The 143,776-nt window shown below is 50.3% G+C and overlaps 1 protein-coding gene across 2 annotated transcripts; it reads right to left on the reverse strand.

The window, feature by feature from the left end:
- Window positions 1-1,205: 1,205 nt before the first annotated feature.
- On the reverse strand, window positions 1,206-82,229 carry CHST15 (carbohydrate sulfotransferase 15). 2 transcript variants are annotated; one of them, XM_055560282.1, is made up of 8 exons: window positions 82,079-82,229; window positions 36,358-37,404; window positions 35,398-35,737; window positions 33,389-33,535; window positions 29,981-30,137; window positions 12,148-12,304; window positions 5,871-6,018; window positions 1,206-3,944 (listed from the first exon to the last, which is right to left on the reverse strand). In XM_055560282.1, exons 2-8 carry the CDS (start codon window positions 36,901-36,903, stop codon window positions 3,754-3,756), a joined length of 1,686 nt encoding a protein of 561 aa, XP_055416257.1. In that variant the 5' UTR covers window positions 36,904-37,404; window positions 82,079-82,229; the 3' UTR covers window positions 1,206-3,753. The 2 variants fall into 2 exon arrangements, with proteins under 2 accessions (XP_055416257.1, XP_055416258.1); XM_055560283.1 differs by lacking the exon at window positions 82,079-82,229 and adding an exon at window positions 80,963-81,128.
- Window positions 82,230-143,776: the final 61,547 nt, after the last annotated feature.

Here is a 143,776-nt window from a genome sequence, read left to right on the forward strand (position 1 = left end):
TAGGCAGATGCTGCCCACGCAGACCTGCTTGTCCGAAAGGGGCAGGCCAGTGGGCACCCCCTGCATCCTCTGCCTGCCAATCTGCTCAGGGGACCACCCCCTGTTGCTGACTGGATAAAGGTTCCCAAAGATGCCTACATCCTAATTCCTGGAACTGAGAGATATGTCATGTTACCTGGGAAAGGGGCTTTGCAGGTGTGACCTGTAGACGGGAAGGAAAGCTGATCCAGCTTTAGCATCCTGTAGAAATGGCAACCCACTCCAGTGTTCTTGCCTGGAGAACCCCAGGGACAAGGGAGCCTGGGGGCTGCCGTCTATGGGGTCGCACAGAGTCGGACACGACTGAAGCGACTTAGCAGCAGCAGCAGCAGCAGCAGCCCCGAGTCCAGGTGGCGCTGGTGGTGTAAAGAGCCCGCATGCCAGTGCAGTAGACTTACGAGATCCCGGTTCAGTCCCTAGGTGGGGAAGATCCCCTGGAGGGGGGCATGGTGACCCACTCCAGTATTCTTGCCTGGAGAGTCCACATGGATAGAGGAGCCTGGTGGGCTACAGTCCACGGGGTCACAAAGAGTTGGACACGACTGAAGAGACTGAGCACTCAATCTGAGCGAAAGTTTACATTCAGATATAGATGGTCCTCATCAGAACGTTCCCTGAGAGCTGGGTCCCGAGTGGGGGTGGGAGTGGCCTGACAGCAGCGGGGGTTTTGGACAGGCCCCGGAGGAGGGGGTCCTGGGATCTGCCTTCCAGACACACACATCTGCCCCCATCCCCATCTCCCACTGCCCCGTCTTCTCACGGGCCCAGCACCTTCCTTGCTGAGTGAAGCTGTCCCTGGCTTTGCCATCAAGAGCTGGGGGTCTCCTCGTTGGCAGGCCCGGCCTTGCTACCCCCTCTCCCCTCTGACACACCAGTATCGGGGGCAGTGCTGGGGAGAGGAGAACCCAGAGTGGGTCCTTCCAGAATTCGGGAACCAACCCAGCTCCCCACTGCCTCCAGGATGACCCAGGCTCCCGCAGCCCCAGATGAGGGAGATGAGGTGACCTCATCTCCCTCAGGCTTGCCCTGGCTGCACCTGGGGGCCTTGGGTGTCCAGGGACAATGACATGCACACAGTGACACCAGGAACCTCACACTTGCAGCCCCCAGGGGCCAGGCAGGCCCGAGACATGAGGAAAGCAGCCTGTTGGGAGCAGCAGGACCTTTGATCACCCAAGCTTGAAACCTGAATGTCTGAAGATGACATTAGGCCCGTCTGTGGACAGGGCTGCACCTCACCGCCCTGACTCACACCATCCGCTGGAGTTCCTGGGGACGTCCACGTCCTCTCTCTCACCATCGCCGCGCATGGCAGGTCCCCGGTGTACAGGGTTCATAGTGCAGCAGGCGAGACGCTGAGCTCCTCCTGTGGCTCCTTCACACGCCTGTGCTCGGCGGACACACTCCCATGGGTGTTGTGACGGCTAAGGAGGAAGGGCGTGCCCTCTGGGGTCCACGTTTAATTACGATCAGTATTAACAAAAGGACAGCACAATGGTGGTTCATGAACACACCTTAACGCAACAAAGGGGGTATACTTTAATACAATCGGATGCACAGCTTTGGGGACTCACAGTGACTTGGGTAGTGAGAGAGGGCTCTGATTCGCTTTGGTTTGGGATGATGGGCTCAAGGGCCGCCACTCGAAATGGCAGCTCTGCTGTCACCAGGAGCGGGGCCTCGCACGCGAGACAGCAGAGGAAAGCAAAGGCGACAGCCAGCCAGCCCCCTGCAGAAAGGCCCCTTGAGAAACCAGGTCCACGCGGACGGTGCTGACTGGCACCCACGGATGGGCCTGCGTCTGTAGAAAGATTTGTATAATAAACCAAATAATATTGGAAGTCAGACTTTCGGTTAACACTTCTGTAAGAAGCAGAATTACGCTGCATGTTGCTCACATGCATGGGGTGCGTGAGCAAAGTCCTCGTGACCACGGTTGGGGCCGAGGAGCAAAACGTGGGCTGAAACTGACGAGCTGTTAAAGAACTGGCAGAGAAATGAACCCATGAATGGGGGTTGAGTCCAGAGCAGAGGGGGCTGATAGGCAACAGAACTCAAGGGAACCCACTGAGAAACACACGCACGCACCCAAACACGCACCCCTGTACTGCAAAGAAATACACACGTACACGCCAGTGATATCTTCCTACAGAACCTCGCGCTCAGGCCAGGTCTCCTGTGCGCTGCTGCTCTGAGTACCACGGGGACAGAGGAAGAGGGGGCCTGTCCCTGAAAGTGGGTGCTTGGGACCCGGGCTCCTCCACAGCAGAAACAGCCCGGCCGTGCCCGGGCGAGCCCGCCGCACGCCTTCGAGTGGACAGAGCATCCCACCTCCGACGGCAGTAGGGATGGGACAGCTGAGTGAATCCTCAGCCCCACGAGTGGCGGCTGCCCGTGGAGGCGTTTGCACTTTCTTGACTGGTGGTGTGCCTGGCACCTTGACCTGGAGACCTCTGACTCGCAGAAGCTTCCACTGACAACCGTGTGCAGAGTTTAGCTGGGGGTCCCGCCTGGGGGCTTGTGTGCAAGGACGGTGTTCAATCTTTCCCATCACCTCCAAGAAACAGCAAGACCGTCAGTGCATCTGACAGCAAACCGAGCTGCCAAGTGGCCCAGAAAGTTCTGTCAAGGATCTGCTCCTGGCTTTCTCGTATGGAATCCCAGCACAGCTCGTCCGGCCCAGGCAGAGCTCACATGTCTATTTCTGGATCCGAAATGGGCATTCTGCAGTTCGCTGGGTGAGGAAGGCCCTCTGGCCACGTACGGAGGAGAAGGTGGTAACAAGCTCACCAGAGAGGAAGGCAGAGCAGTGGAGCCTGTCACCCCCAGAACTAAAACCTCCCAATGAGGGCAGCTCTCTGAGGCCCTTGGGGGCACAGCCGGGGCCAAGGTGCACAGATTTTTCCATCGATTCCTTCAAGGTGTTCAGTCTGGCATTAACAGCCACCATTTCCCTTCTGATTTTAAACTGAATTTATATCTCCAGTTAGAAATTGAAAACAAAAAAAACTCTTGAGAAAACATCTATGTGGACAGAAAAAGAGAGCTCCAGCCAGTGAAATGCAGAAAGTGGTTTGTTTTAAATACATTCGCTTTCTTTTTAAACATAAGTAAAGTCCACGAGGACAGAAGGGAAAGAGGTCCGAGACAGGAACGTGCTACCCAAAATTGACTTGTGTCTTTTCTCTCGTAAATAGTGAAGTTGATGGGGTTTATATCTGAAGAGACAGAAGGACTGACTTTGGAGTAAAAGGCGAAAAAAAAAAAAAAAATCAAAGAGCCTCCATTCTCCGCCATCCTGAGGTTTAGTGACCTGAACAGAGGATTGTGAAACTGAATGTGTAGTGTGTATCCTGGCCCTCCCTGGGGTGGGGCCTCCAGTGGATCTCGGAATCATCAAAGCCCAGACTCCACACCCAGCACCCTCCTGCACCCCACCCAGCGCCTGCCTGCCTCGTCCCGGAGCCTGGACACTCTCAGAGCAGAAGGGGACCCCTTTCCAAGTGGAATTTCCAACAGCCTCCATCCAAGGCTTGGCGATGGGTCCTTGCTGGGCTGCGTGACGTCACAAAGGATTCGGAACCGGGTTCCACAAACACGGGCCCAGGGAGGGGGGGTCTCCTCCAGGCTCTGAGTGCAAGGGTTCCCCAAGAGAGACCTTCAGACCATGGAAGTCACGGAAACCGCGGCCCTGACGGTGCCGGGAAGCCGGTTTCACGTCTTCCTCCACAGGAAGGCCTCATTGGTGAGGACCTGCGCCAGCTGGGCGTTGAAAGGCCCGTAGAAGTCCCGCAGAAGCCTCTGGGTGACCGGCCACATGGGCCCCAGATCCCGGTCCTCGGGACGCCGCGTGTTGGATGCTGGGCTCTTGGTCATCAAGGCCTCTTGCTTCTCACTTAAGGGTCCTAGAACACAAAGGAAAGAGCCTGTGAGGCAAGTGAGGGGCATAAGAAACCCTAATGAGAGAATCCAGGCCATGCTTCCTGGGAAGACAGGAGGTTCCTGTAAGAATGTGTATGGAGATTCAGATTCTTTGGCTGGATTCATTTCGGAGTTGCTGAGGGAAAGTGAAAAGTGAAAGTGAAGTCACTCAGTCGTGTCCGACTCTTTGTGACCCCGTGGACTGTAGCCTACCAGGCTTGTCTGTCCATTGGATTTTCCAGGCAAGGGTACTGGAGTGGGTTGCCACTGCCTTCTCCAGGGGATCTTCCTGACCCAGGGATCGAACCCAAGTCTCCTGCGTTGTAGGCAGATGCCTTCTACGTGGTCTGGTGTGTTCGCCACCCTGGAAGCACAGCTGGGTCTCTGGGCACAGCCTCACCTCCTGGTTTCACTTCCAAAGCCCCGTAAAGAGGAGCCGGCCTGTGCCTGGAGAGCTGTGGCCTGCCACATGCGGCCTCCGCACGGAGATGCTCTGCAACCGGCCACTCGAATTCTGCCTCCACCATTTCCACTCCAGGCCGCTGCAGAGGGCCTTGTGGTGGGGCCGTATTTCTCCCCGTGTGTCCTGCTGTGCAGTCACCACAGGGGGAGGGGTGGGGGCCACCCGTGCCCAGGGACCCCCACTGGCTGAACCTCCACCTACAGCAGGGGTGTCCATGGGGGGAGGCCCAAGAACAAACCAGCAGGTGCTGCCTCCCAAGAGTGCTGCCTCTACCCCTAGCCCTCAGGACCTGAAGCCTCTCACTGGCTTAACCTCCAGGATCTCCACTCAGCCTCTATGCCCCAGGGCTCTTAGGGTCAGGCTGAAGTCCTGAGTCCATGCACAAAAAACTACACCCAGTGTCCCTGGGTTACGTGAAAGGGAAGGAACGGATTGGCCTTTGCCATTGTCTATCTTAGGGACCAAAGACGAGTCACTGAAATGTGCCAGAGTCTGCAGGTGGCCCAGTCAAAGGAAAAACAGTTCCAGGCCTTAAAAGGAAAAGGTAATCACACTCGACCGCATTACCAGGTCTCCGCGAGAAGGAGACAGGAATCAAATGACAAAAGGGCCCTGAGTCCCAGCGGCGGGCAAATGGATCTCAGGAAATATTCAACTGACAAAACTCCCAGGCAAGCTCATCAGATAGGGCTGCGGGGGCGTCTGGGTGGCTGTGGGGGAGAAACATGCAGGCCAGCCCAGCCTCTTAAGGGGTCCTGGGTGCTGCCCACCGGGAACCACTCTGCACCCGCGTGCACGCCTCTACCAGCCGTCACTGGGGCCAGCGAGTTAGCCTGCCGCCACAAAGTGCCACCAGGGACTCGAGGGGATGGTCTCCTCTGGGTGGGAACAGGGTCCCTCACCCTGGAGGCCCAGGAGCCCAAACCTGGCCACGTGGCTCTGCCTCCAGGGGTCCCAGCAAAGCAGGGACAACCGATGACCTGCCCATCCCCTCCTCCAGGCCCTGTGGCCTCTGCAAGACAGTTCCAGCAGTCAGGACGCCCTGTCCATCCTCATGGCGCAGCTCACACCACTCCTTCCTAGATCCCTTCAGCAGCTGGGACCCCCAAGTCACATGTAAGGATTTCACGTGTATGAGGACACTAAATCACTCCTCGCCCATGTCACCCTGTCAGTCACTCGGTGATTCAAGCCTTGCTTCCTCCTCTCCTTCCACTGGACCATAAGCATCCAGATGAGTGGCTGTCTCTTCCTCCCCGGAGACCCCCTCCCCACACTGCGCACAAGGCCCCATCTGGAGCTGGTGCTTCACCAACAGGCGCTAATCTGTGGCTCTCCCAGCCCAGGCCCACCCTGCCCAGGCTCACGGAGTCTGCCTGGGACCCAGCAGGTCGGTGTCCATGGAACTCGCGCCCTGCTCTGTGGGTGTCTGGCTCAAGATTCATACCAAGGCTGAGGAACTGGAAGACCCTGTGCATGGTGTCCTTGACGTTGGAGGCGTGGTCTTCCAGGCGGAGGATGAGGAACTGCTCCTTGTTAAAGACGGTGAGCCAGTCTAGAAGGTACACGGCGTACAGCCCAACCTGGAGCCTCACCTAGAACCAAGCAAGAAGGCGGGCGTTAGTTCAGGGGTAATTCCTCCAAAACCGTAGATGCTTTTCTATATGCACTACACATTATAAACCAACAGTGAGAGGAATCCCAGCAAACAACTACCTTCAGAAGCTGGAAATTTTATGTGGACGGAAATGCTGGACTGGATGAAGCATAGCTGGAATCAAGATTGTTGGGAGAAATATCAATAACCTCAGATATGCAGATGACACCACCCTTAAGGCAGAAAGTGAAGAACTAAAGAGCCTCTTGAGGAAAGTGAAAGAGGAAAGTGAAAAAGTTGGATTAAAGCTCAACATTCAGAAAACTAAGATCATGGCATCTGGTCCCATCACTTCATGGCAAATAGATGGGGAAACAATGGAAACAGTGAGAGACTTTATTTTGGGGGGCTCTAAAATCACTGCCGATGGTGACTGCAGCCATGATATTAAAAGATGCTTGCTCCTTGGAAAAAAGCTATGACCAATCTAGACAGCATATTAAAAAGCAGAGACATTACTTTACCAACAAAGGTCCGTCTAGTCAAGGCTATGGTTTTTCCAGTAGACTGTATGGATGTGAGAGCTGGACTATAAAGAAAGCTGAGTGTCGAAGAATTGATGCTTTTGAACTGTGGTGTTGAAGAAGACTCTTGAGAGTCCCTTGGACTGCAAGGAGATCCAACCAGTCCAACCTAAAGATCAGTCCTGAGTGTTCATTGGAAGGACTGATGCTAAAGCTGAAACTCCAATACTTTGGACATCTGATGCAAAGAACTGACTCATTTGAAAAGACCCTGCTTCTGGGAAAGACTGAATGCAAGAGGAGAAGGGGACGACAGAGGACAAGAGGTTGGATGGCATCACCGACTCAATGGACGTGAGTTTGAGTAAGCTCCAGGAGTTGGCAATGGACAGGGAAGCCTGGCGTGTTGAAGACCATGTGGGGTTGCAAAGAGTCGGACATGACTGAGTGACTGAACTGAACTGTTTTTTTAAGTCTTTATTGAATTTGTTACAATACCGCTTCTGTTTTTACATTTTGGCCAAGAGACATGTGGGATCTTAGCTCTGTGACCAGGGACTGAACCTCCACCCTCTGCATTGGAAGGCGAAGTCTTAACCACTGGACTACCAGGGATGTCCCCAGAAGTTGGATTTTAAACACCACTCGTGCTTGCTGCCCTGTGCAGGCCTTTGTGTCCCATGCACAAAGGATTCCCACACTCAGGGTCTCATTTCATCCTTAGAACCACGCTGTAGGTATCTTCACGACATAGAGAGGACCTGGGTGAAGGGAGAGGCCAAGGTTACACCCACCAATGGCGTGGAATTCCTTTACACAGGACCCAGCTGCCTTTGCTTCTATACCCAGCACGCAACAGCCGTGAGAAACACCTGCAAATGCCCAGCAACCAGCCACAAGAGGAGCCGCCAAATGCCAGGCGCCACATGGAGGTCTATGACCTTCAATGTGTGTGCACATCCCAGTCTGAGCAGCGCTGTACGAAGCCCTTCCTGTCCACCTGCACTTCGGGGTCCTTGTCCTTCTCCTATGCCTTCTCCCGTACCAAACTGCAAGCGTGTGTGGTGAAGCGTTAACCTGACCCACAGAGATGTCTGGCCTTGGTCCTTGACTCCTGGGAGGCTACCTAAAGCCACCTGGGAAGTCCTGCCTGATGAGAGTATCTCGCTTGCCAGGAGAGCGGGGGGGTGGGTCTGGCCACTGGACAGTCTAACAGCATGACTTAGGATGGGGGCTTTGGGCCTCGCAGGACCAGTCTGACCTCCAAGAGGAACTGGACAGGTAAAGGTCAGCCAGGCGGGCAGTGTGTGATGGAGCCTCGGGAAGCGCTGCGGACACCAAAGGCTTGGGTGGGCGTCCCCGGCCGGCAGTGTGCTGCGTGTGCCGTCACACGTGCTTCTCCTGGCTGACTTCAACCCGCGTCCCTTCCCTGCAGTAAACCGTAACCACGAGTGTAACAGCCAACCGTGTGCTCTGGGATTCCTTCCAGTGAATTACTGAACATGATGGTACTTTGGGGGACTTTACCCAGTTTGCAAATAGTGTCAGAAGGGAGAGTGGTCTTGGGGACTGCTCGCTCTGACTTCACAGTTGGCTTTACAAAGCTCCGGAAAAACAGTGAATCCTTCCCCTTCTGCTCTGAGGTTCCCCCCTTTCTCCAGCACTCCCATCTGTGCCCCCCACTCAGGGACCCCGCTCTGTGTCCGGCTTCTGGTTGTGCCTCGTCTCTTTGTTTGGGCACGGTCCCAGCCCCCTGCCTGGTGCTCCCACCTCAAATCTCTGAGGGTAAGCTCCCCACACTGATGCCTGGCCTCACCTGGCTCTCCTTGTGTGCAAAGTCCTTGGCCTGGCTGGACCCCCAACCCACCCCCTCCCACATGGAGCGCCTCCCAGTGCCCAATCCTGGTTCCTGACGCAGACTTTCAACTCCTACTTCTGCTCCCTCCCAGCTCGACCTTGACCTCCTTCCTCCAGGGCGGGGACCAGGATCCCAGTTGTCATCCCCTCATCCCGCATGAGGCCAAGCCCCCTGGCACTCCCACGCTGAACACCTTGACGACCATAAGACGGTGAAACCTTGACAAAATACGTACAGACACTAAGTGGCTTCATCTCTCGCTATTCTTTTTTTCCATTTCATTGTTCTTCTAATTGTGTGGGAGGTGGTGGAGGAAGAAAAACAACTGGAGGGGGGAAAGCTGTCTCCAGAATTCATTAGCTGCCTGCAGCCCTCAGGTTGCAGCTACCTCAGACACCAGCTCGTAAAAAGACCTCAAGTTGGGCCAGAAATAAAGAGAAAAGAGGCACATGCCAGCCTCAGAAATAAACACACGTGTCGCCTCCAACACAGACAACCACTGTGAGCACGGCTTCTTGCTAAATCATCGAGAGCTTTCTGTTCTCAGTCTGTCTGTCCCTCCAAGGAGGACCAGCCTGACCAGGTTTATCTCTTCCAGAGAACCTGCCTTCGCTCCTGAGAACCTTCTAGAAGGTTCTAGAAGCTCCTGCCTTTGTGGCAGGATGGGGGTGTTTTAAAGTAGCTGCAGTGGTCCCTGGACCCGGCCACAGGGGACAGCATTTCCCTGGAAGTGCATCTGTGCCTTCATGGACAGAACCCCCCCGCACTGGGCCGGGCAGGCCTCCCGCAACTGAGTCTGTCTTCCCAAGAGGGCTGGTCAGCAGCAGAGAGACCGTCCGGGGCAAGCAGGAAACAAACCTGAGAAGGCTCTGCAGGGATAGAGGGGTGGGCAAGCCCTCCCGGTCTCCTGGACACTCCTGTCTCACTCCAAGCCCTCAGCCCCCACCCCCAGCCCCCTTACCAGTCAAGGGAAGTGCTGCTCACCTCGAATGACAGTTTCTGGTTCATGGAGCATCACTGCTAACAAACCTAAGCCAGGCTCACACCACCCCTCCCCTCATCTTTCCCCAGTACCAATCAGAGAATCAAAGTGGAATGGGGATAAAAAAGAGTCTTTAGGAGAAGTGCCCAGTACGTTTAAAATTTAAAAACATTAGAGCTGAGAGAGGCCTTTGAGGTTATCTGCTTCAGCTGGCTCTGGGTGGAAACACAAGAGGCCCAGGGAGGGCAAGGAGCCTGCCAGGGTCGGTTGGAGAACACCCACCAGAGCCTGGTCCCAAAGCTGGGCCCTCGCCCTGGGGACCTGTTCCCCCATCCCAGGCGGGGAAAGAGCTGACGAGTGCGGTGCAGGGTCTCCCCTGACAAGAGTACACGAACCCCTCTGCTCCTCATTAGGGATTTGGTTGGAACTCTCCACCCGGCTTCTCCACTAGTTTCACAGACTGCCCATTCACTCATTCATTCTGCAAATATTCTAGTGCATTCTGCATGCCAGGTTACATGCTAAGCAACGGGGATGTGCTGCTATCTAACAGACATGGCCCCTGGCCACGTGGAGCTTGCAATCTGGTGGAGGTGGAGCTAAACCAGTGAAGAACAATTATCTGTAATGGCCAACTGTGGTCCAGGCTGTGGGGAAATGAAAGGCGTGGAAAGAGAGCGAACTGAAGTCAAGATTAAAGCAAGACCCGAAGGATGAGGAGCACGTGCCAGGGAGGGGCGTGGGTAGGCTCTGGAACCAGGTGTCCCCAAGACGGGCACCCAAAACAACCCCTGGAGGGCTGCTGCACACGCAGGTGGACCCACCCCCCGCCTCCAAAGCTCCTGATTCTGGAGTCTGGGGCTCAACCTGAGAGTATGCGTTCCTGACAAGTCCCCAGGGATGCTGATACTCTTGGTCTTGGACCACACCTGTGAATCCCTGCTCTGAGGCAAGAGGACCCAGCAGGGGAGGGTGCGGCTGTAGAGCAGTGATGGAGAGGGAGATGGGGCGTGGGGAGCAGGAGGGCAGGCAGGCGGGACCGGCCCCCCGGGCTCAGGGGCCAGATTCTGTGTTGATCCTTTGTGTGCATCTTCCCTGCAAAACTATACACGCCAGCAGGGCGGCCTGGGATCCTACCTGCTCCTCTGTGCAGCCTGCTCTTAGGGGAGACACTGACTGGAACCGCCTTCCCTGGCCAGGCAAGATAGGAGCCACTTGCATGAGCTATCTTAACAACAGGTCAGGAACACGTGGTAAGGAATATGGAACTAACAAGCTACCACAAACCAGAATAATTCAGGAAGGGTCAAGAAAAGAAGAGATGTCAATCCATATGTTCTACCAACCTGCCAGAATCCTCCTCGCTGAAATCCATCTTGGCTGAGCCATGCACCCACCACCAGCTAGGATGGAGTCAGAGTGATTGGCCAGAGACAACCTGGAAACTAACCCCTTCACCACGAAACCTAAAACTTTGAGCCGCCTGGCAGAGCGGTTCTCCTGGGTTCCCTTACCCTGCTGCTCTCCACAGGGGCACCCCTTCCCAATAAAGTCTCTTGCTTTGTCTGCATATGTGTCTCCTTGGACAATTCATTTCCAAGTGTTAGACAAGAGCCCCCTTCCTGCAACGCTGTCAGATAAGATAGTCTAGACAACAAAGAAAAGGGAGTGAACCCTCTTGACTTCAAACCCCATCACACCTGGAGGTTCCCCGGCCTCCACCTCAAGCAGATCTACCACGTGGCACACTCAGTGGAGCAAGCCTGTGGACCACACTCGGGGGCTGAAGGAGACTTATCACTGCGGCAAACCTGCTGAGAAGGCACTTGGGACAAGCCAGGGTGCTGTGCAGTACGAAAACATCCCTTAGCTACACCATGCTGAAGTCACCAGCAACAGCTTCTTTTGCATGGGAAGAAAAGGGGGGACAAGGAGATCAAACCAGTCAACCTGGAGGGAAATCAACCCTGAATATTCATTAGAAGAACTGATGCTGAAACTGAGGCGCCAATACTTTGGCCACCTGATGCAAAGAGCCGACTCAATGGAAAATACCCTGATACTGGGAAAGATTGAAGGCAGGAAGAGAAGAGGGCATCAGAGGATGAGATGGTTGGATGGCATTACTGATGCAATGGACATGAACTTGGACAAACTTCGGGAGATGGTGAAGGATAGGGAGGCCTGAGGTGCTGCTGTCCAAGGGGTAGCAGAGTTGGACACGACTGAGTGACTGAACAACAGCAGCAACAACAAGAAACATATAGCTATATTCCTGAAGGCAAACGAGAGCAAAAAAAGAGGGATCAATGGAAAAAAATTTTGCATTAAGACTCAGTCAGAGAAGCACTGAAAGTCACTGGTGGGTAATTTTTTAAACCAACAAAACAATCCAGCATTAGAGAGAACACTTTTAGGACAATCAGCGAGTTGGGTCCTCACGTCTGCCAGTCCTAATTGCAGGGTGTGTTTCCGAGCCTTGCTAAATAATAATCTTCCTAAATGCACCCTCTTTCTTTAGGGGGGGGGAGGAGTGAGCATTGCAACTGAGCCATCAGCGAGGAAGAAAGCAGTGTGCCAGCTGAAAGGGCCCATCAGCTTTTATAGATTTTACATCCATGAATATTTGTTTGGCATTAGCCACCGCTCAAAGGCATGGGGAGAGGCATTTGCACATTAAAACGCTTCTCTGTTTAAATGCTAAAATCCCCATCCACAATGCCCTGGCACAATAACCGCGGAGCAGCCCTTCCGCATACGCACAGGCATGGCGTTGTTGAGGGTGTTGTTGTAGACGCAGGCGCGCAATGAATAATCCAGCATGCAATTTTCAAACAGCTGCAGAGCTTCTGTCACTTTTTCATGGAAGTCATCTGCAGATTTATTCGAACTTGCAAAGTAGAGATAGTCGGAGTACAACCTGTGAATAAAACAGATGGATCTTTTTACCCCCCAGGAATGTGAAATCGCACCATTTGCGTGACAATGGAAATCAACAAGCAATTATGTTACTTCGTTCGGTTCATTGAGACACCACAGCTCTCTTCTTCCCTAGCCCACAAGCTGCTTCCAACCGCCCCTGCCCCGGACAATCTCCCCACCCTTCACAGGTCCACCCATGCTCTCCTGGACGCAGGCACGGTCTACACTGGCCCCAGGCAAGCCCCCATTCATTTTTTCTGTGCTTTTCTTTCTTATGGTCCTTTCTAGGCACCCTGGGCCAAGGCGGTTTTCACAATGAGTGAACTTTGAAACAACACCAGATTACAAAGACTGTGCAAGAGCAGAGAGGCCATGAAAATTTTATGCCCCTTCCGGTTCCTATCTCCCCTGTTCGTGGCAACAATAACAGAACAGCTGTCACTGTGCCAGTATTACAATTCTGTGTGAGATTCCTAGCCCATTCCAGACTAGGAAAGTTAAAGCAAAATTATGAAATGCATCCTTCTAGGTTGATAGGAATCTATTTTTAACACAATGTAGAAACATCTCCACACCAGGTCTAATGGCATGCAGACACCAGTAGACCTCCACATGTGTCCACGCACATGGAGCTGTTCACCCAGATCCCACTGCATGCACACAGGAGCTGACAGTGTCTCTATGTAACCAAACTGTTCTCAGGTTCCTCTGGGCCTTCTTCCCAGCTCAGCCTTGACTCTTAAGACTTTCCTTGTCTGTCTCTGCATCCCCCAGTTTTAACAAGAATCCTGCCAGCTCGATTTAGCCATTTAGCCAGACTTTCCCCTTAACCCTGCTGTTTCTTCTTAGTTAGCTTCCCATCCGCCAACCCACGTCCTCCTGGGCTACAAATTCCCACCTTTTCTTGCTGTATCTGGAGTTTACCCCAGTCTCCTTCCCCTACTGCAAGATCCCACCTCAGTGGTCCCTACACCTATAGCCCTCAATAGTCGCCTTATCATTCTCTAACAGGAGTCAGAATAATGATTCTTTCTTTCTTTTCCCACAAATCCTTTGCACCAGGGAGTCCTCTGGTGGCTCAGATGGTAAAGAATCTGCTTGCAATGTGGGAGATCTGGGTTCGATCCCTGGGTTGGGAAGATCCCCTGGAGGAGAACACGGCAACCAACTCCAGTATTCTTGCCTGGAGAATCCCATGAACAAGGAAGTCTGGCGGGCTACAGTCCATGGGGTCGCAGAGAGTCGGACATGACTGAGTGACTATGCTTTCACTTTCTCCAAATATATTTTACTGTACTTTAACACTACAGATAGATATTTCCTTTGATGATGGGATAATTCTTTTCTTATATCAAATAAACAAAAGAATGGGCTTCCCTGATGGCTCAGTGGTAAAGAATCCGCCTGCCAATGCAGGAGACACAGGTTCATTTCCTGGTCCGGGAAGATCCCAACATGCCATGGAGCAACTGGACCGTGCGCCACAGCTACTGAGCCTGTGCTCCAGAGCCTGGGAGCCGCATCTACTGAGCCCACGTGTTGCAGCTAGAGAAGCCTGCACACCCTGGAGCCCGAGCTCCGCAAGGAGAGAAGCCACTGCAGTGAGAAGCCCGCACACCCCAGCTGGAGAGTAGCCCCCACCCGCCGTGATCAGAGAAAAGTCTGAGCAGCAACAAAGACCCAGCACAGCCAAAAATAAATAATAAAAGCAAAACAAAACAAGTTATAACACTATAATGAGCACACCTTTGTTTTAAAGTCCTCAGCCCCAATTCCCCTTGTGGCCTTAACTTTTGATCCCCAGCTCCTATACTCTAAGTCATGGTGGGAAGGATGGGTATAATATTAAATTCATCTGTAAAATAGGAAAACTCCTTGTGCTTTCCTCATGACAAGGTAATCCATATAAACCTCAAGGGTGAGCCTCGTTATCAGTTTCTCATACATCCGTCCAGAAAATTTCAGTGCACCCTCAAATATATATCTGCATATCTTATATTTTTTAAAAACACAGATGTATCAGGTTATATTGGATGGGATCAGATAATATATCTGTTCTTATGGCACTTCTCTAATTATTTAATTAGGGAGAATTTTGAACATTCATAAAAGTAGATAAGATAATATATACACTGCAGCCAAACACAAACAGATTCCACTGTTGTAAATTTTTTTTCTTTTTTCTTTTTTTTTGCAGTTTCACGCAGCTCAGTTTCTCGCCCAGGGTTTGAGCCTGGGCCACGACACTGAAAGCCCAGAAACCTAACCACTAGGTCACTGGGGAATGCCCCAGAAATTTTTTACTTTAATAGAATTTCCAAGTTGAGAGTTTTCTACATCTCTTTTCACCTCTTCTCCTTTTTCTGCTGGCAGAGAACTTAAGTCTTTACCCTTTTTTTTTTTTTTTTTTTTTTTAGTTTTGCAACACTTCCCCTTTTGTTTCTGTCTCGCCTTTTTCAAAACACACCTCCTGCCCCCCTCCCCGCCCCGCCCCATGCCCAACACCCTTCACACACACTCAGCCCGGGGCTGCCTGGAAACCAAGCAGATGCAGACTGGCTCCCTGCTAGGTGGTGGCATGCCTCTGTCCCTCTCGGCTCCATACTTTCTATTCTCCCAGCGTCTCCAACCCGGCTTCCCTCTTTCCAGTGAAGGACACAGTAGATCTTACTAGGGTCCCACAGGGCTGGGGACTGTAGCTGTGCACCGCTGATTGCACCGAGGGCTTCCTTCTGGCTGTTGGCCACCCGCACCCCCCTGCAGAGACGGCAGTGCCCTGGGGGCACATGGAATGCACACACCCCTTCTCTGGCACCCCTCCCCACTCACTAGTGAAAAGAAAAGAAAATGAAGTCATTCAGTCGTGTCCGACTCTGCGACCCCATGGACTGTAGCCCACCAGGTTCCTCCGTCTGCTGGAGTGGGTAGCCATTTCCTTCTCCAGGGGATCTTCCCAACCCAGGGATCGAACCCAGGTCTCCCGCATTGTAGGCAGATGCTTTACCATCTGAGCCACCAGGGAATCCAAAGATTTCCTGACAACTAGAGCAGTTTCTCAGGGACTGATCGTCTTCTCCTCTGGCATTTGGTACAGTGCCTTCTGCATGGCCCTTTAGAAATCACCCACTGCCAATGTCCAGAGAGAACACCTAGAAGAAATAGTGAGGTATCTGGAATCTGCCCACAGATTGCCTAGAATCCATGCACACACACTGGAAGGAGAGTGCTTGTACGTCTCAGCCTTGTCAGCCACACCTCCAAAAGGACTTGCTTCAAGGCTAGTCCTGAGAGATGCTCAAGCACTGGCAAGTAGATCTTCACCCAGATCCGTGTCTAGCCATGTACATGACCCCGATGACACTGCGCCTGTCGATTACAAGTGGCCCCCACACCAGCTGTGTGGCTTTCCCTCTTCAAACACGGGACGTCCATCGAGACTGAGACATGGCACCCGTCACCGCAGGCTCAGTCGCAGCATAATCGAAGAGCTGATGGATAAATGCCCGAAATCAGATTTGCGTGCAGCTCAAAGTGCAGTTGGGCGGCACACACCTGGGCACCTTGTAGCAGCGAGTCTGTTGGAGGCCCCTCCAGGCTCATGCCGTTTCCTATGAGTGCTGCCAATTTACAGCTTTGCCCAGGAAAGATGCCGGGGGTGGGGGGGGGGGGCGTAGTGACCGATGCCTCTGAGACTGTCATCAGAATCTGGACTTTAATAGGAGGCTCAAGTTTAGAGTCATTAGCAGGGCCTCCCACACAACCATCTAAATCGGTTGGTAGAACTGGAATGCTATCACATCGACTGCCACCTAAAATCCCAACCCTGGGCTCAGGCTTTCCACAGCGAGTTTATTTTGTGGTAATGACGTTTCTTGTAGACGGGTGGCTCATAAATAAAACAAGAGTCTCTAAAACCTGGCTTAATTTTAAACACAAAGTAACTTCATGAAGAATCTGCTGACTCCATCCAATTCTTTACAGATCCAGAAGTAACTCCAGCAGACAAACTGGGGCACGTCCTCAGGTCCGGCCGCGCCAGCCCAGCCCCGACCAAGTGAGAAGGCTGATTTTCATCTGCCTGGGGTGCAGTGAAATGAGCTCAGGGCCCCACCTGCTGTGAATCAGGTGGGTTCATGGCCCTTAGCACCAGGCCAGGCCCACTTCCTCGGCAGGGTGAGGGGAGACTTCTCCTTCCCCTCAGTCCCCCAGGGACCCTGGATCTGCTCACAGGGTGGGCAGCGGGCTTCCCTGGAGCCCACACACATGCCAAGATGCGTGTCTGTACCAAGTCCTTCACACGCTATTTGAGCTGAGAACCTCCCTGCGCCCGTTTGGAGTCTACAGATGTCCTGAAAGATGCCCAACTCCTATCTGCGAATGGGATCTTATTTCAGGAATAAGGTCTCTGCAGATGTCATTATGGTGAAGACCTCCAGGTGAGAACGTCTCGGGCTTATGGTGGGCCCGAAATCCAAGGACTGGCGTCCCTGTAAGGGGAAAGGACATGGACACATGGGGAGGAGGCCACATGAAGACAGAGGCAGAAACTGAAGTGTTACCTACAAGATAAGGATGCCAGGACTGCAGAAGACACTGGAAGCTGGAAGACCAGTGGAACGAACCCTCCCTCAGAACCTCCAGGAGGAGCTAAACTCGCCACCACCACCTTAACTTCGACCTCTGGCCTCTAGAACAGTGAGAATAAATGTCTGTTTTTTCAAGCCAGCGCATTTGTGATGATTTGTTACAAGAGCCCTCCGAGAAACTAACATAGTCCTGAAACCAAATTCCTGAGGAGTCATTTCTGTCAGGACCTCTCTCACCCTGAGACCCTCGAAGAGTAACCTGCATGTGCAGGAGGATGATGGCCGTGTGGCCAGCTCCTCCACAAAGAAATAAGAAGGAGGACGAGCAACACAAGACCCTTACTTCCCCAGAGGGCACTATCTGAGTACCCCTGAAGAATCAGGGGTAAGACTGTCTTGGATAAAAATACTATGATTTTCCCAGGTGGGCTTCCTAGGTGGTGCTAGTGGGTCAAGAATCTGTCTGCCAATGCAGGAGACACAGGAGTCAGACCTTGGGTCCATCCTTGGGTCCGAAGATCTCCTGGAGGAGGGCATGGCAACCTGCTCCAGTTGCCTGGAGAATCCCACTGACAGAGGAGCCTGGCGGGCTACAGTCCACGGGGTCGCACAGAGTTGGGCACGACTGAAGTGACTTACACGAGTGCATGATTCCCCACAACTACTCTCTGGGGAGAAAGTCAGCTAATGATTTTGGAAGAGTGCCAGTCACTTGGATGCATTAAGACTATTCAAAAAATGTTGAGAAGGAGAGCAGATATATCAAGAATAAGGCTCCAAACGCACCTCAAAACACCGGAGCAGGACACTATGGACCATGTCCTCCACCTGCCTTTGTCTGTGGGACAATGTTAGCCAAAGAATAAGTTTAATCAGAGAAGTGAGAAAATGCAGAGACAAAGGAAAACAGTTCAACAAGACTAGATAATAGCAATGTAATCATTAAGTCAAGGACCTTCAGTTCCTCCTCAAGGGCTGTAGATAATATTCTGAGCTGTTAGCTGAATATTAGCTAACAGGTTAGCTAATATTAGCTGCTAGCTGTCATGTAGATACTGAAACCCCCACCAGGTGGAAGAAGTTAACTACATGATGACCACACCGTCACCATGACGTAAGCTGCTGGAATTCTGAGAACTGGCCTCAAGAAAATGGAAACGAACCGACCCTGGAACTGAAGATTAACTGTACCTAAAACATTCAAGATGACGCTGGTGAGATCACTGATGACCAACTTCAAGATGACTGTCAGAGATGACTGTGCTGTTCCTGCATGTACCTCCCTCCCTCCGTCTATAAAAGCTACCCCTTGATTGGAGGGAGTAGGGGGTGGGGAGTGGGCCTTTGGAGAAGCATCCACTCCCCCCACCCCAGTTGCCGGCATCCAAAATAAACTTTCCTTTCCACTAACCTTGCCTCTTTATTGGCTTTTGAGCAGCGAGCAGCCAGAGCCCACTTGGGTTACAGGCACACTCAAATAACAAGTGGAAGCGTAACAAAATAAACCTAAATATCCATATTTTACTCTTTAAAAACCAACTGTGCAATGATGATGTAGGGGAAAGAGGCCAACCTGGAAACTGCACGAGGGGTTTAGCTGACATAAGTGCATAATGAATCATCACAGAGTTGCAGGGACGCAAGCACCTCAGGCTGCTTTAAAAAAGGCATGGCACTGAGAATGTTGGGAGGGTGTTGCTCTGCACCACCCGGCCAGGTGAGAGCCCCAGAGGCCACTCGCCTTCAGGGCCGGGTGCCAGACAGCGAAGGGGAAGGAGTCACTTCATCTGAAGAAGCGAGACTCAGCAGGAAGGACGCCAGCTTCAACGGCTAAAAGGCTATTCAGAGCTTGGAGGGGACAGGTCCCAGACTCCTGAAGGACTGACCCCTGGGTAGAGGTTCAGGAAGAAAGCCGGGTTTGATATGGGGAAACCTTTCTCCAACTGGGGCCATCTGGCGTGACAGGCGTGGTCCAGGCTGCAGGGGTGAGGGCCTCCCAGGCCGAGTGAGGGCCAGCTGACCCTGATCCCAGCCCCCAGCCCTGAGTTTTGGTGCTGCCAAGCCCCCTCCTGCTGAACCACCTCATTTTCTGACTCTCAGACCCTCCCAAACAGATGGGTGTTACATTTGGCCAGAACTGTTTCCAACAGCTATTCCAAATATAAGACATTCCGGGCCTTCTGTGCTATGGTTATTTTAGAAGGCTGCTGGGGCGGCCCTGGGACAGTAAGCTTGCTCATGGGTGTGAGGTGTCTTTCCTGGGCAGGACAGGGGTCCCGGGACCCCAGCACTCCTGGAGACAGGCACAGGAGTGGAGGTAGCAGGGGCTCCCTGAACCTGGTACCTCTGGAAAGAACCATGTCTCTTTCCAGGGGGGACAAAGGAGTGGCCAGCAGTGAGCTCACAGGTCTCACCATGCAAAACCTGGACGGTTACCCCAAGGTCACAGCTGAATTCATCCAACAACAGCAGGGCACTCCTCTGAGCCCAGGTGAGCAGAGTTGGGTGTATTGATAGTCAGGAAAACAAGGGTGGCCACTACCCCTTGGGCCTCTCCTCCAGCCAGGCTCACTCCAGGGCTGTATAGGTTAGCCTCCCAGAATCCTCTTGGTGTCCACCTGCTACGTGGCTGCACCTGGCTACTGAGGCCTGCCCTGTGCTCAGAACTACACGTGCAATCTCCCTCCCTGTTCACAACCAGCCTTTGGGATGCGCTCTGTCCTCTCCAATCGTGCAAAGCTTCCCAAGGTCACGGGGCCCAGGAGGCCCCAGGGCTGGGTCCAAAACAACCCAGACCTGCTCAACTCCAAAGCCCAGTGACCCGACAGGACCTGGCCCCAGGCTCACACTTTAGGGACAGAGCTGCAAATCGGCAACTGGCCCGAGTTGGGGACTAGCCATGTGATGATTTGGGGGTTTTGGTTTTGAAGTCTGTTGTTTTAGGTGCAGAGTGATTTGCAAGCAAAAGTCAGTTCTGTCACAGAACTACTTAATAAGTTACAGGAGACTGAAACGCAATCACACCTGGAACACAGCAGCAGACACCCAGGGTGAAACCCGGCGTGACCAGGAGGAGAAAACACGCTCGGCAACTGGAGATCACAGCACAACAGAGGCCTAGGTACCTCACGGCTCCGTCCCTACTTCCCGATCTCTCATCCCGTGGATGAGCTGATACTCACTGGCCACGGCAAACAGCTCATTTCAGTTTACCACTTAGCTCTGAGACCATGACAGCGTGTTGACTGGCCTTCCTCTAGGTGCAGACTCCGCAGGTTCCAGCTCAAACGTCACTACTACAGTGAGACCACCCCCTGCGGCTGGCTTCTCCTCCTTTTGTGAATTTTTTTCATACTATGTTTAAATTGAGAGATGATCCACACCCCATAAAATGTACCCTTTTAAACAAGCGAACAATGTAGTAGTTTTTGGTAAATGCACAAATTTGTGCAAACACCAGCACCATCTAATTCTACATTTTCATCACCCAAAGAGAGAGCTGGTTTTCACGGGTCAGTCCTCAGAGGGACCCAGGTCCCAAATCGCTCAGATCCCCAAGCCTGAAAGGCCCACAGAAGCTGGAGCCTCGGTGTCAGGTCCGTCCAGCCAAGTGCAGACTGTCAGAGGCCTGGAGCTGCTTACTACTGCTCACCCCTCAGCCATCACAGAGAGCCATGCTTGGCGGAAAGACCCCAGGCAGATGCCAAAGCTGTGGACAGCTGACCGACAGCTCCTGGACAGGCCTACCTCGGGCCAAGCACTCCCTGGCCCTTTTGTGCCCCTGAAGTGCGTGCCAGCCAGCGACACACATGTGAAGGGTCACAGTTCATCCCTGGCAGCCCCCGAGAGTGGGCACACTCATGTCTTCCAATCCACCCTCCCATAAGAGCACAGGGTTCCGCGGCTCCTGGAGGGTCTCATGCACGTGGTGACCACAGTGCCAGCCAGAGCAGCCCGTCATTACTGTCCATTTGCTGGCACCCAGACCCAAATTTCTGATCGATAACTTCCCAACCTTTGACATGGTGGCATCAATAACGATGATATATACTTTTCCTACGAGGAAAAAAAAATAGCCATTTAATATCGCTGAGACGGAGGCCCTTTGTCCGCTGACTCACGCACCGTGAACATCCCATCATGAGGAACAGTGAAGCGGGACTGGCCAGACCAGCTTATTCGGAGAAAACCTCTGGAGTCACCCAGGTTGTGCGATGCTGGTGAAGCTCACTTTCTGCCAGAGAAAAACATACTAGGTTGGGGCCTAAAAAGGGTCCATAGGGAAGCAGGGCTGCCCGGGCTGGGCCTTCTCTTCCCCTTGAACACGAGCAGCGTTCTGGACCCAGCTCTGATTCCCTCTGCACATCCAGTCGCAGGGCCTCGGTGAACCTCTGTGGGTGGAGGCCATGCCAGCAGCCCTCCACCCACAAGCCCCGTGTGGCTCACAAAGCACTTTCACGGGAAATGTGCCCGAGACCCTGAGACCAGGGGAAAAGAGAAAAGGCAGGCGCCAAAACCCCCAGGTTACGGCAGCAGCAAAGCCAGGCCAGGACCCCTATGTGGGAGACCCCACCACGGAGCAATGGCCACCATCCCCACACAGGCTGGCTGGTCCGGGATATAGGCCACCCTCACTCGTCAGCCCCCACACCCTGGGTCGGAGAGGCCCCCAACTCCTCCTGGCAGCCTGGCGTCGGCGCCCCACGCCCCCACCACCTTCCAATCTCTGCAGACAGACACACAGCGGGCTCTTCTTCCCCATGGTCACCGGCACACAGAGCTTCCTTCTGCAAACAGTCCATGTGGGAATACTGAGGACTGCCAATGACTTTGTAAACACTTCCCAAAAAAATAAACAGTGTTAAACACATGGGGGTTTTCAGCACGATGGCTTTTCTCCCACCAGTAACGAGATGAGATCCCTCCCTGGACAGACACTCCCAAACGGCCTTCAGAGGATGAGGCCTGTGGCCCTGACCCAGAGCCGGCCAGCTCCCTCTCCCTTCCCTGGCAGCTCACAGCACAGCCTGATCAAAGGGACCTGGTGTCAGCGTTAGGGCCCATACCAAGGTATGTCAGTGACACCCAGACAGGCAGCTTCTGAGAAGCAGAACGCCCAAATTCACCAGGAAATTAACCCGCGGCTTAGGACACTCCGCTACAGTCTTTCTCAAGACTGCTGCCTGGGATTCCAAAACCTCCAAGGTCTTAAAGAGGGAAAAGGGAGGAGGGCGAGGCCTTAGGTGGCGGGTGCGCGATGCTGCGGTTGTCATGACCTGTACATTTCAGCGCCACGCCCCCCTCCACCAGATTCCATCTCTTGCCCACAAGGGAGTTCTAATTTCCCTTTGAGCTCGTTTACATTAAAAATTAATCTGTCAGTGCTAGGGAACGGCCTGCTTTTCAGTCTTCATGCAAAATCTGCTATAGAGAAAACATCCCTCAGCCTTGGAATGCCAGAGCTCCTGTTCTGCCTGAGAACACGTCTACCGCGCACCAGTCAATGCTTCCAGTGACCTGGAGAAGCTGGGCTGGTGCGAGGTTTTTAGCAGCAGCTGAGTCGCCAGAAAGACGCTCATCACTACTGGGGGCGCACGGCAATTTCAGAAGCGTCAATCTGGCTCATCTCCCTGTTCCACAAGCTGGTCCACGCCCTGGGTCAGGATCCTGCTCTTACCCATGTGGACACAAGTGAAGGAGCTGAGTCCAGGCTTAGGCATCTACACAGACTGGCATCCTTACTGATCACAGAACTCTGCCCAAGTGGGGAGCCTCCATCCTGCTCATGGCTCACAGGTTCAGTCCCTTCACCGAAACACCTGCCCCACCCAAGGTTACACCTCCCCAGGGCAGACACAGCCAATGGCCAGTGAATGGGAGATGCCTAGAGGAAGTGGTTGGCTGAGATCCCTGTTGTGACCTCTCCCTCTGTCGGTCCTGCCCTGTCGCCCCTCACAGGGGCTGGCCCAAAAGCACGCCCTGTAAACTTCATTTTGTAGGGGGGGAGGGGGGGTGCTCCAAAATCACTGCAGATGGTGACTGCAGCCATGAAATAAAAAGACACTTGTTCCTTGGAAGAAAAGTTATGACCAACCTAGACAGCATATTAAAAAGCAGAGACATTACTTTGCCAACAAAGTTCTGTCTAGTCAAGGCTATAGTTTTTTCAGTGGTCACGTATGGATGTCAGAGTTGGACTCTAAAGAGAGCTGAGGGTGTTGGATAAGACTCTTGAGAGTCCCTTGGACTGCAAGGAGATCCAACCAGTCCATCCTAAAGGAAATCAGTCCTGAATATTCATTGGAAGGACAGATGCTGAAGCTGAAACTCCAATACTTTGGCCATCTGATGCCAAGAGCTGGCTCATTTGAAAAGACCCTGATGCTGGGAAAGATTGAAGGCGGGAGGAGAAGGGGATGACAGAGGATGAGATGGTTGGATGGCATCACTGACTCAATGGACATGAGTTTAAGCAAGCTCTGGGAGATGGTTAAGGACAGGGCAGCCTGGTGTGCTGCAGTCCATGGGGTCACAAAGAGTCAGACGCAACTGATCGTGTCTGATAAACTGATAAACTTCCTGTACCCTCTGCTGTACAGTCGGCCTCCCAGTAACTGACCTATGACAGAGATGAAAAGCTTGGCCCCTCAAGCCAAGTGACATGGGATCAAATCCCAGTCCGGCCACTTATTAACCAGGTGACAGCTGATAGGTGACTTATCCCCACTGAGCCCACACACATTAGCTGTGACATGTCAAGACAGCCCTCTCACCTGCTTGCAAAGTTCACAGGAGGCAAAGACTGAAAAGGACTTAGCACTGAACCAGGCTAAAGAAAGTGATCAGTGAGTGCTAGGTTGCCACCTCCCCACTGGAGAAGACTCCAGGAGGGCAGACGGGAAGGACTTGGCTCTCCAGCATATGCAGTGCATCTAGCATATCAAGAGGGCTAGATAAACATTTCGCTGAGTATTTGAGCGCTTGGTCTGGCTATTGTTATTATTACCTGCTACTCTTATGGCTTAATAATAGTAACTAATAAGTATATAATAGTTACCATTTGCCCAGCACTTTTAAACACACTACACATATTAAGTCACTTCATCCTCACACCCCAAGATCGGCGACTGAAAGTCAAAGTGTTACTTGCTCAGTCATGTGCGACTCTAGGCAAACCTATGGACTGTAATCTGCCCATCTCCTCTAGTCCATGTAATTCTCCAGGCAAGAATACCAGACTTGGTAGCCATTTCCTTCTCCAGGGCATCTTCTCGACCCAGGGATGGAACCTGGGTCTCCTGCATTGCAGGCAGATTCTTTACCGTCTGAGCCACCATAGAAGCCCCAGATATAGGACTATGTCCCCTCACTTCATCAATGAGGAAGAAAGAAGGCATAGAGAGGTTGAATAACCTGCTGAAGGTCACATAGCCAGAGAGCCGCAAAGATGGGGTTCAAATACAGACCCTCTGGTCCCTGAGGCTGCGTCCCTATCACAATGATCCTGGGTCCCTGTTCACCATCCACACACCCCAATGGCCACTCTGGAGATGGAACGACATTCATGAAAGGTTCAAGGTTCCAGTCGAAAGGTTCCCTCCTGCTCATCACTCTCTGTCCGAATGAAAAACTGCACATAAATAGATTCATTTCATTAGCAGCCTCATTCCTTCCATTCCTAGCTTATCGCCATGAAGAGAGTAATTTATTTAACCAGCCCAGTGGATTGTTAAGAAAATCAGTTCATAAAAGCCATGAAGAAAATAACTCCCCAGGTTCCACGGCTTTGGGGACAAGATACTGGGTCTCAAGGCACTGGGGTCAAAATCAAGTTCTACCCTTTATGGAGCTGACTTCTCCTTCTGCCTTGACCTCTCTCCATAAAACGTGAAAACCAAAGACTCCTGAGGTGGTCGTTACCATGCACTGTGGGAAGACCACCCAAAAAATCAAGCCCAAGATACAGGGATGGTGAAGTCCATGAATGATGGAGAGTGCAGGACCACTCTCCAAGCATCCCTGGAACAAAGTATGTCAAAGGGGTGGGCACCTCCCAGCCATTTTCTGCATTTCTTGCGGACTGTAACCACCTCTGCACTGAGTCAAATTCCAGCAACTGTCTCACAAATGAACAGGCAGGCGGCCAATGTGGGCAGTGTTGAAAAGAAGTCTTACTTAAGAATTGAACTAAATGACGGAAAACCCTGCTTGTAATTGTTGGCTTCTTTTTAATTAACTGGGACGATTTAGCCGAGAAACTTGAATTTTAAATTGTCATTATCTCTTATGTAGAGAAACTTGCAACAGGAATTCTCGGCTGGCCCTTTGGCCCTAAAGAACCATCCCATCCACATTCCACTATTCTCTCTTCCTCGCCAGAAAGATAAATGGGCTTGCTTCTCCAGAAGCTTTAAAGTGGTTGATTTGATTTTGTTTACAATTCCAACATTTTCAAACCCTCTGCCTTTGATCAATTATAGACATAAAGGCTAAACGTGAATTTAAACTAGAAATGAAGGTTTTCTCCACTCCTCTCTGAGCCTATTTGTACAAGGAAAGAAAAATTCGGTCCAATCCCACGGGCAGGGAGAAACTCAGGGAATCTCCCACTTGCAGAAGTACAAGGTCACGGAATGGCTTAAGTGGCTGATAGCCCGGGACCCAGTTAAGACTAATGGGAACTCGGGCTCCAACTGTTTGTTTCTTCAAGAGTGACCTAAACACCCAGTATTTATCATCCTTTCTGGTGGCGATGGGAAATGAGCCAGCCATTTCAGACAGGCCATGAGTTACGGGGCTCAAAAAAGAAGAAATTCCTATTGTTCCATCCTTTATCAACGTTTAATAAGCAATGGAACAGCTGCTGCTGTCAGTAACCCCCACAGAAGATGCACACACGCACACACTGCCCTGCGCACGTGGGCTCGCCGCCCCTACACATGGTGCGGTGCCGGCGCCGCCTCTCTTTCCGGCGGTAAGGGCGTGGTTTCCCAGAGGAGCGAGAGAGCAGCACAGAGAAGTAGGTAACTTCTAAGATGGTCTCGGGGATCCTCTCCTCACCCTGGGATTCATTCCCTGCAATCCCCTCCCCTTGCCTGTGTCCTGGACCACGTGACTTGCTTCTCATCTAGAGAATATGGCAAAGGTGATAGGCTGTCACTCTGTGCTCAGATGACAAAAGATGGAGGCTCCCAACTTGGCAGCAGCTTGCTCCTTTGCAGGCTCTGATGGAGCAAGCAGCTTCTGATGACAGGGTGGCCCAGTGGCAAGGTACTGAGGGCAGCCTCTAGCCAATGGCCAGCAAAGAACCGTGGCCCTCTTCCCACACTTCTTGGGGAACTGAATTCTGCCAACAACTTCATGAGCTCGAAAGCAGATCCTTCCCCTACCGAGCCTTCGGATGAGACCCTGCCCTGGTGACACCTTGACGACGGCGTTGGGAGAGCAGATCCGTGCAGGGTTCTGCCCCATGGAAGACAGTGCGAGACAGTTAAGTGTGCTGTCTTTGGCTGCCGGGTTGCTGGGTGATCTGTGACACAGCAGTTGATGAGAAATGCAGTAGGCAGCCCCTCGGCAGGGTCAGCTTCCTGAGGAGGCTGTGTGTTGCCATGGCATCCTGCCCTCCTCCGCACCATCAGCGTGCGTGAGGATCAGTGCCTCGCATTCCTGACAAAGTGCAGCTCCTGGAGGGCAGGCGTCTATGTGTGCCTGCTCAGCACCAAGAGGAGTGCCCAGCATGTGACTGGGAATCAGTGAACATTGTAACTGATGAACTCCTTCTGTTAAGTGAGTGGCAGGAAGGCAAGAACTTTCAGTTTCCCGTATAAACAGAGCACTTGTTCTTTAAAAAAAAAGAGACAAGACTCCTTGGGATGGCCACCTACTAAAAGAGGAACTATGGGCTGAGGTCTGAGAGGTGAGGTGGGCAGGCCTGGCCCCTGGTTCAGTGTCTGAACCTGGGCAGTGTGACGGCCCTTGCTGTCCAAAGCTTGTCTTCACGTTCCTGTGTCCCCAGAGGTGGAATGAGAGCTGTGGGGAGAGGAATGCGCCCACGGAAGCTGGCTCCGCTCTCTGAGAGAACATGCAGTCCTCCCCTTTGCACTCTCCATCCTCCCCACCCAGAACGCTGCTTCCCCTTGACCATGTCCCTGGCTCCTTACGTGGCAAACTCTTACTCAGCCCTCAAAACTCCGCCTGGCCTCAGCTCTTCCAGAAAGGCCTGTCTCTGCACTCTCCACTAGCTGCTCCTTCCCTCTTGGGTGCCACACTTACCCCTCCCTCCCCGCCCTGGCTAAACTACAGACCGCAACACCCACACCTGTCTGCCTGCAGCTGGCGTGAGCAGCCCGTCCCCCAGGCTCCCGTTTCTGTGCCCCGAGGGCGACAGAGCCGGAGTCTCACCTTCTCGGCCCTCGAGTCGAGGCAGGTGACCTTCTTCAGAATGAGGAACAGGGAGATGTGACGGGAAGACACTGGCCAAGCAGTGAGCTACCCCCCTCTTTCCGAGAGAATGTTCCAGGCTTGTGAGCCGCAGCGGGGGTGGCCTGGGGGAGCAGCTGTGGAAACACCTCTGCGGGCAGCGCGGGGTCACTTAGTCACCGGGCCTTTCAAGGCTGACGGTTATGTAATCATGTACACAGGAGAGCACCACTGGTTTGGGTCAACTGTTCTCAAGCTGGGGGGGTGCCAGCCCACTCCCTGAGCAGACGGGCCGAATTCCTGTCTCCCGATGTGTGGGAAGCGGCAGGCAGGACATGGCGAGCTGCCCCGAGGTCAGGGCAGCCTCGGGACCAGCGTGGAGGGACTCCCGAGGCTGGAGGAGGTGCAGCGGGCAGAGTGGAACCATCTGCAGCATCCAGATGGCCCCCACAGGGCTGCAGGGGTGGGGATGGGGCAGGGGCCATCCAGCTCTCTGACCAGATCACTGCAGGGCACAGAGGCCACTCCAAGACCCACATGGGGCCCGCAGAGGTAAGCCAAGAGTTCGAAACGAAAGAAGCAAGATGTGAGACTGTATATTCACACAGCTGTACACACACACACACACACACACACACACATATATACACATACACACAACACTTATCTGCATAGATGAGTATTAGCTTGGAAGAAAACAAACCAAAATAAAAATATCGATTATCTGGGTGGGAGATTATAGGTGTTTTTTAAACGATTATCATTCACAAGGCTACAGGGCCAAGAGTGTCTGCCATCCAAGGAAGGAACCAGGGGTGTGTTAAGTGTCCTGCTGCTGCTAAGTCGCTTCAGTCGTGTCTGACTCTGCACGACCCCATAGACGGCAGCCCACTAGTCTCCCTGGGATTCTCCAGGCAAGAACACTGGAGTGGGTTGCCATTTCCTTCTCCAATGCATGCAAGTGAAAAGTGAAAGTGAAGTCGCTGAGTCGTGTCCGACTCTTAGCAACCCCATGGACTGCAGCCCACCAGGCTCCTCCATCCATGGGATTTTCCAGGCAAGAGTACTGGAATGGGGTGCCATTGCCTTCTCCGGTTAGTGTCCTAGGACTGCTAATAATGAATTACTGCCAACTTGGGGCTTATTCCAGCAGGAATTTATTCTCTCACAGTTCTGAAAGCCCGCAGTCTGAAGTCCAGGTGTCAGCAGGGCTGGTTCACTCTGGGGCTTCCGAGGAGAGTCTGTTCCAGGCCTCAGTCCTGGCCATCCCTGGCGGTCCTCAGGGGTTTGGGAGCATCACACCTCTGCCTCATTCTCACTCAACTTTCTCCCTGTGTCTGTGGATCCCGGGCCCCACAGTTCCTCTTCCCAAAAGGACACCAGCTCCTGAGTTAGGGCCCACCCCCCTCCACTGTGACCTCATCTTAAACTGAGTCCATCAGCAAAGATTCTATTTCCCAACAGGGTCAAGTTCACACACATCTTTGGTGTGTGTGGGGGCGTGGGGCATAACAACCCTTGTGCTGTGTGCTAAGTCACTTCAGTCCTGTCCAACTATTTGTGACCCCATGGAACGCAGCCCTCCAGGCTCCTCTGTCCATGAGATTCTCCAGGCAAGAATACTGGAGTGGGTTGCCATGCCCTCCTCCAGGGGATCTTCCTGACCCAGGGATCGAACCCGTGTCTCATGTCTCCTGCATTGGCAGGCGTGTTCTTTACCGCTAGTGCCAGCTGGGAAGCCCCTATAATAACCCATAACAAGAGGCATTTAGTCCAAAGGAAAAGAAGACACAGGGCCCTGACAACATCTTCTATATCTTGCAGGCTTTCCCATTTAGAAGGATTAGACCTGATCTATGTAGCTCTATGGGGAAAAAATGGGTCCAAAGTGTAGACACTCCCAAAAGATAGACTTGGGGTCAATGTAGGAAGGATGCTCTCACAGGGCTGTCTAAGTGGAACTGGGTTGTCCTGGATGGGAACTCCTGGACCAGAATGGAGCCTCTTGTCTCTGGGGCAGGGGTACTGGTCAGGCCAGAGGGGACGTGATGGACTAAATGATTTTAAGTCCTGGCAGCCCTAAGATTCTGCCACGCACACAGCCATTGCCAATGACGTCAGCATGGCCCAGTGCTGGCCTGCCAGCCTCACCCAGTCTGTTCGGGACCACGCTAGCCTGGCCTCATCCACACTGAGCAGCCGCCACACTGCACAACAGAGCAGCTCTGTCGTGTTCTTCCTCTCAGGAAAGGTGCAGCTGGCACTTTCACAGCCGACAGGATAAAGGCATCAATCAAGGCAGAGGACAAAGAACTATAGGAGTTAAACCCTACAGAGAAATCCGACACCCCTGATTCCAAGGGCATTTCTCACGCCTGGACATCACTCAAGGGGCAGTTCCACATCCCCAGGCCAGACCAGGCAGAGGCTGAAGGCCCGCAGGCTAGGGTCAGAATGGCTAAGGAAACAATCCACAGTTTGTTTAGAAGCAGTGAAGATTGCCCCAAGAATAACGTTTACATAAGAAATAGCAGTAACATCACATGTTAAGCCTGTTTATTTAAAGAAGCAGCAGCAGCAAAATCTTGCCTGCGATGAGAAGGAAGACTGGCCTTCAAAACTGCCTTTTCTTTTCCCAAAACAAAAAAACCCACGAATACACTGCTCACCTCTCCACAGGGTCCCTGAGCATGACAATCAGCTTTGCGTCTGGCTGGAAGGCGTGGATGAAGTCCTGGGTCAGAAAGGGAGGCTCGCCGTCTGTGCCGTTGTCATAGAAGAGCGTCCAGGCATTGTTGTCCCACATGGTGGAGGCGCTGGCCTCGCCTGCAAACAGAAAACGCTGCGAGTGAGTGGGGCTGAATTACGGGCTCCTGCAGAGCGGCCTGAACTAGGGGCCACACCTGGCTGTGATGCCGTCTAAAACAGCTGTGCACGGGTGAGCTGGTCCAGGAAGCGGGCAGACCGGACTCTGGGAAGAGGAGGCTGATGACCGCCCTCTGCCACACCGTCACCCCCTCCCCGCAAGGACCTCCATCTGGAGATGAAAGTGATCTGAGCCACACTGAGCATCCCTCTTCCTCCCAGCTCCTCTCTCCAGGATGTGACAGAAAAACCTCTATGAGCATCTGGCCTCCCAATTTCACGATGTTTAACTTTGCCTACGGCGCACAGCTCCGAGGCATTTTAAGGGCCCGCTGAGAATATATTAGATGGTTTCCTTCAAAAGGCATCAGGGGTGAAGGAGGAGTTTGGGCAAACTGACTCTCATTAGGAAACTGCGGGCAATCCGCATCAATCTTCCCTTGAAATCACAAGGGTCAGTCCCCAAGCACACTCGAAGAGGGAGGCTTTGCAGGAAGGCTCATGGGACCTTGGTCCTCCGTGCCCACCCACCCCATGGCCTGGCACACAGCTGGGATTCACTCAGTGCTGGCTGGGTGAACGGGAAGCTGGTTCTAGCCCGTTTGATCACGGTCTGCATGACTGAAGCATGATGAGGTCAGTTAAGCACATTCTAGGCCAGGCGTGAGGCCAACACACAGACCTTTCAGCATTTCTATCTCATAGACTTGAACTGGTTCCTTTTTTTTTTTTTTAAGAATAGTCTTCAGAGATTCAGAAAGAAAGGCAAATAAATCAATTAATTATACATTTGATTTCCCGACATCGTACACGGGACTATATGACACATCTCAAAGTCACTATTCAGGCAAAATCTGAGCCTGAAGACTGAGTCTCTTTGATCACTGATGAGCACATCACAGTTATGCGGAGAGTTAGCAGGCTCCTATTTATTCTGTTGGATGTGCAATCAGGTCCAGGTGAGTATTTCTATTCTGATCTTTCTTTCTTTCTATTTTTTTTAAGAGGTAATACCCTAGAACACAGAAAAAAAACAAGCCAATCTGAAGTCCTTTGAAAATTCTACTCACAATGAATAAGAGAATATTAGGACAAGGAAAGTACCTAGAACTAAGTTGGCACAAATTTTCTCAGTCTCATAAATGAACTGGTTCTATGCTTGTCCATTTATCTGTCTGTCCATCTACCCATCCATCTTTCATTCATCCTCCATCCATCATTCACCCATCCTTCATCCATCCATGCAGAAAGCTCTGATTTGGTGTCTAAACTGTGCCCAGCACTGTGCTTGGCACTATAGATAGATGACAGAAACAAGACAGACAATCCCCTTTAGTCTCAAACCTTACAACATAGGGGAGGATCAATAATTCAATAAACCATCAGAGCTTCACTTGAGCACTTTGACAGGGCAGAGCAGGGGAGCTTGAGAGCCCTGAGAGAAGGCAGCAGCCTTTCCACATGTATTGATCCCCAGCCCAGAGAACCCAGTCACTGGAGTCCTTCCTGACTCCAGCCATTAGCCCAGACCACCGAGAAAGGGCCCTCTATGATCCATTGGCCAAGATGAAGAAAGACCAGTATGCTTCTTCCAGGGATCTAACCAGAAGAAGCTGAAGCAGAGTTTCAGGGTTGGGAGGAACCCAGAACTGATCTGGTCCAACAAACCCATTTTGCAGATGAGTAGACTGAGTTCAGGAACACAAAGACCAACTTGTCTCATGGCACAGAGCTCGCTGGTGGCACAGCCCGGGCTAGATGCCAGCTTTCCATCTACCATAAAACTCCACAAACTCTGCTTCAGGTAAACATCAGAATACAGATATATTCTTTAGTTTTCATTTCTAAATCTAGAAGTAAATAAAATGAGAAAACCAAACTAAAGCCTTCCTTTTTTTATTCATTAGCTTAGGCTCTATTTCCCAACCCTAGGATGTATAGATTTTTAGCTCTTTCACAAGAACATGAGATTTTCCCAGAGGCATATGGTAAGGGTGGTGGCGGCTTAGTCACTAAGTCGTGTCCAACTCTTGTGACCCCATGGACTGTAGCCTGCCAGACTTCTCTGTCCATAGGATTTTCCAGGCAAGAATACTGAAGTGGGTTGCCATTTCCTTCTCCAGGGGATCTTCCTGACCCAGGGATCAAACCAGGGTCTCCCGCACTGCAGGCAGTTTCTTTACCAACTGAGCCACCAGGGAAGCCCACAGTATGTTTGAGCCGCAGTCAAATATTAGTTAAGATTTGTAATTTGGGTGTTAACTCATGGCTGCAAGAAAACAGCTAGTACCCAGTTCGGACTGAGTAAGAGGGTATGCTCTCATCTGGCTTCCAGGACTCGAGTTCTTCGAATTAAAAATAAATAAATCAGAGCTTCAGCAGGTAAGTCTGTCCCCTTGGACATGGGACACATAAGCAAACAGCCGTCTTTCAGATGGTTGATTACAATTCTTCTTAGTTACTGATAGTGTAACCGAATTCAGAGAATCAAAATATAATAGATTTAAAACGAAAAAATAGATCGCTGCCTCAGGTAACCAATTTAAGAAAAATATGTCATTTGATTTCTCTCTCTCAGAGGTGTAAGTGGATAAATGTCTTTTAGGCTGAAGCCAATAGAGAGCGTGAACAGATATGTTTTTTATAAAACATCCTTGTGAATTAAAAAAAAAAATGATTGCTAATCAAACCACCTCATTTTGAATGTCTAAAGGCATTAGGCTAACAAGACTGAAGCTTTTCCAACAGCAATCAGTCACACACGATGCACGAGGGATGTGTCTATTTCAGGAGAGGCCGCCTCCATCTTCACAGGGTCCCAGAGGCCAGGGAGTACAAAGGCCACAAGAATTAAACCGATGACTAATTGGTTCATTTTGCATTCATGATCCCCCGTCCAAACTTACTCAGATGGGCGTATCATGAAAAGAAATCCAGTATGCAAGCTTAACTTTAATAAAAGCAAAAAACAGCAACATTTTAAAAAAGCCATTTCAGGTGCACTTGAGTCTCCACGGAACTAGAGAGTCTACTAAACGTTTTTGCTTATGGAAAACTGCACAAACAATATGAACATTTTACACAGGGGGAGAGAGGTGGGGGAGTCACTGGGGAAATAGACACTCAGGAGCTGAGGGCAAATGTCATGCAAATGCTTGCAGGTGCAGTGAAGCCCGGCCTGGCCCAGGGCAGGAGCTCCACGGAAGCCATACCGATAATGATTCTATTCATCTTGCTCGGCTCCTTCGCAGCGCTGGCCTGCAGTCCTTGATGAATCTGGTGTGCGGCCAGGTCAAAGAGGTCCAGGTAGTCTTCCACCGGATAGCGGTCCCGCAGCCCATCCCTCAGGCGGACGATTCCTACAAGAACCAGGAAGCAGGGGTTACTGAGGACAAAGCTGCCACGCCGGGCTGGTGGCCTCCAGGGAGTAACCACAAATGGATGGAAAGGTCTGAGGGCCCCGCTGCAGCAGCAAAGGTTTGACCCCATGAGCTACAAGAGGCGGAGGGATGTCTGCAAACCGGCCACCCTCTTTTGAGCCGTGTGCACTTTGAGGGGTGGAACACACCACCACTCGAGTGCACAGTAGCCCCTGAAAGGATGGCACGCCTGTTCAAGAACTATAATCGGGTCTACTTGGAGGGCCAGAGAGGTTGGGGCTGGTTAACACGGGCACCAGATGAGGTCCCCCAGGGGCGGGGCAGCAGTGGCATCAGAATACACATGATGAATCACAAGAAAACACCTCCCATCAGAGGGGCCATATCCTCTGAAGCTCAGATGCATCTTTTTTTTTTGTCAGGGCTCCCCAGCACCTTCCCAAGGTTCTTTTCCATCAGGAAGTCTATCCATTTCTCCAAACAATAAGGAGAACTGATGGTCCCTGGATGGACACCTGAGTGATTCTGGCATCAGCCACACGCAGCCTAAATTGTCCCTTGCCTGAGAGGTGGGTAAATTTTCCTTGAAAATGTATTGACAACACACTGCCCCAAACCACAGCCACCAAGGTTAATGGAAAGTGGAGAGAGAGTATCCACAGGCAAAACAGCAAGAGGTTCAAGGTGATACCGGACACCAGACTCCAGAGGCTGCATGCCCCCATGACTTTCCCCTTGACCAGCAGGAACCTGGTTTTCACAGGGAAAGACAGTGAGTTCTGTAGGGGAGGGCCCCCTAAAGATGAGCACAGAAACTCTGGCTTCCACAGCTGCCGCTGCCAAACCACAAAAGACATATTTACACTTCTGTTCACTTTGGGAGGAACATCAAAAGGATTAAGTCAAACGTTTGTCAGAAACACACTAAGAGTTGATCTCAACTTAGGTTGTACTAAAAAAAGCTTTCAAAATTCCTTTCCAAGCAACCTAGGTCTTTTCCACGGAAACTGCCCTCCAGGCTCACCCAGACTTTGGCATTTGTCATCCCTTAGCTCCAGTGTCCAAATGTCTCCTGGAAGAAGGGAAAAGGCTGAGGAGAGGAAACAGTGACCCTGGGGGCCGAGGGAGTGGCTCGGGCTGGCTCAGGGGTGGGTGGAGCAGAAACCAGCCTGCAGGAGTCATGGGGTGGTGGCTACCGTCAACCTTCTGGGAAAGGGGTGCTATGAGCAGGGTGGCCCAGAATTACCTTCATGGGGCTTTCATTCTGACCCTCTGAGGCCCAAGGGGCAGGCAGGTCAGAGAAGAGGCAGGAAGCAGCTCAGTGACAGGCTCAGGTCCTGGGATGCTCCAGTAGGAAGCTGAAACCTAGCCAGACACAGCACCTTTCTTTCTCCTGCCTCCTCCCAGCAGGGGTGTGGGTGTGGGGGCTCCAGCAGGAACAGCACCGAGCTGTGAGCTGGGAACGGACAGGCCCCAACAAACGTCCACCTGGATGATGCATGTCCCAAGGCCCTTCAGGACAAGAAGAGTGCCCATCCGGCACCCTTTCGCTGGCCTTGCACACTGCCGGCACTGTATAAATGCTCACCAGGTGATCAGGAGCTGGGTACTCAGTCCTGCTGGGTGTCTGCCTGAGGATCTCTTAACCACAGAACTCTCTGATTTCCGCCTCTCAGCGTGTTTTCTCATTTCCCCACCTGCCTCCCTCCTGGAACCTCCCAGAATGCCCCGCTCAGGTCAGTCTCAGGGCTCCCACTCCAACCCTGACCCCTGACCCCGGAAGGAGTGACCGGGTGAAGGCGCCTGAAGCACCCTTGCCGTGGGGACATGGCGGCACGCACCGAAGCGCTTCCGGGTCCACCAATGCGGTTCCTTGATGGCAGAGAACTTGACTTCTGGGTGCAGCCGCAGGCGGTCGTAGAGGTCGGTGGTGCCGCACTTGGGCTGCCCAATGATGTAGAAGTGCGGCAGGCAGCGGAGGCGGAAGTGCTTGCCGTGCACGTGGGATAGGTGGCCCCAGAAAGCCTTGCGCAGCGTGTCGAAGGTGGAGCGGAAGCGCTTGGAGTAGAGTACGTAGGAGTTGGTCAGGTAGGGGTCGGTGGTGTTCCTGCCCGTGAATTCCTCGTACCAACAGGGGCTCTTACTGTTGGGAAGAAATTTGTGCGGGATGACGGAAAACATCTGCAACAGAAAGAGACAAAAACGGAGAGACACACTGAGAGGGAAAAACACACTCTGTCCTCAATATGATCCTACACTGAGGCTTATTACAACGTTCTCATGGGAAGTATTATTGGATGACTAAATACTAAAAGTAAACTTGGTAAACAATGACCATGCTTTTCCTAAAACCCCAATAAAAATAAAATATGAAGAGAATGAAAATACAAGTTCCATCAAAATCCATTCTACCATGATTTATCTTACACACACACACGACTATATAGTTGTATATTTAAGTGGCCATTAGAGACAAACACTGATTTAGGGCAGACTAGAGAGTAATCTACAAAAGTAATTTTAACTGCCAGGGCCACCTTTCAAGCAAAATATCACAGAAAGGAATTATTAGAAAGGGGGAGTTCCTTCAACTGTTTTAGCTGTGCCATTTAATACAGAGTTCCCTTGTTGGCATTAACAGCATAGACAGCCCTTTCAGTGAACCCTCATCCATAAGGCTGTCAAATTACCACTATTACACTTGGGAAATTTTTGGTCACTTTCTTGCCAAAGGTGATGATAGGAAAGGAAGCAGCCATTTTTTAAAATCAGTCAACGGAGATGAGCATCGGGCTACTCACGTGCAATTCCTGCTTCTTGAGATCTTCTACGTCTGGGAGCTGTCTGGTGGTGAACTCAATCCTGGATGTGATGCTGTTGATAATTAACTTAATGCTTGGATAGTCCTTCACATATGAAATATTATTTACAGAGGATTGGTGATGATGCTCTTTTGCGTCACTTGGATTTTCACCCTCCATCAAGCTGGGATTGCTGGGGAAGGCTCCGTAATGGAAAGGCGATGAGATCAGAAGTTCTTGGTGGACCCCAGAAAGGATGTAAGAAGCCATCACCAACGTCATTATTATCAATCCAAAAATGAGGCTGCATCGCTTCCCCTTCTTGAAGCGCAAAAACCCACCCCAGCTCTCATTCCCATCAGCCCTCACTTCGAGAACAGCCAGCAAGTTCATTTGCTTACCGTCCACTCGAAACACAATTTTGTTTTCTGCTTTGCACACTGGGCACTCCTGGCGACCGTGATGGGAGCCTCCTCGGCAGCTGACCTGCTGTGTCTGTACGTCGTCAGGCGACAGTTGGATGCAGCAATTAATGCAGTGCCTCATGATAATGCCCCTGGATGCTGGCCCACTGAGCCATGGGCGAGCCTCTGAGGAGTCCAGATGCCTGCAAGTCGTGCTGTGAAACTTGGAGGATGGCTCAGTGATCACATAAGATGATCAGAAGGCACAAGCAACAGAAACAAGAGTAAAAATGAGCAGGTGCCAAAACACCAGAGAATGAGGGATCACGTTCTTTGGTTTGCCTCTGAAAGATAACATGAATGATGTCCAACTGTCATGTTCTGTAATCCTGGAAAAAGCCACAAGGTCAGGAGCAATTCTTCCTGACCTTCAGGTTTTTCCCATGGCACCAAATGAAGTGGAAGTGTTCTTGCTGGAGAACATGGAAACACCCAAGGGATTAGAAGATCTCATGGCCTCAATGAGAGATGGACAGACACACCATCCACGCAGAGTCCATGGAGATTTCTTCTTTCACATCCTAAAGTTCCTTTGAAATGTCTCCTCTTCATGGGGAACAAAATCCTCAAGATGTCAGATTACCTAAACAACAAAGAAAAGAGGTTTTATTACATTAGATGATGACAGCAATCACCCTGGGAACACCTTCCAAGGAGAGAAGTTCCTGCTTCTTTTCCACTTCTAAGTTTCAGCCACGCTGGCTAGGTCACAAGCAAGTTACAGAAAATCATATAGGATGAAGGGAGAAGTGTCAGGTCCTTGGTGTTTGGCTTTGGAGTTCAGTCTCTGCCACCAAATGTGACCCCAACACCAGCTCCACCAGCACCTTATTAAACACCTCTTATTTCACACAACCCACATATTCTGTAATGTCTGTGCCTGGACACAGCTAAGTGACTAGAACCCTTGCTCCCAACTTGGAATCATTCTTAGATTCATGCACAGTTAGTCACTCTGAATTTGAGGGATGAATTGAAATAACAACTCTTTTAAATCAACAAAAAAAAATCCAAAGAGAATAGTTAAGATGGGAGCAGGCAGAGAAAATATTTTTCCCCTCCTAACAGCATTAATAGTCTTTTAACCTAGAGCTAACATTTATTATCAGTGTAGGATGCAAAAATTAATGAAAATATAGAAACACTGAAATGATTCTCTCCTTCAGTAGAATGTATCATATTAAAAAAAATTTGACTTTAAGTTATTAAGCAATTAAATCCAACATGCAATACTCCCCCGAGTAACAGAAAACTTCAGACCCTGAAACAATTTTTCACTTTCATCATCCTTGGGAAAACATGATTCTTAAAAATCCATTAATAGAAGTCTGCAGTTATAGAATGTATTGTTGCCCAAGTGACACTTCTTTGTAGACATTGTAAAAACAGCAAAAAAAGAGACCTATATGGTTTCTAGCAGTGGTAGAACATTGCTAATGAGCTAACCGTGTGACCTCGAGCCAGCAGCATAACCTTTCTAAGCTCTGGTTTCTTCACCAGTAAAATTAGGATGAAAGTATGTCCCTTTCAAGTGTGTAACAGTACTAAGTCAGCTAATACATGTGAAGACTTTGCAGAATGCCTACACATGTTTCAGTTCAGTTCAGTTCAGTCGCTCAGTCATGTCCGAATCTTTGCAACCCCATGAATCGAAGTATGCCAGGCCTCCCTGTCCATCACCAACTCCCGGAGTTCACTCAGACCCACGTCCATCGAGTCAGTGATGCCATCCAGCCATCTCATCCTCTGTCGTCCCCTTCTCCTCCTGCCCCCAATCCCTCCCAGCATCAGTCTTTTCCAATGAGTCAAGTCTTCGCATGAGGTGGCCAAAGTACTGGAGTTTCAGCTTTAGCATCATTCCTTCCAAAGAAATCCCAGGGCTGATCTCCTTCAGAATGGACTGGTTGGATCTCCTTGCAGTCCAAGGGACTCTCAAGAGTCTTCTCCAACACCACAGTTCAAAGGCATCAATTCTTCGGTGCTCAGCTTTCTTCACAGTCCAACTCTCACATCCATACATGACCACTGGAAAAGCCATAGCCTTGACTAGACGGACCTTTGTTGGCAAAGTAATGTCTCTGCTTTTGAATATGCTATCTAGGTTGGTCATAACTTTCCTTCCAAGGAGTAAGCGTATTTCAATTTCATGGCTGCAGTCACCATCTGCAATGATTTTGGAGCCCCCAAAAATAAAGTCTGACACTGTTTCCACTCTTTCCCCATCTATTTCCCATGAAGTGATGGGACCAGATGCCATGATATTCGTTTTCTGAATGTTGAGTTTTAAGCCAACTTTTTCACTCTCCTCTTTCACCTTCATCAAGAGGCTTTTTAGTTCCTCTTCACTTCCTGCCATAAGGGTGGTGTCATCTGCATATCTGAGGTTATTGATATTTCTCCCAGCAATCTTGATTCCAGCTTGTGCTTCTTCCAGCCCAGCATTTCTCATGATGTACTCTGCATAGAAGTTAAATAAGCAGGGTGACAATATACAGCCTTGACGTACTCCTTTTCCTATTTGGAACCAGTCTGTTGTTTCATGTCCAGTTCTAACTGTTGCTTCCTGACCTGCATACAGATTTCTCAAGAGGCAGGTCAGGTGTTTAAGATCCCATAAAGGAGAGATAACATGAATAATGATAGCATCATCGATGACTCTTACTATTATGTTTTTCATTGTCAGTGAATACCAAGAACGTCTGAAGTGGAATCAAAGATGGGCAATCCCATCACAGTGTCTTTCCTTAGCACCTGAGAATCAGCTACAGGTGGCAGACTCACTTCTGCCTCTGCACACACACACACACACACACACCCTCCAACAATCCTTACTGTCCCCGGGGAAGCTGGTGTTAAGTAACCCTGCATAAAGCCCCCCTCGTTTTGGCGGAGAGGCCAAGCAATCAACTTGCCAGCAGCAACATCCCCTTCCCTTGGACAGAAAGGCCTATGTTTTATCAAAGCATGATAACCATTAAATAACCATACAGTATTCCTAAAATGTCCTCCACAAAATGTTCTGCATGTTCGATAGGTCTTCAGGGCTTAAATTACCTGGAGGAAAGGTAGAATGGCCCAAATGACACAGACTTCTTTAGAGCAGACTTCACCTTTTCACTGTGAAGCCATAAGAGAGGACTATAATACACAACATTTCCAAAACATAATTGACCATGGAATTCTAACTGATGTCTCAAGGAAGCAGTTTGAGGAATGCTAGTGAGTAAAGGCTGAAATAGGGGTCAGAGCAGTTCTGAGAAGCACAGAGGAGAGGGAGTCGTGGGAGCAAACAGCCCGGAACCAGGCCAACATCTCAAGCTCCGCCACCCCCTCATCCCTGAGAGTTTTTGGAGGGACTCGGCAGAAACCTTAAGGCTCAGGCCTCTGCCTCCAACTTGCTCAACCAGCCCTGAACCATCACTTGCTACAAACAATTCTCCCAAACCAAAGAAACAAAAGGGCAAGCTCCCCTACTCAGAAACCCCGTCACTAAGCCAAGAAAACATTTTTCACACGGCGAAGACAAGGCCAAATGGGGTTAAAATGAGATTCCAGCCAGCATCGCAGGGGGGAGCCAGTTTGCACACTTCTGTCTCTCTGGCTGTAGGAGGCTTAATTAGATCTTTTCCAAAACATGGTCTTTGAAGCTCCAAGACAAAAACGTACAAAATGTGGACCCACCAGAATGGGCAAAACATTCCTCAACAAGAACAAAGGTTTTCTAAGACAAGCACAATAAATAAATAGACCTGAGTAGTCAGAGAAGCTGACAGTCTCAACAGAGAGGCCTGGGACACAGTAGCCCAGAGGATTTATCCCGTGGGCCGGCTGCACCCTCCAGCCAGACCTCCCACTCCAAGTCTCACTTCGTAAAATGGGAGCAGAAAACTGGCGACACAATTCCAGAGGCCTGCAGAGCCTAAACACTCAAATCCAATGTTATCTCCTATAGTTCACTCCTTCATCCCTTCCCCCTTTAATTCTCCAGATCCCTCCCGAAGGAGGACCCTGCACTGGGCGCTGCCCAAGATGCACGTCCAGGTCTGAAAGTGTCAGTAGCCCGGTTGTGTTCGGCTCCTTGCGACCCCGTGGACTAGCCCACCAGGCTCCTCTGTCCATGGGATTCTCCAAGCAAGAATACGGAGTGGGCTGCCATTTCTTTCTCCAGGGGATCTTCCAGACCCAGGGATCAGACCCAGATCTCCTGCATTACAGACAGATCCTTTACCATCTGAGCCACCAGGGAAGCCAGCACGGCCAGGTTTGGGGGCCTGAAGCCAGGACATGATGTGGGTGTGATGTCACACTAAAGAAATACCTGGTCTTTGTCTCAGTTCCTGACACGGCGCTTCTAAAACCCTTGGACCATCCTGGGTGAGAGGGGTGACACGGACAATACCTTTTGCCATTTGTAACAAGCCCCTTTCAACCACACCTCAGCTTATGTTAGTGAGGTGACTCTTGGCGGGGGAGAGGGGGCCCAGACAGCTTCAGGATGGGACTGGTAGCAGGAAAAACTTGGAAGCTTGGAACTCTCAGCCCTGCTTCTCCAGCCTCCAGGGAAGGGGAAGGGGTTGGTGACTGAGTTAATCCCCAATGGCCAATGATTTACTCACTTGTGCCTACATGATGTTATTGTTGTTCATTCTCTAAGTCATGTCTGACTCTTTGCGACCCCATGAGCTGCAGGCCCTCTATAAAAACCCTCTAAATGACAGGATTCCGAGAGTTTTCTGATTGGAGAGCCCATGGAGGTGCTGGGAGGGTGGCGTATGCAGAGAGGGCCTGGAAGGTCCATGACCCTCCCCGAGGCTCACTCTGTACATCTCCTCCATTTGGCTGTTCTTGTATTGTCTCCTTTGTAACGAACCCATAATAGTAAGGAAGGTGCTTTTCTGAGTACCGTGCATGATTCAACTTAAGGAACTTGAGAAAGGACTGTAGGAACCTCTGACCCTGCAGCCGTTAAAACAGAAGTGTGGGTAGCCTGGGGACCTGAGACTCGTGACTCAGGTCTGAAGCAGGGGCCGTCTCAGAGGTGGTGGTGGTGGTTTAGTCACTAGGGTGCATCCGATTCTCGCGACTCCACAAACTGGGGCCCACCAGCCTCCTCTGTCCATGGATTTCCCAGGCAAGAATGCTGGAGTGGCTTGCCACTTCCTTCCCCAGGGAATCTTCCCGACCCAGAGATCGAACCCGAGTCTCCAGCAGTGCAAGAGGATTCTTTACCGCTGAGCCACCAGGGAAGCTCCAGTCTCAGAGGACTGAGCCCTTAACCCGTGAAAGTTGTGCTAATTCCAGGGAGTTACTAGAAGAATTCAACTGAATTGCAGGACACCCAGCTGGTGTCTAGAGAGTTGAAGATTTTGCCAGTGTGGCAAAATCCCCCAGGGAGACTCTCTTTGAGAAAAAAAAAATGTTTGTTACATTTACATGTTTTATCGAAACATCTGACCAGCATATAGTATGTAAAATACTTAATTAAAAACAACGACCATATGACTAGTGAGTGCATTGCTGTGAACAGGACCTGGAGTTTGAGGTTTCCAGACCACCCTCGTCCAAGTGCAGTAACCATAATAGGGAGACCTTTGCCTCACCTGGAACTTATATTCCACCTGGAGTTAGGGGAATAGCAGGACAATAGATAATTTAAAAAGTCACAAATGAGTAACATCGTCTTAGATGTTGGAAGAAAACACAAAGGGGGAAAACAATGACACCCTTAGAACAGGGGCTCCCTGTGCCGCACCAGGGCCGGATGATGGTTTGTTGTGGGGGCCTGTTCTGAGCACTGTAGGATGTTTAGTAGCATCCCTGGCCTTCATCCCCAGGGAGAACTGCTGCCTTAGAAGAAGGGGAAGTAAAGTGGAGAGGATGGCCAGGGAAGACCTATTTCAGGTGGATTCATCTGACTGATGAGAAGGAAGCCAGTCATGTAGGGACCAGGGAAGTAAAGATCCCGCAAAGAAGGGAAGCTGAAGAGCAAAGCCATGGGGACCATCAGGAGAGCAGATCTATGGATTATGGGGCAAGAAGGGGGTGGGAAACAGATGGGAGAAAAGGCAGGGACCAGACTCTGGAAGGCCTGGAAGGCTGGGATCCATCCACACACAAAGAGGGAGGCACACTCTGGATTCTTTCAAAAGGATCTTTAAAATACATATAGCTGGGAACTCATGCACCTAGACTGAAAGGAAAATGGATTGCTGTTTTTTTTTCCTGTGTTGAGATTTTCTATACACCAAGAACAGTCATTCCGAAACCTAACACTCAGGTTATTCTTTCTTAAGAAATAAGCAATGGATATCCACTTCACCTGTCTGGAATGTCCCCGTTTTGGTGCCAGTGAACTCCGATTAGCCAGGACCCCTGGCTCTCCCATTCGGGTATTAAACCAGAGTCCGCAGGCATGCATTTCAGTGAGATCGCCCTCCAGCCAGGGCTCAATGCTGTGCCCTGTGGGTGCAGGCTGGAATCGTGGGAACCCAGTACCACTGTAAGAGATCAGATAACCAGTCCCAAAATAGAAAGCGTTCAATTACCCAGCCTTGGCTAAGATGGCCCCTATTAACCTATGCACCCCAAGCATCATTAGCAAGCCATTTATAACAAAATTGTAATCGAGAGACCCAGATATAGCACTTCAGATTAAGTAATTGAATGCCCCCTCAGCGTTAAGATCGATAAAGGGCATCCAATTTCACCCTAGGAAAATCTTATTAAATAATTGTAGCTATAAGCTGATATAGCAGAAGAAAGATGTACAAAACTTCCAAAGAAATCGGGATGAATTTAAATAAATGGCTTCATTTAGGTAGAACATTTACATCTGCCCTCTGGGAATAGAGAGGGGAAAAAATAGCTAATTACATTCTTTTACTTCAAGGTTTTAAAGAAAAAAAATTGATGGGTCTTAATTAACCTTTACTAAAACACAAAGCCTTCTGCTGATTACTTTGTCTAACTGCTGACATTTCTCTTCGGGCTATGTATATGAAAATACATTTTTTATTCCCAAGGAATATTAATCAACAAGTGGCAAAAGGAATATTTTTCACATTTAGCTCAAGGAGAGGGGAGAATTCTGTACAAACAACAGATGCTCAGTCTCAATCTCATACCTGGATCTCATGCCTTTGGCCACATTACAATCAGTAAGTAGAATAAAGAAAGCTACATTCCTCAGTTCACGTCGTCGGTCAATAGCACAGTGGGAAGAATACGGTCAGCAGTCATGTGGGCCAGCAGGCTTTAGCTGTGTCCACCTGGTGACCTCGGACAGGTCCCTTAAGTGACCTGGGCCTCTGTATTCTCAGCAGTCCTTGACACATAGATCACATAGACCCCTGAAGACTGGGTGCTGGAGCGGGCTTCCCCTACCTTGACCTTGAGCAAGCCACTGAACCTCTCACCTCCTGTTTCCTTGTATGTGAATTGGAGATAACCTCGTAACACTCATAGAACCCATGTGTGTCCAGCGTGTAGAAGAATTTCTGGCCCACAGTAAGTGCCAAATAAATCTTAGCTATTATTAAACACACACAGCCCTGGCCCACAGGAAGTGATTGGTAAGTAGCGGTTTACTACTGTTTATGGCAGTTTGACCTTTGGTTCCAGCTTATTATTCCTCTCTCTGTTCACCCCCTTCACCACATAAAGGACTCTGCAGTTCTTCTAACCAAATTAGTGGAATACCTTTCTCCACCCTTTGACTTGGGTTTGGAAACTGCTTTGGCCAACAGAATGCGGCCGCAGTGACAGCAGCCCAGTCCCAAGCCCAGGCCTCAGACGGGCCGAGTGTGTCCACCTGCCCTCTCTACCTTTACGGGCGCTGTGGGAAGAACACAGCAGCGTGGCCAAGAGGAGGGCAAGAGACACGTGGAGCAGAGCCACCTGGCTGAGTCCCACCTGGAGTAGCCAATACCCTGCTGACCCCCAGCCAATGTCTACAGACACATGAGAAATAATAAGTGGCTGCTGTTTTAAGTCACTGAGTTTAAGGGTATCTTGCTGTGTGATAAAAGCTATCCAATACACCCCTCTACAGGTTACAAACAAAAGACTTTACTAAGTTAAGCTGATATGATTCTGCATTGAAGAGTTTTAAAAAGTATGTTTATCTCAGTGAGCAATTCAGGCCAAAGTAATTAATCACTGACTCAATGGACATGAGTTTGGGTAAACTCCGGGAGTTGGTGATGGACAGGGAGGCCTGGTGTGCTACGGTTCATGGGGTCGCAAAGAGTCGGACACGACTGAGCTACTGAACGGAACTGAACTGAATTCATCCAAAGAAGACCCAGTGAATCAACTGAATCAATGCTTTTGTCCTGGAGAATTCTTTGGCTAACACCAAAAGTAGATATGCCAAAATAATGCTGAAAACCCAGATGGCAATTGGTCCCAAATCAAGACAAAACTACCCAAATGTCACACAGCAGGTTATTTTCTGGCAAAATGTGTATTTATGACAACCACAGCTACTATGTTTTGGTAATCAAATGACTGACCCCATTCTCCCTACTCCCTGATGAAGAAACTTCCCCCTTGCCTATTTTACAGTCACTATAACTTCTTCCTTGCTTCCTCTCCTTGAGCAAGCCCTTCCTGCATCCTGTTCTTCTGGTTTCCTTGCCAGATTTCACCTTTCCCGGTGACCGAGAAATCTCATCTGTGTTTTGTTTGAGACAGGATTCTCAAACTGACCTGCAGAATCTCCCTGGCTCACTCAAAATGTATGTCATATGCAACACAGGCAGTTTTTTAACAGTTATTTTTAAAGCATACTTGACTCTGTATTAAGCTCATCATCAAAATTTTATTTGTTAATAATGACCACTACACATGCTTTACAGTATAGAAAACACATTCTAAACTATTCTTTCATTACATAAAATATATCTATATGAAAGAGACATTTTCTCTGAGATTAAATTTCCACAAATACACAGCCAGCTCCTCCTCTGCCCAGGGAACCAAATGATGTGCAACTTGGTAGAAAGTTGGGAGGGAGCAAAAATGTTTTCTGAGCAGTCAGAACAAAGCTTCACAGGCTTTGGAGTGAGGCAGACCTGCGTTTCAATCTGACTCAAGCCTGAGCCAGCTTAATGATCTCGGGTAACTAACTTCACTGTCCTGTGACTTTATTTCCTCATCTGTAAAATGGGAATAAAATGATCTCCACCCAGCATGGATGTGAAGAGGAAATGAGATAATCTATATAAAATGCTTAGCCTAGCAACTGGCACAGAGCAAGCCTCAATAAATGATACGTATTCTTTGAGTTTTTACAAGAGAGGCCCTTAGGCCTTCTTCATTCCAGGGTACTTGCTTTCAGTGTATATATAGTTCTAGGTACAGGTGTCCAATTTTCCCATCTGCAACTAATATGAAGTAATGAGTGAGAAGAGGCAGGTGGCAGCTAGAGGCAGGCACACAGACGACAGAATAACAGCCAAGTTTTACAGCCAAAACAGGATATTAAAAAGCAGAGCCGACTGGGATCATTCAGATGCTTCCATAACCTGGGTGAGGAGCCCTGGAGAGCCTGGGATGAATGGACGTCCACCCTGGGGAAAGATGAGGCCCCTTGGAGTGAGCATCTGTCTCCAACAAGGCAGCGAGCCACAGGGTGTGGCCCCTGAGCTGAGATTTCCCAAGGGGTCACCATCCGGACCTGACACTCACCTGGCCAATAACCCCGGACAAGTCCCTGCATCTCTGAGCCTGTATCTTGTACAGAAAATATGGAGTCAGGACTACCTCTTTCAGCCCTGACACTCCTGAATGGATGATTTGCAATGAACTCCTCCCTAGTAAAAGCCCATTATCATTATACTCATATCATAATCATCTATTATGTTTTCGGGCCACTAAGAAGCCAACCATTTTGCAGCAAGGACTGAAAAGCTGGTGCAATACTTCCCTTACGCCAGGCAAAAAAGCTGGACAATTAATTCCCAAACACACGAAGTGTTCTCTCCTTATTAGTAGTTCCCACTGGGCAGCACATGTTTATCAAGCATCCATGGTGTGCAGAGCACTGTTTGTTGAGGCTACAAGTATGAAAAATGGCCAGTCCACCCCTCTGGAACATCCCAATGAACCCCAGGACAGAGGTTCCAGAAAAACTCCCACACTCAGAATGACAGATCCCCTTTCGAGGGCAGCCGCAAAGCCCACCAGCCCCTGAGTGTCTGCAGAGCCGGGAGAACCAGCATTAGTTCAAGGGGCTGAAAAACTACCCCAACAACAGGGCTGCCTTGCTGACCCACAGGATCTCCAACAGCTGAAGGCAAGAGATCAAACGAGATCTTTCTAACATCCTCCAGGACCGCTCACTCTCCCAGAGGGTAACCTGCTCCAGCTCCTTCATGCAACAGCCAGATGTACGGATGACACTGGCCAGATGGCCCCGTCTCTCTGCAAAGCACAGGACAGCCAGGGGCAGGGTGGACAAGAGGCTGCGAGATGTTCACACTGCACCATCGCCTGAGACTCTCAACAGGCTTGAGATGCTAAAGGTCTTCGTGACACAACCCACGATTTTCTTGTTCTGAAATCAAACTTGGGGAGAAGCTATTCCTAAATGCTCAATTTATTATTTCCAGTAGTAATCCAAATCAGTGCTAGATTTAGGTGCTTGATTTTCCACTCAAGGCTGCACATCTATGGCGACGGTCTTCTATTAGGGCAGAACCTACTGGAGACAAGCTTAGCAGGGTGCTGTGGGACCCAGCCACCTCCACTGTTCTTGGCAAGAAAGCAAGGACAATCCTACAACACACAGCATGTCAAGGAAGCCGCGTGGAGTCTGTTTGTAGACACGTGACATTAGAAATGAAATACCACTCCTTGTGCAGACTGAGATGCATGCTTCAAAGCATCGGCCCAGTTTAGGGTTTTAAGTGGCTCCAGGGGTGATGAAAAGAGAAGGTAACAAACGTTGGTCCAACCCCTGCCACGCAAGGTCCTTTCTTTTTTTTTTTTTTTAATTTTATTTATTTATTGTTGACTGTGCTGGGTCTCTGTTGCTGTGTGGGCTTTTCTCTAGCTGTGGTGGGTGGGGGGTACTCTCTAGCTGTGGTGCTCAGGCTCAGGAGATGCAGCTCCCAGGCTCTAGAGCTCAGGCTCAGTAGCTGCAGTGCACGGGCTTAGTTGCCCCAAGGCATGTGGGATCTTCCCAGATCAGGGATTGAACCCACATCGCCTGCATTGGCAGGCACATTCTTTACCACTGAGCCACCAGGGAAGCCTGCAAGCTCCCTTCTTGATGGCAATTCTCTGAGGTCTGCCCTGCGACCCCCTTTTATATACAAGAAACTGAGGCACAGCGGGGTTAAAAACATCCCCGGAACCCCACATGTAGCCACTGGCAGGACCACAATCCAACCACAGGTGTGTTGGCTGCAAAGCCTATGACCTCTCTCTGCACCTCACCATCACATAAGGGAGTAACGCTAGGGGAAACCTGCCCAGAACTCGAGGCTCAAGGAGTGGCAAGGTCAGCTTTCACCCAGCCGCACCAGCCACCCTGGCTCCCAGGCAAAGAGGCGTGGCTGGGGTCCGGTGACTGTCTGAACCATTGTACTGTCAGCTCCACAAAGGTAGGGTCAGCAATGCTCAATCCTGAAATCAAATCAGCTTAGGTACTGGAGTTGCTTGTACATCAACCATGCCTGGCACAGGGGCGGGCATCTTCTGAAGAGTTTTTAAATGAATGAGTGAAGGAGGAAGTTCTTGGCAGAAATCCAGAGCAAGGCTCTGGCCACTTAATGACAATAATAAAAGTGACACGAGCTAACATCTAGTGAAGGCTTTCTGGTGTCCAGACAGCAGGGATAATCCTGTTTACACGTCATGGTAATCTAAGGGGAAAACATCATGTGGTTGTCCCATTTTATAGACAAATTTAATGCTATACACTCCACCCTCCACATGACTTAGAAAACAGGAGAGAGAGGGATTAGGGATCCAAAGACCTGGGACCCCTCTCATCCAGCCACGGGACTGTAAGCAAACCCCGGCACCACTTAGACCCTCAGTCTCTTCTTCTCAAAGTATGATGCATCATGATCTCAGGAACACAGGTACCTGATAACTGAGGTATGTTTTTGCATGCTTTCAAGGATTCAAACATCTTTAACAACAAACCTTAACCACTGGGGGGGTGAGTGCGGAGGGGGGAGTGCACATTTTCAACAAGGGGATCCTTTTGGCTCTTGATCATCTAGACCACAAAGATGAGAGGTAGATTCTAGCTTCCAACAATGTTTCTTTACCACAAAGAGAAAAAGGAATGAAAAAGAGAAGTGGCCCCAAGTATAATGCAGAGACTAGGTATTCGGAAGGAGCAGGGTGGCTCTGTCCCCCCTCACTTGGGTGTCTGGAACCCTCTCACCTGCTTTGAAGCAGTTTCAGGAAGAGTAAAAAGACTGCCAAGCATCAGGAGATACCCAACTCAGATGTCCTTCAGGAAGGGCTGAGGAAAGAGGTCTTGCCCAGACAGGGCTCACATATTCAAAACCAACGGCGAATAATGACCCTGCAGATGCGTGGCAGCGCTCTGCAATGAATACATTAGAGGTGGCAACCATTGAATGCGGAGCAGCTGCGTACTCCCCACCAGATGGCCTTGCTGATCTGAATAGTTTTAAACATTGTTTTATTTCCAAAGATAAGCGAAATAAGAATCTGGTTAACCCTTGAACAAGAAGAACTGCCTGACAACAGTTCTTGGGATTTCTTTTGGATGGAAAGACTGAGCAATCGGACTGAAATGCAATATCCTCTGGAGGGTTCTGGAACAAGATGAGGGTGAAACGGGATTTCTCCAGAACATCCACTGTCTGCTCGAAGACAGGTCTAGCCCTTACTAGGGGTGGCAAGAGACAAGGACAGCAACTCCTGCACTGCCCCCAGGTGGGATGTGTAGACCCCAGAGCCGTGGGGATGTGTGCGCCAACCTCCCAGGAGTGTGATAAGGTATGCCAGGAGCTGCAGGAAGCCACAACTAGAAGCTTCTGGGTTTTACATATTTAAACACTGAAAACGTTGTTTATAAATTAAGTTATACTCAGATACTTCGCTAAGTGATACCAAATCTGCAGAGTTGCAGCTTGTCTTGCCTTCTGCAAGCTGCCTGGGGACAGCCCCTGGCACTCCAGTGAGAATTTATTATCTTCTGCCTTCAGGGTCCCCTAGAGGTGAGCTTGAGAAGCATTGATACAGGGCCTGGGAGGAGAACTAGCGGGAGCTGAACACCTATTATGGAAGGCACTAAGGGTACGTCTCACGTACCCTGCCTTTGAAACGATAACAATAGATGCAATCGCTCCATTTTGCAGGTAAGAAAACCGAGGCTCTGGGCAGTGAAGTGGCTTGTCCTAAATCACACAGCAGGTAAGTGGTAGAGCTGGAATTAAACATGAGCTGAAGTCCAAACCGCCCCTCTCACAGGGGGCGTAGGGGCAGGACCCACACATACATTATGGCTTCCAATCACCAGCTTGCAATTTTACTCACATAGAATATTACTTTTACAACCGCAAAGATGGGGAAGATGACACAACAATGACAATTCATGTTGAGGAAACGGGAGTGGCAAATAGAAAGTGGGCTGGGCCAAGGTCCCTGGGGCACGAGGTCCCATCTCTGAGCCTCAGTTTCCTCATCTGTTGAAAATGGGTCACTCTTGTCCTTCTCCCCAGATAAGGTGCAAGCAAAGAGACTTCAGGGCTGTATGAGGCAAGGTGTCATGGCACAGAAGGGGTTTATGCAAAGTGCCAAGTGGGAAGTTACAGTCAAGCTCCACTTTATCCCCTCACTTTTCAAGTTATCTTCTCTCTCCAACAGACATAGTATAATGCTCAACTGCTTTAAAAAAAAAGAAAAAAGAAAAACAAAAAACAAATCCGATTGTCATTTAAGCAAGAATGACATGCCTGGGAGTGAGCCCAGGAGGGACATGTCCCTTGCCCTCCCTGCCACAGCCATGGGAATCCCTGAGCCGACCACAGAAGTCCCTAGAGTGGGCATCCACATGCACAATCCAGAAGAGTGCCAAGGGATCACAAGCAGAAAGGGCAGTGAGACCCCAGAGGATGATGTCTCGTGACTGACGGTGTGCAGAGGCCAAATCAGCCTCTGACTCCTTTGACCCCGATCCTGCTTCACACAGCTGCATGGCATGGGAACAGGCACATTGCCCCCGTGGAAGGCAAAGCATGGTGGCTGGGACTAAAGATGAAGTCCACGCCCTAGAAGTATGTGAACACACACACACACACACACACACGTGCACGCAGACCCATCAGGTTACTATGTGCCCTTGGTATGCTAAGTTGTTTCAGTTGTGTCCGACTCTGTGTGACCCCATGGACTATACCCCGCCAGGCTCTTCTGTCTATGGGATTCTCCAGGCAAGAATACTGGAGTGGGTTGCCATTTCCTTCTTCAGGGGAGCGTCCCAACCCAGGGATCGAACCCGCATGTCTTACATTTCCTGCATTGGCAGGCAGGGTTCCTTACCACCAGCGCCACCTGCGAAGCTCTGTGTGCCGTTGGGCAGACCGCTTTACATTTCTGTGCCTCAGTTTGCTCGTCTATCAAAGGGAGACAGTGGTGCTACGCACCCACCAGAAAATGGTGAGGATCAAGATGACTCGTGCTCAATGCCTCCACAGGGCCGCCAACTCCAAGTGCTCTGCAAACAGCAACCAGATCCCCACCACCTCCCCCATGTCCTTCTCTCCCTCCCACTTCTGCAGACAGGATCTCAGTTGAGCAGGATGGACTCTCGCCTAGGGTACGAAGACCCAGCCAGGCCTGGATGCAAGACAGGAATAAGGAAAGTCGCGAAGGCTGCATGTCAGCAACATCTGAACAAAACTGATTGAAACAGGCCCTCTCCTTCGCTGACACGGCAACAGTGAGGCTGGGCCCACCAGGGCACGTGGAGCCAAGAACTAGATTTTGGATGGAAGGAGAGACCCAGAGAAGAAACTAATTTTAAACGTGGTAGTTTAAGCCAATATTTTATAACTATAAATGGAATATAACCTTTAAAAAAAAAAAGTAAATGGCAACCAAAATACATGTAGTTGTACCAGTTAAAATAATCGCAAAACAAAATTCCTTAGTATTCAATAAATACATAATTTTAAATGGTAGTCTCAAACTCTCCTTCTAACATCCTTGACACTTTTAGAAAAGAGACCCAGTTTCTAATAACCTCACTCAAATCTGAAATCTAGATTCCCAACCTCTGTAAGATAAATAGGTCAAGTAAGTATTTATTTATAGACATATCACCCCAGACGCTGAACACAGATCAGCCTATCGAAAAGGAAAAGAATTCTCTTCTCCATTAAGTAAAGACATTCTGAAAGTGTTTCGTGGGGTATGATTTCCTTTGAAAAAAATCTTTCCAAGTTTTGATTCTTGACGCTGGAGAGGTAGACCTTCAATAACCATCAAAACAAAGACATGTTCTCCACGAACGGCTTGGTAAGATGCTATTTCAGTGAATCCTCCACTCCCACCCTGCTGATGGAGAGGACTAGTCTCCTTTTGCAACGAGTTAAAGCAGAGAGGGGAGTTTCTCTGGTGGCTCAGTGGTAAAGGACCTGCCTGCCAATGCAGGAGACATGGGTTCGATCCCTGATTCAGGAAGATCCCTGGAGAAGGAAATGGCAACCCACTCCAGTATTCTTGCCTGGAGAATCCCATGGACAGAGGAGCCTGGGGAGCTACAGTCCATGGGGTTGCAAAGAGTTGGGCACAACTCAGGGACTGAATATGTACACAAAGCAGAGGGGATAGGAGAGGAAGTGATACAGGGTATAAAAGCAGACAGTTGTGCAGCAAGAGCCGCCCTGGGAACTCAGTTCTACGTAAACATGTAACATCTTGGAATTAACCATGGAAGAGTGGAATTTTTCCATAAAGATCTGGAAAGTGTTCAGGCATCATGATGAAGGTTGGCACTTGTTTGCAGACAGTAGACTTCTTCCTGAGCTTAAAAAAATCTCAAACTTTTAAAAAGTTGATCAAAAAAAATCCTTGTAGCTGACTTTCTATCAAGAACTTCTCTGGGTCGGTTAAGAAAAATATCAGGTCAAAGCACATAGATATTGAGACCTTGAGTCAGCTCAAAGTCAGTAACAACTTCTCTTGACACAATCCAAGGGCCTATGCGATGATTTGTCCACCCATGCAAGGCCCAGCAGAGGCCTTGGAGCACCAAACGAGCACTGGACTTGGTGTCCCCGGGGACACATGGTGAGCTAACCAGGAGCATGCCTGATTCGATGGCTCTTATACCACAAGGCCCTGAAACAACCCCCTGACTAGGTGACCTTGGGCAGGCCCCCTAACCTCCGAGCCATGGTCAGCAGCCACGCTGTGAATGGGGACAGTCTCCAGTCAAGGAAAGGGCAGGACTCTGCCCCAGGCGAGTGCCGCCTCTGTTTCTGTCTCCATCTGACTCCCCCAGCCTCCCTGGATGGCTACCATCTCCTTCTACATTGACCCATGGACTCCTGCTCCCCCTTCCAATATCAGCCAAGCTCCCTCAACCCAGTCCCCAGACCAAGTCAGCCCCTATATGCTTGTTGGGCTGGCATTTTCCTTGACCAGTGGACTATAAGCTCCAAGGCAAAAGAGTCTCTTCTGCTCACTTTTAAAATATTTCCTAAAGAAGGAAATTGGAAAGGCAGGCAGGAAGCAGGCAACATATACAGAAATAGAGTACAGTCACAAACAGAGAATTCCAAAAGATGGGAAGGGGAGAGAGCTGATGTTTAAAACAGGATTTTAAATTTTGCAGGTTTTTGGAATCTGCTTCTCTAGGATTAGACCCTATGGCACTGAAAAGCCATTTCTTGGTATCTCTCTGGCCTGCAGCTGATGCTGGTTTCAAGAGCGAGACTGCCCAGTGGGCTGGCCCCAGGCTTGGGCACCCAGAGGGCTGCCCCACCCATCCTCAGTTCTGCTGGAGCAGAAACAAGGGTCTCCAGGGGCCGAGGCTGTATCTTACTCCCCTAACCTCCAGTGTACCTCCCCGCTGCTCCAAATTAGCTTTCGTCCTCAAGAAAACACCAAATGATATGTCTTAGCAAATTACATGATTCTTAGCTGTGGCCGGAAGTTTTGTTTTTTCCATTTTGTTTTGCTTTTCACTCATTTTCAGTTCTTACAACCCCTTCAGGCAAATTTTTCTGAATGCACTCAGCCTACCCAGTTTCTCAGCACAAGCCACAAAACCCCAGGACTGAGTTCAGGACAAAAGAGGGAAAAAAGAAAATTCTTCCTCCTGTTGGATCCTTTTCATTCCTTTCCTGTAAAGGAAATCTGGAAATGTTTCAAAAACATCAAGTATTCAGAGTCAACTGAAAATCCAAATTAGCTTTCTCCTTTCTGTCTTTCTCTTTTTCTTTCTTTCTTTCTTCTTTTTTTTGAAGGGGGGAGTGTGTTCTCCTCAGACACTTTCCCTTCTCCTATGCTTAAAAAAGACAAAATACCAATTATTATGTAAATAAATGAGCTCCTTCATTCAATCAGTTTGAAGGATTTACTGGTTTTTATGGGCGGGAGAAACCAGATTTTTAGGTTAAAGTAATTCTTCATGGCATTCCAGAGTGCCAGGGCTGGATGGGTTTAAGTGCCAACCAGTCTGTGCCAACAGGTTGGGACCAGGGGGAGCCTGGAGCCTCTTTAATGACCCCTCCGCAGGCCTGTCACTACTTCTCCCTTTCTCCAGCCGCACCCACACCTCCTCCTCTAAAATTGGCCACAAGAAAAGCTGACGTTGTCACAAAGCAATATGGGTTGACTTTTTTTTTTTCTGACTGTTCATACCCTGGGATTATTTTTCACTTTCAGATGACAAAACACAGTTTACAACATTGCTGGACCATCTTTGGTTAGTTAACTCAGTGTTTCTGAGGTTTTCACACCCTTTTCTGCAGTTGTAAAAACCCTGAGCAGAAACGAATGATCGTGAACAAACCCCAAAGAAGCTTCTCCCTATGAATGGCCAATAGCATTCACTTTACAACGGAAAAAAGAGATGGAGGCGTTTCAGCTTGGGGAGGAGGGAGACCCCTACCTGGACTGCCAGTCACCTCGCTCCCAGAGGGGTGGGGTCCAGTGCCGAGGCCCCCTCCTGGTCCCCTCACAGCTTGCTGAGAACAGGCAGAGCCTTCGGGTAGGATTGTGTGAGCACCTCCCAGAGCTTTGACCTCTTCCTCTTGCCCCGGTCACCCCCAATCCCACTGAGATCTGACCCAAAAGGGGCTTTGCAGCAGGAGCAGAGGAGCCGTTTGCATGCCCCAGATTCACTAGCTGGGCTTCTCCAAGTATCACCGGGCATGCAGACCCCGACCCCTAGTGATGTGAGGACACTACGATAATGTGCCAGGACTCGCAAGCAGCATATTTGAAGTCTCTTTAAAATTCTCTTTGAGATCTCAAAGAAGAAATTAGGGGAAAAAATGTTCAAAGGTAGCAGGAAGCTCTTAGGCATTTATCTTCCTTGGATATTTTCTGGTCGGTAATTTGCATTCACATCATTCAGGGAAACCACGGGCACTTTCACGCTGGTCCTGACCCATCTGTTCAATCATCAGTGCTGGGCCTTGAGGAGGGATGAAGGAAAAGGCAGACTTCCATCCCGCCCTCCTGAGACACGTCCGTGATCCAGTTAGGGACAGAAGTCACCAGAACAGAGCCTCAGAACCAACCCCAGGCACCCGAGAGATCGTCTTTTCAGAGTCTTCATTTCCCAGGAAAGGAAAAGTCAGGGAATCTACCCCCAAATCAAGGTTGATTTTCAAGTCTGACAAACAGGGCATCTGGAGGAGGTTATATGTTGGCAATGAAGCTGATAACTAGAAGCCAAAGCCATCAGCTACTTTGGGCAAACAAAGTTAGAAATAGAAACTAATACTGCTTCAGGTAGAGCTGGGTTTTCAAATTTCATTAAAGGTTGGGTGTAAACATGTAAAATGAAAATGATGTACTGAGGCAATTATCCAGATACTTAATGTCCAAACTCCCAGAACCTTTGCCTCAATTACTGAAATAACTGAGGCAAAAAATGAGCATATGGCTCATTCCAGGAATAGCTGCCTCCAGTTTTCACCCCCCTCTGGTGGCGGGGAGCGGGGGTCAGAGGCAGAGCCAACAGTGGTGGAGACTAGTCACCACTTATGAGCAGTTCCTGGGGAGCAGGGTGGTGGCTACGAGCACAGAGGGCAACCAGTTGATGAGGGTCCTTGTCCTGGCCCCACAGCCTGACCCCAAGCCCACTCCAGTTCCCCAGGTGAAAAGAGAGGGTGATGATCATGACGTCTAGTCGAACAGAATTGCACAAAGGACTGAGATGACCCATCGAATGCTCTGAGCAAGAAGCCTGGTATCCCCAGGTGCTTGACTGGTTAGTCACTACCTTTATTATATTTATCATCATCATTACTATTATTCCTATTACCACTTGCTCTTAGGACTTGTGTTTAGTAAACATGTCGGTATGTCTCTGGTCTGGTCTGTGTCATGGCATTCCATGTTTCATTCTGGCCTCTTCTGGAAAGCCAGCTCTCTGAAATGCATCAGAAACGAATTACTTCGCTGTCTGTTGCAACAACTGATCCTTCATATTCTAGTACAGAAAGAGAAGATCAAAGCACCTACATTTATTTTAATGTCTTCTAAGCTGGTTGAAAAAGAATCACTGTGCTCTTATTAAAAATTCTGCTTTCATATCTCCTGTCTTGATAGCCCTACTCTTAAAAAAAAAAATCAGAGAGGCAGAGGAAATAATTATTCTTTTAAAGAGACCTTATCTTGCAAATAACTGCAGAGCATTCCATTGTAATAAGAAACATAAATTCGAACAATAAAAAAAGGATCATTTTTTTTATTTTCAGCCTTAGATCTGATGGTATTTGGGGCCCCAAGCCCACAAAGATGGCAGAGCAAGGAGAAATGCAAGCTGGGAAGAAAGTGTCTGCACAGGTCTGAACACGCCCCTCTCTGGGCTAAGCCACCAGCAGACATGAGTGGGAAACGACCAGTCAGGGTGGGGACTCTGCCTCTCAGAGCCGAAACGTCCCATGTCACTACACAGACATTCAGCTGTGTATCGCACCCCGCAGGCCCCCGCCTCGGAGGCAGTGATCTGAAATTTGGGCTCCACCAGGCAAAGGTGCACACTCCCAAACCAACATCTCGCTTGCTTCCCCGCATCCCGTAAGACTCCCGAACACAGGGAGAATCGGGTTCATCTGAATTCCGCAAGTTTAGCTCTAGCACCAGTCAAGGCCACACAGACCATACAGACAGCCAGGAGATGCAAGAGTCTTGTGAAGTTCAGGTTCACCCTTGCAGTTTTCAGACACCATCTGTGGGTGTGAAGGGTGTGACCCTGCAGGAGTCAGGAGGGCTGGTCCCGCGGGGTTGGGCGGGGGAGCCCAGCGGTTCTGGGGGCCTGAAGGGTGCCTCCACCACACCCAGTGACAGAAGGGGAAACCCTGACAAGCAGAGCGCAGGGCTGAGGCCTGAGTTCAGAGGGCGGGGGAGCCAGGTGTTTCCCCAGAGACCAGCAAGACCGCAGGACTCCTGAGTGTATGGTTTCAGATTGTAGAAATCTGAGTGACCGACTTTGTACAGGCAAGGCAGAGAAGACCACCAATTACACCAGTGTCCCCTCAGGAGCTCCTGCCAAGAGATACCTGAGCACAGAGCCCAGCTTAGCCCCTCCTGAGCCCACCAGCTCATCCTTGCCTAACCAGGGACCTCCGAGGGGGGGTCTGTTTCTTACCTCCTTCATTCCTCTCCCTACCTGGCCTCCCAACAAAAGGCACTGTGAAATCACTGTTTCCCAAAATGGATGTAAGACTCCGTAGGGCACAAGATAAAACAGCTTTCACCCCAGCCCCAGATCTACAGAATCCACTGCAGGCAGGGCAAGGCAGGTAGGCACTCTCTCCTACTTACTTTCAAGCCTCAAGCCAATGGCCACGGATATTCCTTCCTTCCAAGCCTCCCTTATGCAGCCACGGCTGCTGCTGGGAATTAGGAATTTGATGGAATGAGGGCAGCACTCACACCTTGGCACTCAGCCTGGGCTGGCCCCATAGGACTCTGCATTCAAGGACATCTAGAATCCTTTCTCCTTGTTTCCTGTCCATATCATGGACAACAACATGTCCATGGTGTCAACACAGGACAACAACATGACCATGGTGTCAACATGGCCTAGGAAATGCCAGCTGCCTCTTCTCACTGCTTTAGACCCCCCAGTCACCCTGAACATCAGCCTTGGGGGAAGAAAACGTTCCTTCTCTGCCTTGAACACAGTGGGGGAAAGTCTGGCTGGTCAGGCTACACAAAAGGAGAGAGTGGGCAGAACCGGTTGGTTCTGGGACTGAACCCATTTGCAAATAAAATCTAAGTGGTGGCAGCTCTCCCTTCTTGTCCCTGCTCCAGGAGGAAGGCACCCCAGGCCAGCCACTTCCATCTCAAGGATCAGCCTAGAGGCTCTACTACAGTGAAGACGCCCCGAAGGGCAGTGACTAAATGCTGGGCTCTTCCCCATTCCCAGGTTCAGGCACAAAGACTGGCTCCCAGCGAAACGTGACCATGGGGTGCAGAATCCCAGAAGGTTGGGACAACTCTCTGGGGCATCACAGGGACTCTCTCTACGCAGATCCCAGTTTATTCATTCAACGCAAACCTGCGGGACAGTCAGCAGTTATCCCCCAGGGTCCTTTGTGGGGAGAGGACCAAAGGGGCGTCAGTCTCACAGTACATTTGTTCCAGGCTCTTATTTCATCTTTCAGGAGACTCATATGCTGCTGGTGGGAACCGTACTCAGGACAAAAGCTTGGAAGACTAGCCACACGTACGGATACTGAGCACATTATTTCCCAAAGACCAGCGATTCTACTCACAAGTCCATGCCCAGCAGAAACACATCCTCATGCTGCTCAAGGCCATGTACTAGAATTAGGATGCTCAGAGCCCCAGCTGTAAGGCCAAACTAACACTGCAACACCAGGGAAGACTCTCACAAATGCAGTACTGAGCGTAAGAAAGTAGACACAAAAGAGAACATTCCACATAGTTCCATTTATATTGAGTATAAAGAACAGGCAGAGGCGGTGGAGATGAGGATGGTGATCTTGCCTGACTGGGGGCTGGTGCGGCATGGTCAGTGAGTAGAATGGAACTGGGCGATTCTGGGGTATGGTTTCCACACTTGACCGAGATGCTGGTTACACAGGTGAGTTCTGTTTATGCAAGTCCATCAAGCTGTGAGCCTTTGCAGATGCTCACCAGCTAGGTCTGCTATCCTCCACGGGAGGGAAAAGTTCATAAAAAGAAGAAAGAATGGGTGGTGGTAGGTTTCTGTCCCCTAAGAAACTAAGAGAGAAGCAGAGGGCACACAGGAATTTGACTCGGGCATGAATGCACCCATACAATTCAGCTCTCTTGCTTTGACCCTGAAGGACAATGTTCTCAGAGAGATGCCCACTTCCTTTCAGAGGCACCAAACCAAAGTCACCTCTGCTCATAACCACTCAGGGCTGGTTTTACAACCCATGTCTCGGTCTGGAGGCTAATGACCTCCAGTTCCCAGATTCTAAGGGTTTCCAAGGTCTTAAAGGGTTCTTCTCGGGGAAGCAAGGAGGCTGCATGCCCCAGTCCTCTTGGACCGTGTCATGGGGCCATTTCAGCCTGACAGCCACCTGCAGGCCAGGCAGCCATGAGGTCTAAGTGTCTGTTAGTTGCTCAGTCGTGTCTGACTCTTTGCGACCCCACGGACTGTAGTTCACCAGGCTCCACTGTCCATGGAATTCTTCAGGCAAGAACACTGGAGTGGGTGGCCATTCTCTTCTCCAAGAGGATCTTTCTGACCCAGGGATCAAACCCAGGTCTCCCGCATTGCAGGTGGAGAGAGCCACCAGGGAAGCCCTTGAGTTTTAAAGTGAGAAGGGAACACGCTCTTTGATCCTGGAGAGAGTTGGTCACTATGGAATCCCATCTGGTGCCCAGGGGACAAGAAGACCACCACATTCTGAACCTTAAAGAGAGAGACCCCAGGTCCTGGTATGTCACTCAAGGTCACCATGACCACCCCTGTCACTGTCCCAACATCACAGACTCTGCCCATCCAGGAGGCCTGCTAGGCCATCCCTCCCTCCTCTCTGGGCTCAGAGCTTCCTGTGCCTTACTCTTCTCCCAGCTTCCTCCATCACTCCCTGGAACTCTATGACACCTCCATGGACCCTTGGCCATGCTTGCTCAACATACCGACGGGTGCATGCACACAACACCCCTGCCCTTCATCTCCCTTTGGGCACTCATCACTGTTGAAATAAGTCACTTGACTCAGTGTTTGTATCTCGTCCACCCACTAGAAACCGAGCTCCATGCAGGCAGAAACCAGGCATGTCTTAGCCACCACCAGCTCCCCGGTAGCCAGTTGTCTATTTCCTTGTCTGTGTCCATCTGTGGGTTAAGGCTCAGAATGGGGACACCGAGGCATTTCCAACACCTGGCAGTCCGTCAGTGTCATTTCCTCCTCTCCCTGACATCTTCTGTAGAAAGAGAGGTGTGCAGCCATGGGGCAAGTCCTAGAACCAAATCTCAGCCCAGCCACAGCCAGCTGGTTGACCCTGGGCAAGTTGCCCAAACCTGTCTGAACTTTATCAGCTTCTCTATAAACAAGGATCGGTCATCTACCTCTCAGGGCTGGAGAGGAGACTGACTTATGTTAAGCACTGACCACAATCTTTACAGTTTCCTTCCATTTGAGGTCATCATCCAAGAAAGCCAATTCACAGCCCAAAACAGGTATCTGGACCCCGATTCATTCATTCGTCAGCAGGACCCACGCAGTGTGGCTGGGTGAGGCATGGACACAGTAGGTGGACCCCACAGACGAGATCCTGGCCACTTCAGTGTTTGTGAGGTTTTGCAGAGGTAAGAGGTATTTGTGAGGTTTTGCACGTTCATCTTTTCGTGTTTCTTTCTCTCTCTCTCTTTTGGTTTATGCATCAAGATTTTTTTCCCCAATAGTTTTAAACCCAACATTATCATTTAAGGTATCTAAATCTCCCACACCAGCTAAAAAAATATTGTGGGCTTTTCTTCCTGTTATTTTTCTTTTCAAAGTAAAAACAATGACTGCGGATGTCTTCACAAGGAAAATAAGTAAAACCAGCTTTTGTTTGCAGACCAAGGTGCAATAACGTGTCATTTCCTGAGTGAGTTAAGTCCTGGCTGAGCACAACCTTGAATGGGAGGATGTGATTCTGGACACCCAGGTACCGCAGACTGTCTCGGGCTCAGCAAGAGTAGATGTGGTCTCCAGAACCACTCCGATTGCCGAGCAGCTCTTTCTCCCCAGCCAGGACGGGCAGTAAAGACGGCTTCTTTCTTGGAGCATCGCAGCCCCATTCAGACCCAGCGGCTTGTGACAATGAAAGGCGAGCACGGCGTCCTGGCTCCCTTTGAGCTCACACCCCTGGTGACCTCTGTACAAACTGAGAACAAAAGAGGGGGGATCCGCAGTAGCTCCCCCGCTCCGCCCCGAGACACAGCTCTGAAGAGCTGTCCTTAGGGATTCTGAGTGCAGCAACCCCCAGTCTCCTCCCGCAATATAAAATAACTTTAATCCTCATTCAAGATCTCCGGTTCCAATGTAAACCCAGCAAGTCCCAGCTCTCCTCCGCTGGAACCTCCCCTCCCTTTGGCAGCCAGCCCAGGGATGCTACCTTCCACTTCTCCACTGGCTTCTAAGAGGAAACAGGCACCCACTGAGCCCGTACAAGCCCCAGCTCAACATGCTGGAGAGAACAAAGACTTCACACAAAGAAGAAGTGGGCTTTTCCAAGCCCTGCAGCCACTGGCTCCTGAGCAGAGATGCTTCGGCAGCCGGGGTCTGCTTCCTCACCCAGATGCCCCGTCCACCCCCTCCCATCTCCACGGCTTCACTCCAGGGCTGGGAAATGATGAGGCTGACCTATGGAGGCCTTGGAATCCTGGACTCTCTCCAGGGGTCTTCCACTCATCTGGCAGGGCAGAGCCCAAGCCGGGGACAACCAGAGATGAAAGTCCAGAGGGATGGGGCTGGTTCTCTAAGGACCGAGGCCCTGGGGCTGCAAATAGAAACACACATAAACCATTGTGAGATATCCAGTAGCGCTTTGCATTCTCCTCCAAGTTGAGTTGCAGATGGTAGCAGTTTTGGTCCTCATGCCATCCATTCTGAAGAGCCCAAAGGTGGATTTTTCCAGATTTCTGATGCACGGAATCTGAGAAAGCCACATGTAATCCCACTAGCAGATGAGGACAATCCTTCTGTGTCCTGATTCATCTCAGCAAGTCTTTCCTCAGCATGAACGAGGGTCAGGAACCCCGCCAGAGCCCACAGAGCAAACCAAGGTGATGCAGCCGCAGCCCGGCCCTCCTGGTGCTCACAAGCTACGGTGCACACAAGCTGCTGTAGGTCAAGGTGGTCTAGGGTGGGCATGACACACCCTAGGGCATGACACACGTGGGTGGCCTCACGCCAGCTCCATGGGCCAGCTCCTGTGCAGTCACACCGGGCCTGGTGCCCAGAGGGGCACTTGGTTAATGCTCTGCTCTCCCTGGTTTGAGAAAGTGAAAGTCGCTCAGTTATGTCTGACTCTTTGCGACCCCATGGACTGTATAGTCCATGGAATTCTCCAGGCCAGAATACTGGAGTGGGTAGCCTTTCTTTTGTCCAGGGGATCTTCCCAACCCAGGGGTTTAACCTAGGTCTCCCGCATTGCAGGCAGATTCTTTACCAGCTGAGCCACAAAGGAAGCCCACTTTGAAGTTCTTAATAATTTTTTCATAAAGTGTTAGTTGCTCAGTCATGTCCGACTCTTTGTGACCCCATTGATTTATAGCCTGCTAGGCTCCTGTGGAAAATTCTGAAAGAGATGGGAATACCAGACCACCTGACCTGCCCCTTGAGAAACCTATATGCAGGTCAGGAAGCAACAGTTAGAACTGGACATGGAACAACAGACTGGTTCCAAATAGGAAAAGGAGTACGTCAAGGCTGTATATTGTCACCCTGCTTATTTAACTTCTATGCAGAGTACATCATGAGAAATGCTGGGCTGGAAGAAGCACAAGCTGGAATCAAGATTGCTGGGAGAAATCTCAATAACCTCAAATATGCAGATGACACCACCCTTATGGCAGAAAGTGAAGAGGAACTAAAAAGCCTCTTGATGAAAGTCAAAGAGGAGAGTGAAAAAGTTGGCTTAAAGCTCAACATTCAGAAAACAAAGATCATGGCATCTGGTCCCGTCACTTCATGGCAGATAGATGGGGAAACAGTGGAAACAGTGTCAGACTTTATTTTTTTGGGCTCCAAAATCACTGCAGATGGTGGCTGCAGCCATGAAATTAAAAGACACTTACTCCTTGGAAGGAAAGTTATGACCAACCTAGATAGCATATTCAAAAGCAGAGACATTACTTTGCCAACAAAGGTCCAGCTAGTCAAGGCTATGGTTTTTCCAGTGGTCATGTATGGATGTGAGAGTTGGACTGTGAAGAAGGCTGAGTGCCGAAGAATTGATGCTTTTGAACTGTGGTGTTGGAGAAGACTCTTGAGAGTCCCTTGGACTGCAAGGAGATCCAACCAGTCCATTCTAAAGGAGACCAATCCTGGGTGTTCTTTGGAAGGACTAATGCTAAAGTTGAAACTCCAGTACTTTGGCCACCTCATGCGAAGACTTGACTCATTGGAAAAGACTCTGACACTGGGAGGGATTGGGGGCAGGAGGAGAAGGGGACGACAGAGGATGAGATGGCTGGATGGCATCACTGACTCAATGGACATGAGTTTGAGTGAACTCCGGGAGTTGGTGATGGACAGAGAGGCCTGGCATGCTGCGATTCATGGGATTGCAAAGAGTCAGACACAACTGAGCAACTGAACTGAACTGAACTGAAGCTCCTCTGTCTATGGAATTCTCCAGGCAAGAATACTGGAGTCGGTAGCCATTGCCTTCTCCAGGGGATCTTCCCGACCAGGGATTGAACCTAGGTCTTCTACATTGCAGGCAGATCCTTTAGGGGCTTGCATTTTTATGTTGTACTGAGGTCTACAAATTATAGCGCCAGTTCTGGAGTTAATGAAAGAGTAATACAACGGGGAAAGAAATCACATCCAAAGAGCTTCTCTGATTCCTGGTACACGTAACAGCTAAGACTCTGCAACCCCGTGGACTGTAACCTGCCAGACTCCTGTCCATGGAATTCTCCAGGCAAGAATATTGGAGTAGGTTTGCATTCCCATCTCCAGGGGATCTTCCCAACCCAGGGATCGAACCCAGGTCTCCCACATTGCAGGTGAATTCTTTACCGGCTGAACCACGAGGGAAGTCCAAAGTATTAAATATCAATACAAATGGATACTTAGAAAATGGCAAGATGCCCCGGGTTTAATCCCATCGTTGGTTTCAGCAGGGACCTTTACAGGATCACTGCAGACTTAGTACCTTCCATTCTATACCAGGAGTTTCCACAAGCCCATTTATCAAAGCTCTGAATCATCGCAGTATCTTCTCTAACACAGCTCGGCCTGATGATTTAAACAATACGGGGACCTTTAATTTATCAAGCTAATGTGATTACACAGCCATCCCACAGTCTAGCCATCTCATAGGCACTCAAGTGGAGGCCCCTCCTATGAAATTTATGATCGGAAGCTTACACGCTTCCAGCCCCTTTAAATAGGAAAATCTTTGCCGTAGTTGAGGGATGAGCTCATTCCACAATCTGGGGAAAAAAAAAAATCAAGCCCTTCCACAAGTGCCCTGCTCCATTAGTTTTTGCCACTCATCCCCAGACACCGAGGTTTAAACACCATTTACCAACAAGCTTAATTTTAACCTGCCTTTACAGAGGATGCCAAATCAATTACGTATCAGCTGATAACGTCTGCGCATCTCGTGCTGGTGGCATCTGGGAACTAATGCTGCCCGTGAGGCTGACCGGGAGCAGCTTCACACAGCACCTTCTGGTTATTACAAGCATCACTCTGACCCAGAGCTGAATGTAGGGGCTTCAGACATAGCAGGCTGCATGGGGATTTTGCATCTTGAAGAAATCAGTTTGTATGCGGTATAATTAAAATACACCAGAGCAAGGGACTTCCCCGGCAGTCCAGTAGTTAGGACTCTGTACTTCCACCGCAAGGGGCTTAGGCTTAATACCTCATTGGGGAACTGAGATCCTGCATGCCATGCAGGGCAGTGAAAAACAATAAAATATAAGGCACTAGAGCATAATTCAATTGGAATGGAGGTTCCCCATCAAACCACATGAGGCTGCAGAAATCTCCCCAACCTTAAAATGACCTACAAGGGGCAGGGTAGAAATTTCCTTCAGATCTTTGGAGTGTTTCCTCCTCTACTGATATACCTGTTTTCACCATTCAAAGATGGAAGGGACACGACATCTTCTCAGTCAAGTCTCTCATGTTGCAGATAAGGAAAGAGGCTCAAAGAAGTCAAGGAAGCAGCCTGAGGACACAGAGCAGTCAGTGAGAACAGGAACTAGATGTGTAAAGGCCTGAAAAAGTGAGGGCAGCCCCACAAGGTAAGAGTCAGCGACCTCTGAAGTCAGACTGCCTGGGTTCAAGTCCCAACTCTTATCATTCATAAGTTACCAAAATTTAGGTAAGGTGACCCTCTCTAACCTCAGTTTTCACATCTGTAAAATGGGGATGTTAATCATGTCTGTCGCAAGGTTGCTGAGAGTAAATGGAATAATGCAAAATAGAGCACATACTAAGTACCCAAATGTAGGTTACTATTATCAGAACTCAAGTTTCTCAATTCCGTGTCCTGGGTTCTATTTCACCAAAGTGAAGTGAAAGTTGCTCAGTAATGTCTGACTGTTTGCAACCCCATAGACTAGAAAGTCCATGGAAATCTCCAGGCCAGAATACTGGAGTGCGTAGCCTTTCCCTTATCCAGGAGATCTTCCCAACCCAGGGATCAAACCCAGGTCCCTCACATTGCAGGTGGATTCTTTACCAGCTGAACCACAAGGGAAGCCCAAGAATACTGGAGTGGATAGCCTATCCCTTCTCTAGCAGATCTTCCTGACCCAGGGATTGAACCCAGGTCCCCCATATTGCAGGTGGATTCTTTACCAACTGTGCTATCAGTGAAGCCCATGTCACCAAACTGCTGCTGTTGCTAAGTTGCTTCAGTCCTGTCCGACTCTGTGCGACCCCATAGACGGCAGCCCACCAGGCTCCTCCGTCCATGGGATTTTCCAGGCAAGAGTACTGGAGTGGGGTGCCATTGCCTTCTCCGTTTCACCAAACTATTCTCTATATATTATAGATTCCTTGCCAACAAAGGTCCGTCTAGTCAAGGCTATGGTTTTTCCTGTGGTCATGTATGGATGTGAGAGTTGGACTGTGAAGAAGGCTGAGCACCAAAGAATTGATGTTTTTGAACTGTGGTGTTGGAGAAGACTCTTGAGAGTCCCTTAGACTGCAAGGACATCCAACCAGTCCATTCTGAAGGAGATCAGCCCTGGGATTTCTTTGGAAGGAATGATGCTAAAGCTGAAACTCCAGTACTTTGGCCACCTCATGTGAAGAGTTGACTCATTGGAAAAGACTCTGATGCTGGGAGGGATTGGGGGCAGGAGGAGAAGGGGACAACAGAGGATGAGATGGCTGGATGGCATCACTGACTTGATGGACGTGAGTCTGGGCGAACTCTGGGAGTTGGTGATGGACAGGGAGGCCTGGTGTGCTGCTATTCATGGGGTCTCGAAGGGTCGGACACGACTGAGCAACTGAACTGAACTGAACTGTCTCTGAGAATCTCTCAGATCTAAAGAAGGCTGTGCGCATACCCAGGGATGAGGCACCTACAAAGCTCCCAGTGGGCACATAGAGGCATGAAATGCATAAACCATGGGTCTTTCAGAATTTGTTAATCTGATAAAAACTAATTTAATTGATGGCCAATTGGGAGGGATCCAAAAACAATCTAAAAGATAAATGACAACACTGAAGTTCATGAAATTCTAAGGTGCTTCCAAAGTGCTGTGGCTCCCTAGGTTTAATGAAATTAGATGGCAGCAAGACAAGGTCTGTAGCCTAGTGATGGAATTGTATCTGTGTCAGTTTCCTGGTTTTGATAATGTTCTATGGTTATGTAAGATGCTATCATTGTGGGAAGCTGGTTGAAGAGTACACAGGAACTCTGTGCTATTTCTGCAACTTCTTATGAGTCTAAAATTACTTCAAATTAAAAAACTAAAATAAAATTATGGGCAGAATCCAGGAGTACCAAAAGATTAAGGGGACTCCTGGCAAGCTGTCAACATGTCAAGACATCAGGGCCAGGTGTGGGGAGCCATGGGTGGTGGGGGGAAGAACCTCCCCATGAGGGCACGGAGGACGTCAAGTCGTGAGGGACGAATAGGACTTGGTCAAGATCAGGGGAAGAAAGCAAGGCTCAAGGCAGGGGCCGCACTAGCTGGGGAGACTACTATGCCCCAGTCCCTCTCCAAAGGGTGCCGTCTCCCTGAACCAGGCTGTCTGGAGTCAACACCAAACTCAAGTGAACAGCCACAAACTCACCTTTGGGATTTCACAGACTATTTCAGTCCTGTTTTCATGAGTGTGGTTTCAGCTGCCCACCCAAGACTTCTCCCATCAAGCATGTGCTTACCTAAAAATAACTTCTGCTCACAAGCCAAACCCTCAGTGAGAAGACAAAAAGGATGGGGTTTTGCTTCTCACTAGCCCTACCTTTTGAAACCACAGCAGCTGCAAGCCAGCCCAGCATGGGGCAAGGGTTCTTCACCCAGAGATGAGAGGCAGTGAGAAAGTGAAGCTGTAAAGGAGCTTCCCCGGTGGGCTTCCCTGGTGACTCAAATGGTAAACAGTCTGCCTGCAAAGTGGGAAACTGGTGTTCGATCCCAGAGTTGGAAAGATCCCCTGGAGAAGGGAATGGCTACCCACTCCAGTTCTTGCCTAGAAAATCTCATGGACAGAAGATCCTGGGGAGCTACAATCCGTGGGGTTGTAAAGAGTCAGACACGACTGAATGACTAACACTTTCAAAGGAAAATGAAAGAACACTTCATTCAACCCAAGTGTGCTATAAACCAAGCTCTCTGACCTGCTCTCCCAGACTGACCCGATCCCATCCCATCAACTGATCCCCTCCTGGGATCTTGGCACTGGCTGTTCCCTCCTCCTGGGACGCTCTTTCTGAGCTACATACCGTGGTACCTTCCTGTCATTCAAGAATCAACTTAAACGTCACCTTTCTGGAAAGGCCTTCTCCAATCACCCAGACAGTCACCCCTAACATGTAGCACTTATTATTGTCTGCTCTCTGATATTTATGAACTTGTCTATGAGATGGACCCTGTTCGTCAAGTCACTGCTGGAGTCTCAGCTCTTAGCGATGGGCAACAGTAGGTCCTCCATCACTGGATGGTGACTCTTAAAGGGGGTGTAGAGCCTGAGTCAGAAGAGTTGAAGATGAAGGGTCAGGCTCCCAAATGGTTTTCATGAGCAAAGTTTCAGGATCAAGGGGCAATTCAATGTATTCTTGCCTTTCCTCCTTTCAGCCACTTGTCCGTCCAGCCAACCATTCTTTCCCATGGCCCGCATCCTGGGGATGTAACCTTGAATAAGACACACCTCCTATCTTAAAGGGACAAATAACCTTCTGATGGCAGAGACAGAATGGAGGTAATTCCTGCAGTGACATGCTAAAGGCCAAAGGCGACTCCTGGGCTCTGGCTGGGCCCCTGTGGAGATGAGGGCCATTCATGCAGACAAGAAAACCAGAGCTAAAATCCCACGGAAGCTGCAGTGATGGAACACGTATGCTAGTTACATCCAGGGAATCCGATCAAAAAACCCAAAGAAAGTCACAGTCAAGGACAGACTGAGGATAAAAGAGGCTCGCTCCCGAGATCTCTGCAGATTACCAGCCCCCATCTTTGCCATGGAAGAACTGGAACTCCTTCTCAGAAGAACGGCTGTGATCACTGCTACGTTCCATCTTAAAGAGCTTAACGCTCGCACCCACATACAAACATGAGCACACCCGTCCACACGCGAGCGCACACATACACAGACGCCCGGGGCCCACCCCTGAAGAGCTCACGCAGAACTGGAATATGTGTTTTCTTTCAAAAAGCCCCAGAGGGCTTTAGATTTAGAACCTGCATTTAGAACCAACAAGCTTCCGGCAAAGTTCCCTCTGATTGTGGTTATAGAGGTGCATTGCGGTGTCAACAATAGGAGTATGAAATGGATCCAGGAGGATCTCAACAGGTGAGCCTTCCTAAGCGCCGAGAACATTCCAGTCACAATACAAAAGCTAGCCTGGGGACTCGGCTCAACACCCGGGAATGCACCCCCAGCCACTGCAGCACCCCTGCCCGGGAGAGCTGCCGGCTGGCCCTGTGCATTTCCTTCCTTGTTATGGCCCAGCCTCTTTAAAAATCAACTTCATAATGTACCCTGGAGTCACAAGCACAGCCCCGTGTTTATGGGCTCAGCCAGATCAGATAAAATTTCATTCTCTGAATTGGTTCCTAATTTAATTACTCCCCGGATAAGCGCTGGCCTCCCGCTGCTGCAGGGAAAGAACTCGGGAGGCACTGGCGCCACAAGCCACGAGCTGCAGCTCTCGCTTGGCAGCTGGTGGAGGATGAGCTGTTGCGGGGCCTCTGCAGGCCAGAGGGTGTTAGGACAGCAGGCGAGGGCCAGGCGGTCACCGCCTGTCCGCCCAGCCAGCCTGCGTTTACCATCCCCAGCCAATCAAGAGGGTGACCTGCCGCTTAGTAAAAGGGCTCAGGGAGAATGTTGAGGGTAACTGAGTCGACTCTGAAAACCCAGATTCAATTCTGACTCTGTGTGGCCTTTCTGGGCCTCAGTTTCTCCATCTGCAAAATGGGGCAGGACTATGTTCTCCTGAAGGCCTTTGCAAGCTCTAACATTCAGACAAGCCAGGGGAATCAGAACCTCATCTGAGAATCAGTCTTCCTTTAGGGCCAGGAGAAGAGCATACAAAAAAGTAAATGAATTATGGAAAGCAAGTAAAGATAGCTCAAAAAAATTAATCCTAGAAATGGAAACATGTCCACACAAAGACTCATAAATGAATGTTTATAGCAGCATTATCCCTAAGAGCCAAAAAGTGGAACCACCCTATCAACAGATGAATGGATAAATGTAACGTAGCCTATTCATACAATGGGATATCATGTGGCCATATAAAGGAATGAAGTACTGATATAAGCTACCATATAGATGAACCATGAAACATGATGTTAAGTGAAAGAAACCAGACACACAAAAAAAACATATCCTATGTGATTCCATTCATCTTAGGTCCAGAATAAAGAAATTAATAGAGATAAAGTAGATTCTTGGTTGCTTAGGGTGGGGGTAGTGAATGGGGAGATAGGGGGCTAACAGCTAAGAGGTACATGGTTTCCTTTTAATATGAGGACATGCTCTAAAAGAAAACACGGTTCTGGTTGCACACATCTGTGAACCTACTAAAAACTACTGAACTGTATGCTTTAAATGGTGAATTTTATGTCATGTGAATTACATCTCATTATCCAGCCAGTCCATTCTGAAGGAGGTCAGCCCTGGGATTTATTTGGAAGGAATGATGCTAAAGCTGAAACTCCAGTACTTTGGCCACCTCATGCGAAGAGTTGACTCATTGGAAAAGACTCTGATGCTGGGAGAGATTGTGGGCAGGAGGAGAAGGGGACGACAGAGGATGAGATGGCTGGATGGCATCACCGACTCCATGGACATGAGTCTGAGTGAACTCCGGGAGTTGGTAATGGACAGGGAGGCCTGGCGTGCTGCGATTCATGGGGTCACAAAGAGTCAGACATGACTGAGCGACTGAACTGAACTGAAAGCTGTTTTATAAAAAGGATAGGTTGAATAGAAAAAAAAAAACTGTTGCATGATTTTTAAAAATAAATCAGATGAGAACATTGTAAAGTTAATATATATAACATAAATACACACACACACACACACACATTCTCTCTAAACAGTTCCACGGCTTCATAACTAATCCAAAGGTACATAAACCACACAAAAAAAAACTGCTGACTTGAAAGTGGGCAGGCTTGCATTTTTCTATTGATTTATTTCAGTTTTAACAGCCAAAAGCAAATTTATTTTCTACCATCGAAATGGCAACTGAGGTTTCATCTACTCTTTAATACATCATTTTTATTCTCAGAACCAAATTGTGAACAATGCAAAAGATGCGTGTATTTTCAACAGCCAGCCGGTGAGCAAAGGATTTTCTTTCTTTTTGCCTGGAAGCTATTTCCAATGAAGAGGCCACATTTGCTAAGCTCCCTCTTCCCTTTTGTGTATCTTTCTAATTTCTCACAGAAACTGCTACGGAACAAGTATAAATAGCTTTCAAAGTTAGGGCGACACAGATGTCAGGCTGATCCCAATTCCATTATTCTGAGCATTCTTTCATCCTCTCATTTAGCGCTCCTGACAACTTTCTTCAGCAAATTCAACATGTCCTAAAAGCAGCTATTTCCTCTGACTTTCAAAACAATGCGGCTGGTCTGATATGGGGTTGGCTGGGGCCTTCCTAGAACTGTTACCTTGATCGAGAATTGTGAGAGAATAAGGGAAGGTCATAACATGTGGGTCCGGCTACAGATGACCACAGAAAGGGCAATTCTGAGTATCCCACAGTTCAAGAACATCCAGGTAAACAGGAAGATGGTCCTCTCTAAGGACTCACCATTTCGAAGCCCAGAGGGTATTTCTTTCAGATAAGAAATACTGATGGGTCAAAGTAAGAGGCAACCAGGGGAAGTTGAGTGCTTAACCCTGGATGGTGCACGGGGCATGGTCAGGTTGATGACTCGGCTCGCCTCACCCCTCCCCTCAGATCACCACCCTGTTTTACTTGCTACCCTGAGTGGGGCTTGGCATCCTGGGATCCCGAGCAGAGAGATGCCCGAAGCTCCTACAGCCAGGACACCATGCCCTGTATGAGACCGAGAAGGATTCCTGCCATTTCAACTGAGTCCTGGTCCTAAAGCAACAGCGCATGGTGGGAGAGATGGAGCTGGCCCCCACTCCACAGAAGGGCCCTGGGCTGCCTGGGATGCCAAGCAAAGGAGGTGCTGCTACCAGCCAACCAGAGGCTGGAGCGGGGGGACCCCCAGTCCTGCCAAGATCCCCCTGGATCCCCACTCATTTGTCCTTCATCACATTGTGATGATAGGGGGTTTCCAGGTGGGGGACAGCCTGGATTCAGAGCTCACTTGTGGACCAGGTCGGCCCGCTCTCACCGACCAGACGACCTTCACTCTGTATTTGTTGAGACACTGGAGAGAGGCTTTCCAGCGAGGGCTGCCCCCTCGAGAATAAACCCGCTCCGTCCCAACACAGACACACACGCAGACACATACACACACACACACACAATGCCAGGAGCAGAGGCCCCGGCCCAACCCGATTGTAGCCCCCAGTCTCTCATTCCAAAGAAGAGGGCAGAGAGCAAATGGGTGCTGACATCCTGTCTCCAGCAAACATCTGACAAGTCTGCGCTGTTCATCATGGAAAATAAAAAAGCTAAATGGCCCCAAGAATCTGCCAGAGGACGACATCCGACGGAGGCCCTCAACCTTGAACCAGAAACGAGACCACGGAAAGAGCACCACCGATCCTGAATTCTTCTCCACATCTTCTTAAAGCAACAGCAATTCTGAAATCGAGTGTCTGGTTACACAACTCAGAGACTAGCCAGCTGCAGCCAACTCCCACCTGGATGTCCAGGAAACTGAAGGCAGGGAAGCCGGCCGGTCCCACGGGACCTGGGCCAAAACTTCGCCCTGCCCAGGGTGGCTGCAACTTAACAGATGGCATGATCAAAAGTGTCTATTGGGAAACCCCACCGATTGGCCCAGTTCCCCAGGGCCACCCGCTTTCTTGTAATCCTGGAGATCCCTGATGTGCACAAAGCAAATGCAGCTTGTGTGTGTACATTTGGAAGGCTCTTTATATAAACAGGTTCACGAATCAGAGGGAACAATCCTCTGTAGACCAATAGTCTGATTTTCGGTTTGGAAATTATGGTCTCTATAAATACACTCCAGGACATACTTTATATTTTTAATGCAAATATTTACATTCCAAACAAAGGAGCATGGAACTTAATGACAAGCTATTTATACCGGCTATAAGAAACACTAACAGCTCCCACATTTCTTGCCTGAGTTAATGGCTCCTGCTTCTATTCCTGAAATACAAATTTCCATAGTATTTTTCCCCAAGACTCTCCAGCCACACAAAAAAACTGTGCTTACTACCTTTTAATAGCCCAAAACCTAATGTCAGGAAAGCCAAGTTTAGCACATTAGGCTCTTGACTCCTTCTGAAATTTACTGATAAGCACTAACTCTCCTGCACCACGCTACCAAACTGGGGTTACTTTTCTGTCTTCTTTGGGTGTTCATTCAGAGGCCCACATGAAATCCATCACAGCTCTTTCTCCAGGACAAGCTGGTTCTTGATGTGTTAATTCAACAAACGACAGTCTCTCGCGACTGACTGGACCCCCAGACAGCCTCTCACCCTTGAGAGGCTCACCAGGCTGGGGTGAGTGGACCACACCCAGGAATACTAGAAAGATCATGGTAAAAAGGAGGATGGGGTCAAGGTCAAGTTCAGTAGAGGATCCCTGCAGACACTCAGAGGAAAACGGTGACATCTGGATGGAAGGATGTGGAAAGATGGTTAAGAATTACTCGCAAAACTTCCAGAAGGCAATGATGAGATGGGGGCAGGGGGCTGGACGAAGATTCAGGCCGAGAGGGGGAATCAAGAGTGGGGGACCGAGAGAAGGCAGAAAGGCTCTCACACTCAGGCTACCAGGCGGTCAGTCTGCCAGTGATTCTGCCCTTCCTTGTAAATTACCCTTGTGTTACCGTTAGAATGCAGCCTTGAGGTCAAAGGCTGATCATTACCTGCATCTAATTCATCACTGCCATGCTCTGCAGATAGCAACACAGTCGACAGGCTTACCTCCTAACCTTGATGTCCTTACTGACTGCATATCTAATGCTGTCCTTATCAACTCTGCACCTAACAGGTGCCACGTGTGAGACCCCTCCACGAGTCAGGCCCTGGGCTCAGCACTTATCATTTGCTCTGGGTGGATGGAGGGGTCAGGGGAGGTGGGGGGCCAGGGGGGGACTCTTCTTTCCCACTCCTGATGTTTCCTGCCTCGTGGAGACAGTGCTGCCTGTGTACCACCACTGTGTCTCCACCTGGTGAGGTCCACACCATCCCAGGAGCGTGCAAGGAAGAGCCTGGCCTCATCTCTTCCCACACAGAGTAGGCACTGCCCCCTGCTGGCTGCACCAGGTTGAGGGGAGCAGTGGCGGCCGCCCCGGAAGAGGCTGCTGCTTTCCCACTGGCCTGCGACTCAGGAGAGGTCAGTGGGCCTCACTGCCAGCTTCTCACTTCAGGTATGCGATGCCCACATGCTCACTGGTTCAATCACATTCTCCAAGATCCACTTCAGTTGGGACCAAATACTGCATTTCTATCTTTATGCATCTTTCTCCTGCCCTCTCTCCATTGGTTCAGAACTTGACCAGGAAAGAGGGGTTTAATTTGGGGGGCTCCCTTGGACCCTAATTTGTACTGTGAAAAGAAAGTGAAAGTCCCTCAGTCATGTCCCACTCTTTGGGACCCCATGGAGAAGTCTCCAGGCCAGAATATGGGAGTGGGTAGCCTTTCCCTTCTCCAGGGGACCATCCCAACCCAGGAATCAAACCCAGGTCTCCCGCATTGCAGGTGGATTCTTTACCAGCTGAGCCACAAGGGAAACCAAAGAATACTGGAGTGGGTAGCCTCTCCCTTCTCTAGCAGATCTTCCCGACCCAGGAATCGAACTGGGGTCTCCCACAATGCAGGCGGATTCTTTACCAATTGAGCTATCAGGGAAGCCCATTTGTACTCCTGGTACCCAAACTATGCTACAAAAACAAGATAGAGATTATCAACCCCACTTTACAGATAAGGAAACTGATGACCAAGCAGATGTAACCACTGGCCCAGGGTCACGATAATGGAACACAGAAGCACAGGAGCGACTCAAGCCCAGGTCCACGTGGTGTCCAGGCTCACCCCACCACCTAGGCTGCCTCTCCAAGGGGACAAGGGATTCCACACTCAGGCTGAATCTACATCCATGTGGTGGGCATTAAACCTTTGGTTGATTGGAAAATGAAGGTGCTAGTCAAACTCGCCTCATTCAGCCCGAATCAGCTAACGCATGTCACAAAGGGGAGACACAGCAGTCCAGACCCCTTTCAACAAGGAGTGAGACAATAACACAGCTTTACAGGCCTCTCAGACTCTGAAATGCACCTTCCAACCTCACAGCAAATGCGCTATGGGCCCCCGGCCCCCTCAGGGTAGCTCCCTACAAGGGCAAGCAGAGCAGGTCAGAACTTCCCCGAGATCCAGGGCTACCCTGGGAGGAAGGGCCCCGCCATCTCCCAAGGCCTCTCCCCCTCTGAGGTCACACCAATATCATCTCGATCACAGGGAGCAAAAAGGGTCAGCAGGCACATATTCCATTTCAAGAAAAGATGTGAAACCACCCGTCATAGGAAAAAATAACTGCCTGCCCAGGTGGTGAAGGACAGGGAAGCCTGGCGTGCTGCAGTCCATGGGGTTGAAAAGAGTGGGACACGACTGAGCATCTGAACAGCAAGGTGGCGCTAGTGGGTAAAGAACCAGCCTGCCAACACAGGAGACGTAAGAGACGTGGGTTCAATCCCTGGGTCAGGAAGATCCTCTGGAGGAGGGCATGGCAACCCACTCCAGTACTCTTACCTGGAGAACCCCGTGGACAGAGGAGCCTGGTGGGCTACAGTCCGTGGGGTCGCAAAGAGTCAGACACAACCGAGGCGATTGAGCACAGCACAGCCCTGTAATCTAATCATGTGCCCGTGTTGGGGTATTTTCCAGGCACCTGGATGACGAGGCGGCCTGTCTCAATATTTTTATCACAAGCACAGTTCTGGAAAGGATCCAGGTTTCCATTATAATGACACTCTCTGCTTTTGAGGATCTGCCAGCCTTTCTTGCTTCAGAGACCCAGAAGGCCTGGACCCGGACAAATTCTAGAAACATAACATAGGTGTCAGGACAAGCCTGCCCGGGCAAGAAGGCCCCCGCACACCCGCTCAGAACTCTTTGAAGCTTGGAGTGGGGCTCAGGAATGCAACATTCGAAAGCTGGCCTCCCCAGCACTTCCCCTGATCTGCCCCCGGCTTAATCACCACTACACAGGAGCATAGCCAAACCGCCCGGCTGCCTGTCCACGGCGTCCGCTGGAAACATCTCAGAGGGTGGCTGTGGATGTAGCCCTCTCTTTGCCGGGAGAGATGAAGCAATCAGCCTGACTAGAAGCCAAGGCGTCCTGGGGTGTCAGAGAAGCTCTCTGAGGTAGAATATGCTAGAAGTCATGCTCCCCTCCTCCACCAGGAAACATACACAGCTACATTTAACAAAAAAGAAAAAGAAAACTGGGCAAGCAATTTCAGGGAGCTCAGAAACATTCTCCCATCCCTGGTAATGAGCTCTAGAGCTGATGTATATTAAGCACTTACTGTATGCTAGGCACTACTCCAAGCAGGTATTAAGTGTCCTGTGTAGGACTTCCCTGGCGGCTCAGATGGTAAAGAATCCACCTGCAATGCAGGAGACCCAGGAGACCCGGGTTCGATCCCTGGGTGGGGAGGATCCCCTGGAGAAGGGAATGGCAACCCACTCCAGATTCTTGCCCAGAGAATCTCTTGGACAGGGGAGCCTGGTGGGCTACAGTCCATGGGGTTGCAAAGAGCAGGACACAACAGAGCGAATAACACCTGGCTCAGCTCTCAGGCCCCAGCTCTCAGGCCACTCCAATCTCAGAGCCGCGCTAACCTAGCAACTGCTGCGCTCTGGGCAGTGTTACGTAGTCTGACTCGTGCAAGTACTTCCTGGCCCACTACGCTAAGCTCTGCCTCGTGGCCCCCATGCACCTGGCCCTGGGCTTGCACCTGGAGGAAGACCTAAATGCCGCGTATGGCTGGCGCTGATGAAACAGGCTGCTCGTGTTTCCTCCACATCCCTTTCGAAATCAACAGAGACCAAGAACCTGCTTTCCTCTGCCACCCCCCCACCCCACTTGCTGATTCATCACCACCTTCCCCTTTGAGAGCCATGACTGCTTTTCCCCACCCCCACCCCGAGTCCCTCCTTCCTCCACTGCCATTCTGTGATCCGACCTCTTGCACATCCGGAGGGCTAAATGATTGGGCCCTGTGGTCTCCAACAGCATCCCCACCCTCTGATTGAGACAAAGGGAGACCTGTCTGACCAAGCTGGCATAGGGCAAGCTGGGAACCGGTAGGGACCCAGCAAAGGACAGCTGTTAGGACCAAATGTCTTTCTCCCCAACGCCCGTACTTAAAAATATTCTGTATTGGCCCGAATGAACACAGACCCTTTACTTTTCTTCCTAGATGTGGACACTGGATACACACACTAGATAACAGCCACCTCTGTGCTTCATTTCACGCCGTGAAGACCCAGGTCTACACATAAATCTTCCCGTCCTAGCACTTCGTTTTAACAGAGGAGCCTTTCAGGAAGGAAATCAGACCCCAGCACCTGAGAACAATAAAGAAACACCCTGTGCAAGTCAGAACAGTCCCCCGATACGCCGTCAGCTAAGTGAGAAGACAGGCTCTGAATCCGCAGCGAAACGGCACAGTTAGGGCGGAAGTCAGCCACCATCCCGAGCAGCCCGGCTTTCAGGTGGTGCGCCATCCTCACCAGCTGATGACTGAAAGCATCACTTCCACATCACGTGCCGCTCAAGAGATGCCTGGTGAGGGAATGCTCACACAACGACACTCCCAGGCCAGCTACGTTTCTAAATAGTTTCTGCTTTTACTCATAGATCAAGGAAACTTGTCTCTCATACAAACAGGTTCCAAACAGTACCTCTGTAATCCTGGAACTGCTGACGCCTGGGGATCAGGACAGGGTCTGGATCTGGGGGGCAGGAAGCAAGAGCTGCCCAGCATAGGGGATGTCCACTCATCTGGGAGATTCCAAGAGGCTCCAGCCTGGCAGGGTGGGATGTAAGAGCCAGCCCAGGAGCCAGAGCATTGGAGACCTGGGCTGATGTTTCACTTCTGGGCTCCGTGACTTGAGACTCACTGCTCCGAGCCTCAATTCCCACATTGGTAAGAAAAGACTCCTCCCAGGCCACCCATCCCTCACTGGCCTTTTTCCTGGCCTTACTCTCCCAGCTGTTAATGCAGCTCACTGCATCACTACCCGGCACAGACATTTTTGCCTGCTCCCTTCCTAGAAAGGCAGGAACTCTTGTCTTCTCCCGGTATCGGTGTATACTATTGAATAATGAAACGATATGAAAAGTTTTATGCAGAGTGCCTCTTTCCATATGGCAAGTGCAAGTGTTAGTCCCTCAGTCGTGTCTAACTCTTTGTGACCCCATGGTCTGTAGTCCACCAAGCTCCTCTGTCCATGGAATTCTTCACACAAGAATACTGGAGTGGGTTGCCATTTCATTTTCCAAGGGATCTTCCTAAACCATGGATCAAACCCAAGTCTCCTACATTGCAGGCAAATTCTTTACCAACTGAGACAGGAGTTCATCAGACAGCTATTGAATGGATGCGTGACACACAGCACATGAAGGCTGGCACTTGGCCACAGGCACAGAGGGCGTCCGTCATTCTAGTCCCTCGGCCTGGGGCTGTGGTCTCCATATCCTTATCATGTGTTGCACCTCTCTGATGGTGGGACACCCTTCCCAATATGCAAACTCAGGACCACATGTCAAGCTTCAGACTTCTTGGCAGAGCACCCACTGCCAACCGTCTCCTTTCCCTGTAGAATTTGAGCCCACACTTAAATGTTCAGGCTTGAGAATTTCCTTGAAAATTAACAAGACTTGTCAAGTCAATTTTTCTCCCAGCTGGGTAGAGCTGAGTCAAAGCTGCCCTCTTGGGTAGGGCATGTGCTCACCTGTTCAGGGCAGCCCCGGAGTCTCCCCACCTCTCCCCATCCCCTGGAGCTAGCAGGGATTCACCTGGATGCCAGTGCGCCCGGCAACCTCCAGCCAGGTCCTAGGTGGCCTTGGACACCCACGGTCTAATCACAGCCCAGCTCTAACCTGAGGCACCCACTAGAGCAGGTTCCAAGAGCCTGGGGTTCCTGTGGACCAGATGGTTAACTTGGGGCTTCTCTTCTGCACCTTCTCCAGACACCAAATAAGCAAAGTCCACTTCCCAACCTCTCCCAAACTTTCCTGCAAACACTGCCTCTTCCACACACTGGGATTAATCTTCTCTTCTTCAGGCCAGTGGGAAAACCAAACACCTCCCTTCTCCTGGCCACAGGCAACAGCAACAGAAAAGAAGGAAGGTGCAGACACAGAGGCCTCACAGCGGCCACCATGACAGTGTTGGGACCTCTGGCCATCTGATTGTCAAAGAACAGCAAGGCAGGCAGAGGATCCACTCTGGACAAATCAGCCTCTCCATCCTGCCTCTAAACACAAGGTCCTGGTTGAATTAATCCTGCTCACTGCAGTCATGCAACACCCGAGAAAGAACACAAAAACACTGCTGAATTTCCTTCCGAGGGCCAGGGAGCTGGACCTGGAAGGGGGAGAAGAGCCCCCTGCAGCTCCACCTCTGGCTCACTTGGGCACCTATGCACTGAGAGAGCCTGGCAAGCCGCTTCACCTGCTGGCTCGGTTCCCCCAGCCAGCAGGAGGCAGGACATTCTCCTGGAAATCTTTCAGGAGCGTTAGAGAGAAAAACCTATTTGATTAAACCCATTTGAAAAACCTATTTGATTAAAAACTACCTAGCAGCAGCAGTTAAAAGGCATTTTATTCCCATGCTATTTTAAACAAAATCATATATGATTTGTATGCTAAGACATCCGGATTCAACATGCTGTTGGTAAAATTAACAAGAACCATGTTCTGGAAGGGAGGGCTCCTGATTTTGCCACTGGGGGAAGGGGAGTAGGAAAGTTGGACATGGAAAATGCTGTGGGGGGTGGGGGGGGTGGGCAGGGGTGGGGGCAGTTCTAGAGGAACTTGGGGCAAATCTCCAGGCCTCAGTTTCCCCCCGGGCGCCTCAGGAGGTGCGCCCCCGGACTGCCTTTCTGCTCCATCACCTGGTGGATGTCCTTCTAGAACCGCAGCTGATAAGATCTGGGGCCCTGCAAACCCCTTGGCTCAGCCTCACAAGACAGCGCGCCACATCCCTTCGCGGGGCGTCCTGGGGCTTCCTAGAGATATAACTTCATTCCCCCAAACTCCGTGCCATCAACTCACCCAACATGAAAGCAGCAAGGGCTTCGGGGAATAGGAAAACGGACCGGGGGCGGGGAAGCTGGGCTCAGCCCCAGGCTTTATCGCCTCCTTCTCGAACCTCCCTACTCCAGGCGCGGACGTCCAGCTGCCAACAGCCAGCCCCCGAGCCCCAGCCTTCAGTCTGTACCCGCCGCTCCAGCCCCCGCGGGCCGACCCGGGCTGCGGGGCGGACGGGCAACGTGGGGCCAGGACCGCGACGGGGCGGTCAAGCAGCCGCGCCCAGGACCCTGGCGGCTCCGAATCCTAAACACACACGCACACACACGCGCGCACGCCGGCCAATCCTTTCGCCCGGAGGAGTCGGAAGGCGCTTTCACAGTGCTTCATTCATTCTCCCAAAGGCGAGGTTCGCTTCTCCCGGGCGCCTCCATCCCGTGATCTTAGGAGGACTCCAAGGGGGCCACCTGCGCCACGACCCGTCCCCCATCAGCCCACGGCCGCCGAGTCCTCTACACCCGCACCTATAGCCCAACAGACTCGCGCTCCATCCCAGTCGGCGGCGTCGCCCCCTCGCAGGGGCTGATGCCACCCCGGCTCCCCGCAGCTCCGTCGCCCCGCAGCCCCCGCCGCCCCTCAGCGCCGCTCGGCTCAGACCTGCAGCGTTCGGATCGCCGCGCCCAGGCCGGCTGGGGACGCCGCCGCCGCCTCCGCCACCGCCGGGAAGCGCCGGCTCCTCCCGAGTCACACCGCCTCCGGAGCTGCGGCGGGGCGCTGGGAGGGGACAGGGGGCGGAGGGCCCGGAGGAAGAAGGCGGGGAGCAAAAGTTCAGGCCGCTCCGGGCCTCGCCGCGCCCCGGTCTCCTCCCAGGCCCGCCCACGCGGTCCCCCTCCCGGAACCCGGTCCCACGGGCTTCCGCGCCTGGGATCCCCCACCCCACGCCTCCCCGCCCCGGGCGGCCGCGGGATTGGAGCCTGGGCAGGAAGGTGGCCCCGAACCCGAGTCAGGGAGAGAGTGGCGGATAGCAAACACACCAACCTGCCCCGGGCCGCGCCTGGAAACTTCCCCGAAGTGCGCCGCGGAGCGGAGCGCCTGGCTGGGGAATCCCTACCCCCACCTTCACCCCACGCGCGCTCCTAGGGAGAAAGCACCGATCGGTCGGTCAGTCGGTCCTCCGCCTGCAGAGCGCGCCCCTCGCACCCCCATTCCGACTCCTGGGGCCGTTCTCCTGGACAGCCGGCCTGTGCGTGCCCAGAGGCAGCTGTCCGCAGCGCCACCGCCCCGCCGCCGAGTCCCCGGTCCCGGAGCTCCGATCGCATTCTCCCTAGCGGGAGAGGGGGGCGTGCGAGCCCTTGGCGCCGCCGCCGCCGAGCAGCCCTTCCCGCAGGGTCCCCGGCGCGCGGGGCGCCCAGAGCGCGGCCGGGATCGGCGGCGAGGGGACGCCCTCCGCTGGAGACGGCGATTGCCTCGGTGAGGCTGGGCCGAGGGTCGCGGGGCCCAAACCTGCCTCGGCTCTGCGCGCGCTCGCAAGTTCATTGTCTGCCTGGGCCGTCGTCGCCTCCACCGCCGCCTCCGCCGCCACCGCCACCGCGCGGAGAGCGCCGCGGGGAGTGAGGCTGCGCGCAGCCTCGGCCGGCCCGGACTCCCTACGCCCAGCCCGGGCCGACCCCGGCGCTGCCCGGCCGGAACGCGGAGGGGCGCCGGAGCTCGGGGCCAGACACCCACCCGCCGCCTGTGGCCGCCCCCGCGCGGCGCCTGGCACCCAACTTGTACCTGAGAAGCCGGAGTCCAGCCTGGGGGCGGCGGGGGCAGCCCAGCCTCTGCGGCTCCGGCTCCGCGGGAGCGCGCCTAGCCCCGCGCCCGGAGCCCGGCATGCGGGGCGCGTCAACCTGACTCCCCGAGCACAGGGAGGAAAAGTTTTGGGAGTGACGTGCAGATGGCGAATGAAACATCCGAAGAGAACCCGCCCCCCCGCCCCATGTCGCGCGGACACACATCAGCTTGGGTCTGGAATGTGAGACCAAGGCGTGCGCGCCGAGCGGTGGGTTTGGTTCCCGCCCCCTCCCGTTCCAAGTCAACACGGCATGTGCGCTGCGGTGATTCCGAATAGAGAGCAAACCGAAACCCCTCAAGTCTGCCAGTGACACCCTGCCAGAGACATTTTTTTTAACGAACTTGGTGGTCTGGAGCCAGTCCGTGCATTGATATTCAAGGCCACAGCGCTGGTGGGTTCTAAGCCCTCTGTTGTGGTTTTGCATCTGGAGACCGCTCTCTCGGGCTCTTCGGCCCAGCCTGCTTGCTTTCACCGAGAAGGAAGGTTCAGCGGGACCCCGAGCCCGCCCTCCACACACCCCCCCCCCCAACCCCGAGCAGTGGCCCCGGGCGCGGCTGCTCCAGGAAACCACCGGGCTGACTGAGGTCAAGGAAGTGCCGCACCCGTGGTCGACCTGGAGACTCTCCACCGAAGATAAACCAGTTGAAGAAAACACTTTGAATTCGGAAAGACTCAAGCCCAGCCTCTCAGAAAACAGGTCTAAGGGGCAGGAAAAAAAAAAAAATCCTTGTCTTCGGTCACATAGCCTTTTGCCGGCCGAGTCCCCTTGACCACAGTCCAGCATCTTGTCCTAGGAGCGACCAGAAGTGGGGCTGAAAATTCTCCGTGTCAAGTGCTGACACACCGCTGAGGGATGCGTCCTGAGGGTACCTTCCCCCCGCCCCCCACCCTTGCCTCTCTTTCTGGAAAAACATGGTTTTTATTGCCTGAGGCTCCTCTCACCCCCAGAAACTGTAGCCCACCCTGAGGTCATAAACTTCTGCTCAGCATTCATGGCAACTAACGCGGGGGTCACAATCAGAGGATTATAACTGCAGATGTGAAGCTGGGATGAGAGGGGAATTCTTCAAAACGGTATCTTGTTTTCCTGCAAATAATGCCTCTTACATAAAATCTACGGAGAGATTAATGCAGCAAAGAGACCAGCCTTAGAATCTCAGACTAGATTGCTTTTTCCATATAGACTCCACTTGGTGGGTTTTGTTCATTATTATTATTTTTTTTAAACAAAAAGCTTTTTCTGAAAATACAATGAGCTGCTTTTTGCAGGGTTCACAATTCCCAATAGATGATGATGCCATTTTTCAAGGTCTTACACACGTTGTGGCTTTGGGGCTTATTTATTAGCTCCCAAGAAAAGCCTGCCTTTCAGTGAGGTTTATATACTCAAGTAATTGCGGGGGGTGGGGGGGACACAGAGCAGGGTGCTGTTAAAGAAGGTTGGTTGTGCATGCGTCTGCAAGGAAGGCCCTGGGCCAGGCAGCTGTCAGACCAGAGTGTGCAATGGGTTTAAACAAACACAGGGAAGGTTCTGTGGAAACACCCAGAAGGAAATCCCCTCCTGTAAGGGTATGTGGAACATTATTCCACGGCCACACATACCTCCGTCTTTCCTCTCCTCCTTCCAAGTAAACACATCTCTCTGTTGTGTAGATGGCTCAGGGCCCACCCAGGTCACTTTCAAATTCAGGTGTCAGAAATCACGGTTGACATGGAGCAAATTGTTTCTAAGTATAGTCATGCTGCTGCTTTGATACAGATTCCACCAGGGACTTTCTAAAGGTATTTATACACGTGCCTGAGATTAACTGGAGTTTTTCCTCTCAACTTTAATTTCAAAAAAAAAAAAATCACTCAAGAGTTGCCCTTGAGTCTGTTACTCTGGAGAGCTGAGAGAATACCCAAATACCAGACGTGTGTGCATGAATGGATGGATGGACAGACGGATACGTGTCTGTGCGAGAGGCTGGTGCATCACATTGGCAACTAGTGAGTGAAAAAAAAATGTAATTTAAGAAAACAAATGTCTCTTCCCCAGATGCACACTTAGGCCTCCATAATTCTGGAATTGAATTGTCTGAGTTCAACCCCTACTGCTGACACTGACTAGCTGAGGGACACTGGACAAGTCACTTCTTTCTTCGCCTCTGTCTGGGGCCTATAACAGCCCCTACATGCAGTAAGTTGAATTATTGACTGCATGCAGGTTCTTACACTTCCATATCCTGTCACAGCGTCATAGTTCATGGAACATGCTTCCCTATCCCTTGAGCTTGGACTTAGCCGCATGATTCGCTTTAGACAATGAGATTGTGAAGAATGTGGCTGAATCAGAGGCTCGACGTGTGTTGCAGGCCTGGGCTGGCTCTCTTGTGCTTTGAATCCTTAATGAGAACAACACCAACACATCCTGAGAAGCCACTGCTGCTTCCAGCAAGGCTCTAAACTAAACACATGTGGAGCAGACCCAACTCAACTTGCAGCCTGGAGCCAAGTGATTCCCCCACACAGCTGGAATTCGCACTGCCTCAGCTGACCTATAAACACATGAACAAGGGGGAAACGCGTGTTACAAGGTGTATGTTGGAGTTTTGTTACACAGCATTATCGTGGCAGTAGCTGACTGATGCATGCCCTCAGTGGGCTGGTGTGAAGATTCATGACTCAGTGACTGAGAAACACCAAACACAATTCTTAGACCCTAGTTAGAGTTCAGGGACGTTAGCTATTATCAGTAATCAGTGCTATGGAAAGTGGCTTTGCATGTAACAGTCACATGAGAACTGTTATTCAATTGGTTAATTGAATTCATGAACAAATATTAGTTGAGTAAAGATTCTATGAGACAGTGCATGCACATCAGAAAACTGGAAGACCAAGGACCTGCCATGATCCCCAAATTACATTCGTTCACTCATTCATTCATTCATCCGGCAGACATTCCCTGAACCCTTGCTGTGGGCCACACACTGGCATGAAGGTGGGAGCTACTAAGACGGTTAAGTCTCCATGCCCTCCTAAGAATGCGGACCTACAGCACCCTACCATGTGACATACCCCACGAAGCATTCCCCCTGTGCTATATCATTTGCCCTTCACAACAGCATCGTGAGCCACTATTATTGAATCCCCGTTTTTCAGGTGAGGAGACTGGGGCTCAGAAACAAAGCCACACAGGCAAAGACCAAAGGCCCATCTATGCCTTCAGTGTGCACTAGTGTCAGTGAATTCAAGCTCACGGCGGGCACACCCATCAGGTAAGCGCAGTGAGAGCAGAGGAAAGAGGTGGACACAGCTGTGTCAGTCTCCTGGCCTTGTGCGTGTGAGTTGCTCAGGAAATATTGAGGCTCGGAGACCCAGGTTCTGCTTCTGCCATCAGCTGTCTGTAAGACCTTGAGCCCCTCTCTCACTCTCTTTCCCCACCTGGAGGGAGGAAGGACCTTGAACACTGCAGCTCTGGGATCTTATAACGCTGCTGATACAAGAGGCATGGCTGTTGGAAGTTCATTTTAAAGGAATAAAGTGATGGGAATCACAGTTCCAGGAACTGGCCCAACAACTTGAAAATGGAAAGAACAGACCACTTGGGAAAGGAGACAAGGTCAGGCCATGGGCACTGCTCATTACAAGCCCCTACTCAACAGCCACAACGCTGCTTTCGGTCACTGCACTATAGAAGCGTGGAGACCAGAGCGTTTGGGGTCTCCCCAGATCCTCCTATCAGAATGGATGCTCCTTTTATTTTTAAATATTTATTCAATTTTAAATTTGGCTGCAGCGGGTCTTAGTTGTGGCATGTGGGATCTTTGCTCTTCATTGGAGCATGAGGATCTTAGTCTCGGCACAAGGGATCTGGTTCCCTGAACAGGGATTGAACCCAGCCCCCTGCATTGGGAGCGCAGAGTCTTAGCCACTGGACCACCAGGGAAGTCCCAGGAATGTCCCCTTTTATATGTCAGAGGACTTACTTATCCCCTTAATTTTCAGTTAACGCTTTAGCAGAGCCTGGTATACTTTATTCCCAAATGTGAGGCTCTTTGCACAGGGACAGCCTGGGGAGGGGAGGGCGGGCACGGGGCGGGAAGCTACTGGAGTCAGAGTTCCTGCGCTGGGGAGAGCCCCCCTGGGGACGATGGGGGTCCCTGGGCCTCAGTGCACCAGCTCTCAAATTTGTTTCGGTGGACGTGGCTTCAGCTCTCTGCCACCGGTAACGACCTGCCTCCAGCCCTGTGACTTTGACGAATTTAGACTGCTCGGTAACCTGAAGTGCATTTCAATTTCATAAATTTAAAAATACTCCGGTTAGACAGATCCCTTCTGCAGTAATGCATCCATTAAGTGCACTTTAAGCCAATTTTGGTATGCTAATCCATCACAAATCGACGTGAAATTTAGGTTCTTGTGAAAATTTCCTACACTCGATCCAAAACCTCAACTGGACTTAGGATAATAGCAAATACCTTAAAGCTGTGGACTTCAACTCTGTTTCAAAACTTCAGTGAAGAAAGCAACAGGCCAGTTTTAAACAAACACCAGAACAGGTGTATTTACATAAGAGCTGCCTATTCTAACGGGGTGGCCCAGGGGGTCAGTTCATTTGCTCTCAAGATGTTCCCATAGCTGAAGGCTTTAGAACTCTACTTTGGAGATCCCTCCAGGGAAATCTGAGAGACCATAAGCCCTTTGAGGGTGAGAACAGGGTCATGTAAGTCTCCCAAACCCTAGCTCAGAGCCTGAGGCAGCAGACACGCTCAGTCAATTTCCAGTGAATGCTCCAGTTGGAATTTCCTGGCTTGATTAGCAATTTATCCACCAAACTATTTTCTAAAATCAAATGCTTTCCCCACCAATGAAGCCTGGGGATCCTACACGCACAGGCAGAAACCTCTGAAGGAAAATCGGAAGAGGACTCCAAGCAGTTTTAGTGATGACAATGTCATCACCTCTTTATCCTCCGCGAGTCAGCGTGTGGCCAGTAATTGGAGATACGAAGAACCTACGGGTGATGAGAGAGACATAATGTCATTGTTATCACCGTCTAAGACTGTGTCGCTACCAGCTGTTGACGGGCATCGCCTATTAACTGGATGTTTTTAGCTGCATAATAGACACTTAGCCAATAAAGTTTACAGCCGATAGCATTTTCACTTACTTGTTTCTGTCATAAGATCTCCAACCCACCCAACACAAAAATTAGCTGTTGATTTGGTAAATTTAGAGCAGCACTGCCTGCCCTAGTTGTGAAATACCTGAGCCTTCTAAATACAGTCCACTTTCCCGGTTGAGCATTTAATGCAGGGGAGTGACACAGCCACACTCAGAGGCTCCTAGCAGGTCGTGGTAATTTGCACCCCCTTCCCTGCCCACCTTTGCGGCTGGGTCCAACCCAGACCAGACCTGCTTCACCCCTCACTACCCCAGTTCTCTGAATTCCCCACCACACACCTGCCCAGAGGCCTGAGGCAGGCACCCCAGTGTCATCCTTAACTCTTGGCCCTTATACCAACCCCCCCATCTCCCATTAGCCATCATCTTCTTCTCAAGCCTGCTGATTTTAGAAGCCTGGGTTGCTTTTTTTTTTTTTATGCAGATTCCTAGGCTCCAGAACCAGAGACTCCACTTCAGTAGGTCTAGGGTAAGACTCGAGGATCTGACACTCTGGGAGTGGTGTGTGGGGATCTGTATAATAAACAACCCTCTTCCCGCTCTTTCCCTTGGGCCTCTTGCAGCAGCTTCTAACTATCTACACTCTCTGCCTCCTTTCCTTGACTTCCACTAACTGGTTCTTTCTACACACACAGTCAGCATCTTTTCCAGCACACAAATCTGAGCATGTCGGCCCCACAGTTAAACACCTACAATGCCTCCCTTGCACCCAAAGGTGAGTCCAGCCCACAGTGCCGGGTAGGGTCCAAGGCCCCTCTCTGTGCTGTCTCCCTTCCCAGCTCCAACGTGCCCATCAGCGCTGCTCACACTGCCTCCCAAAGTGGCCCAGGGACAACAGACATGGTCGTGCTGAGATGAGTTCTAGGTCAGTGGCATCACCAGGCGTTCCCAGGGACTATCTGCTCTCGGATGAAGGGTTAACTAGAGAAAAGTTGCTTCCTTACAATTTTCTTCAATGACATTACAATCCAGTGTGAGTATGGGCCCTTCCCTTCCCCAGGATTCACATCCCTGCCCATGACATGAGGGTAGAACTGGATTCTCTCTTGGGACTGAGCCCCTCCAAGGTGTCATCAGCATCTTGATTACCCATCACAAGGAGTGATGGAAGGTGGTCCGCTCTCTATCTGTATTAGTCTCCTGCAGCTGCGTAACAAATGACCCCAAGCCCAGTGACTTCAAACAGCACCTTCTAACTACCACACGGTAACGTGGGTCAGAAGCCTGGTAGATCCTCTGCTCTAGGTCTCACAAGAATAAAAGCAAGGGGACAGCAGGGCTGGGCTCTTACCTGCAGGTCCTGGGGTGAAAGCCCTCCCAAGCCCCTTTCAGGTTGTTGGCAGGACTCATTTCTTTGAGGTTACTGAGACTCCACATCCTCATTGGGTGCTGGTTTGGGTTTGGTCTCTACTCTCAGAGGCCACCGACACCCCTCCTCACATGGCCCCTTCTATCTGCCAAGCAGCAACAGCATGTCAAGTCCTCCTTATGCTTGGGACCCCTGTGCTTTTTCTTTCTGGGCTCCTGCGATGACACAGAGCCCACCAAGGAGAGTCCGAACTTTTAATAATGCAGGATAATCTCCTTATCTTGATAAGGTTTACTGATTAGTAACCTTAACTGCATCTCAAAGGTTCCTTTTGCCATGTAACCTATACATTCATAGACGTGACCCCAGGGACAAAGGTGATGGGGTTCATTTAAAATTCAGCCCACCACACTTCATTGTTAGGAAATCTGAAAGGTTAGCTCCTCTTGCCCGCATCAGTTCTTCAGGGAACATTTCCTGAGCAGGTCCAGAGATGCCACGCAAGAGCTCTCAGAACAGCAGCCTTGCCCTCTAGAGGCACACCATCTAACAGGACATGGACAGGGAGAACCAAATGCCAAGCCTATGCCAGGGCCAGAGCAGGGGCCTGGCAGGGGCAGGCTTTTCATGCACTCAGTAGGAAGCTGGTCTGCACAAGGGTCCCCAACCCCCAGTCATCCAGGTTGCTCGCAGGTTTTGCTTTATCTGGGACCTTCTGTACAGTGATTCATTTGCCACGTTCTTTCACTATGCTTACATAGAAGCAATTTACATACTGAAATATATCCAGATAAAGTGTAAGGCGGCTGGAAGTTGCTTCAATAATGGAGTGTGGGAAGAGTGGGCTGATGATGGCTGGAGCTAGAGAGTGGGATGTCAGGCACCCATCTCTATTTCTGAGCTGCATTTGGATGTGTCCACAGAATAAAGCTGAGTGCCGAAGAACTGATGCTTTTGAACTGTGGTGTTGGAGAAGACTCTTGAGAGTCCCTTGGACTGCAAGGAGATCCAACCAGTCCATCCTAAAGGAAATCAGTCCTGAATATTCATTGGAAGGACTGATGCTGAAGCTGCAACTCCAATACTTTGGCCACCTGATATGAAGAACTGACTCATTTGAAAAGACTCTGATGCTAGGGAAGATTGAAGGCAGGAGGAGAAGAGGACGACAGAGGATGAGATGGCTGGATGGCATCACTGACTCGATGGACATGAGTTTGAGTAGGCTCTGAGAATTGGTGATGGACAGGGAAGGCTGGCATGCTGCAGTCCATGGGGTCGCAAAGAGTCAGACACAACTGAGCAACTGAACTGAACAGCAAAAAGAGTTTGGGAAAATGTATTTATAAAAGATCATGTGTTTCATCATACATGGGAAAACCACTATCATTCACCATAAAAATTTGTCCAAAAGTACATATAATTAAAAGACAGCAAAGTGGTCACATTCCAGCAAGGTTACTGATGGGTGTTTTCTCCCTGTTAATACTCCCTGTTAGGAAAATTAGCAAGTGTCAGAGTTTTAAGGACTAGTACCCAGAAGGGCTTTCTCACTGAGATGGGTTTAAGAAGACGTAACAGTTTTCTTTGGGCCTTCCCTGGTTCCTCAGACAATAAAGACTCTGCTTGCAATGCAAGAGACCAGGGTTCAGTCCCTGGGTCAGGAAGATCCCCTGGAGAAGGAGCCTTCTGTCCCCTCTTTCCTCAGCCTGGGGGATCCACTGCCTTTGTGCCAAGGTGAAGGAGGACGTATTTTTCCCCAGGTGCCCACTGGGGGCTGAGTTGGAGATGAGTCGCCCACTTCACCCACTGCCACTTATGTCCCCCAGAGACTGGGTCTCTGTGAGTCCCGGATGCCCTGCCGTGGGGTTCCCCTGAAACCAGCCTCATGCAGGGCTTCCCTCCTGCCTCACAGGGCCCGGGACCAGGAAGTCCATCCCTTCAATGTTCACCTCAAAGGGGCTGAGTGGTGCTTCAGGGACCATGACTCAGATATTTTTATGACACGGCTTGTCAACCAAACTAAGTCATCCCTTCTCAGGGTGTGATCAGGGCCCATTGGGGTTCTTGCAAAAACAATTACTTCTTTCAATTCAGCCTGAGAGCTGAGTTGATATTTGAAGAGTGGAGGTATCAAATATTCATAAAGTGAATACATAATTCTTATTTGGAATATTAATTATGGGAAGGGAACAACAGAACCAGTTGTTTTTTTTTTTTTTTTTTTTTTTTCTATTAAGCCCTGATGAAGGAGCTGTCCCCAGACTCTACTAAAAGCCTAACACAAATAAACAAGATCCCACGTGCGGCTGCCTGACCTCAGTGAGGATGTGCCCCAGGCAGAGGCCACGATAACAACTGGACCTAAGAAAAGGTCATACCTGGTCTCTCTAGGGCTTTACAATTCACAGACACTTCCACATTCATTCAGTCCTTTGGGTTCCTGTTGTTGTTTGGTCGTCAAGTCATGTCTGACTCTTGGCAATCCCATGGACTGCAGCACACCAGGCTTCCCTGTCTCGCACCATCACCCAGAGTTTGCCCAAGTGCATGTTCTTTGAATCGGTGATGCCATCCAACCATCGCGCCCTCCGTTGCCGTTGTCTTCTGCTTTCAGTCTGTCCCAGTGTCAGGGACACACGATGAGTCGCTTGGGTCCCTGCCGTTGCTATTGTTGTTGCTTAGTCGCTTCAGTCATGTCCGACTCTGTGCCACCCTCTGGATTGCAGCCTGCCGGGCTCCTCTGTCCATGGGGTTTTCCAGGCAAGAATACTGCTGGAGTGGGTTGCCACACCTACCTCTTAAAGGTCTATATTTGATGTGTTAAGACACCTTTATATGAAGAAGCAATAGGCTCAGAAAAGGGCTCCCCAGGTGGTACAGTGGTAAAGAACTCGTCTGCCAATACAGAAGACTCTAGTTTGATCCCTGAGTCAGGAAGATGCCCTAGAGGAGGGAATGACAACCCACTTCAGTACTCTTGCCTGGAAAATTCCATGGACAGAGGAGCCTAGCAGGCTGCAGTCCAGGGGGTCGCAAAGAGTCAGACAAGACTGAGCGCACACAGGCTCAGAAAGAGAAAGGGTCTTGCCCAAGGACTCAGCTAAGCAGTCCTAACTGTAAAGGAAGGATCCAGTCCAAGGGCAGTGCTTTCCCTACTAAACCCTCTTCACTGGGCAGAAGATCTCAGCCTTATTGCAGCCCTGAGGAAATGCATTCCTATCCGCGTTTTACAGATAAGGGAACTGTAGCTGAGAGGGCTACAGCTGGGCCCCTTCTTCCCAAACGCCCTGTAACATTCACCCACTCATCCTTCTACCGTCGGGAGGCTCCTGGCACCCTAGGACCCAGACTCACTTCTCCAGGATCAGGGGCGCACGAGGATCGTGGTGTTCGAGGGTGTTTTCCAGTCCTCATTGCTTTCCAGCTCCGTAGTTCAAAAATATCAACACACCAGCACCACAGAACACAAGGTCTTCTGCACCTTGGCTAACTTCCTGCTGACTCAGCCAGGCTGGGAAAGGGCCAACTGTGGTAACTTCTCCGGCCGTGTGAGAGAAATATTTATTGTTGAATGGTCCTCTGTTTAATAAAATGCACTCAGACCTCTCTGCTGGGCAGAGAAGATCCCACAAGCGTGGCTGTCGTCCCAAGCCTGTCCCTTTCATGCAGGATGATTCGGGGAGGGGGGGTGGCTCCTGCCTTCTCTCTGGGTCTAGCAGGGCTTTCGTCTTCTCTCTGCAGAGGCCGGGTGCAGCCACAATTTAGAGGCTGGAGCAGAACTTCTGGTTCCTATTTTCACCCTGAGGCACTTTTCCTCGATGAGCCTGGCCAAGGTCTTGACCCCTCAGCACCTCCGTGTACCCATCTGTGAAATGGCTAGAATACAATGCAGGTGTTGACTGACATGTAAAGAGCCTGCCTCTGATCAGGACCAGGGCGCTCCTCCCTGGAGGCCAAACCATGGCTCTCTGTAGACTCAAAAAGAGCCTTTGAAATGCCTGAGCGTAGCAGAGAAAACGGCAAAGGACTCTGGGGCTCATGAAGACCACCTCTCCTGTTCAGTTGTGTGCGAGACTTTTGATGATGCTTATGGGAAAAACTAATGATGCTAGTGGAGGTGATGGAATTCCAGTTGAGCTATTTCAAATCCTAAAAGATGATGCTGTGAAAGTGCTGCACTCAATATGCCAGCAAATTTGGAAAACTCAGCAGTGGCCACAGGACTGGAAAAGGTCAGCTTTCATTCCAATCCCAAAGAAAGGCAATGCCAAAGAATGCTCAAACTACCGCACAATTGCACTCATCTCACACGCTACTATAGTAATGTTCAAAATTCTCCAAGCCAGGCTTCAGCAATATGTGAACCGTGAACTTCCTGATGTTCAAGCTGGTTTTAGAAAAGGCAGAGGAACCAGAGATCAAATTGCCAACATCTGCTGCATCATGGAAAAAGCAAGAGAGTTCCAGAAAAGCATCTATTTCTGCTTTATTGACTATGCCAAAGCCTTTGACTGTGTGGGTCACAATAAACTGTGGAAAATTCTGAAAGAGATGGGAATACCAGACCACCTGATCTGCCTCTTGAGAAACCTGTATGCAGGTCAGGAAGCAACAGTTAGAACAACAGACTGGGACATGGAACAAAGACTGGTTCCAAATAGGAAGAGGAGTTCATCAAGGCTTATATTGTCACCCTGTTTATTTAACTTATATGCAGAGTACATCATGAGAAACGCTGGACTGGAAGAAACACAAGCTGGAATCAAGATTGCCGGGAGAAATATCAATAACCTCAGATATGCAGATGACACCACCCTTATGGCAGAAAGTGAAGAGTAACTCAAAAGCCTCTGGATGAAAGTGAAAGTGGAGAGTGAAAAAGTTGGCTTAAAGCTCGACATTCAGAAAACGAAGATCATGGCATCCGGTCCCATCACTTCATGGGAAATAGATGGGGAAACAGTGGAAACAGTGTCAGACTTTATTTTTCTGGGCTCCAAAATCACTGCAGATGGTGACTGCAGCCATGAAATTAAAAGACGCTTACTCCTTGAAAGGAAAGTTATGACCAACCTAGATAGCATATTCAAAAGCAGAGACATTACTTTGCCAACAAAGGTCTGTCTAGTCAAGGCTATGGTTTTTCCTGTGGTCATGTATGGATGTGAGAGTTGGACTGTGAAGAAGGCTGAGTGCCGAAGAATTGATGCTTTTGAACTGTGGTGTTGGAGAAGACTCTTGAGAGTCCCTTGGACTGCAAGGAGATCCAACCAGTCCATTCTGAAGGAGATCAGCCCTGGGATTTCTTTGGAAGGACTGATGCTAAAGCTGAAACTCCAGTACTTTGGCCACCTCATGCAAAGAGTTGACTCATTGGAAAAGACTCTGATGCCGGGAGGGATCAGGGGCAAGAGGAGAAGGGGACGACAGAGGATGAGATGGCTGGATGGCATCACTGACTCGATGGATGTGAGTCTGAGTGAACTCCGGGAGTTGGTGATGGACAGGGAGGCCTGGCGTGCTGCGATTCATGGGGTCACAAAGAGTCGGACACGACTGAGCGACTGATCTGATCTGATCTGATGGGAACAACTCCTGTCTGCGGAGAACAGGGTGAGAGAGCTAGTTTCAGAAAGGAGTCCTTTACAGTATATTAGATTCCAAATCCCAGAGACCAGAGACCAGGGAGATTCATGTTTCTGTTACCTCAACGGTTGCAAAGAATGATGTCAGCATGATGCTCTGTGGAAGAGGTGTATTTCCACATGCCATAATTAGCACCTCGATTCTTGTCCCTTAAGCCCTCCTGGCTTGCCCCAGGATTGGATATGTTCAGACTGGGAATTGATCACCAGCTTCAGAACTTCCTGGTGGCTCAGATGGTAAAGAATCTGCCTGCAATGTGGGAGACCCAGGTTCGATCCCTGGGTTGGGAAGATCCCCTGGAGAAGGGACTGGCAACCCACTGCAGTATTCTTCCCTGGGAAATCCCTTGGACAGAGGAGCCTGGCGGGCTATAGTCCATGGGGTCACAAAGAGTCAGACGAGACTGAGTGAATAACACTTTCAGAACTTCTGCAGCTGAGATGACTGAGTTGGGGAGTGGGTGCTTGTGCTTTTAATCCATCAACCTCCCCTTTGTTCATCCAGGACTGGCTGGTTTCCTTGTCTCCCCCAGGTGTGCCCAGCAGGGGTCTGCACATGGAGGGTGACTGACAAACGGTGCCCGGCTGGGACAGGGGAGGCAGACAGGAGGTCTGGGCTCTGTGGACTGATGACTCTTTAGTCCAGGCCTCTCTCCCAAGCCCTGTTACATTCCATGGCCAGGGCAGAGGCAGGGAAGTTCATTTTCCCTCAAAGCTACCGCAACCTCCCTGATCCCATCTCAGACCAGAGGACCCAGTGAGGAGTCTGGGAATTGCTGTGCTCTCCTCCCTTCTTTCCAACTTCCAAATGGTCTCTCGATTCTGTTTGTTGACAGCTTGAGGCTTGCCCTCTCCTCCCACCCCATTGCTGTGGCCCCAACTCAGGCATCCACTCCTGTTGCCCAGATTTCTGCCTCCCAATGAGTCTCTTTGCCCCCAGCCACGCAATCTGTAGTAGCCAAAACCCTCCAGTGTGACCCACAATCTCAGCCTCGCCACCACCCAGCCCCCAGCCTGCACCTTCCTTGCTCTCCTAACTGCAGGAGCCCTTATCTGCTTGAGGTTTCAACACGCCTGGGCCCTCCCTTCAGCTGGGAGGCTCTCCCCACCTCTGCCCTCCGCATTTCCCAGCATTCCCTGTGGTTCGATAGGACCATGTGGCAGATACTGGTCAGGGGATTGCCAGTAGGATGGTGCGTGTCATTTCTGGCTGAAACACAGAAGAGGAGATGGGCGCTTTCCCTCTGCTGTCTGGGGAGGGGTGGACCCCCCCACCCCAGGCCAAAGCAGACTTCAGCACTGAGTCACCGCAAGGCGGACACCTCATGGCCAGTCTTTCAAGATACATGGCCTATGTGAACACAAAATCATATGTGTCGACCCCCTAAGATGTGAGCCTTGCCGTGACTGTAGCAGAGGCCGCACCCACCCAGACTGATGGCCTGGGGAGCGCCCTTCTCTCTTCCACCCATTGAAGAGCCACCCGTCTAGAAGGGAGGGAACTTGGTCATCACCATGCTTGCGGTCCCTGTCGCCAACATCATGCTGACTGTCTGAATGCTTTACACACATACCCCATCTCATCCAACCCTCATGACCAGGTATATACTGTTTCTTCCTCCCATTTTTCAGACCAGGAAACTGAGGCTCTGAGAGGTTATGTGGCTTGTTCAGTTGCCCAGGTTTCAAGGGGTGGTCCATCCAAGCCCACAGCTGATGTGCCCCAGCCCTGCTGGATCCCTTCCGTATCCACGTCTCTATCCCCACACTCAGCACACAGTGGATCCTCGGTGAAGTTTGTCGACTGAATCCATAAATGATGCTGACTTTCTGGCCTTCCTTTTATTGTAGGAGACCTCAGGGGACAGGAGCTTCCCTGGTGCCTCAGACAGTAAAGTGTCTGCCTGCAAGGCGGGAGACCTGGGTTCGATCTCTGGGTCGGGAAGATCCTCTGGAGAAAGAAATGGCAACCCACTCCAGTACTCTTGTTTGGAAAATACAGTCCATGGGGTCTCAAAGAGTCGGACACTACTGAGCAACTTCATTTTCCTTTTCCTTTCCTTTCAGGGGACAGGTGGGGCTGCTCCTGGGTGCTGGGGCAAAGTGGCAAGTGTTGCCCAGAAAAATCTCTATTATGCCCTCTCTCCAGGGCATCTCACGCCAAACATTTTCTCTCAACTCAATTTGCAGGAGATTCATATGTGTGTGATGGAGCCTGGGGTTTTGTTTTGTTTTGTTTTTGAAAGGAAACTCTGAAAGGAACAGGATGGACATGATCCTTGTCATGTGCTTCTACCTTGACACTGAGATTCAGAGGCCTTGGCCCCCCAGTTCTAGAATAGCCCCCAAATTTGCATAGTGTTCTGCTGTGTGCAGAGCACTTTTAAAGCATCTTATCTTGTTTGATTCTCAATTATGAAGTTATTACCCCCATTTCCTAGATGAGAACACTGAGGCCCAGAGATGTTGGGCAGTCACCCCTACTCAGCCAGCTCCCGAGAAGCCCGGCTGTGACGTGAGCCCAGGTCCTCTGGGTACCAGAGGTCACGTGACCTCCCGGCCTCGTGTTGCCTCTGCTCTGGGGTGGGAGGGGGCGGGGGGGGGGCAGGTAGAAGACTCTCCCTGGGCTGGGCCCTGAGACCCGCTGCCCATGAGCGCTTCAGGGAGGGAGCAAGAGGAGCTTGTCTCTGATGTCACATTTAGCACAACAGAGCCATTATGCTGATTGTCTTCCTTCCTGGGCAAAAAGAAAACCAAACCCAAAGTAACAAGTGAGAAGACTGTTTGAAAGACCTCCCTTCCGGGAGGGGGCATGGAGGAGAGCTACCAGGTGAGCAGACAGTCTGGATGTTGTGTTTTCCCAGCTGGCTGTGAGATGCCAGGATCCGGGACAAGAGAGAGACTCAGTGCTGCCCAGCGGGCCGTGCCACCTTGCAACCACTCTGCTCAGCTGCCCAGTCGCTTGGCCTCCGGGGACCAGCAGAAGGTCATTGTTTGATTTTTTTCCACCAGTTAGGCCTTATTTGAGACCCACTGAGACATCAGTTGGGTTTGAATTCACTACCTCCCTGCCCCAATCACTTCTTGGCCTTTTGTCTGAGACCAAGTGTGAATTCACTCTCTGGATTGGTTTGTGGCCTCTTCAGGAGACGAGAAAATCCATAACCAAAGGCCATGAAGAGAGACAGAAGAAGAGAGGGTCTCTCTTCTTCCCCGGGACCGTGTAGATGCCCAGAGCGGCCATGGCCATGTGGTCTCGAGCCGGAGGACAAAGCCATCTTGCAGAACCAATGAGATCGTGAGAACAAGGTCAGAACCTTGACAACCCATCTGGAGCCTGTCCTGCTCTGGTCTTCTGGTTATGAGATGTCTGGGTGACAGTCGAAACCACTTTGAATCGAGGCCTCTTATTCCTTAGAGCAAAATCATCCTAAATCGATGCACCAAGAGTCTGGGCCTTATCCTGGAGGCAACGGAGATCAGATGGAAAACGTGGTGGTGGATGGACAGATGGGTGGGTGGGTGGGTAGACAGATGTGTTAACAGATGGGCAGATAGCCCTGCCTGGTCTAAAAGCATGAGTCTGCCATAAAGAAGACCAGATCTGCCAGAGGGGGGCTTTGGGAGTTTGGAGCAGAAAAGATTGGCATCCAGCAGGGGCAGGAGAGCCACTGGTCTATCACCAGGCATGGGGAGTTCACCCACCCCGCCAATGGGAATAAGCTACAGCCTAGAAGGACATCAGAACTCCAGTGTGACAGGGCGCCCACCAGAGGCGCAGTGCCCATCACCTCTCCACCCTCGGAGATAGCGCTGTGCCTGACTTGTCAACCCACGGTCATTGGAGGGCGTCGTCAATTGAGAACACAACCACGTAATCCCGCCGTCACCTCCTGATTCCCTTTACCAGTAAACAATGGGAGAAATTTCAGATCAGAAGCCCAGGAAATGCCAGTGTATGGTCTTCAGAGAGCAGAAGGGATCAGATTAGGATATTTATCTTGCATGTGCTACTCCAATGAGTCACACAGCCTGACACCGTCACCTGCTGGATCCTAGTGTTCATTCAGTGTTTGGTAAGTGGACCACAGGATGCTCAGGCACTCACCAGATGTTTGCATGGAGTTCACCCCAAATCTCTCCTAGGAGTCTCGGTTGGGAGGCACGTGCAATCACACACCCCTGGGATGACATCGCAGCTCTGCCATTTCTTGATGGGGTGGCCACAGAGCTGCCCTTTCACATCTCTGCACCTCAGTTTCCCCAAACTTCATGTGTGTGTGTGTGTGTGTGTGTGTTAGATCTTCAGGGGGGATTGAAGGCAGAGAATTAAGGGGAGAGGAGGGAGGGGGAACAAGGGGAGGAGCAAGGCTGGAGGAAGGGGATTCTATGGCTTCTAATCAGAAGTAAACTTCTTCCCGTCTTCAACCACCTACAGTTTTATTCTCTTCCATGGGTAGCTCAGATGGTAAAGAATCCGCCTGCAATGCCGGAGACCTGGGTTCGATCCCTGGGTTGGGAAGATCCCCTGGAGGAGGGCATGGCAACCCACTCCAGTATTCTGGCCTGGAGAATCCCCATGGACAGAGGAGCCTGGTAGTCCATGGGATCTACAGAGGAGCTACAGTCCATGGGATCACAAAGAGTCAGACATGACTGAGCGACTAAGCACAGCACCCCACGTGTATTCACTATTACACCTTTGAGCTGAGCTTAAGTCAATTGCCTTGAAGGTGCTTTCCGTGTTGGCCCTCTTGATTCCACATTATCACCACCGGGAAACAGGAGTGCTCCAGTGGAACCCAGGCTTCTGGGATTTCTCCAGCATCGTCATGCTCCACTGGCCACAGAGACAGCCTGGCGGTTTACCTCTGACTTCAATCCTTTAAGGCTCATAGTTCCCTCTTCTCCTTTCTAGAAAAGGCCCCATGTGGTCATTTTCCCATCATCTTTCAAATCTCCCACAGCATCTTCAAGACCTCAGCCTGTGAGGCCAGCATTACAGACTATAGATGAATCCAAGGAGCAGGACTTTCCCATGCTCGTGGATGGGAAAGCCTACAACTGCAGAAATTACATCGGTTCCAGTGGAAACAGAATCCTCCTATCCAAGAAGTCAATGCAATAGATGTCTTTGTTCTAGAACATTCTCTACCTTTCTCCCTCTGACTTGATTGCCCTATAGTTTTTCTTCCCTACTGCACATGAATGGTGCTCTGAGATCACTTTTTCTGTTAGTGTAGGAACACTCTTCCCATTCCATTGATCGTCCCTGTTGGTGACCTCCCTCTCACCGGAAGTCCTGCAGACTTCAGAGCAGAACTTGAAGTGAACCCAGAAAAAGGAGCAGGGGAATAGAGAGCAAGAACCAACTATAAACCTTTGTTCCATGTCTCCCCTCCTCCACACGCATAGACCCTCCACCCTGGAGAGGGCCAGGCCTGAGCTGGACAGAATGTCAGGGACCTTGCCAAGCAGGCAGGACACCATCCCTCATGACAGCAGGGAGACTGAGAGAGAGGGCAGCCCTGGAATTGCCTGCATCGCAGGATGGGGAGGGAAGATGCCACCGGCCTCTCCAGAGGTGCTTCTGGGAAGATGCCGGGTCCGTGGGCTCAGGGGGGCTTCTAGGACATACCACCTAGCGGATGGTTGAGAGTCTCATATCCCGTTGCACACCCTAGAAAGCTTGGTGGGAAGGCTCAGGGCAAGACAGCAACTCGTGTTCCTAATAACATGAACATCATTCACTGTCCGCTGCAGAGGGCTTTATGCCTGTACCCTGGAGGGTGACATGGAGATGGATGGTCAGAAAAAGCCATATAGATGTCAGTGTCTTCTTAAACACTCTACATGAAGGAGCCTTCTGATGAAGATGGAAATAACACTTTGCCCTCCGGTTTTGAAAGTACCAGAAATGAATAGCCTCCTGAAGCTCGAAGAATGTTCTGCTGGGTAATATTGATTATCTTTGGGGCCAGAAATTATTTTGCAGTTGTTCCTGATTGAAAGGTTTCCTATTAATTCCTCCTGGCAGCCAGAATAAGAAATATCAAGTACCTAATTGCCTTTGAAATAATTACACCCCCAAATGTAATATCTTAACCAACGCATAATGCAGTCAATGTTTTGCTTAACTAGGGAGGTTTGGGAGGCAGTGGGAGGTCAGTCCTAGACAGAGGGAGGGAAGCTCTGAGGCAGGAGGCGATGGGGTTAATGCAGGTCGTCTGCAGCTTGGCTTCCATCTGCAGAGCTTGTGGCTCTCATCAGGGCCCTAGAGACACAGAACGGGGGCCCTTTGCCAGAGGCAGCCGTTGGGTAAAGCACGCATGTGTGAGTGCTAAGTTGCTTCAGTCATGTCCGATTCTTTGCAACCCTATGGGCTGTAGCCCACCAGGCTCCTCTGTCCATGGGATTCTCCAGGCTCTTGCCTGGAGTGAGTTGCCATGCCCTCCTCTAGGTGATCTTCCCAACCCAGGGATCGAACCTGCATCTCCTGCAACTCCTGTGCACTGCAGGTGGATTCTTTACCACTGAGCCACCGTGGAAACCCCATGGGGTAGAGCAGAGAGCACTTAACTAGGCTTTGGAGACCTGAGCTGGACCCAGCTCCGTCCTGACCCCACATCCTGGGGATAGCTAGCCAACCCTTACGTTTCTGTCTCCTCTTCTGCAAAATGAGGCAGACCAAGACCAGCCTCAGGGGGTTTGTGAAAATCCATGGCGATAACTCACCAATGTACATGGACGTGCTTTGTCATCTGTGAATTCCTCCATTCATTTATTTTAAAAAATATTTATCTAGCCCTGCTCTAGACCAGCACTGCTCTAGATGGTCAGGTGACACCCATGAATAAAGTAGACCCAATCCCTACCTTCAGGGAGATTAATTCCAGGGAGGAAGCCGGCACCAGAGAAACGAGTAAGGTACTGTAGCAAGACAGGTATAAGGAGAAAAAAAAAAAGGCAGAGAGGGGAAAAGGAGGGGTTTGGCAGAGAGAAGTTGGAGACAGTGCGAGTAGGCGGTGTTCTCCAGGACCTAGGCTACGAAAGGAAGGAGGAGAAGGGGGTGGCAGGTGGAGGGAAAGTGGGGTCACAAGAGGAGAGAGAAGCAGAGCATGGAAGAATGTGGATGGGGGTGAACCCATAGAGAAAGGAAGACCTGACGTGGGCGAGGAGAATGGGAACTTGCTAGAGCGGCGTCTTCACAGCAGAGATGAGATGGGATCCGGTACCCAAGGGCTGGATGTGGGTGGTCGGTCCAGCGTGCGAGGAGAGGAGATGAAGACCGTGACAACAGACAGGCAGGTGGGCGGGAGCTTGTGGACAGCCTCCTGGGTGGCTCTGATTCTCTGCTTGAAGCAGCTGCAAGGCCATCCACGGAGACAGGCGATGGGGTGGCCGTCTGTCCCCCAGTCCATGCGCTGAGCACTTCCGTGATTTTCCTAGGGGTGGAAAGGGTGTGCCTCTCAGAGAGCGATCCTGCCTCCCTTTCCAGCTACCCTGCTGCTGCTGCTGCTGCTAAGTCGCTCCAGTCGTGTCCGACTCTGTGCGACCCCAGAGACAGCAGCCCACCAGGCTCCCCCGTCCCTGGGATTCACCAGGCAAGAACACTGGAGTGGGTTGCTATTTCCTTCTTCCCCAGGTACCCTAGGGATGTAAAAGATACCGCATGTTTTGCAACACCTCAGCTGTGTTGCAGGGAGGGGTACCTTCCTGCCCACATTGTTCCCTGAACCCCAACTCACAGACTGGAGCACAGCGAGGCAAAGGCTGCACCTTTCTTTCTCCTTCTGGCGGGAACCCTGCTCCCATTGCTAATTTGATCACCTTTAGCACATCACTTTCAGAGTACTGGGGTGGAATATTTTAAGTGACTGCTCTAATTGCCCTTAGCTCGGCCCCCTGAATGCTAAAAAAAAAAAAGAAAGAAAAAAACCTATTAGTCATATGTTCCACAGAGAATTTGAAAAAAGAATAGAAAATGAAATAGCATTTTTTAAAAACCGCTCGATGTTATCCTAAAGACACCTTGCATTTGAATTTCCTTTCAGCTTGAAGTCTAGGATGTGGAGGCTTCGGGAAGCGGGATGGAGGGGCCTCTGGTTCCTGAAAGCCTAGTTCAGGCTTGCCTTCGGTTAACAGACTTGGTTCCCATCCACGCTTGATAAAATCAACACCCTCTGTAAAGATGCTTCAGGGCTGAGAGCTGGGGGAAGGGAAAGAGGAAGATCCTTTTTTCCACTCTGCTCTGCACTGGCGGCTTCAGAAGGAACCCCTGGGATGTAACATCAGCCGGGCGGCACTGACTGGCGAGGCTCCGGCTTGGGAACAAGGCCTCGCCCTTGCCTGTCTCAGACCCAGGCCTGCAGAGAAAGAGGCTGCAGTGGAAGCACCTCATCCAGTAACCTGCATGGTGGGGATGAGGGTCCTTCAGTAGCCGGCCTGTGCCAGCATCTGTGAACTCGGAAGTCCTCTGGACACAGAAGGTCCTGGAAGACAGGATGCAGCCAGGCGCTGACCAAGGTCCAAGCAAACATGGCTGCAAGGAGGCAGCCAATACCCTTGGCCCCACCAGCTCCCGGCCACTGCATGTGCCCCGATATCCCCCTACCCTTTGTCCCTATTTTGGCCCTTCAGCGGCATTAGGAGTCCGTGGTCACCTTCCTCCTGAGGGGTCGGCTGTCCCCCTCTTGGCCTGGTCCTCCCCCAACAGCCCTGGCCCTTCCCCGTCATCCTGCCCCTCCCCAACCTGCTTCTTAAAAGATTTCTCCTGCAGCCCCTTCTTTGCTCTCTGCAGGGTTCCAGCCACCTTCCTGATCTTCTTTTATGCAGACAGTAATTATTTGGGCACCTGGTGTGTGCCATGCACTGGCAGAGGAGACCCGACACCAGCATGGCATTTTCGGGGAGTTGGTGGAGGGGGTGGGGCTGGGGTGGAAAGGCAGATAGTGAGAGAGAAAACATGTGACTCAGGAAAGTTCCAGTCTCCAAAGTCTGAACTCTTTCCCCAGTCCTCCTCGAGTGGAGGATACGGGACAGGATGTTAGCATCCCAGGCCCTGAGCCTCACTCAGCTCAGAGGCCCTCAGCAAGACATGTCACCGCAGCAGGCCCTGGCCTCAGTCTCCCCCCTGTAGGCTGGCAAGGCCGGGCTATCGTCTAGTCTCTGCTAGATCAGCCCATCCAGCAGAATTCTCTGTGATGAGAGATGCGGCCCGTACCCGGGCTGTCCCCTCCCGTTGTCACTGGTCTCATGGGGGTATTGAACACTGAGAAAGTGAGATTTTGATTTAATTTCATTTTTAACCATTTAAATCACCACGTGTGTCTAGGGGCTGCTGTGTGGGGTAGCATAATTTTCACTGCTCTTACGCTCATCTGTAATTTTATGAAAGCTTCAGCCAGTATCTCAATAAAGCTACCTATAAATTCATTGATTTGAAGGACAAATAAATAGAATCTGAGGTGAAAACAGTTCTGGCTTTCAAATACCTTGTTTCTCCTTCCCAAGGCCAAGCCCCGACCCCCAGGGGAAACCCAGAAGAGAACCCCTGCACTCAGCTAGGCCTCAGTTATCCAGCTCGGTTGTGACTTCAGATTCGCTGGCAGAGATTTTTCAAGGCAGGAATAATCGAGTCATTCAAACAAATTACATCAGAATCTCAGGGCCTGGGGCTGGGCCTTGGTTGTGTGTTTAAAGCTCCCTGGTAGGCAATTCCCTGGCAGACAGCGGTTAGGACTCCGCGCGCTCCGCCAAGGGAGTAGGTTCGATCCCAGGTCAGGGATAATGTTTGGTTGCTGAATTGTCCCCCAGCCCCGCTGAACAGATAGAGACACCGAGGTCAGGAGGAGAGAGCAGAGCAATTGGTCCAGGGCACGCCGAGGGTTCATCTCAGAGTCTGAGCTGAAACACAGCTCCCCAGGCTGCACGGGACCAGGCAGGTTTTGATGCCGGGCTGGTGGCCTCAAACGCAGGGACCAGCATGCAGCGCCCGGAGAGGGTCAACATCCTGCCTCCTGGTGACTGAGCTGCAGCTCAAGATGGGGGTCCTGTCCTCCTGTGTCCTCATCCTTTCCCATCAGTGGGGCGAGACCACCCTGGCGTACTGCTGCTCCAAGGGCGGCATAGAGCCATCTCCCTTCCCCAGGGGAGCGTATGATCAAGACGAGGCCCTGCAAAATGGAGAAAGGTGACTTTCTCGTTGCCGCATTGTAAAATCAGCAATTTCCTGCTCCTGAGGAAACAGATTCCCATCTCAGCTCGTCCCAGACACAGGGACACAGCCTCACAGGGCACCCCACCCACTTTGCCTGAAGGGAAGGGGGAGTGCGGCTGGGGTGGGGCGGGGGCGAGGAGGCGGGGCAGGGAGAGAGGAGCGGTGTGCCAGAGGCAGCACAGTGCCCGGGGCAGGGCCGGTCCTCCCCGGCCTCCTGGATCCCTGCATGGAGCCTGTCTCCTCGGAGCCCTGGGCGGGATGAGCATCGTAGCCAGCTCGGGCACCCAGGGTCCCTTCTGGAGTATGGGACCAGCCACTTCTCCGTCTGGCACAGGGCTTCCCTGGCCCCGGGAGCCTTGTCTCCTCCACTCCTGGCTCCTCCCGGACCCCTTCTGCAAACCCACAGGCCCACCAGCAGGCGCACATGCAGCTCCTGGCCTGAGAATGTTTCTTTTGCTGGTTTTGTTCATTTCTAAAGGCAGCCTGGCCTGGTGACCCAGCCACGGCAGACCTGGGCCCAGATCTTGGCTTCCCCGCTTAATAGCTGTGTCACTTCCTCTTTGAGCTTCGACTTCCTCATCTACAGAATGGAAGCTGCCTCCCGGCTGACAGGGAAGAGAAAGCTTATGTAGGCACAGTCCTAGACAACCCAGCGAGAGCGCCACAGATGACTGCTGCTTTCCCCCCTCCCCCAGACCCCTCACCACCTGCCAATCTTCAGCTTCCCCAGGACGTGGATGCAGGTCTTATTTTTCTTTTTTTTTTACTCCCCAAGCATTGCTCAGTGGCTGGTGAAGGGCTGGGGAGGTGGGCATGCTGCAAACACGCGGTCAGTGCATTAAAATTACCTAAAAGACAAGCATATAGGAGGGATTCCTCTCCTCGCTTCTGCCCCAGGAATTAGAATTCACATCCATCTCCCCCTTACTGATAAACCTGACCAACAGAGCATTTTGCAGCCATTTCCTCGGTTTTGGCTACACACCGAGGCCGTATGGTTACACACGCACGCACACACACACACACACACACACACACACAAGCATCAAGTGCATCCTCTTTGAACAATAGGAGGAAATGAGTGGGGACTGGAACTCTGCTGGAGAAGTGCGCAATCGTTCAGAAGCCTTATGTTTAAGATGCTGCTGGTGTGAAGAGGAGGTGGCTCAGGAGCAGACAGGCTTGAGAGCGGAGCAAAACAGGAAATGGGGTTGGGGGGCAGGGAGCGTGGGTTTGTGTGGATGTGTTGGTGCATGTGTGTTTGTATACCACCTGTGGAATGATCTCCATTCATGGATGCACATGGAACCAAGGTCGTGGCAGCCTGAGGTGCTTTCTGGTGCCTGGGAGTTCTCTAGGCAAAGGGGGCACCGCCAGAACGGGAAGACAGAGTTCAGGCTAGAAAGATGTTAGAAGATACTAGACACTCAGGAACTCCAGCATGTTCTCTCGGGAAAGCTGATTTCCGTTTCTCTCCTGGAGGAGACTCGGGTATTGTTTGTATTTTGTCTGCACCAAGTTTTAGCTTGCGACACACGGGATCTTTAGTTGTGGCATGTGGGATCTAGTCCCTTAACCGGGGATCGAACCCTGGCCCCCTGCATTGGGAGGTCAGAGTCTTAGCCACTGGACCCCCAGGGAAGTCCAGAGCCTGGGGTCTGATTGGAAAAAAGATGCAAGGGTCGAGAACTGCTGATCAGGAGAGAAAGTCCTGGGATCCTGAACCCTATCCCTAGCCCTGCCATTGCCGTGGTTAACAGCAGGACCTGCACAGAGAGCTTGGAAAGGGTTTATGCTGAGGGGCTACGGAATTCAGGAATTCAAAGTCTCTCTGTCTCTGTATGCATCTATCTCTTTCCTCTCCATCTCTGTCTCTGACCCTCTTCCCTGAGCCCCATGGTCTCGCTCCTCTCCATGTCTCTCTCTTCTCGTTTGCCATCTGCCGGAGTACCTGTGGCCTTGCAGTTTTAATGGCCACAATACACTGAGTAGCCTCTGGGTTGCTTGGCCTAGTCCTTCAGTTAGTAGATGTCAGGTGCCTGCGTGCGTGCTAAGTCACCTCAGTCATGTCCAACTCTTTGCAGCCCTATGGACCGAACCCCTCCAGGCTCATCTGTCCATGGCATTCTCCAGGCAAGAACACTGGAGTGGGTTGCCATGTCCTCCAGGGGTCTTCCCGACCCAGGGGTCAAAACTGTGTCTCTTACATCCCCTGCATTGGCAGGCGGGTTCTTTACTACTAATACCACCTGGGGAGCCCTACTGGTTGCCAAGAGCTGTGAAGCGCCAGGACACGGGATGGGCAGGGAAGGCTGACCCCCATGGGCTGACCCTGTCTTTCCATTTCCCTGGGGAAATAATTTGATTAGTCAGTAGCCTTAGTTCACTACCATCCTGGTCCCGTCAGCTACAGTAAGAAGTCACGTGACACCTAAACGACTCAGCTTAAACCTTGCAACCAAGTTGTACAAACATGTTTTGAGAAAAGTGTTCCCTCATCTGAGGTCAAAACAGTATGTCCATTTGCCTGTATGTTTCCCACCTCCAATGCCCTAGCCCACCTTGAGCCAGCCACACTCCCTTCGCTTTAGAGCACTGTCTGGGTATCTAGATCCCTTGCTGGCATCTCTTTTCCACTTATTCAGTACACAGAAACACACGCATGCTACACTCCCTCAAACACCAAACACGAACCAGACATGTACACACAAATTACATACATACATACATACATACTACACACACACACACACACATTCTCACACTCTTCCAGCATGGCTGAAAGATGTGAGTCAAACTAAATCAAGTATCTCAGGTCAGTAAGATTCACCCTCAGGACATGAGGTTTTAAAATTTCAACCACTTTGGTCAAAAACCTCAATAAAAGTTTTCTGTGCTTCTTGCATTCTGACATCAGTCGTGATTTCAGATCATCACGTGAGCAGAGATGTCTGCTTCATCCACGGCTGTCTGTGGCTCTCAGGCCCAGGCTTTGGACCTCTGCGGTGTCCTTGCTCTGGTCCTCTGGCTGCCGTCCAACCTGCCGGGTCCGGCTGGGAGACTCACTCCTGCTCCAACCTGGGTGTTACTGGAAGCCCAGGTGAGGGATGAGCCATAGGCATGAAGACCCAGAGCCTCCTCTGCAGGCCTCCCCCATCCGCACTCCCAGCTCAGACATCAGATTCTTAGACCCCGATTTCCTCCAAGTCTGATTTCCAGATTGGTGGAGTATTCAAAACACTTCCATGCAGTCCATTCACTTTCCCTGATGGTACACTGAAGTCTTGGTTATATACTAGCTTGACCTTGGAGTATACTAACTGCTGCTGCTGCTGCTAAGTCGCTTCAGTCGTGTCCGACTCTGTGCGACCCCATAGATGGCAGCCCACCAGGCTCCCCCGTCCCTGGGATTCTCCAGGCAAGAACACTGGAGTGGGTTGCCATTTCCTCCTCCAACGCATGAAAGTGAAAAGTGAAAGTGAAGTCTCTCAGTCGTGTCTGACTCTTAGCGACCCCATGGACTGCAGCCTACCAGGCTCCTCCGTCCACGGGATTTTCCAGGCAAGAGTACTGGAGTGGGGTGGGGTGCCATACTAACTAGCTCTTGTCAAAAACTAACTTAACCTGGTTGTACAGTGACGATCTAATTGTACACTGATTTCCCTGACTCTGCAAGAACTTGACGTGGTTGGACAGTAACTTCCCTAGTTGAAGACTAACCAGTCCCCGTTGACTCTGACTTGACCTGGTCGACACGCACCTTTCCACATTGTTTCCCTCCTGTCTCTAAAACCAGCCCTGAGCTGCAGGGTCTGAGCTGACCTCAGCCACCTGGGAGTCGGCCCCTCCCGCCTCCACGGCCGCAGCTCAGCGCCTGGTGGGTCCTGGCAACCAGTCACGGTCTCCTAACACTTGCGAGTACCGCTCCAAGTCCAGCCCAGGGCAAAGACTGCCAAACTGCCAGAGTTTATGTTAATATTTCTGAAAATATGGTCCTGGCCCCAAGTCAGCAAATGGTTATGGAGCGGCCGCTGCCTCTGGGAGCATTATCCTTGGCCAGGGGATTTAGATTCATTGGATTTCAGCATTTATTAAGGGGAAAAAAAAAATCTTACCTTCAGGGGCTCTGAAGAAAATCCCATTCCATATTTTAAAGTCACAGCCTAGATTTTTAATTTCCTAATGGATTTATAACAGATGAAAAATTACCTCTTAATATGGTACTCTTGCCAGATGCTAAATCTATTCCCACTTGGAGTTTGGCTGTGTGGCCTCTTAGCTGTTGAGCCCTGGTCTCCCTTTGGCCTCTGAGCTTCATGCCCTCACAGAAAGCTTCTTCCTCAGAGGGAGCTAGTTGGGCAGTGCCCATACCCCAGACCTCCACCGAGGTCCCTGAGGGTGCCGCCTCCATCCTCACACACACAGCCAGCCAGCGCCCTGGATGCCAGTCATCAGGGGCTCAGACCCTCAGAAGAAGCCTGAGACCTCCTCGTCTTCCCTCTGGTGAAGAATAAGGAGCCAGGCAAAGGCCCAGAGGCAGCCTGGGAGGGTAAACTGGATGCAAATCCCAGAAGGTACTTCAAAGCTCTTCCCCTCCACCACTTTTTATCTGCCTAGTGCTCGCTGGGCACAGGGTCTAGCCCTGCCTCCGGCCCCAGGTCCCTTGTGGTGGTGGATGGGGAGGGAACAGTGGAGAGAGGGTGTTCACCCCATGCCTTCTCTATGGCCAACACTGTGCCAAGTGCTCTCAGATGCCATCAGTTCTCATAAGAACAGCATTTGTTCAGCTATACTCTGAGAGCCCTGTGACTGGAGAGAAGATTCCCCCAGAGAAAGGGGTGTGGTATTCTGAGCAGACCCAAACATAAACACATGCTGTATCTTCCTCTCCAAAATATGTTTTCTACAACTCAGAGCAGTTCAGAGATTACCATGTGGCTTGTGCATTAGTCTGCTCAGGCTGTTGTAACAAAATACCACACCCCCCAGGCTCAAACATCTGCTCACAGGCCAGGCTTCTGGTAAGAACTCTTCCTGACTTGCAGATGACCACCTTCTCTCTGCATCCTCACATGACAGACAGCGAGCATCTCTCTGGTGTCCCTTCTTATAAGGGCACTAACCCCATTGTGGGGGCCCCACCCTCATCTGACTCTAAGTGCCTCCCAAAGGCCCTATCTCCAAATATTACATTAGGGAATAAGACTTCAGCATAGGAATTCAGCATGGGGAGGGGGGGGAGGGTGGCACAAACCTTCAGTCCATAATAGCTGGCAAGTGGCAGAACCCAGCCCATCCCCTACATTTCCCACTGCTATAGCTCGGTGGTCCTGGGAGAGACCAAATTTGCCCCCCACAAATTGCCAAAGAGTCCCCTAACCCTCACTTTCAAAAGCCCATATCCAAGCAAGCACAAAGCCCCTCTGCTGCTATATTCCAGGGCTCCTATTTTTAGAAATTTCCATCTTGCTCCCTTTCTAAAGGCTTTGAGCCTTCCTATGCCAGAGCCCTGGAACCTGGCACCTCAGCAGAGGTGAGCTGCAGGTGCCCCAGCGGCCACCCACCTTGGAGCTAAGCGCATTCTTGCCCCACTGTTCTGCTAGGTGGCACACGCTCCTTGTCACAAGCTCACCAGCCTTCCCTGGGGCCCTGACAATGAAATCTGGGGCACCCTGGCCCCAGGACTCTTTCTCCTTTTGCCAGGACAGGCTATCAGAGCTTTCTCTCAGGTAAGTGACCAACTCCCTCACCTTCCCCAGAGCCTCATCCCAGGAAGCCATCCAGCAGCATAGCCGTCTGCAGAGATAATGTTGAGGCTTTGAATGGCTTCTCCAGTGTGCACAGCATGTATTCAGCAGACCACAAAGGACACTTCCCTGGGCAAACACCACCTCATCCCCACACTGCTCCACCCCTGGAATGACTATCTGCTCCAAGGCCCCCGGCCCCTGTGGGACCCCTGAGAGATTCCCAGCCTCCCTGCCGCCTGTGTCTCCTCACCCAGCCCTGACCAGCTGTTGGCCCTCCCAGGCCATGTGGTCCTCTTCTCTGTTTGGCTATAGCCACCATCCTGTCCCCTCACCTGGCAGGGCTCTGGTGTCTCTGGATTTGACCAGCAGTAGTTTGAGGCACTCCTAGGCTCGCTGACCCCAGTGGCCCCAGCAAGGGCAGAGAGGAATGGCCCCACAGGGCCAGCCTAAGCACCACAGCTGAGGGGTGGAAGCAGGAGGCAAGCCCTGGGATCCTGGCTGCCATGAAAGGTCTGTCTGGGAGGGGGCAGCAGCTTCCAGCTCTGTGAAGCCACAAAACCCAAAAGGGGCCCTGGTCTCACCCCACATTTCCCAAGCAGCCCCTCGGGGCACCCCCAAGGGGTTTCACCGCATTTCATCTCCCCCACCACCGTTGTGTGACCCTGGTTCAGTCACATCCCCTTCTCTGCATCCTCGTCAGTCAGTTGACTTTATGGGTTAGACTCTCTCCTAGGCTTTTTCAGCACGAGCTTCCCAAACATCCAAACTGCGGGGCCCACACATGGGAGAAACAGGCACTTCCTCTTCCGCTTTCACATGTTAGCAAGCCCCATCTGGGGGACTTCCCTAGTGGTCCTGGGAGAAATATCAATAACCTCAGATATGCAGATGACACCACCCTTATGGCAGAAAGCAAAGAAGAACTGAAGAGCCTCTTGATGAAAGTGAAAGAGAAGAGTGAAAAAGTTGGCTTAAAACTCAGCTTTCAGAAAACTAAGATCATGGTATCCGGTCCCATCACTTCACGGAAAATAGATGGGGAAACAGTGAGAGACTTTATTTTTGGGGGCTCCAAAATCACTGCAGATGGTGACTGCAGCCATAAAATTAAAAGATGCTTGCTCCTTAGAAGGAAAGTTATGACCAACCTAGACAGCATATTGAAAAGCAGAGACATCACTTTGCCAACCAAGGTCCGTCTAGTCAAGGCTATGGTTTTTCCAGTAGTCATGTATGGATGTGAGAGTTGGACTATAAAGAAAGCTGAGTGCTGAAGAATTGATGCTTTTGAACTGTGCTGTTGGAGAAGTACTCTTGCCTGGAAAATCCTATGGATGAAGGAGCCTGGTGGGCTGCAGTCCATGGGGTCGCTAGGAGTCAGACATGACTGAGCGACTTCACTTTCACTTTTCACTTTTACGCATTGGAGAAGGAAATGGCAACCTACTCCAGTGTTCTTGCCTGGAGAATCCGAGGGACGGGGGAGCCTGGTGGGCTGCCGTCTATGGGGTCGCACAGAGTCGGACACGACTGAAGCGACTTAGCAGCAGCAGCAGCTTGAGAGTCCCTTGGACTGCAAGGAGATCTAACCAGTCCATCCTAAAGGAGATCAGTCCTGAATATTCATTGGAAGGACAGATGCCGAAGCTGAAGCTCCAATACTTTGGCTACCTGATGCAAAGAACTGACTCATTTGAAAAGACCCTGGTGCTGGGAAAGATTGCAGGTGGGAGGAGAAGGAGACAAGAGAGAATGAGATGGTTGGATGCCATCACCGACTCAATGGATATGAGTTTGAGTAAACTGCGGGAGTTGGTGATGGACAAGGAGGCCTCGTATGCTGCAGTCCATGGGGTTGCACAGAGTCGGACACGACTGAGCGACTGAACTAACTACTTGGTGGTCCAGTGGTTAACACTTCACCTTCCAATGCAGGGGGTGCAGGTTCAATCCCTGGATGGGGAGCTAAGCTCTCACACGCCTCATGCCCCAAAAACCAGAACATAAAACAGAAACAATATTGTAACAAATTGAAGACTTTAAATATGGTCCACATTAAAAAAAAAAAAAGTCTTTAAGAAAAAGTCCCATTTTGCACTAATTTCCCAACAATTATTTTCCCTGTTAGCCTGCATCACTGGAGTGATTTTTCTCTTCAGTTGCACATCACTCCACAGAGGAGGCACAGCCCGGAGGGCAGCCTGGAGATGAGCCACGTTCTGCTCGCTCTCCCAGCAGAGCAGATCGTGGTCCAGCCCCACCACTCCCAGCAGAGCATGCCCCCCGCCTGCCCGCGGGGCCATGTATAATTGACGAGGCCCATGCTCTCCACACGCAGCCCTGAGACGCCCACGGCCATAATGCAGGATGTTAAAAGCTTCCTGGGAAGCCCTGCTCTGGTCTCCAAGAGGGATAATTAATGTAATAAAGGGGTTTCCAATTATGAATCTTGCTGCAGCTTTGATTTCTGCTGCAAATGCTTCTGAGGTGTTTCCAGAAGCACCCAGGCCTTTCGTATCTGCTTCCTCGAAGGAGCTACATCTGCTCTCATCTGTGCCTTTCATCACTAAAGAAAGAAGGGCATCCCACTGGGGTCCAGGCCTTTGTGCCCGGGGACCCCAGGGCACCCCAGGAACCCCTTTGTGCCCAGGGGACACGGAGTGAAGAAGAGAACCATCATAGAGGAACAGACTGCACTCAAGGGCCCTGCCTCTGTTTTCTTGGGTTGGGGGCAGGCAGGCCACATTTCTGGGTCCCTGCTCTCTGCTTTTAAACCATCTTCCTTGCTCTCCAAAGGGACACCTGTTTGTAACCAGACTGCCTGATTCTGAGGATCCTGGAGGGGAAGTGGGGCTGGTCCTCTCTGTCTGGGAGCTTAACCCAGGGCTGCAGCATCCATCGGGGCCTTCCAGCAGCCTTGACAAGCAGGTTGTCAGCCCCCTACGGTTTACAGATGTGCCCTCTGAGCCCAGAGAGGTTAGGGATCTGTCACATGCATACACAGGAGTGGCAGGCCCTGGACTCAAGTTCTGATGCTCTTCCATTCCCCCGCCCCAAAGCTGCCAAGGTCGGTAGCAAGCCCACCATGCACTGGGCTCCTCCCTTCTCTGCAGAACTCTTGAGAGGTGTCTGCTCTCTCCTCACATCCTGGGGGGAAGCTGGGGGCACTGGGGAGCTTCTTCCCTTGAAGTGGAAGGATGGAGCAAAAGAGGACTTTACAGCTGCCCCCTGACACCCCTCTCCCTTTACTCCACACCTACAACAGATTGTGTTTGAGATGCCCAGGGACCTCAGAATCCTAGACTGGGATACTGGGGTCAAAGGGACTTTTAAGGGACTTGGGAAAACAACTCTGCTGAGAAGGGGACCGATTGGCCTCAGCGAGTGGGAACCCAGGCTGGGGCCAGGCTAGCCAGGGGCAGTGGGGAAGACGGAAGGGTTGCCAAGACACTGATCAGGTTCCAGCCAAGAAGGCGGCAACTCAAGGCAGGCTCCAGGCTGGGCTAAAACCTGGAGCACTGAGCAGGGAAGCTGAGGCCGCCCCCCGCCCCGCCCCCCGCTGCCCAGGAGGGCAGAGCACGCCATCACCTTAGGGCGGGGAGAGGCTGTGTGACTCTGTGAGCAGTTACCCAGGGCTCATAGCCAGCACATTACAAGGCAGGCCAGCAACACTCTCCCAAGTGCTGCCACGCTGTCTGGGGGTGGGGGGCTGATACAGCTGCAGGGAGAAACCCCAGGGGACCATCATCAGGAGGACTGGGGACCGGCAGGGAGAGAGCACTCCTCCCTCTTCTCCTTCCCCTCTTTGGCCTCCTGGTTTCCCTTTCACACCTCTTCCAACCTCCCTGTGCTTCCTGGATTTCAGGTCACAGGCCAAAATCCTCTATGCTGTTTAGTCCCTGGAGGACTGAAACGAACACATAAACTAGGAAATAAGGAGAAGAATGGGCAGCCTGGAAGTCAGGAGCAAAGGAAGAAAAAGATATGGATGGAAATATAATAGCTCAAGAAATTAAATAAGGAAAAATGTCTTTTGAAATAACATCATTGGTGGCATTTCACTCAGCATCTTGGGACTTCCCTGCAGACCCTCTGGCGGAAGCTAGTCCTTTTTTTTTTTTTTTTTCCTGCAGTTACATTGCCAAATCTCTTCAGAGTCACTGATATTTCTAGTTAGCCTCAGGCAGGAACTTGGAAATTCCTAGATATGAAACATTAACATGGGCACATGCCCTTTTCTTACAGCGAGAACAAGCTAAAATGGAGAATTTGAAATTCACCAGCCGTGTGATCTTTTCTCCTGCCCCACGTGGCTCAAGGGGCGGATGGTTCCATTCATCTACTGTACATATGTTGATGGCCACTACTTCCCTGGCTTGGTCTTGAAAAGAAGGCACCATTTAAACTTCCTGGAATATTTTTGCATATTTTCAACATTTGTAAACTTCCCACCCCATCAGTCAGTTTAATTCCACCATTTGTCATCTCAGAAGAAAGAACAAAAGCATTGTTCCAATAAGAATTACCTGGATGGAGCCAGGCTGGGAAGACAGATGACAGAGCCATGATTACCCGCAGGTATCAGCGCGGATCTCCAGGCAGGGAGTGCGGCTGACTGTTGTTGGGGGCGGGGAACAAACTGGTAACCCCCCAGCCAGCAGCACTGCAGACCTGCCAAGACTGTTGAAGTCACAAGGGCCCAGGGACCAGGTGCCAGGTGTCTCAGGGAGGGTCTGGCTACAGGATGAGTTACCTTCCAGGTAGCTGAGTGGGGACCTTTTCTGTGAGAGGAGAGACTCCCTCAACCCAAACTTGGGCATTTCCTAGGCCCAGCCACAGGTAAAGACAATTCTAAGGTGGGTCCTTGGCCCTTCCCCTGGAACTTCATCATCTCAGCAGTATAGATAGATTTCGACATTGCCCATTTGATTCCAGACCACCATGATAAAGTAAATACTACAAAGAAGAAAGTCGCGTAAATTTTTTTTGATTTCTTATTGCACACAGAAGTTATGTTCGCAATACACTATAGGGTATTAAGTGTGCAATAGCATACATATGTCTAAAAAATCCCCCAACGTACGTATCTTAATTTAAAAATACTTTATTGCTAAAAATTGCCAGCCATCATCTGAGCCTTCAGAAAATCTTCATCTTTTTGCTGGTGGGGGATTTGAAATATTTCAAGAATTATAAAAATGTGACACAGAGACACAAACTGAGCAAATGCTGCTGGAAAAATGGTGTCAATAGACTTGCTTGACCCAGGGTTGCCACAACCTTCAATTTGTTAAAAAAAAAAAAGGCAATATCTGCGGAGCACAGTAAAAAGAGGTCTGCCTGCAATCACTTTTTAATACCTTATTGTAAATTGATGACTGCAAAGAAGCATTTGGATCCTACCCCCGGGGCCTTAAAAGCAAAATAAAGAAAGCACATATTTGACAAATACTCTTCCGTGAAAGGGGGCAACAGAGAATGAGACAGTTGGATGGCATCACCGAATCAATGGACACGAGTCTGAGCAAATTCTGGGAGGTGGTGAAGGACAGGGAAGCTGGTGTGCTGCAGTCCAAGGGGTTGCAAACAGTCGGATGTGACTTGGTGACTGAACAACAACAACTTCTGTGAAAAGAAAAGCAAGATGGCAGAACTTGAAGACACATCACAAGGAGACAGGAAGGGTCCTGGGGGAGGAAATGGGGGCCTGGCCTCTCCCCTCAGCTCTGCTCCCAACCAGCCAGGGAAACCTTAAGAACCTCATTCCATTTCTAGATTTCTCTTCTGCATTTGCTTACATGTAAGTTTGTGCCATTTACTGAGCCCTTTACTCGATGTGTAGCTGGTGCAGACAGCTGAGGCTCCGGGTGCAACTTGAGACCCAGCCTCTGCCTTCTGCCTCCCCAGGCTGGTTACAGCACAGACTTCTCTCTGCTGCTGTGGAGGGCACATGCGCTGTCAGCAGCCTTGAGAACACCCTCCTCGGTTGTCCTGGGTCACAGAGAGACTGGCACAGATAAAGCTTACCATGCTAAGGCCAGCTATAGGATCCCTGTGGATTCCCAGTGCGGCATAAGAGGGTGGTGTCTGACCTCAGAGCAGTGAGTATGGAAAAGAGAGAGCAGGGCTAGATGTACCCCCAAATTCTCAGGGCCTTGGTTTCCCCATCAGAGCTGTGGAGTAACCATGTCTTCCTGATCAGGAGACCCAGCTGAAGGACAGGGAAGGTCAAAGATAAGAACTGATTTGGAAGTGATCAGCTATGGATACACAGGCATGTCTAGCCCTCTGAGGGTGTGAAGGTAAATCCTGACTCTGCATAGAAGGACGGAGTTTTGATGTTTGACTCTTGCACATAAAACCTATTTTATAAAGCTCTTTAAGGAATCAAAAGCTCTGACTAAATGCAAGCAGAAAAAAAAGGCAGGTTGCCAGCCTCCTAAAGAGATCAGTTAACAGTGGTTGGAAGGAAAAAACTTAGAAAAAGTAAGAAATAGGGAAGGCATAGGCTCTCTTTCGTAACTTTTCAGGAAAACTGCCTCTTATTATGAATTTGTTGTTCAGCTGCTGCTTCACCAGCCAAGCTCAGGGAGGTGAGAGCCCCAGGGGTCACCCCAGAGCCAGGGTGGAGAGGAACAGCAACCCGCCCGCCACAAGATAAGCAGTGAAGGTGCCTCCTCCCAAGGGATCCAAGTGGATCGGTGCACTGACAAAGGCTTTTATCCCAGCGTCCCTGTGGCCCAGATGCTTCCTGCAGCCCTTGAAAGAAGCTGTGCACAAAGACAGGCTTTGACTAAGCAGCGACTCTTGATAACTGGAGTATTTGACAAGGTACCTGCTTGATCCTATACATTTGTAATTCCTTAGCTTCTATTCTAAATTGCCAATTACTTTCTTTGTTTATGGTGGTTGGAGATTCGTTTGTTTTTATTTTTTAATGCAGCTGGGGTATAGTTGCTTAACAATGTTGTGTTAGTTTCTGCTATACAGCAAAGTGAATTACTAATAGCTGTATGTATACGTATATCCCCTCCCTCTTGGATCTCCCTCCCACCCATCTAGGTTATCTCAGAGCACCAAGCTGAGCTCCCTGTGCTATACAGCAACTTCCCATTGTTCAGTTCAGTTCAATTTCTCAGTCGTGTCCGACTCTTTGCAATCCCATGGACTGCAACATGCCAAGCCTCCCTGTCCATCACCAACTCCCGCAGTTTACTCAAACTCATGCCCATTGAGTCGGTGATGCCATCCAACCATCTCATCCTCTGTAGCCCCCTTCTCCTCCCATCTTCAATCTTTCCCAGCATCAGGGTATTTTCCAACGAGTCAGTTCTTCACATCAGGTGGCCAAAATATTGGAGTTTCAGCTCAGCATCAGTCCTTCCAATGAATACGCAGGACTGATCTCCTTTAGGATGGACTGGTTGGATCTCCTTGCTGTCCAAGGGACTCTCAACTTCCCACTAGCTATCTGTTTTACACATAGCACTGTAAGTATGTCAATCCCAGCCTCCCAATTCATCCCACCCCTCTTCGCCCACCCCACCGCATGTCCACACAAGATTTCCTTTATCTTTGTTTTAACAGAGGAGAATTCTATTATTTTCAAAATATCATATTTACTGAATCGTATCTGGAAGAAATGAGCAAGTTTTACATCTTAGAAACGCATCCTTACAAGGTGTAGGTAAATATTGAAACACGACATTGTCATTGTTTGTGTATTTAGAAGCTTGTTTCCTGACTCCTCTGAACGACGGCTTCCCTCATGAAGCATCAGCCAAGCCCCAGCACATCAGCACATTCTGAGCCATCTGAAAAGGGCTGCGCAAAGCCGACTGGCAGAAAATGTCACTCACACACGGCTGGGAAATGAAGAAACATGGACCTGCCCAGTTAATTCCAAATACTGTCACTGTTTGGATGACACATCTTGGGGGAGGACATTTCTCTCCTTCTCAGAGTGCAAATCATCCCGTTAGTCCTGTCCAGCTCCCCGAGACAAGGTAGCAGTGCTTCCACGAGTTAAATGACTGGATGGCCCAGGGAACATCCCCAGGGACTTGGGGTGACCTGGAAGCAGAGTTTGGATTCTGAGTGACGTGTGCAGGGGCTGTCTCAACAGGGTTGGCTCGTATCCTGCCATCAGTAGAGAACTCAGATGATGAGCCTGTGGGTTAACCTGCCAGAGGAGTCTGGTCACTGCTCAAGTTCATATCCAAGGTCCTGGATCAAGAAGCACCCGGGCCACTCACACCTGTCCATCCCATGGGACACAGCTCACCCTGACTCTACAGCGCTGACTGTTTGGAGGCACAGCCCCCTGGGCTCCTTCCACTCTACATGCCAGCCTCTCTGTGCTGCAGCTGCCAGGGGGCTGGTCTCTGTTTTGAAAGAGGAAAAACAATCCTGTCTGTCTCCCCTTTTAGATCATGACCCCTCAAGGGGAGGCATCCCTCACAACCCAAAGCCTACCAACCCGAATAGAGGTCAGCTATTGGCTTTATAAACTTTGGTCTATACAGCCAGCTAATAATCTGTTTCCAAAGGTCTTTCAACTCTTATACTTGATTTCCTGTACCTACCAATTAAATCAGTCAGTCCTAAAAGAAATCAACCCAACCCTTCAGATTGGAAGAACTGATGCTGAAGCTGAAGTTCCAATATTCTGGCCACGTGATGCAAAGAGCCAACTCATTGGGAAAGACCTTGATGCTGGGAAAGATTGAGGGCAGGAGGAGAAGGGAATGACAGAGGATGAGATGGTTGGATGGCATCACCGACTCAATGGACTTGAGTTTGAGCAAACTCTGGGAGTTGGTGATGGACAGGGAAGCCTGGCTTTCTGTAGCCCATGGGGTCACAAAGAGTTGGACACTACTTAGTGACTGAACACTAAGAATGGAGATTTTGCCTGTTTTGTTCACTATTATTTCTTTGCATCTAGAGTAGCATCTGAGTAGTGTGCAACTCATTGTGGCCCAGTGGGCTGTAGCTGACCCCATGGACACCGGGCTCCCATGTCCTCCACTATTTCCCAGAGTTTTCTTTTAGCAACTGAACAACAAACTTTCACACAGCAGTGACTTCCATTCATTCAAAAAATATTCAGTGAGTTTGTACTACAGATACTCTTCTAGCTTCCCTGTCCTTCACCATCTCCCAGAGTTTGCTCAAACTCATGTCCATTGAGTCAGTGATATAGTGAAATCTGCTATATTGCCATAGTTTGCTAATAAATCATCTTCACTCTCTTAGGATAAACCCAACTTGATGATTATGCATTATTATTTTATAGGTATTGATACATTCAAATTGCTAGTGTACTGTTAGGACTTTTAAGCATGCAAACTTGTGAGAAACGTTACTCAGTGATTTGCCTTCTCATACTGTCCTCTGGTTTTATTATCAAGGTTAATAATAGCACTATATTAAGAGATTAAAGAAAAACCATATTAGAATCTCATTAAGAGCAGAAAAAGACATTAGATAAAATTTAACACCCATTCATGATAAAAAAAATTCTTAGAAATCTAGAAAAAGATAGTATTACTTATTCTGAGAGAATAAATCAAAAATCTACATAAACATCACATTGGACAGTAGAGCATTTAAAAGTGTTCCTTTTAGAATGATGAATAAGGCAAGTTTATGATCACTGCTTTTTTAAAATTTTATGATTGTTGCTTCTATTCAATGGAAAAAGTTGAATATAAGAGTAAAGGATTGACTCTTAGATAAATGGTGCTAGGAAAATCGATTATGGAGAAAAATGGATCCTCTCTCAGATTATTTGGAGGAAAAAAGACAACAAAAATAAATAACAAAAGAAAAAAATAGAAGTTGACTACATTAAAAAAAAAAAAAAAAAACTTCTGCTCATCAAAGATACCATAAACAGAAAACGGCAAACCACAAACAGGAAAAAGATATTTTATTTACAGTTCATTCATAAACACATATATGCATATAACCAAAAAAGTATCATCCAAATGAATTTTTTTAATTTATCAAAATATTTTTAAAAGCCTTTAGAGGCAAAAATGAAACATGAACAGAAGTTATCATCAAGCATTTTGCAGAAGAAGGAAGATGGCAGTCCACTTGGAATCAGGGAATGACAAATCAAAACCACAATGGGACTTCATTTCACATTCATTGGTTGTCAAAAATCTTTCAAATGTGTTATTAGAAAGTTTAGACAACCTTGTAGACTGGAGGAAATTTTCTTTACATATCATTAATGAGTGCATAAACTTCTCCAACCATTTGGCAAATTATCTGGCAATACCTAGTGTAACTGAAAGCGTGATCACCCTGTGATTTGTAATTCCTCTTCTGCAGGATGCCCTTGAAGAGCTCTTGCCCATGTGCCCAAGGAGATGTGTTCACAGTGTTCATAGCAGTAAGATTTGTAATAGCGAAAAAAGAGAAATCAACTTACACGTCCGTCAACAAGAAGATAGATGTGAACACACCCGTGTGCACGCGCTTGCTAGAATACTGTGTCGTACTGAACATGAGAGACCTGTGGCCACCTGCACTAACGTGAAACATCTCAGAATCATGATACTGGGCACACATTGCAGACTGTGGAAGAGCACAGAGATTATGACATTTATACGAAGTTTTAAAACACTCTAAGCCACAATGCATATTGCTTAGGCATACGTACATACACTCATGGCAAACGTACAAAGATCTTTATAGAAATGATAAAACAGTGAATTCAGAATGATGGTTACCTGGGAGAAGAGCACCAGGATTAGGAAGGGGTGACTTCCTTGGTGGCTCAGACAGGAAAGCATCTGTCTACAATGCGGGAGACCCGGGTTCGATCCCTGGGTCGGGAAGATCCCTTGGAGAAGGAAATGCAACCCACTCCAGTACTCTTGCCTGGAAAATTCCATGGATGGAGGAGCCTGGTAGGCTACAGTCCATAGGGTCGCAAAGAGTTGGACATGACTGAGCGACTTCACTTCACTTCACAGAGAGCCTTGTCGTGTTGATTGACTTCATTTCTTAAGCTTAGTAGGATATTCTTTATAACCCTTGAATGCAGACATTTTGTTTTAAAATTGAGGGGGAAAGCTATGAGAATCAGACGAAGAAGGGAGGAAGAGTATTCTGGGTCCTAGAACCTAGGAGGAGGAAGGAACATGAGCAAAGACGCTGAGAAGGCAGAGCAGGGGAACCAGAAGAAACATATGTTTAAAGCACACACGGAGAGGGGACGGTTAAAGTGAGGGCTGCAGATGCTGTGGGAGGAACAGACCGCGCAGTAATCTTGAATGCCAGGCCAAGGAGCCAGGAAATTATCCTGAAAGCTACAGGGAATTATTTAAGGGTATTAAGTGGGTAAGTGATTCAGTCCTCTGAGCCTTTTGGAAAGGCCATTCTCATGGCAGTGTGGAGGATGGATTGGATGGAAATGGGGCAGGGGGGGGTGTGTTCTGGTTGCAGAGGACCCGATAGGAGGCTGGGGAGTGGTCTATACCAGAAGCAAGGGGACTCTGGGATAGAGCCAGTCGCAATGGGGAGAGAGAAGCTGTCTAAATACTAAGTATCCAATGCCCATTTCCAAAGACTTCTAATGCCTGCGGTGCACCCACGTGGAAATGACTGCTCAGCGTGCAGCTGCCTTAAAGTTCACAAAGGCTCCAACCTTCTTCCCATGTGTTGCTAGAGACAGCTTAGAGTGGCAGGTTCCAATGAGCTTGGCCGAGCTCTGCTGGCCTCCGATGCTGTAATGACGTGCTGATTGGTATTTGGAATGGACAGTGTGAGCTGCTCACGTTGTCAGGTCATTGCTGAATCTGAGTGATGGCCTTTCTGCTCCCTTCTTCCTAATGAGTGCACACACTTGAGAGCTTAACAGAGAGCAGTTGTGTCTCAGGACCAACGGGCTTCCAGCAGAACAAAGCACTCCAAGGAATTAGTGATTTTTGGCTTTTATTAGCCGTGTTGACAACTCTGGAAAAGGAAATTTGAAATTTTGAGTTATTTCCAGATTGGCTGAATTGTAAGAGTAATTGCAAAGCAAAGTCACAGAATCCCAGATGTTTAATCTCAAGCCCATGGAGAAAGCAGATCCTATACCACGGAGTTCAATAGAAGGATTTTAGTATGGAGAACCACTTATAAGATGCAGGAAGAGCAGAAGGAACAAAGAGGATGGTGAGTCCCCCTGGAGATTAGCAGCAACAGGCAGCTGCTACCAACCCTGGGTCTTCCCAGGTGGCCCAGTGGTAAAGGATCAGCCTGCCAGTGCAGGAGACACGGGAGATAGGGTTTGATCTCTGGGTCGGGAAGATCCCCTGGAGAAGGAAATGGCAATATACGCCAGTATTACTGCCTGAAAAATCCCATGGACAGAGGAGCCTGGCAGGCTACAGTCCATGGGGCTGCGAAGAGTCAGACACGACTGAGCAACTGAGCACTAATCCTAGAGGAGAGGCCAAGGAGGGAAGGTAGGTGTCCCAGAGTCCAGGAGGGGGTGCCATAGAGGGAAGCAGGATCCAGACTACAGGGAGATGGAGCAGCTGCTGGAGATGAGATGGTCCCTGAAGCAGAGGAAGCCTGGGGGCTACAGATACCTGGCTTCTCCTTCCTCCCACTTTCCAATCTGCTGCCAGCTCCTGCCAACCGCTGAACATAACCAAGAGCCAATGGCAAGCAAGCCCAGAAACACATTTCCCAGTCCCCTTCCCAGGGCTTTGTGATGTATTATAGCAGGGCAGGGGGACAAAGGGGCTAGATCGTAGGGCAAACAAGCCAATGGCTGGGATGGGAAGCAATGTTGAGTCAAGATCCATATGCTGACAGGGTGAGCCATGCAAAGACCTGGGGAAGAGAATTCCCACCACAGGAACGCAGAGCAGGCAGTCAGGAATGGCCACACTGGTCTCCTCGTCATCGTCCAGGCTTGTCACTGGCACTGGTCATCTGGTTGACCCTCCTCGTGATTCCCTTTTGCCACTTTTTCTACTTCTGTTGGGTTTTCAGGATTTCATCATATAATTTGAATTCTGTTTAGTATTTTGAACTTTTCCCAAAGAGTTAAGTTTGTTTTAACCTTGTTAATGGTGGCTTTTGCTTTGCAAAAGTTTTTTACTGTAATCAAATTTATAAATAAATAAATCTTTTTCAATTGTGGTTTATGTCTAAGTAATTATTTCCTGTCCCAAGGGTACAACATTATTCTTCAGAGCTATGCTTTTGGAAGTTCATCAGTGTATTCTAGAAATTTATAAATTCAAATAGCAGACCAGCGTTGGCAAATTTTTCTGTAAAAGGCCAGACTGGTCCTCCAGTCTCTTGTAGCTAATCAATTCTGCCATTATAGCCTGCAGTTTCAATAAAACTTTATTCACAAAACAGGTGGAAAACCAGATCAGACCCAGGGCCATAGTTTGCTCACCTCTGATCTATACCATCCAGTACTGGAACACTGGCAATTCCTTATGGTCTTTGTAGATACCTCATCAAATTTACATGTTTGGGCATTTGTATTTGGAATTACACATGAGACAGACTTGGTTTTATTTCTCTGAGCCAAAAATAACTCCTCTTTATTTTGTGCTTGGCACTGACCCTGGACAGGTAAGTAGGCTAAGTCATGTGCAAATAAGACCCAAGTTGAACGGCTTAGTTCTTCTGAAAGTTAAATGGCTTTAGACCAAATATTAACACACTGCCATCAGTTCAGTGATTGTCTAGGAAAAGTGTGCTTGGGTTCAGACACTGTGCAGAATTTGCAGGGCCCAGTCCAAAATGAAAACACAGAGCCCCTTGTTCAAAACTTAAGACTTTTAAGATAGTGACAGGTGGACATGAAACCAAGCATGAGACCCTCTAGGCAAAAACGCCATGCCCACCCATGAAGCCTGCTCATATCACCTGCGGTGGGGCTGCTTGAGGCAGTGGGGGTCAGCCTACACCACAGACTTTGTAGAAATGGTTCAAAGTTCATGCCAGCTGGCTGGCATATTACCAGCGTCGATTTAGTCCAAGAATTGGGAGGGCTGGAGACTGGTTAGTACCACTGAGTAGTCTCACAAAGCTTGCTGCGTGCTTATTATAAGTTTTAAAATGTAAGTTTCTGAAACATTTAATTTTCCCATTTGCCCTTGGCTGTTTGTGGATTTTGCCTCCGCTGAAATCTGAGGCCCTGAGGAGATCTATTTAAAGCCGCCATCCAAGTTTTGCGGCAGACAAGGGGAGTGTCCGGGTGGAGGTTTACAGAAAAGGGTTTAAAGAGAAGTCTCAGCTCTGATGCTGCCGTCTTGGTTAGCACATATCATCCTTGGAAAGAAACCTCTGGGGGGCTGGGAAGTAAACCTGCTTCTGAGGTTTTTTCCTGAAACCCAGAAAGAAATAAATAGCATCACCCCCAGAAATCCTCCTGCTCAGAAGTTTGATCTTAGCCCAGCAGCCACACAGCAAGGCTGGCCAGCCCACCCACCCACTGACCCCTTGATGGGGGCCTGTCGTGGGCTCAGTAACTACAGGGTTATTTGTAGCCCTTCAGGGCTGGAGTGGCTATAAACCCAACCAGTGCAAATCCCTCAAATTACAGCAGAGGCCCAGAAAGGGTGAGTGACTTGCCTAAAGGCACACAGCAAGTAAGTTACAGAGCAGAGGGCTGAATGAAGCCAGGCTCCCTGCCGGCCCATCCACGCTCTGCTTTCTCCTGCATGGCCCTGCCTTCCTGGGCCTCCGAACTTGAAAGAATCATCCTTGCTGAAGCAGGTTGGGGGGCAGCCAAGGCAGAGGTCACTGGGCTACTGAACCATCCTTTACCCCCTGCCACCGATATGCCCTAATAACACCCCCTGAACAACCCAGAGGACGAGGTGTGCAGGAAACCACGAAGCTCTTGTTACTTCCTCTTCCTGCTCTGTTTTCTGTGAGAACCAAGTGTGAAATCTAAAACAGCAGCTTTGGAGTCATGGATGGGCAAGATCTCACTGAGAGTCTCAGGGACTCTCCCCACCCAGGAGGTGACACCCCAGCCAGCGTCTTGTCACCCATCTGCTGATACAGACAGGGAGCTGACTCCAGCCAGCCGGGCTCTGCCTGCAGCCCCGCAGATACTCCAGCTTGTCATCCGTGTAGATGCCCCGCCCTGGAAGGACGTGACCCTGCGGGTCTGCCCTGCACGGCGTCATCCCAGCGCTGGCCCAGGAGAGGCGTTCCGTTTGTATTTGTCTAGAAACTTCCTCTTCCTGCCCATCTGCTTCTGAGGGGCCTCAGCCTGTGTCTGTCCTTCTTCACGTGTGACGGCCAGGAGCCCGCCCAGCCCTTGAGGGTTGTGTCTGATGTTGCTGTGTGGGTGCATGTGTGTGAATGTGTGTCTGTGTGTTGTATGCATATGTGTGTGTCTGCTTGTGTGAGAGTGTGTCTGTGTGAATGAGTGTATATGTGTGTGTGTGTGTGTGTATGAGCGTGTCTGTGTATATGTGTCTGTCTGTGTCTGAGTGTCTGTGTGGGTGAATGCGGTATATGTGTGTGATATGTTACATATGTGTGTGTCTGCAAATGTGAGTGTGTGTATATGTGCGTGTTGTGAGTGTTATGTATTGTGTATGTGTGTGTTGCGCATGCATGTGTCTGCGTCTGTATGAATGAGTGTGAATATATGTGCATGAGCATGTCTGTGTGTGTGTGTGCATGTATCTGCACACTAGTGTCTGTGTGGGTCTCTGAGTCCCTCCCCGGACATCCTTCGGAGGAGAGCTGGTGTGGCCTCCTGGTGACAATCACACACGTGTGGAGACTTTGTCTCTGAATCACCGAGCTCAGGCCTTGGTGCCCAGGAGGTGCCCAGCATGACTCAGACAATACTGTTAGCACAAGGCCGTGGTGACTTGTAACCAAGGTCCTCCCTGCTGGATTAGCCATGTCCTGCCGGAAGGGAGATTGCAAAGAGGGGAGGTGGAAAGTCCTTGCTACGGGCTGAATGTTTGTGTCCCCCCAGCTTCACACGTAGGAATTCTAACCCCCAAAGTTGATGTTCTTAGTAGGTGGACTTGGGGGAGGTGACTAGGTCATGAGGGTGGTGCCCTCATGACGGGATTTGTGCCCTAATAAAAGAGACCTCACTGCTCCCCTACCCCTTCTAGCACGTGAGAGGGGACACCCTGAAAAGGCACAGTCGAGAACCAAGAAGAGGACCCTCACCTGAACATCTTGGACTTCCAGTCTTCAGAGCTGTGAGCAATACATTTCTGTGGTTTATAAGCTCCCCGGTCAGTGGTTCTCAGGTGGCCCAGTGGTAAAGAATCTGCCTACCAATGCAGGAGACGCGGGTTCAGTCCCTAGGTCAAGAAGGTGCCCTGGAGAAGGAAATGGCAACCCACTCCAGTATTCTTGTCTGGGAAATCCCATGGACAGAGGAGCCTGGCGGGCTCCAGTCCGTGGGGTCGCAGAGAGTCGGACACGCCTGAGCACGTAACACAGCCCGCCGGTGGTTGTGCCGTGCTCCAGCAGCCTGAGAGGCCAAGGTGGCCCCCCTCCTCCACCTTGCAGCAGCAGGGTTCCTGAGAAGCCTCTGACCCAGAGTTCTGTTCAGAGGGAACCCCAACAGCCCAGGGGATGTGGGGCCACAGCCCATACCACCCCATGAAAAACTCTGTTTTATAGAAGGGGCAAGGACATTGAGTCACCACTGACAGAGTCAGGGCCTAAATAAATATTTTCCATACTTCATCTCATAGCTCTGAGGGGTCGAAGGCAAGTCCGTTCAAAGCTTCAGATCACCACCCATGGCCAGGACCATTTTCACACTGGCCAGTCACTATTAGCGGTCCCAACAAGACCACAGACTAAGCATTAGAGCCCGTTTCAGGAACAGAAAGCTTGGAGGAGTTCAGTGACCCCTCCCAGAGATGCAGAGCTCAGCTAGTCTGTCCTAGTTCTGTTCCACTCTAAGACCAGGGCTTTCGTCACTGGGCCCCAGAGGCCACTGCGGGACTTCCTGACACACCACCCAACAAAACCGAACATCCTCAGCTGTCCTTGTGTGTGGAGCAATGCACGTCCAGCTGCCGAGAATCACCACCAAATCTCTCCAAATTGGGCAATTAGCAGCATGATTTGTGAAACGAGGAACAGGATACGCTCTGACCCCTTGAACCTCTTCCCCACTGACCCTCTCTGGTTCCAGCTGAGCTCTCATTTTTTAAGATAAGTGAGAGACAATCTCTTAACCCAGAAGTTCGATGGTCACTACTTCCAGGGGAACCATCTCCACCTGGAGGGTCAAGGTCTCAAAACTGAATTCCCACAGAACGAAAACGGGGCAAACAATCGACTGAGAAAAGTAGGTGTGACCTTCATCACAAAGGGCTGAGGTCCTTCATACGCAGAAGTGACCGTGGGTTGGATGGCCCAGAGAATAGTGAGCAGCAGCATGCAAGGGCGATTTATAAAAAAAGAGATACAAGTGGTTGACAAGCACAAGGGGGAAAGTTCAGTCTCAACAGTGAACGATAAAAACAAGCTAAAATACTAAGATGCTATTTTTTAAAATAGATTGGCCAAGACAATACCTAGTCCAGATGAGGAAGCAGAGAAATGGGCCCTCCGTACACTGACCCTGGGTGTTTGGCACATCTTTCTGAAGGGCAATCTGGCAGCCTTTAAAATGTACGTAAACTTGACCCTGTAATTATTTTAAGGCTTTATCCCAAGGGACTTGGTTGAGATGTAGGCAGAGCTGAATATACAAAGATAGTCATTGTGTTGATACTTAGAATACTAAAAATTCTGGGGGAAAAAATACCCCAAATGGCTAGCAATAAATTCCTGCTCATGAAAATTACAGTAAATCCATATGAAGGGATATAATGCCGCTCTTAGAAATGCCATGGCATCAGAGGCTTTGACCCCAAGACCAGTGTCCTCCCACCAGAGGAAGCTGCCTCTCAGTCTGACCCTGGAGACCCTCCTCCTTTTGTGGCTGCAAATCTGCTGGGACAGCAGCAGTTGCTAACACCCCTGAAATGATCCAAGACGCCATGGGCTCGGGTCTGGGAAGGAGAGGGAATGTGGGCCGGGATGTTCCACTGGCATCCGATTTGAAGCCACATGTTTTCAAATATGAGGCTAATTAAATAATTGCATCTTGCATATTTCACTCTTGTTTACTCTATCAGCAGCCCCACCCCGGCCACTTGGAAGAATGCATGTGGTCCATGCGAGGAAGAGCCCAAAGCAAAGGCCACAAGTTCTGCTTTCCAGCCCCTGTCAAGTGTGTGCCCTTGGACCTCTCAGAACACCCAATTCCTGCTCTGATACCACCCCTCCCTTGGCACCTGGCAGACGCAGGGGCTCATCAAGTGGCTGATTGGCCGGTGGCTGGTTTTTCCTCTGCAGTTTCCCTTACCAGCCATTTCACTCCCTTGGGCTCCCACCAGTTAGAGCAGTGATAGGATCCCAGAAGAGCCAACTCATTGGAAAAGACGCTGATGCTTGGAAAGATGGAGGGCAGAAGGAGAAGGGGGCGACAGAGGATGAGATGGTTGGATGGCATCACTGATTCAGTAGACATGAGTTTGAACAAACTCCTGGAAGTAGAGAAGGACAGGGAAGCCTGGCGTGCAGCAGTCCATGGGGTCGCAAAGAGTCAGACACAACTGAGCAACTGAACAACAACTGGATCTCAGAAAGCTAAAGAAGAGAAAAAGAGAAAGCCCAAGTAGTCATTGAAATAAGGGGTGCGGGAAGCACTTACCGCTGCACACACCCCTCGTCACTCTGAGTGAAAGTCGAAGGGGAATTTGACCCAATGATGTGGCAATGGGGTTAATTCCCCAAATCACTCCCCAGTTCTAATAGTCAGTCAAGCACAGACCGAGCTTTTCCTCCAGGCTCTGGGGCTCCCTGCATGGACCATCCTGAGCACCTCCCCACTCTGCTGCAGGGAGGCAGGTGTCGCTGGTCTTCCTTCCTGCCTGTGCAGTCAACCCCCAGAAGGCCCTGTGACAACGCACAGCCACCTCCTTCTCCAAAGAGCGCATCTCTGCCTGGGAGGCTGTGCCTCCCTGCACCAAGGTCAGTGTTGGACGAAGTCCTTGGACTGAACCATAGACTGGCCTCCTGCCTCAAAGTCACTCCCAACACTGAGATACGATACCGGCCTTGGAGCTTCAGGTTCAGGCAGAAGTAACACTAGCAGAGACCGCATCTTGAACTTAGCTCTGCGCCCAGCCCCATCCCCTTCCCTCTCTCTTCTCCTGAGAGCCCTTTTCCAAGAAAGCCTCTGTTTCAGGTTCTGCTTCACAGAAGCTAAGGCCAGCTTTTTGGTTTCAGCTCTCCTGGCAGTTCCTGAACACTTCATCTGACTGATGCACTGTGCCAGATATGGGTCGTAAGAAGGTCTGCATCCTTCTGGGAAGGTCTGTTCATTAGATACAGCATCTGAGCTGGTCAGAGTAGAAAGAAACCTCAGTTACCACTTAGCTCTGTTTCCCAGAGTGAGTCCTAAGGTACATTAATCCTATTGTTAGGTGGGAAAACAAGAGACTCTGCCTGCCTGTATATATATATGGCATGTTGGCTTAAAAGTTGAAAGGGTCTTTTTACTGCACATAGTCTTTACTATTCAGATAGATTCTGGAAACTTCTGGCAGCATTTCTCAACCTCAGCACTATTGAAACGGGGGCATTAAAGAAAAAAACAACAGGGAACTTCCCTGGCAGTCCAGTGGTAACGACTTTGCCTTCCAATGCAGGGGGTGTGAGTTCAATCCCTGGTCAGGGAGCTAAGGTGACACATATCTTGTGGCCAAAATTACAAAGCATAAAACAGAAGCAATATAGTAACAAATTCAATGAAGACTTTAAAAATGGTCCACATTTTAAAAAATAATAATAACAAGCCTAAAATGGAGCACTTGTGCTAAGCCCACATCACCAAACCAAGACTTAGCACCAAACTTAGAGTTTCAATCTCTCCCAAGAGTGGGATCTTAGACCAGTTAATCTGGAATTATCTGGTTGGCACTAGTGAAGTAACCTACTTGATACACCTCTGCCATCCCCTTTTAAAGGAAAGCACCGTTGTTGTGTCTGACTCTGCAACCCCAAGGACTGCAGCACGCCAGGCTACTCGGTCCTGCATTGTTTCCTGGAGCTTGCTTAAACTCATGTTCATTGAGTCAGTGGTACCATCCAACCATCTCATCCTCTGTCGTCCCCTTCTCCTGCCTTCAATCTTTCCCAGCATCAGGGTCTTTTCCAATGAGTCAGCTCTTCATATCAGGTGGCCAAAGTATTGGGGCTTCAGCTCAGTCCTTCCAATGAATATTCAGGGTTGATTACCTTTAGGATTGATGGTTGGATCTCCTTGCAGTCTAAGTGACTCTCAAGAGTCTTCTCCAACACCACAGTTCAAAAGTGTCCATTCTTCAGAGCTCAGTCTTCTTTATGGTCCATCCAGCTCTCACATCTGTATGTGACTACAGAAAAACTATAGCTTTGACTCTACGGACCTTTATCAGCAAAGTGATGTCTCAGCTTTTTAATACCCTGTCTAGGTTTGTCATAGCTCTTCTTCCAAGGAGCAAGCATCCTTTAATTGCATGGCTGCAGTCACCGGTGGCAATGATTTTGGAGCCCAAGAAAATTGCCACAGTCCACTCTGCTAGTAACCGCCTAGCCCTGCCCTTTCTGCCTATACAAGACTTCCATTTTGTACAGTTCTTCAGAGCTCCTTTCTGTTTACTAGCTGGGACACTGCCTGATTCATGAACTGTTGAACAAAGCTGATAAAAACTTTAAAATGTACTTAGATGAATTTTTTTTTAAGAGGGACTGGATAAATCTTGGCTGAGGAGACTGTATTGGGTGGTGTTAGCAGTAGTTCTGCCCTCTACCTGCTAGATGCCAGCAGCAAACCCCACCATCTCTCATTTATGACAAGCAAGCAAAGGTCTCCAAACCTTTCCACGTGTCCCCTGGGAATAAAACCTCCCAGACTGAGAACTACTGAGAACTACTTTTTCAGGGGAAAAAGTGGGGTCCACTAGGTCCTTCTGTCCTTTGTTTTATTGTTTAATATCTCTTGGAACTGCAATTCTGCAGAACACAATTTGGGAAAACATCGATGGAAACCAAGTTCCATTTTACAGTTGAGGGAACCAAGGTCCTGAGGGGACAGGGTTTACAAACGACAAAAGCCAAATGAGTCATTTCAGTTCAGTCACTCAGTCGTGTCCAACTCTTTGTGATGCCATGGACTGCAGCCTGCCAGGCCTCCCTGTCCATTACCAACTCCCGGAGTTTACTCAAATTCATGTCCATTGAGTCGGTGATGCCATCCAACTATTTTATCCTCTGTCGTCTCCTTCTCCTCCTGCCTTCAATCTTTCCCAGCATCAGGGTCTTTTCAAATGAGTCAGTTCTTCACATCAGGTAGCCAAAGTATTGGAGTTTCAGCTTCAACATCAGTCCTTCCAATGAACATTCAGGACTGATCTCCTTTAGGATGGACTCGTTGGATCTCCTTGCAGTCCAAGGGACTCTCAAGAGTCTTCTCCAGCACCACAGTTCAAAAGCATCAGTTCTTCTGTGCTCAGCTTTCTTTATAGTCAGTAGCAAGTCTGATATTCAAGTCCCTGACCCAAGGCCAGGGCATGCTTGTGTTTCCTCAGACAAATGAAACTTCCTGAGGACCCTCCCAGATGGCACAGGATGGAGCTCCCAGAAGGGACCGGTGCAGCATCTGTACACGATGGGTACTGTGCATCAAACAGATGACTAACGAGAACCTACCGTATAGCACAGGGAACTGTATTCAGTGTTCTGTGATGACTTGAATGGGGAGGAAAGCCAAGAAAGAGTAGACACACGTGCACACATAGCTGATTCACAAACTAACACACATTGTAAAGCAACTCTACTCCAATAACATATTTTTTAAAAAGTTCTCAGCTCCTTAAAAAGAAAAAGAAAGGACCCAGTGCACCAGGGGACGGTCTTAGCCATGTTTTTTTCCCATTTTCCCTGTGATCTGATCCTTTTGATCATTTGTTTCATTTCCAGAAGTAAGATTGGCTGGTTTGTTTCACTGAGGACCTTTCTGATATATCAGTTCAGTTCAGTTCAGTCGCTCAGTCGTGTCCGACTCTTTGAGACCCCATGAATCACAGCACGCCAGGCCTCCCTGTCCATCACCAACTCTATAATTATGGAGGAATCACAGTGAGCAAATGGGAGAGGCCCCTGGAAAGTTCTGGAACCCAGAGAAAGCAGGGCCATCCAAAGGTATCTATGCCTTTGTCCAGACCTGTTCCACATGTTAGCCAAACCAAACACACAGCTGTACTTTTATATTGATATTTCAGTCGAGGAGCATCCCACAAGTTTTCAATTATGAGAAAGCTTTAACTCAAATCCCAGGAGGGAAAAAAAAAACTCATTAATGCATTCAATCTGGCATCTCTCACTTCTTGCTAGATTTTGAAAATTGTCATGCATTGTATGGGTTCCCTCCACCCCACCTGCCCCCCAAACCAAGACTGTTCTTTTCAAAAACAGCAGGTTTTTCCCTAACCTACCTTGGAAATGAAGTCCCCGGAAAAGCCAGCCTTTAATTCATTTCGCATGCTAAATTATTACAATCGAAAGGCAAAATCTCCACTGTGCAGCTTTAAAAACATCTGTGTTTTTCATCTGACTTTTGGGGATAATTATCCCAGCTCATATTGTGATTGCTAATTACTAAGCTACACTAACCTGCTGAAGGGCTGGGGTAGGGGTGGGGGGTTCTTTTCAAAGCATTCCCCCCCTCCGCCCCCGAGCATTCAATCATCTGAAAATGGAAATGGAAAATGTAGAAACACAGGCAGCTTGCTGCATGTGCTCCTGGGTTGGGCTGATGTCAGGCCCTGCAAGGACGTCACTCCAGGATCCCCAGATCTGAGGCCAGAGGAGGGGGGTACTGGGCATGTGGTGGGGGAGCGTGGGCTTTATTATAACCAGACCGCTGGGTGTGGATTTTTATTTTCACAAACAAATAAATAATTGATTTGACTGAGAAGTTTTACTTTTTACAAAAACTAGACCCAACCAGGATTCCAGAAACTCAACAAACCGTATTTTACGTTGAACCAAAAACACAAAGCAATGTGCTTAATATTTTAACATTTTAATTTGAGGCAGTGATATGTCACTTAACTGACATTTTGGAAAAGTCCCTGATGCTGGGAAAGATTGAGGGCAGAAGGAGAAGAGGGTGTCAGAGGATGAGATGGATGGATGGCATCACCAACTCAATGGACATGAGCTTGGGCAAACTCGGGGAGTTGGCGAGGGACAGGGAGGCTTGGTGTGCTGCCATCTGTGGGGTCTCAGAGTCAGATATGAGGGGGGTGACCGAACAACAACAACATGTCATTTAGGATGAATATCTAGCAAATCCTTTTGAACCAACACCAAGAATTTCTTTGCTAAAAGTGTGGCATTTGATCACAATGAGAACCTTTCTTCATCTACTCCATTGAGTCTTGTGTGGATCTGCATCACGTAGGAGGTACTCGGGACAGAGTGCTGGCAAGACAGGCAGCATCCTTGCCTTCACAGAGCTTGGAGTCTGGGTGGGGGGTCCCTTCAGAAAAGAGAGCAGATGATTGTGAGCCAGGCCAAGATGGGTGCTGATGGGGTAAGACAGGCATCTACGATGCTGGGAGGGACCTCCTGAGCAGAGAGACGTGAGGCTGAGGATGAATAAGCCAAATTGGAGGATGGATCAGAGCAAGCCCAGGGAGAGAGAGCCGTGGTAAGAGAGAGAAGCATACAAAAGGCCTTTGGTGAGCTTCCAGGGACAGCTGAGACGGTCCACAGAGCACCGGATGCTGTCTTAACGAGCCGTCTTTGCCCCGACAGTGCTGGGGAGCCAGTGAGTGCTCTGGGCAGAGGGAGGGCCAGAGAGTAGCTCCACTGGACATCAACATGAAGTTAACTTGACTGGAAGCCTCTACTTCAAGCACGGTGCACCCTGATTCCCACCAGGCTATTTGGGCGCTAGGAAGAGCCAGCCCCACCGTGAATCCCTGCCTTACAGCAGAGACTCCAGATCCAGAGGGGAGCCCCACAGGCAGAGGACAGCCAGGCTCTGAACGCCAGCACCTTCTGAGCAGCCCCCGTGCCTCTGTCTCTGGAGGACCCCTCTCTTTAGAGGTCAAAGGGGCCTGTTGATTAACAAGCTGCAAGGGGCCATGTACTGTTTAGGAGCTTCACATATGTGACGGCAAATAATTAAAAAAATAAAATTATGGATGCTTCCAAGCAGCCTTGCCTTGTCCAACAAAGAAAATGAATCCTTTGTTTGTATGGCTCAGAAATCAATCTTTTGGAGGAAATGCAAATGGGAGAGGCCAAGAGGAAGCAAGATTACTAACTTCCTAGGCAGGGAGGTGGCTGGAGAGGGAAGATGGGGGAGGGGAGCCAATGCCAGCCTGGGGGTCTCCCGGGAGCACCGAAAGGGGAACTTTGGCAGAGAGAACGGCTCACGTGGGAACCAGGGGAGCATGGCCGTGTCCTGTGAGATGAACTTTCTCTGGTGTGACCCAAGAAGCCTTCACCGATGTCTCCTCCACCCTCTCGGGGCCAATCTTGGATTCTTGTGTGCTTTCCAGGAGCCAGCGTGCAGGCCCTGGGCCCTGGGCCAGTGGGGTGGGGAGAGATGCATTGGAGTTACGCGGTCATTTCTCATTTAATCCTTACAATAAGGCTGTGAAATAAGTGTCATCAATCCCACAGCTCATAGAGGGTGAGAAACTGGCTGTGCTGTTACCCAGCAGCATCTCCAGGTAATGGGAGCCGAGGCGGGCAGAGCTGTTGACCAGGTAAGTAAATGAGGCAATAAACAGACCCAGGAAGTGGCTGTGGGAAGACCAGCACAGGCCCGGCTGGACGCTGCTGGCTTCCAGCCAGACAGCAAGCAGTGGAAAGGCAGGTGAAGGCAGGCAGCCCAGACCCATAGTCCAGGGAGAAGGAAAGAGAGCTGCCCACCCCCAACCACCAAGCCTGAGCTCAGGCCCCCAGGGAAGGCACAGACCCCCTTAGACCTGCCCTCCACTCCTGACCGGTCGGCGCCCCCAGCGGACAACATAGCCAGATTGTGGAACCACAGCCAGCTCCAAGGCACAGGCTGGTAGCACTTTCCAGAGAGCCTGTCGGAGTTTCTGTTGCTTGAGCTCCAGGAGGACTGACTGGCCCCAGGAGGCGCCCTGAGGCCTCAGCAGTGGAACATCCACCCACCCCCTCGCCAACCTGGGCCCTCACACCTTGAGATGCTCCTGGAGGCTCGGGGGGCGGGGGGTCCCTCAGGGGGCCTCTCAGTCCACACCGGGAAGAGAGAGAAGGGGGAGGCAGCAAACGGGGGTGGGCGAGAGCCCTTCCGTGTCCACCCGGAGAGGGGCAGGCACGACGGGGTGACGCTGTCACTGTGAGGCTGGCCTCGCTGTCCCCAGAGAAGGGCATCAGGACGCCTGCTGCTCAGAGGTGGAGCCACAGTCAAGCTCTGTCCAGCCCCTGCTCTGCCTGCTCCCTTGAATAAGCGACACGGGAGAGGCCCCTGACCCTGAGTTAACTCAGCTCAGGGCTGTTCAGAGGGCTTAGTACCCAGCCAGCATTGAGCATCACAGCGCCACCCTTGTGGTCAGAAGGAGTTGGGAGCCAACGTTCAGAGACCTGCCCCCTCGTGCTGGAGGATTTCTTTCATCTCTCCTCCCAGCAACCTGTGAGGGCAGATTTCTGCCTGATGCTCAGAGTGTTGGTATAATCTGCTGAAGTCGCCCAGCTGGGAGTTGGCAGTGCCAAGATTCAACTCCAAAGGTACCCTCTTGCCACCACCTCCTTCCCAGTGCAGAACAGGTGCCCCTGGTGCACCGAACACAGGACTGTGCTAAGTGAAGTGCAGTTCAGAAGACGCATGAGTCAGCCCATCAGGGAAGGCTTCCTGGAGGAGGCAGCATTGATGGATGCCCAATAGCTGCATGCAGGCACAGAGTAGGAATTCCAAAAAAAGGAAAGGAGCTGAGAAAAGCAGCTAGCCAGACCCCAAGTATGGTAGGAACCAGAGGTGGGGCCCAGAGCCCCTGCCCAGGCCATGGGAATTTGAGAAGAAAGGAGGGGTGGGACCTGTAGGGGAGAAGAACTTGCCACTCCAAAATATCTCTCTGGCATGCAGATTATCTCTGATTGAAAGCAAGCAAGGTTCAAAAGACTCAGGAAAAACTCTGACCTTCCCTGATGGCTCAGAGGGTAAAGCGTCTGCCCGCAATGTGGGAGACCCGGGCTCAATCCCTGGGTCAGAAAAATCCCCGGAGAAAGAAATGGCAACCCACTCCAGTACTCTTGCCTGGAGAATCCCGTGGACGGAGGAGCTTGATAGCCTACAGTCCATGGGGTCGCAAAGAGTTGGGCACGACTGAGTGACTTCACTTTCTTTCTTTTCTTTCTTTCCCCCTAATTGCTTAAAAAAATTTAGATGGAAGACTTGTTCCCAGAACAAGCCCAGAGATCAGCGTCCTCTCTGTGTCCATTGTCTCTGCAGGGCCAGCAAACATTTATCAAACATTTGTTTTTCTATCTCCAGGTGAATCACCTTTCTCCCCTTTGAAGTCCCCAACCATTATCCGCAACATCTTTTATCTTTAGCTGAAGATGGAATTTAAAGAGATGGTTGCAGCCATCTTAGCGACTTACTCCGTTTTCCTGGGTCTCTTCCATGTTATTAAACTTTTTTGTGATTTTCTCCTCTTAACTCTGGCTCATGTCAATTTCATTCTTAGACCTGCCAGGAGAACCTAGTACAGCAGAGGACCAGCAGGAGCAGCAATGGGAGCCCCACAGAGGGCCTGGAGTGGCTGGGAAGATGCTGAAGGGCATTGACGGAGCGGGCTGGGCCCGTGCAGTGGGAAGCCGCCTCCACACACCCTTACAGCTCCTGACAGTAGCAAAGGCCCTTCTCCCAGAGTGACAGAGGGAGACTCCTCTCGAGGGTTTGTGCCAACACCACCACTCCAGCCAGGGACGCCCACAGGGCCAGCCCCCTGCCTGGCCGGCTGGCCACAACCCAGCGGTATCTGTGGACAAGGGTACTCAGAGCCAGGCAGTCACTCAGCTCCCACCAGGGTCTTCTCCTTCCCATTCTCTCCTCTTCCTAAAGTCTAGTTTTCCAAAGGGATCACCAAAGATCCAGGCCTGCCCCTGCTCCAGATGTGAGTCAGAAGAGAGACAGAGCAAGGGGTCCATCTTTCCCCTGATTGGAGAACCTCTGAAAGCCCTGTAGTCCAGCGACGCTGGCCTGGCTCCTCACCCCAGCCTTGTCCCCAAACGTTTGCTTTCCAGAGCAGAGTGTTTTGCTCATTTGCTTCCTGTGGGATTTCTGATACAGGTTAAACAGGAACGTCCAACTCAGCAGCTTGAAAACCTTGAGAGCTGGAAGAGACGTCTGGTCAACAGCCTCCATTCAGGCCCCTCTGTCCCCAGGTGTCTGTGCCATAGGACTGGTTTGCAGATGCTTAGAGGCTTTAATGAGCCACTCCCTGCAAGGGATGCTGAGGTTTGAGCCCCCTGTGCTATGACGAAGCACAGCCCCTGGGAGATGCCCGTCCACATTCAGTCTCTGAGAAGTAACATTCACCAATTTTATAGCAGAGGAGACTGAGGCCAAGAGGGATGAAGCAGCAGCTAGAATAACACAAGGTTCAAAGACTGCTTGTCTGTGGACTTCCCCGTGGTCCAGTGGTTAAGAATCAGGAGATGCAATGCAGGAGATGTGGGTTCAATCCCTGGTCTGAGAACTAAGATCCCACAGCCCACGTGTCACAACTTAGACTTGACATAGTACTGTAAATAAATATATAAGTATTTAAAAAAATTCCCACCCCTAAGAATTAAAAAATAAAAAGTCTGCCTATCTGGGTCCTACTCTGCACCCCACCCTCAACCTCCCATCCACCCCACAGACCCTGTGCTGAGTTCCCTTTCTGGGCAGGAACAATGGCGCCTTAGCCCAGTATTTCTGGTCATGGAGGGCGTAGTCTGTGTCCCTGAGGGTCGAAAGTTCACGTTCCACTCATCCCTGAGTGACCAGTCGTGCTCACCTGGGGCCAGGCTGTGATGAGAGCCCAGATGCGGTACCCACCCCGTGGGTTGACCTGTGACAGGAACAGTGACAATCGGGGCCCAGGGACAGAATGGAGAGGAGCTCAAACCTCTTCATCAAAGTAGGAGCATCCCCCTGGACTACACATCTCCAGTGGGTGCATGAGATCCTGTCCCAGAGCCCACGAGGAGTGTCCTTATCACTGCCCCCCAGAATAGCCATCCTGGCTATTCCATACCGCCAGGGCACTGACCACCCAGGCTGAGTCTCCCCAGTCCTCCGATGTAGGTGACTGTGGCCCCCACTGCCCAGGAAAGGGAGCAGCGGGATGAACAGAGGGTGGACACCCATGACACCCCTAACTCTTCATTTCAGAAGCACTTTCCTACGGGGCTGGGGCAAACCACACTCCCTTCACACCCAGGGAGAAATTACAGAGCTTTAACCACATTGCAGTTTTAAGTGCCATTTCTAAAAATAGAGCTGGGTTCCTGTTTTTAGCTTTCATATTATAAGTCCCATATTACATGCTGTTTTACATGCAAGTTGGGAGGGGGCTGTGCCAGAGTCAAGAGAGACCCTGGAGTCCAAGGACCAGGAACACACACTTTGGGAAACTCAGAGGCAAGGCTGGAGTCGTCCACACACCCACAGGGTCCAACAGGGCTGACTGCTCTGTGAATGGGTCACCTGGGTTGTCCAGGTGGACATGGTTCAGGGTCACGTGGATAAAAGCCCTTCTTAATAGCACCCAGAGGAGTCCTTTCGCCAGAGCCTTGTAAAACATTATTATAACTAAGGAGCATTACTTGATTTGGTACTAACTACAACTTTTGGCACACCCACGATCTCCATTTCTCAGGAGAGGCTTAGAGGATGAGGTTACTTGTCTGGAGTGCAGCAGGCCCCCAAACACCAGACCAGTGGCTCCCAAGCCCACCTGGTGATCACCACCCCATTAGACTTGTGTTGACTGAAAAAAAAAAAAGGCACAAGATGAGAGCTGTGGGTTCAGTTTTATTGGGGATTTACTGAGGACTATTGCCTGGGAGACAGCCTCTCAGATAGCTCTGAGGAACTGCTCCAAAGAGGCCAATAAATATATGATTTTTTTTTTAAATGTTTGAAGTCTAGTTTTTGATTTGGCGGCTTCCCTGGTGGCTCAGTGGTGAAGAATCTGCCTGTCAATGCAGGAGACATGGGTTCAATCCCTGATCCAGAAAGATCCCCTGGAGAAGAAAATGGCAATCCACTCGGGTATTCTTTTTTTGCTTGTTTCTTTGTTTGTTCTGCATTTATTTATTTATTTATTTTTAATCGAAGGATAATTGCTTTATAGTATTGCTTTGGTTTCTACCAAACATCAGCCTGAATCAGCCATAGGTTTGCCCATGTCCCCTCCCACTTAAACTTCCCTCCCACCTTCCTCCCCATCGCACTTCTCTAGGTTGTTATCCAGCCAGGGTTTGAGTTCCCTGAGTCACACAGCAAATTGCCATTGGCCATCTGTTTACGTTTGGTAATGCACGTTTCCATGTTAACCTCTTCACACCTCCCATCCTCTCGTTCTTCCCCCAACCCCAGCCATGTCCATAAGTCTGCTCTCAACGTCTGTGTCTCCATGCTGCTCTACAGATAGCTTCGTCAGTACCATCTTTCTAGATCCCGTGTATGTGTGTTAGTATATGATAGTCGCTTTTGTCTTTCTGTATTCTTGCCTGGGAAATCCTCTAGATAAAGCCTGGCAGGTTGCAGTCCACAGAGTGGCAAAAGAGTCAGACACAACTTAGCGACTAAACCACAGCATAATAGTCGATTTACAATGTTGTGTTAATTTCTGCTGTGTAGCTAAGTGACTCAGTGATACATGTATGTATTCTTTTACAGACTATATGGTTTTGGTGAGGAGGGTACGTGCAGTTGAGCACACATCTTGGTAGAGGCTTGCTGCTAGACATGAGGACCAGATGTCTCTGTTAAGGATGTTAGTGCTTTTCTAGATATGGGAGGATGCAAGAAACTGGGTTCATAAAATTTTCTCCTGAAAATATCTCACCATCTGAAGGCCTGTTCTGCCAGTTTTTCCAAGAGCACAGAATGCTTCATTCCTGCTCTCCACCCTGAAGTCCTTTCCAGGGTGTGTTGAAGGTCAGAAACTGCAGTGGCTAATGACTTAATCCCTGGAGAACCAGATGGTGAGCGACATTCTTTGGCTGGCACCGGGAACATGATGCATGCATCTCCCAAGGGCACAGAAATACATCGTGACCATCGTATACAGACACAGCCTCACCCCCACAGCCCTGACCAAGTACCCTCCTGGCCTTAAGCTGGGGCAGACACTTCTCTGTGTCATTTCATGGATTCTTTTCTGCACTCCATACTTCTGTTTCCTGCATTCCTTGTGTCAGGGTGTTGCAGGAAGGGAGACCCCTTCCAGGGCCTGAGAGTGGGCTCTTGTTTAACACTCAGAGATAAATTGTTCAAGGAGACACAAAGCAAGAGACTTTATTGGGAAGGGGCATCTGGGTGGAGAGCAGTAGGGTAAGGAGACCCAGGAGGACTGCTCTGCCACATGGTTCACAGCCTTGGGTTTTACGGTGATGGGGTTAGTTTCCAGGTTGCCCCTGGCCAATCACTCTGACTCAGAGTCCTTCCTGGAGGTGTGTATCACTCAGCCAAGATGGATTCCAGTGAAAAGGATTCTGGGAGTTTGGTAGGAACATATGAATTGGCATGTCCTCTCTCCTTTTGACCTTTCCTGAATTCTTCCAGTGGGTGGTAGCTTGTTAGTTCCCAGTTCCTTACCAGAACCTCCTGTTGTAAGATAAGTCAAGCAAGTGGTTACTATCAGGTCTGGCCAGGGCAAGCAGTTTTGGTCAGTGTTTCTGCTAACAACTGCAGTAATTTCCTGGCATCCGTTTTGCACACGGATGTCGAAGACTTCCCAGATGATGTGGGTTATCCGCCAGGGCCCTGGTTCTCAGTGTTTCTGTAACTCAGGTTCTCCTGATCTGGTTCCTGCTTCCACTTCCTGGAACCATGTGAGGCTGAGTGGAGGGCTCTGCTTCCGGCTTATTATAAAGGATCTTTTCTGCACCTCTCCTGGGGCATCTCTGCATCTCTCCTCTAGGGTTTCATTGTCCCTCCTGACTGTCTGACAGTTTGTGAACAATGTCTTTAGGAGTCTCCCCTGCACTGACTCCAGGCCTTTGAGACATCTGTCTGGATCCCCAGACCTGACCCCCGTCCCTGGGACCCCTGCACTTCTCTCCCTCTGGGTGGGTTCTATGTGTATGTGGGAGAAGGAACCACCTTGTCTTTCAAGAATCCCACTTTCTGCTTGGGGAACAGCCCTGAGACACTTTAACCTTCTAAGAAACCACCTCTGGACACTCGGTGAAAGACGTTTTCAGTCAACCTGATGACATTTAAGCTTGCAAATTCTTGGCATGCTGAGATACTGTTCCTGGAGGAAGAGCTCCGACAATGTCTCAATCGTCACCTCTCAGCCAGGGGAACCCTGGCGGAGACCTTTCCACGAGGCCTTGAGTTAACTCAGTAGCCTTGAAATTCTCCTTTTTCTGGGAGAAAATGCAATTAGGCAGATGTTGATTACAGATGAAATTCTGCAGTGGTCCGGCAGCCTTTCTGTCTCCCCTTTTTTAATATATAAGCAAATGAGGGCTCCTAGCCCCTGGCAGCAGAACAGGGAGAAAGAAGCCCCAGAATTTTAACGCGGTACAGGCTCTCCAAGGTTAATGCCGCGGGGGGAGGGGCGGGGGAATTGGGATTCCGCTGGTGTCCGCCAGTTGGTATCCAAATTTCAATCTGGAAACAGTTGACCTTGAGCTGCCTTTAGGAATAAGGAAGCACCAACACAGAGAAAGGACTCTGTTACCATCACACAGTCTTGCTCTTTGCCTCAGAATGGGAAGACAAGGCTGGAGATTTACGTCCCAAAACCTTGGCCCAGCACCTCACCTGCTCCCATGCAGACTCCCCCAAACCCTGCCCACCCCACCCCACCCCCTCAGGCTTCCTCCATCCTCCCCGCTCCCAGCTGGAAGGCAGGCCCAGTGATATGGTGATTAGTGTTTTCTCCCTGCCCCGTTCCTGGGGGACTTGACCTTTGAAAGGAATAGAGCACTCATTGGGCACTGACTCTGTGTTTGATGCCTTCCCTAAACCCACCCTAAACGCATCAGGGACAAAACAACTGGGGCTTGACCTGGAGAGGTCCAGCCTGCCAGGAAGCCCCGTGGAGGCAGGTGCTGAAGTCACGTCCTTCACTGCAATGCCTCTGTTCTTCCTCCACACCCTGCTGCCTGGCCAGCAGAGACTAAGACAAGAATGCAACAAAGGAAGAACTCCCTAACGGTGGAAATGCTGGCACCATGGCTCTTGTATGCGAACAGGCTTGGAGGCGGGAAGGTCGCCCTTGGGCCTCTCAGATGAGTTCAGTTGCATCCATTGGGCTGAGCCAGGCCTGGCCCCTCTGAGGGGCGTGGCCCGATGCGCCCTATAAAATAAACAACGAACTGCACAGCTTTGCAATCTGCAGAACAGGCCCTCCCACCTCATCCTGCTGAATTCCCACAAGAATATTGAAGGGGGGATGATTATGCCCACTTTGGAGATGAGCAAACTCAAGTGCAGACACACAAAAAAACAATCGCTTCATCTGAAAAGCTTCATATTCCTCGCCTGCCTCAGCAAACCCCCCAAATTATTTTTTGACTAGAGTTCTCTCCAGCACCACTTCCGACCTCATCTGATGATTTATGTTTCCAAAAGCATATTTGAATGTTTACAAGACTGACTGATTTTAACTCCCAAGGACTCAGCACCAGACATCAAAACCTGTGTTTTTATAAAATAGGAAGAGGGGGATGGAAGAGATCCACTTACATTTTAAAGGTTTGTTGTGTTTTCTTTTTTTTTTTTTCCCCTGCAGCCAAGTGGAAAAAGTTGAAGGAATCTGTTAACATATTGATTGCTTTGAGCACCATTTTAAATTAGCTTTCCGTTCCCCTCCATATGCTTTTCCATTAAATTTAAATAAATTAAAGTTCACGTTTCTGGAAGAGATATGCTGGGGCCTCCTCAGGATTGGAGATGAGTTTATCAGCCAGGTCTGGCTGTCAGAAATCCATCAAAGACCATGCTGATGAGCACGGGTGGGGCCCCAGGGCCACGTGCTCTCTGAGAATACTTTTCGGAACACATTTATCACCATCCACCTTGGGACCAGCCCGGCGGCCGTTTCCACACACTGACCCAGATAGGGTTCTTCATCCCACTTGTCAGTTGCTGAGCCCACATGGACACAGAGCTGCTGTTTCCATCTACTCTTATCGCCAAGACACAGAGTGGCTCTGCTTGGGCTCCTGTTCCTCTTTCCAGGCCCCCACCCCAGGCCTGT

Source organism: Bubalus kerabau, chromosome 22 (assembly GCF_029407905.1).
Source record: "Bubalus kerabau isolate K-KA32 ecotype Philippines breed swamp buffalo chromosome 22, PCC_UOA_SB_1v2, whole genome shotgun sequence".
NCBI classification, from domain to species: Eukaryota; Metazoa; Chordata; class Mammalia; order Artiodactyla; family Bovidae; genus Bubalus; species Bubalus kerabau.

Bases quoted from the DNA above. Each gene is read 5' to 3' on its own strand.
- CHST15 (XM_055560282.1), bottom strand. From the start codon at position 36,903: ATGAGGCACTGCATTAATTGCTGCATCCAACTGTCGCCTGACGACGTA. The intron at 33,536-35,397 runs GTGCGTGCCGCC...TGGTTCTTGTAG, and splicing joins GTGGACCCGGAAGCGCTTCG to GAATCGTCCGCCTGAGGGAT. The intron at 6,019-12,147 runs GTGCGTATGCGG...GCTTGGTTCTAG, and splicing joins CCCTCAACAACGCCATGCCT to GTGAGGCTCCAGGTTGGGCT.